Genomic DNA, 144,179 nt, shown 5'->3' with positions numbered 1-144,179 from the left:
AACTTCTCTGGATATTTACAGTGTTTAGTTTAACGGCTACGTCAACATTTTCAAGGCATCTTAATTAAAAAGGACCCCCCTCCGCCCTTCCCAGCGGATGCGAGTGTCATTTGTTTCATGGAAATCGTGCGAGAGGTATTCCTGACACAGTAGGTCCTTGTCAAGTCTGCAGTGTTCCTCAGAGCAGCGCAGGAAATTAAAGGTCGCTGTGCAAACCCCTTTCTGCCTCTTGTGCGGAGATACACAGCTACACTGCTGTCCATCTTTAAGATTTTATGTGGACTCATTCTCAGAGCCCTCCCCACAACACGGGCTTGAGGGGTGATTTCTCTTTCTCATTAAAAACACTCCCTGTGTTTTATGGATTCCTGGGGATCTGCTTTTCCGGTGTTAATAAAGTCGCATTCACCAACGACCAAACACAGTACGGTTTCATGAGAGCTGCCATGACACAGTAGACTGGACTGACTCTAAATGGTTACAAGAAGCCCCCCATACGTGATCTTAACTGTGAATTACTGAATTTAAATCGCTGGTCAAACTGATGAGTAAATCTTTTACCATATATTTTGTTTGTCAGAATGGCATACTCTGGCATACCGGTCAGCAGAAATCGAAGTGGATTTTAATATTATTATTATCAGTTTATTCTTGAAAACTGTCATACTGTATATAGAGACAGGTGACAAATTAAAGGAGAAAACTGAATAAATGAGTGGAGGAACATAATGAATGCAGACCCCTCCAAACTGTTGTACTGCATGACACAATTAAGCAATTAGCATCCTATCATGCTCTGTGGCCTGTATACAAATGCTGAGCAGCCCAGCTGACCTCATTTTGGATCAAGATGGCAAGAGGAAAGGATCTCAGTGACTGTGAAAGAGGGTCATTATTGGGGTACGAATGGCAGGAGCTTCAGTCACACAGACGCTCAACTGGCTCGTGTTCTGGACAAGTGGGCGAGTGCATGTGTGGGACACCAAGAGATCGGTACAGGCCTGACTGCTGGACCCCTACAGTGAGGAGGTCCGGAGGCTCTGTTATGCTGTGGGGGGCATTTTCCTGGCATGGTTTGGGTCCACTTGTCCCCTTAGAGGGAAGGGTCACTGCAAATCATGACACAGTTATTCTGAGTGATCACCTTTATCCTGTGGTGACACATTTCTCTCCTGATGGGAGTGTCTCTTCCAGGATGACAATGCCCCATCCACAGAGCACGAGGGTCACTGAATGGTGTGATGAGTATGAAAATGATGTGACTCATATGCTGTGGCCTTCGCAGTCAACAGATCTCAACCCAATTGAACACCTATGGGAGATTCTGGACCGACGTGTTAGACAGCGCTGTCCACCACCATCATCAAAACCCCAAATGAGGGAATATCTTTTGGAAGAATGGAGTTCATCACTCCAGTAGAGTCCAGAGACTCTAGGATCTGTGCCAAGAGCATTGAAGCTGTTCTGGGGCTCGTGGTGCCCAACACCTCACTGAGACAGTTGTGGGTTTCCTTTCATTTGTCACCTGTCTGTATATATTTAGTTAACACAGTGAGTTTTCACTTAATGTGTAACTGTGGTTCAACACACTACTGTGACCTTTTTTCATTACTTTGTTTGATCTGAAGATCACAGCTGTGTTCTGCTCCTGATGTTCACCGATCCAAAATCATCCAGATATCGGAGATTCATTTCTCCTTTCCTTCAGAGGAGTTACAGTTACACAGTGACTGTCATGTTAAGTGAGGCTGGAAGTAATAGGGAGCGACAGTCTTAGATGTGTTTGATCTATAACGGATTGATATTCTGACTTACGATACATATTCCTGTATTTGAGGCTCCTAGATATGTAATGGAAAGACCTAATTAATTATTTCTGTTCCCGACAACTGAACTCAGTCTCTTCTTGCTCAGAGGAGAGAGAGTGACCTCAGTTAATTTGAGTTTCTGGCAGAGCTTTTCCGTCTCTGCATTTGCTTTTCTACAGTTCAGTTTTTCCACTGTGGTAAATGAAGTATACGCAGGGTCTGTCTTTTTTCCCTTAAAGGGGATCTAGCACAGTTCCTAAACGCTATGGATTTACATGTTGCTGGTCTATAAGGAAGACATTTAGCATTTTTGTCACTTAGATTCGATCATATAAGCAACTTTCACCGTTTATAATGTCAAACTCGGAAACCGAAGGAGGATTTCAGGAAGTGTCGCGTCTTCACTTCCCGCACAGCAGAAACGGATAAACAACAAAAGCACCGGAATTGTATTCCCTGCGGCAACTCCAGTCGTTACTGTCAAGTCACCCAAGTGTTGGTGTTGGTGTCTTGACAGTCCTTTGAAAGTAACTTTGCGTTGCTGACATGTTTTTCTGCGTCCAGGACTGTGGGAGGAGATGAGGACTGATGCCCAGTGGATATGGTTTGTGTGAACAATTCAAACAGAGGGAAATTCAGCAATCAGGTGTGGAGAAAGCTTGATATTGCAGTGGAAAGTGTCTGTGTGAATTGGAAGAGGAGGCCGGTACGTCCCTGTCCTTTACAGAAGTATCCTGTGAAAAAGTCATCATGAAAACCATCCCTGTCGAGCAGTATGGACTGCGTTGTGTGGGTTATGTGTGTAGCCCAGGGCTGTTCAGGGTGGTTCCAGGGCAAATTGAGCAGAAAAGTAGTTTAAATCAGCGCAGGGCGAGGTGTGTGTTCTTGTTCAGGCTACAGTCGGGGTTCTGAAGAGCTGAGGGGGGAGAGGAGAGAGATCGTGTAGAGCTGGACTTGACATAATACACTTTTATATATGATACATCTATATTGTGTACCATTAAATGTAGCTCCTGGTTTCACCGCTTTTATTCCAGTTCATTCTTTGTTTTGTGGGATTGAGTTCAGGCCTGTGAGGCGGTAGTGGCCTGTTTTCAGTACTTTGCTCCTTCAGCAGCTATACAACACCCCCGGGTGTGAAATGCCGTATAATTTTATCACACAGGACGATGTCTGGGCTACAGCACCATACGATCATTACAGACTGTATATGAACAGACCGATTGATACAGATATCAAATCAGACCTTGTCATTCACAGGATCAGGTTGAAGTCACCCAGCTGTGGATTGAAAAAACAAAAACGAACCTGATATATATGTATAGATATATACACACCTCTACAAAGAAAAGCAGGGTCTGAATAAACTATTGATTCATGGAGAAAGTTTCTCTTACTTTCTCAGAAGACAATGTGAATCTCATGATTTTCTTTTAACCTTAAAGCAGAATTTCATACCATGACTTTTTAATGGGGTCAGGAGATCGGCAGTTCAGTCTCAAGAGCTGGATTTCTCTCTCTTTCTTTGCTTTTATTTTTTCTTTAAATTCTGTTTTAATCTGGGTGCTTGTTTAGAGTCGTTAACATTTTGAAAAACAAACCCTTCACTGAGCAGTCTGTTTCCTGAGAGTATTGCATGACAGGAAAGAATTGAACCGTTTTTTTATGACTAACTCTCAGGTTTATGCATCTGAAAAGCGCAGACCTCTACATTCCCACCCCTGTGTTTTAGGCCAGGACCTTCCAAACTTGTGCTTAGCACGACCCGATTTAAACACTGATTATGTTTTGGTTGAGGGATCCCAAAATTGAGGGTAAGATTGGGTACATTTGCCTGATATAAACAAACATAATGCTGTTTAAACTTGTAATGTAAAACACGAAGCACATTTTTCATGCATGTGTTTTATTTCTCCTTCCTGAGTTCTCACATATTGTCTCTTGTGGCTGAAAGACAAATGCACTGCACCTGTAACTCTCTTATCGAACGTCCTTTGGACCAGTCTTCGCGGTGTAGCGCCCGTTCCAGGCATTTTTCACATTTTCCTCATTCCACTGACATTTTCTGAGCCTCAATTTTCCCCACTGTACTTTCTTCTCAAAAGATGCATCTCTCTATGATTCTCTTTGATGTGCAGAAAATTGATGTGCAATTGAAACCAGGCAGCGAGGCGAGTGATGGATTGGAGGAATACGCTCCGGATTTCCAAAAACTTGGTTTGTTGTCTTTCAGTTCCTGCTGTGGCAGCGTTTCCTTGCATGGACACTATTGAGCAGAACTGTGGACTTTAATTTCCCACACAATACCCTAATGTGCATATACACACATTAGATCTTCTTCCATGAGGCCAGGCTGGCGCTATAGTCCTGTAAGATTGTCTTCAGTGTGGGACTTGCTAGGAGGAAACCAAATAATAATCAAGACTATTTAACTAATTGCTTGGCTTACACTTTATATGAAAAACTTCAACATTTACTGTCTGCTGAAACAGTCTATCCCCCCATAAACCCTAAAAGGAAAATATTAGGGTGGATATTTTTCTGAGCATGGATTTGGGAATCTTTAAATGTATTTTATTTTCATTGTAAGAGGGAAACATTGAGGTTGTGAGAGTTTCTGGGCAGTCACGTGCCGATTGTTGGGAAAAGTCATGTTGCAAGTTTAATAGTGCAGTACATGAGTGCAGTGTTGTACGATAATGCTGTATTTATAGCTGTTGTCTGTGGATTGCATATATATTTTGTAATATGCACATTATTCGGCCCATTCCCTGTAATGCACATGCTTTGCGCAGTGAAACAGGTGAAAAATCTTTAATTTCACTGTCATGTTGTATTTATATACCTCTTCCTTTACAAAGTCATTCAACTGCTTAAAAAGAAAAGAAATGAAGTGAAATTGCATACGATGTACCAGCTCAGGTGACCAGCGCGGATATTTGTGTTGGAGTCATTTCCTCAGTGAGAGTTTTCTTCCGAGATCCGCGCAGATTACCCAGAGAGCTTTCTGTACTGCGTGAGTATATTACAAAACAGAACGTGCAGATGTGGACCCAGACCAGGATGCTTTACAGTGTAACCGGCTTAATGATGAAAGAGATCCTGTAGTTCAAGGAACGAGCAAATTAGGGGAACATCCACGAGTTGTTTTCTTTCTAAATGAGCCTTGTTTAAGCGGCCTTCCCTCCTTGGAACTTCTCCGAGGGGTGGGCAAGAATAATATTATCTTATCTTCCGTCGTTTATAACGTCTAATTCAGAGCTAGTCTTCTTAAAAGGGAGCTCTTTTCTCAAGTGTGTGTTTTTTATGTTTTAATAATACCAAACGCTAAAAATGCCAAGCAGCTCCTCTGCGGTTTCCACTTGAAATTATTTCCTTCTGCCTGTAAGCACCCACATGAGAAATATATATATATATATATATATATATATATATATATATATATATATATATATAGTGTTTCATTAGAATTTCTGCAGGGACCTTTTTCAGTCCTTGGATTGTCTATAACCTGAAACGCAATTGAGCAGAAGACCATGAAGATCTTTAAGGAAGGCTCGAAGAACGGGATTCAAGGAACCCAATAGAAATGATTTTCACAGGTAAATAAGTCAGAGAGGTGGCTGTGAATGGGATCCCCAGGGGAGCGTGTGGTTTAGACCCATAGATTCCACATGGTTTAGTCATCAAGAGTCCATTACATTCAAGAAATATCTGTCCCTGGCCTTCTGAGATCAAGGCCAGACAAAGTGAGCACGAAACACATTAGGTTTGATTTAACTGTCATTGTAATGAAGGAATACTTTCCCCTCGTTGACATGATAGAATAGCCGTGTTTGAAACCCATCAGCCGTTTCCCTCCTGGACGCGCTTCAAAGCAGCAGGATGGTCTTTCGGAAGATCAACGGGTCTTTCTTTGGGGGGAGTTACATGACGACCTGAACTGAATTTCATCAAGTAAAAGAAAAAGACAAAGAAAAACAGACGCAGTGATCAGCGGACTCAACCGCCAGCCCAGAGTTCCCATCTGAGTGAATTCAGGTGAAGGGATTTCCTGCGTTCGAAATCTGCTCTAATTGACTCTTAATTGCAAAACGGTCTTTGGTCTCATCCAGCTTTTTAGAAAGACAATTGGAAGGGTCTTCACGACCGAGCAGCGCTGTTCTCTGCACGCTGCAGAGGAGTTTCCTTATTGCCATAGATGGTTCGCAGTGGACAGCGTCTTGACGCTTCGCAGAACAACAACATTCTTGACCCCCGAGAGACGGGCCCACTCCCAGGTGTGCGTCACGTCTCAAGCAGCCCTGAAAGCTAAACTCTGGACGTATTGATGGGCTTTTCGAAATCCTCGCTGGACAGGGACTTCCTGCCGCTGTGCTCCAGATGGGCAGCCCCAGTGCCGCGCGGTGTCGACCGTCGGGCAAGAGACTTAATCCCGCGCTGAGGCCAACACCGTGTAAATCTCCACAAGCTTCACATCCTGCCTTATTTATGCCCCAGACAAGACTTTGTTCTCCTTTAAAAGGCTGCGTCTTAATATAAACCAGATATTTTTTTTAAATCCCGCTGTTTGGGAGCTGAGATAAGGCGAGATTTATGCCGGCGCGCGGGGCAGGAGAGTAATCGCATCCCCTTTGATGCCCCATCGCCAGGCAGCTGATCTGTCTCCTGTACACTCAGTGGCTTGTTAACAAGGAATTTGAAAGGGAATGAGATTTATTATTCGTCACTCTGTTGAAGTAAGAAAATATTCACCAGGAGCGATGTGTTCGGCCGGGCAAGCGTTCGGTTTCCAAAGCTGAGCTCGAAACACCTCCCCGAGTCTTAATCTCACCCAGGCTTTCTTCTTGGCTGGCAACGATGGCAAACCGGTTCAAACTGAAACTATTCCGGACATAAATAGATTAAAGGATCCGTGCATCTAATGTAGACTGCAATTTAAATAATATAAATCACAGAATTGTCCCAACAGTTAAATACGATACCTGTCACTTTATTTCAGCTGGTTAAAATTAAAAGGTGCTCCCATTTTATATACATAGGCAAAGAAAGAAAAAAGAGAGTGCATGAAAAGAGAGAGGGGTATTTTCACTTGATGACAGATGGTAGCTCGTTTGTGGTAGCAACCAACTATGTTTTTATTTCCAGGGAGGATTGCCTGAAAGCGCTGATCTCCGCTTCCTGGTGGCTGGCTTCGGGGGTGCCGTGTTTCAGCAGGCCGGCAAAGAAAACAAGGCCCCTCTCAGAGATCGTCCGAGGAGCACTGCAGCGATAATTGGCACTGTTTCTAAAATAAAGCAAGAATATCTATATATGGTATTTACACAAATTATTTACTCTAATTGGAACAGTTTGTGCCAGTTTAAGGTATTATAATGTGTCACTGTACTGTGTGCATTTGAATGAATGTAACCAGATACAAGGTGGATAACAGACTTGAGGCAAAATAGTTGAAATAGTTTCAGCTCTTTTCAAATTCACACAGTAGCAAAACCATAATTAAAGCCTGAAAGTGTTATCCTGAATTCAGAGCCATTAACCCCTCGTACTCTATAGCTTTTCAACTGATTATACCTGCTGTTTCTCATAGAATAGTTTATAGTGCCGAACTATTTACTCACATTCATTGTTTTCAAATGTAGTTTTGTTTAAAAGTACTGGAATATCTTCAAATGTTTGCTCTGTAAAAAAAAAGAATACTTTTCAATATATTCAATAATATATATAATCATGTAGTTGAAGTGAGTGAATCTGAGATGCCAAAGGTCAGACTGGGACAATCGGCATTCTGGAATTTAGTGGCAGCAGTACATTTTTCCAACTTTAACTTTTCTGTCCTGTATTTTTAATGTCTTTATTTTGTCACGGCACCGTATTGCAGTCCAATGCAATCCTTTCTCCAGCAGGATACAATTTCAAAATGCAGTGATGTTCCATCTGGCTATGTAAGAGACGTCACAGTACGTCTGCATAGACCAGTCTGGGACTCAGCGGGTGTGAGGTACGAAACTGTGCCCCCTGAAACCAGTTTGGGCACCTGAGCCACAGTGGAAAGGCCTGCACTTCAACGTGGCTGGTGGAAATGGAGAATAATTGTCTTGGTACTGTTGCAAATGGGATACTGCAGGCGGATGAGTGCACACCTGAGTGCAAACTAATGTGCCAATATTCAATATCGTGAACAGAAAACAAATCTAATATGCATAAACTGTCTTTGAAGGCTCCCGTCACTCAGACACAGAGCATTTCTCAATTGCATTTCCCTCACTTTTCATTTCCAAATCCCATTATCACGGTTCCTCCCCAGGTTGCGGTGGAATTTAAATGCTGCCCAGTCCAAAGGTCGCTGATTAGGGGCGCCCAGACTCGTGTTACAGTGTAATATTAATGTGTGTGCTCAGCGCCGTGAATGACAAAATCCTCTGCCCACCCCCCACCCCCGACTCCTCTCTCTGCGAGAAACAAAGCCGCCTCTCCGCGTGGCGCACACCTCCCTTTACATTTTGCAGATGCCCTGTTCCTCGACTAACACAATCACGGCCGGTAGCTTTGGAAAATCCACTTACGAGAAATCAAATCAATGTAAGAGTTCAGAGGTACTTTTCCAAATGGATGAGTGAGTGTGTGGGGGGTGCTCCAGCTCAGAAATGCGATCTCTCAGTTAGCTTTGCCAGTTTCATCGGTATGGTGGTCAATTCTACTGCCTCTGCTTTGATCGCTGGTGTTAATGTACCACACCTAGTTTTTTTTTCCAACCCCTTTCAACTAATACACCCAGCATGTGTTGCAAATCACAGATATTTCCGTGGCAGAGTTGTGTTCGATCGAGGAGAGGCCGAGAAGTGTTGTCTGAGAATAAACCCGACTCCGAGAGAAGCAGATGCAGTGGAGCATTACTCTGCAAATACCTGGGATCAGATTGGGCTCTGGCTTAAAGTTAATGGGCTCATTATCCACCGTCAAAGGGACTGGGTTTAGACCTCAAACACACAGTAATTTACTAGGCTCCAAAGGTGAAGGCTAGCTGTATATCTGTCACTGTTTATTACTTAATTTATCCCCCTTATCTCTATCACATTACCCAGGCAGCTGAACAGCTCCTCTCCCAAACCCAGCCGCTGTGTTTAAATCAGCCCTCTATCACCTGTGGAAATCTCTCCCTCTCCCCGAAGGCATACATCATCTCCGCCTTATGAGCTCTCCGAGAGCACTGAAGAACGACGCGCTTTATTCGGCTCGATCCGGCATTGTGGCCGCATGAATATTTTATCAGCGCTGGGGAATATGAAAGCCTGACAATTTGCATTCATATCTTAGTTGGAATACACAGGGAAAGTCAAGTGCATATTTTCAATGGCAATAATCAGTTTTGGCTTTGTTTTGTTTGCTTCTCTCCGGCACCGCAGGATGGGTGGACGGGGACTGCGGTGTATAAGCCAAGTGAAATAGATGCAAACTCATGCATAAACCACTCCCTCCCGGACACAAGATATTAGGCTTAAATGAAAAGAATCTCATTTTCTCTGTGTGGCCGAGGGAGCGGACGGGGGGTGGAGATTGCAGTTGCTTAATTTCACTGCGTTTCATTCCAGCATCACTAAAATGTGCTTCAAAAACCCTCCGTCTGAAAGAGAAAGTAATATACAGACAAGAATGATTAGAATTGTAGGGATTCATGGTAAATGTCTGTATTATTATTGCTATTGTTGTTAATAATGGTTATGTAGGCACTGGGTGGAAGGAGCAGGTTACAATTTCCCCTCCTGAAGCTTCACTCTTTTTTTGCAAAGTCTCCTTGACAATTACGGTCATTTAAATACATCAGTGTGAAAAGGTTGCTGTGAAGTTATTTCAGTGCTGGTTTCTGGGATGCATCTCCTCACCTGTATTTGCAATATTAGCCAACACGTTTTGATAAATTAAATTACCATGAGTTAAATCGGGGATATGAGTGATATGACAGAACAGTATCGGAGTTTTTGAATCTCACAGGGAGATTTTCTGTTTGTTTTGTGACGAGAGGGCGTGGTGTTTACTCGGGTGGAAGACAATATCTTGGGAGAAAGGGGGAGTGTGCTGATAAGCGCTCATTGTCTTTTCTTGTGTGAAGGAGGTGTTGAGTTACCTTCAGCTGTGTTTCACCCTAATCTTTAGAAGATTGGTTACCGCAGAGAAATTAAACAATATCCGAGTCCCACCTCATGAATCACGTTCCCTCAGTCGCCTGGGCACGCCCGCTGGCACTGGAATGGAGGGACGGGCACCCAGCAGAGAAACCCCCTCAGAGGGCTGTAGGGTTGTGGTCTGGCTGTGGCAGATCGCTTATACAGCATTGGTGATTTTGTTCTGTTAGACATAATATTGTAACACATTTCAGGAACGTAAGACAATTTAGCTGTGAATGTGGTTTGAAACCAGTGTTACCAGTTGAGGACATTTTAAACATGATCTATGAATGCATTGACATGTTTATTATTTATTATCAATATTATTTTATGCAAACACATCTGTAATAAAACCTCTGGAATAGCTGGATCAAGTTTTCAATCCATAACATTTTAGATTGTGTTATAGGCCTATATGTTTTAAGTTGGCACAAATATTGTGTTTATATTTGTGGTTCTGACTCGGACTACAAACACATTGTTGTTGTCCGAATGCAGTTGTATGTGACAGTGTAGTCACAATGTTTAATTGTTCTCTGGGTAATGACTGCTGTCTCACTCCTTTTCTCAGGGCTTCACAGGAGGAGCTGCTTGTATCGATCCAGTCTTTAGAAGAAGAAGAAAATCAAACACAGTGAGAGAGAAAACACCTGGAGAATTCTGTCCACAACACGGGATGTTTTGAAATATGTTTCAAAACTTTACAGGTAGAGCCTGAAGTTATGGCTCAGGTTTTTAGAAAAGCAGATTACAAAGACCCCAGACAGAGCCCAGGAGACAAGGATTGAGGTCAACCAGAGATGGGATCAGAAGAACATTTATGTTTATGTTTCAGAGATGTATCGCTGGAGGCTCAGGGCAAACGACTCCTGAAACCAAGCAAACTAAAACTCTGGAAAACAGTGGTCTAAGTGATTTAATAGATCAATCAGGAAGGAGTGCTTTAGAGGGCATGTAAAAGAGACCGTGGCACCGGGAAACAGAAATAGTACAGCCGGCTACAGGCACTTACGCAGGAACATATTCAAATGTCTTGGAGAAAGAAAGAAAGGAAAACTGCAGTTGGCGCTCCTGTAATAAAAAAAGGACAGACAATGGAGATCTAATATGTAGAATATTTATTTTGAATAAATTCCCTGAGGAAGGAGCTGGTCTGTATTGAATAATCTCAGCACAGCCGACTGAAAAGCTACAGGGACTAGGAGTGCTTAAAACACACAAACCACCACAGCACGGGGCTTTAGACTCTCCACTTGTTCTGAGGAAAATTTGGGATGTTATTCATAGACCATTAACTGGGATCTTTAAACAGTTTTCTACAGGCAGAGGCTGGGCATTGCAAATACATTTCACATCCAAAAGACATATGGGAGATAGATGGAGACATGACTACAAATCAATCCCTGTTACTTCCATTACATATACAGATGGTGTATCTTGAATGAGGAGATTGTCTACCCCTGCGTCAGATGTCTTTAACTAACCTGCTGGATGTTAGCAACAACGCCCAGTCACTTATAAAAGATGCATTTTACAGTATAAACCATCGCAGTGTTTTCATGTGGATTGTGAACATATTCCTGTGTAGAACAAAGAGTTAGACAAGAGGCGTGATCCCAGTGAGCTGCTGTAATTAGGGACGGGGATCGGCTGTAGGTCCGGTCCGCTCCTCTTTCTGGTGCTGTGAGTGAAAGCTGCAGATTGCACACACTGAGGCGGAGCAGCAAACACTGTAGTGGAGTAAAGAGGGAATAGAGCAAGCCTGAGTCTCACTGTTCGCACAGATAACGGCCCATGGAGGGTTTTGCCATGACATGCAAAGTATAACATGTAGGTAGACTCAAGCCATGAAAAGGATTTGGTCAGGTTTTGTTTTCCTTGATTCAGTACCGCACATAAACCAAGGAACGAGTAATACACAGCTACACAATCACACCTGATAAAGCCAATTCATAATCAACAGTGCTCGTATAGCTTGAATAGTCACATTTCAAAGACGTCTAGCAATGATTTTGTTTTTATTTGGAAACTCAGATTATTTCACGTCTCGGTTTGGAATTGCTAATTTCTTCTGGTCACAGTGGGCTAATGGACAGTATCGTCCCAGACTCAGCTGACCCATCCTGGACGAACTACACTGTGGCACAGAGTTATAGTCACACTGGTGAGAAGTCAAGCCAGTTGTTCAGGTTCCTCGAGGTTAATTCACTAACGCTGTGACTAATTTAAGCCATGCAAAGGATTAACAACAGCACAGATCCTTCTACGACTCTCTGAAGCAAACTCGGATATGTACTGTTCCTCTGAAAGCTGTGCCGAAACGCACTGGGATTCTCTGCGAGGAAAGAAAAAAAAACAGTTCGAGTGAAGATGTATCAATAATGTAGGTGGCAGACATTGTCTAGACAGCTGATGAGGACTGCATTGCCTTCGTGTCTTCACAGTCCAGAGAAAGCTGTGTGCTTTCCACAAGAATTAACCTATATGAATTATATAAGTGGCATAGGAGATCACGAGGATTGCATAACAGCTTGGGAAGGTGAATCGGTGTGTGTGTGTGTTATGTGGCAGATATCAGAAAGAGAAACAGGAGTCTTGCAAAATCCCGTATATAGTGTGCATATTGTTCTCTCCCTCCCATTAATATACGCACGTCTGAGACAGAAAGGCAGTGTAGTGTGGGCTGCCGTTCCTCACCCTCAACTCGAGCCAAGCAACACTCAGTGCAGATTAGGAGACAAGCCATGGCTTTCAAAATCACCATCATCAGGCTGATTATGAAGGTCAAGACCCTGCCGCAAAATCTGTGCCGGTCGCTGTTTAGCGTTTAAACAACTGGAGATGTTAAAGGGGGAGGGATAAGAAAATACGAATTCTCCAAATGAGATTACTTTCCAAAGTCATATGACCTCTGCTATCACATCACAGAGCAGCTTTTTTTTATATAAAACCAAATATGTTAACTTTGCGTAAGTGAAAATAATAGAGAACTCGAGATGCGAGGAAAGCTGCAGCCGCAGAGAGAGGCCCTGGATTTGCGATTCGTTTGTGCTTCGACCTGTCCAGCAGCAGAGGACAGAGGCTATTATTAGAGCAGCCTTCTTGGGTTGCTACTGTGCACAACGGCAAGCTAGAGATTTAGGGAAAAAAAAAAAGCTCCACAAGCAAAGTCTGTGCAATTGGAGAGGACCGGTTTTATGTTACACCATGCTTTGTATTCGCCAGAGAGCATGCAAGTTGATCTGCCTTTTAGACAGCACTGGGGACCGGCTTTATGTGAAAACAATACAAACGTGACTGACAAAGAAAAAAATAAAATACGCATTTGAAATATGAATACGCACATTGTTTCCCATTTTGTTAGCCTTTGAAAAGACATGAAGTGTGAAAACCCTCTGTTGGCCAATTACTTTTTTCACGTCGGGTTTTTTTTTATTTAAGAAAGTCGATTGTAATATTGCTGGGAAAAGCAGGGCCAGTCTGTCGAAGGAGAAGGTGATAATGTGTGTGTTGACACCAAGCGTTTAGCTCAGGAGATCCTACCCAAGTCTGACCCAACCCAGCTCCTTTCCTGGAGAGAGTGCGAAGAGCCGCCTGTGCTTCATAAAGAGGCTCCGGACAGAAATTACATGTAGTCGGTGCAAAGGTTGCCAAACTAAACATCTGGAGAGCGGGGGGTTCTTCAATTTCTTTATTTTCTTTAGTCTCGTATTGAAAAATGTCAGCGCTCAAGGATGCCACGGGTAACGCTGTACAAATTACATCACGAGCATGAGTGACTGCGGAGTAGTTAAATTCACAGTGTAGCATCAATCATATTTACAACGCATACGAGGAAGTGGATGGCATTGGGGGGATTCTGACTTAAAACAGGGCTCGTGTGTTACAGTAGACTGCGGTGGGATCTATAAATACAGATGCAATGTGTCAATGGCTTTTCGATGGGCTTCATTTCCTTAGCTGTTGGTTCTGAGCTGTTTGTACGACACAAGTTATGAAGTAGATTAGATTACGCTCCATAACATGTTATTAAGAATATATTAAACCAGATTAATCTCTGTACCACACATGACAATATACGGCAGCACACGGCAGGGACATCTTGCATTGTTCTCTTGCAAAATAATATGAAGGAAGGAATGAAAAGGTACAGAAAAAGAGAGAGAACAATGTGTTGATCAAACTTAAGTTTGCATGATAAGAAAAAATGTGTTTAGGACATTAAACTAAAATTGTGTTTATCCCATTGCATCAACACAGGAAACACAGTAAAATCCAATTAAACGCAATTATGTTTTTACCTGAGGTTTTAGTCATTTATGATTTACACCAGGGGTCATTGGGTTTCAATGACCCCCTGTGTAGCCCCCCGGCGGTGGGAGTACAGTAGACTTATGTGGCTGAACATCGTTAAAACATTTTCTGTTACTTTACTTTTAATAAATCAAAAGTATTATTGCAGGAACGCTTACAATCTGCTGCTGTTCTGGGTCAGTGAAACAAATTTCCCAGCAGGAAAACATATCTGCCTCCCTCCTCTGCAGAGGCAATTTCAAAGGAATGCACGTCTTTACAGTTCATTTAATCACGTGTTAATGAACTCTATCAAATAGTTAAACAAAAAAAAGTAATAATATATCAACTCTTCAGTCTAATCACGGTGCCTGGGATCTGTCTCTGTTTGGTTACTAAACATCTTCAGAAATGTTAGGTTTGAACTTTGCCAACTATGGGTTTGATTATATTAAATTAAAACCCTGACCCACAGACCAATCAACCAAGAGGGGATGTCAGTTTTCCACCGCGATACAGGAGGAGTCTGGCGAAAGGACAGATGTTATTAAACTCGTCACGTCAGAACAGCTGAGGTTTTCATTTAACCTGGGCTCGTGGAAGCAGGATGGGAGTAATCATATCTCGTTGTAAAAAGCGAACCTTCTGTAAATAATGATCTCCAACACCCATGTAGCGCTGGGAGCCCCCTGGACACATCTGAAATCTCAGCTGCACCAGATATTTACGCTCATCTAAGTTATAGTACCTGCAATCCTGTGGGGGCTGAGCAAAATGAGCATAAATTAGAAAAACAGAGAAACATATCCAAGGAATTGATAATTCATTACAGCCCTACGTGCAAGATCTGTGTTCACATCTCCCTTATTTCAGGCGATCAATTACTCATCCTTACAGCACTGTAGGGGGAGTCCAGGCATAAGTCATTTTCTGCAGAATATTTGTGCTCGTAACCATTACTGAGGGCACCGATCGGCACCGGAGCCTTAATAATTGAAAAACAAAATCTTAAGTTACTGCCGCGGTGCCGGTTGAGGCCCTGGAGTGACTCTCTGGTGTTGGGTCCTGGTTGCACTTTTTCCAGTAAGTGTTGAAGGCTGTCCTGTGCAGGAGTCCAGCCCTGTAATAAAATAAGGAACCAGGGAGTCGAAAGCACTCGAGGTGCATTACTTTCCGAGGGCAAATGTGTTTACCGCCCCGGCTTCAGAAGCGCTCCGGTGTCTCAGGGTTGTGCGTAGTGTGGCATTAGCCAAATCAAATTCTCTTAACAGCATTATATTAACTCAGACAGTTGAGTTGAGGCTGTGTCAGAATCTGCAGCCTCTCAAGCTGTATTATGCAAACCCCCATCTAAAACGAGCTCATAAGAAGATGCACTGTCTGTCAGACGTCTGCTGTGCGGCCCGTGGGCTGAACCGGGGCTTAAGGTCCAACAGCTGGAATGAAGTCTGATTCACTTCTGCTTTTCATTATTTTTCCTTAATAACATCTGGTTAGCCACCAATTGTTCTATAGTTATAAAACCCTAACAACTATATTCACAGGAGACAGTCAGAAATACATATTTCATCAACATCATCATCATCATCATCATCATCATCATCAGCCCATATCGATCCACTGCTTGTTTCCATTTGCTTTAATCTATAGCCTCCCTTTTCCATGTTACTCCCGCAAAGTGTATAATCTTCCCATCTTAACGTTTTCTTCTTCTAGCTATTTTTTCCTCTCTTGTGATTCCTTCCACAGCTTCCCTTGTCCATCTGTTCTTCTTTTAAAATGGTCGCTTGTGATGTCACGAGTCACATGGGCAGATTTCCCTTCAGCAGCTGTTTCTTCCCAACCCACTCCATCCCATTTCCACTCTCCTTTTGATCTCGTCCATTATATCTCCATCTGCGCTGATTTGTTGTTCAAGGGAGACATAATTTTTGGCTGCTTCAGGTATCTGTTGATCTACTTAACTTGTCTAACATTTAACAGAGCTGGAAAAAAGTACTCTTGTTTTCGTTTTCCGTCCAGTTTCTTTTGTTTTCTCGTTTCTTGAGTGTTTTTCAAATTCAAGCTGCAGCTCTTCAGGTATTTTTGCAAATATGACATTGCAGACTATAAGTTGTTCAAATAAGCTCTGTTTATCTTCATTCCTTACTCCTCCCAGTAGTGCAATGGTTTATAAAGAGGGCATAGTCTCCATTTCAAGATAATCCTGCGTATAACGTTTGTTTTCCATTAGATGCTGCGTTATGGCCGGTGTGAAAACCACTCATGCAATTGAAAGTTTACACAGAGAATAATACAGAACTGTAAGAGTCTTGCAATTGTTTCTTTTTTTAAGTAAACACCTGCTCCCGTACAGCAAAGTCCCATTAAGACCTGCCTGATGCCTGTGTAAGTAATGACTGTACAGTATTATCCAAGAATGTGAAGAAACACTTGGAAGCCATGACACATTAATCCCGGGGATTTAGGCTGGAAACTGAGACTCGACACGCGTGAGTCAGGACTGACTCAGATCAGCCCGAGCAGCGTGGCTCTGCAGCCCAGATCTCCCATCAACGCCCAGCGCTGGCTGTCTCTCGCAACTCTTTCCTGCTTAAAATCTGAAGTTAACTTATGCAGAACTAGAACAACAAACAAAATGCAAATAAATAAGGATAAAGGCACCATTTTCAGACCAAAATGTTTTTTAGCAATGCAAGACAACATACAAGCTATATATATACACTCACCTAAAGGATTATTAGGAACACCTGTTCAATTTCTCATGAATGCAACTATCTAACCAACCAATCACATGGCAGTTGCTTCAATGCATTTAGGGGTGTGGTCCTGGTCAAGACAATCTCCTGAACTCCAAACTGAATGTCTGAATGGGAAAGAAAGGTGATTTAAGCAATTTTGAGCGTGGCATGGTTGTTGGTGCCAGACGGGCCGGTCTGAGTATTTCACAATCTGCTCAGTTACTGGGATTTTCACGCACAACCATTTCTAGGGTTTACAAAGAATGGTGTGAAAAGGGAAAAACATCCAGTATGCGGCAGTCCTGTGGGCGAAAATGCCTTGTTGATGCTAGAGGTCAGAGGAGAATGGGCCGACTGATTCAAGCTGATAGAAGAGCAACTTTGACTGAAATAACCACTCGTTACAACCGAGGTATGCAGCAAAGCATTTGTGAAGCCACAACACGTACAACCTTGAGGCGGATGGGCTGCAACAGCAGAAGACCCCACCGGGTACCACTCATCTCCACTACAAATAGGAAAAAGAGGCTACAATTTGCACAAGCTCACCAAAATTGGACAGTTGAAGACTGTAAAAATGTTGCCTGGTCTGATGAGTCTCGATTTCTGTTGAGACATTCAGATGGTAGAGTCAGAATTTGGCGTAAACAGAATGAGAACATGGATCCATCATGCCTTGTTACCACTGTGCAGGCTGGTGGTGGTGGTGTAATGGTGTGGGGGATGTTTTCTTGGCACACTTTAGGCCCCTTAGTGCCAATTGGGCATCGTTTAAATGCCACGGCCTACCTGAGCATTGTTTCTGACCATGGCCATCCCTTTATGACCACCATGTACCCATCCTCTGATGGCTACTTCCAGCAGGATAATGCACTATGTCACAAAGGTCGAATCATTTCAAATTGGTTTCTTGAACATGACAATGAGTTCACTGTAATAAACTGGCCCCCACAGTCACCAGATCTCAACCCAATAGATCATCTTTGGGATGTGGTGGAACGGGAGCTTCGTGCCCTGGATGTGCATCCCACGAATCTCCATCAACTGCAAGATGCTATCCTATCAATATGGGCCAACATTTCTAAAGAATGCTTTCAGCACCTTGTTGAATCAATGCCACGTAGAATTAAGGCAGTTCTGAAGGCGAAAGGGGGTCAAACACAGTATTAGTATGGTGTTCCTAATAATCCTTTAGGTGAGTGTATATATATATATATATATATATATAATAATATTAAGAAGCAGATCAACAAGAAGTCATCGCAAACTCCCCAGTGATGTGGCTGAAGAGACAATTTGGGAACATTCAAAAACAGACTGGATAGGATCCTTGGATCACTTAGTTATTAATGGACACCAAACGAGCACGATGGGGTGAATGGCCTCCTCTTGATTGGACACTTTCTTAAGTTCTTCTTATATACATACGCTTCATTCAATCATATAAAATAATAAATACCTCTCTATATAAAAACCGAGACACTGCAAAAACAGGATTACACTTTTCCACCCCTGCAGATGAGAAATGATTCCTTCCAGGTTCTGTGGTCTTTGCACTTAATATATAAACTGATAAAAGATTTGCGGTGATATTTTGGCACAGATAGAGTAAAGGTCTTATTGATGTTTTCCTAAGAAGCTTTAAAAATCACACTCTGCAGCCGAACAGTTTGGGATGATTTATAAATATGCGTAATTATGCACATCTCTGAGATGCAGAGCGATACATCAGCCAGGTTACGTCACTAACACTGACTCCAGCCTCCGGCCTCCCACAGGTCCCTGCTATCTGCGATGATGAAAAAAACACACTTCGGCAATAAAACACAACTTACGAGGGTGTAATAATAATAATGGCAATAATATCCATCATCACCATCGTTATGGTTCAAAGAGCTGCAATAAAGGTGGATTTGTTTCTCTTAAGTGTCACCACTGAAGGGATTATGATAATTGCTGTAAAGTCACACACACGGAAGTGCACAACACAAGCACTGAGGAGGAGGAGGGAGACGTGAGACATCCCAGTCGCCAGTCGGTCCAGCTGGCCCTGCGAAGCCAGTGTGAAGCGCTCAGGTTCACAGACACATGCAGAACATGAAAACAGGACAGGAACAGGAGTATTAAACAGTGTCTGTGATCATATTTACAGCTTCTTGTACAGCTTGTCGTGTTTCAGAGCGGTGGCTGTTTCACAGGAGGACCGCATTACTATTATTATCGTTTCAGATTTGTATGAGAAAAAAGGGAACGCTTTTCATTAAAGGCAGGGAGTTTAAAGTGTAAGTGGAGCTGGCGTGTGAGAGGCTGGTCCCGGGACGGGGGTTTCAGTCATCAGTGTGACGTCTGCCAACCGCCGGGATATTGATCTCAATACATTGTGACAAGCGCTCTGAGTTCAAAGATAAGGCATCCAGCAGGGCTCCTGAACGGGGGAGGAAGTCAAGAGCTTCAGCAGGCCGACAGGAACATCTCTCTCTCTCTCTCTTTACATTCCTTTCACAGAAACACAGAGTTACCTTCAGTGTGAAGTAATGATATCTGGCTCCTGGTTGGCAGAAACCATGCGTGTGGAGAGGGGGAGGCCAGAGATAAAAAATAATAAAATAAGTGTTGGCTGCAGCTTTTAGGGAATGTTTCCTTCTAACTTGGGCCCAGCAGGAGACTCTTCCTGATTGATTGTGGTTCTGTCACACTCGGTGAAATATGGGTTGGCACCAGGTGGTACCAGACAGAAACTGTCATTAGTACCCATGTACGGCGAGGCACACAGCAGGTGCTGTAATATCTCAGTAAACAAGGTTGGCAGTTGCCGGCGATAATATTTCCTTCACACTGGATGCTTGGAAATTAGACTTCTCACGCCGAAATTAGTTTATTATAAACGTCATTCATTAGGGCTGTGGAGCAACGTTCAAGCTGCGCTCTCGTCTCTGTGATGTGGAGGAGCCCGGCGGCACCTCAGGGTTCGGCGCAGGCGGCGGCGCACTTTAACAGCTTGGGAATTAATACGGCGAGGACGGGTGGCATGAAATCACAGCTCGAGCTTCTCAAGTCAAGTGCTCTTCCTTTTTTAGGGATCATGTCTTCCACCACGGGATGCTCTCTGTGCTGACACTGGGACTGGCTGTGCTGAATGAGATCTCTAGGTGCTTCTTCATGGTAAGAGTCTGCAAGGAAGCCACCGACGCTCTCACACAGGCACGGCCTTTGCTGGCGAGTGATCCAAAGGACATCCCTTCACCTCAGGCTTCCTCACAGCAGGCGGCACAGTTCACTGGGCCCTGGATGGGGGCGGAGAACGAATTTGATTTGATCTCGCATTAGATAAGCAAACAACTCTGTGTCCAAACTACAAACAGTATTTGGCTTGGCTCGCCACGCTCCCCCGGCCAGAGAAAGATGCTTTATTCTACAATGCTCTCCTGCAGTCAGAAACTCTAAATATTTAAAGGGCCAGGGGTGCTGTTATCATCTCACAGCCAGGGACAGAAATGTATTATTTATTGTTCTGAGGGCGGACGGATGGTCAGATGAAGGTGAGGGGCTTCGGGAGGAAGATATAAACCAGAGGCTGCATTCAAGCTGGGGAGGTATGTGTCTGTGGGGCAGGAGAATAAGAGACCAGCAAAGCAAAGCAGAGGCAGAGGGTCAGGCAGCAGGGAGCAGAGCAGAGCTGGGTAGAAATGTGGGGGACTATCGTGGGTCTCACTTTAGACACTCTCAGATGCTTTTTTTGGATTTCAAAGCCATGCACACAGAAGACAGCAGGGTTAATGACGCTCTGAGCTGCGCTAGATAACCCAAGTGTCCTGGAACAAGTTCTGAAATAGTAAGTGGGTGCTGCAGTGAGAGGGATAAGAACTGGAAGTCCCTCTTTAAAAAGAAATTGAAAAACAAAACGTCATGCATTAGGGAAGCAGGATTCACAGGTGGGGGATAAACAGGAACATTCAAGACACCTTAAATTGGTGACAGGAACGGTACAGGCCATAACTGAAACCAGATTTAAAGGGATAGGCTTCCGGTGTTTCTTTCATGGATCGTCACAACTGGGAAGTGACGAAAGATAAACGAGCGCATAGTCGGTGCAGGGTTTGGTATGGGATCGTTGGGTGATATATCCTGTGCTCAGATTCTGGCATTTTGAAATATAATGACTAAATACGTAAAATCAACAGGAAATGGCCCCCCCAGCCACACACACACAATTCTGTAGGCTTATCAGGGTTTTTATTTCTCCACAATAAATTCATTTAGAGTTTGTGCAAAAACTCCAACTTGTAACAGATTGTTTCTATCAGTTGTTTCAACAAAAGGTTTATTTCGGATCTCACAGTGCAATGTCTTACGACCTGTGTGGCTAAAAGACATCTTTCATGAAGATCCAGTGGCTCTGAGGCCATTTTTCATGAGAGAATCAAATTGGTTTTCCCTGCAGGAGTTCAAACAAGACGTTCTTCCCACACAACAGACATGAACACAACATCATGTTACAATAAGAATAAGTAAATAAGTAAATCTGAGCTGGTTGAGTGGAGAAATGGGTTACAGACGGCCTAACATCGGGGGTTAACTGCCAGCGCCGTCCTAGTGTGGAAAGCCGTAGCCAGAAAAGTTTGAAAGCCAGATGGAGAGAGTCCCCGGCAGCAGGAGGCTGATACAACTAGCTGACTTGAGTAATGCGCACAGGCCCGTGTCAAGGGCCCATTCCTCATAGCCTCCATTTGTTATTCGCAAGGAACTTGTACCCCACACCACACAATCATAAATCTCTCCGGTGCATCGGGCTGCTTAGTTTACAAGAGAGAGGTTACGATGAGTCTGACGATTCATCAAAACTCAGCTCCAAACTTTCACCGGAGCAGCGCTTGGGTATCGCTGATAAGGACCAGATGTCGGCTGTTTCGGATTCGCCACCCAAAACTGTTCATTGTGATCAGATTGGCTTATTAATAACCTGAACAAAGGCCATTTAAAGGGAGCTGGGTAGCGCGGGGAGCAGGCACGGCTGTGTGGGACTGCAAGGCTAGGCTTGCGAGATCAGCCAAGGAGTCGTGGGTTTGAATACAAGGGTAACAAAGTGACCTCGTGTCAAATCATTCAACTCGCTGTTTTCCTTTGTTCCTCCGGCAATAAAACTCTCTCCAGGCTGCGAAGGCATTTTCTGGTTGAACAGAAATACTCCCCCTGCGCTCTGTTTTTTAACAAGCCCTGCCTGTACCGAAGTTGATCACCACTGATTAATTTGATTAGGAATTAATGGGATTTCCATTTCAGCAAACATGGCCACCGTTGGCTTTGGCACTTAAAAATGTTCTACTTTTAGATCCTCCTCACAATTTGCAGATAACGCATCACTTGTTAGGCAAACAACTTAGGCTCCTGTTGTTCACGTTGGCGCTTTAATCTCTCACAACGTTCTTACTTTTCTGCTCCAGTCAAACCTTGTGTCTCAACTTGTCTTATTTCATTCCACATCTCTGTGCCTTTTATTTCAGAGTCTCATCTGCTGCTGCCACAGTTGCTGAATCATCCCCTGGCTGGGCGAGGGCCCTTCGCTCTGCCCACATTCATGGGCAGATTAAACGGGGAGGATTTGCCAAAGGTGTTTTGGCAACAGGCCGCTGACATTGGAATGCCTTGAGACTTGTCATCACGTTCTTAGCTTTATAAAGGTGGTGACTGAAAAAGATTGCGGTGAGGAATTTGTTCCACTGGATAACTGGGGTCTTGAGGAGCAACGTGAGTTATATTTATTGTGTAATGGTTTAAGCAAGGAAGCACAGGAATAGATCTGAATCATTCTGTGGTATTCATGTCCTCTGAGTATTATACAAGCAGACGATTGAACTGCCGTTAGCCAAACACAAGGTCCATGTTTCGGCACCGAATTAATTTTCTTCAGTTTTAACTGTAACCTGGACAGAAAGTTATTCTTCCACATATTAATATAAGCATATAAATTAATGTCATTTAGGGACATTAACAGAAGTAAAGAATGATTTGTGCCTTGTAAAATCCAAACTGCATTTTAGTTACGCACTCTGGTAAATACATTTGTAGAAAAGTCATTGTTAAAACATGGTGGTTTACTGTGTGATCAACATGAGTGACTTCAGCACAGATCATTAAAACAGTCCATTTCCCATCGTGCTAAAAGGACAGGTCAGTGACTCTCTGAGAACGGAGGCTGAGAAAGGATGTTGTGTTTCACAGTCAGTGCCGTTGGTTTGAAGACAACACTTTACAACCGCCGGCACTCAATGACTTTGTGTGTAGTGTGGGGTGGGGGGGGGAGATGAAATTCATTCATTCAAGCAGACAGAGCGTTGAGGAAGTGCGATATTTCTCTGTTGACAGTGATGGATGAGGAGAGGCTCCGCGGGACGAACAGACCCACTGCCCTGCTACCTCTCCCCTCCAGAGAGCGCCCGCGTTATTCCTGAAAATATGAGCGTGTGCAGCAGCAGGTGGTCTGCATCCCTGACAGGTCATCGGGGGTCTTAAAACAAAAGGCCAAGAGGAGCCTTGTTTCGCCAGCCTGAATGCAAGAATGGATGAGAAATGGATGGAGCAGAGAGAAGGACTCTGGGAAGGATCCAGCCCTCGACAAGGGGGCGACAGGAAGTGAAAACAGAGGCGGTGACCCGTGTGGTAACAGCTGCTTTGTCAATGAAGTGCTGGTTTAGTGAGGCGAGCGTTAATGAGCTCCTTTGTGGCGGAGGGGGGATGTACCCTCACCAGCACAGCCCAGGCGGCTCGCGAAGAGAGCGAAGGGTTTAGAGTTTGGTCTTTAATTTGTTTGTTTGTTTGTTTGTTTGCATTGTTGCAGGCACTTTCATAACGCCGCTACGTTATGGGGCTGGTGAAAATGAATTCACTTCAGGTAGATCGGTCCCAGGATTTGCCACAGTTTTACAACAGATTTATGCCATCTTCATTTATAGTTATTTTCCGTTATCTTGATTAGAATTCAGTAAAACTGGATTGCAATTTATCAGCCTATTTCACATGCTTAGCTTCTGCTCCTAACCTTCACATCTCAAAGCAGACTCAAAACTTTGACCGACTCGTAAATCCCAAACTTGTACCCCTTTGTGGATTAATTTATTATAAGAAACCTTTGTGTACAATTAAAAAATAAAACTCCGGAAGGGTAAACGTTTGTAGTTTGTTTGAAGCATTGAAACCCTCGATCAAGCATTCATTTTAACTAGTGCCCTCACTGTATTGGCCATATTTGCTATTTGGTTAATAAAACATCTATCTGTAGGGAGTTCTGTGTTGACACGGGTGATTTATGGCGCCTTGCTTTGCATTCCTTAAGGCATTACTCTGTCTAACAGTCAGAATGAAAGCGTGTCGTATGATGGCCTGTTGGTCTAGACAACGCTCTGTTAAAGATGTTAGGTGAGTTATTCATAGCCAAAGATAAACTGATTCAATTCTCAGATGACTGCTAGACAAAACTGCACAGGTGTTGTGTGTATCTATGAAAAAAAAAGAGCAAAATAATATTTACACATATGAGACATTCCTGCTACAGAGGTCATACGATCACTGAAGGATGAGCTGTAATAGAAATGTTAAGTTTGTGTATTTGTCAGTCACTTCCTCTTTTACTGCCTTGGATTCGTGGGAAAACTTGTGTCTAAAGCCTCTTCCTAAAGCTCTCAGTGGCCGTGTTTGTATTCGTACTGTTGACTTTGTTTGGCTCGAATGATTATTAATAACTGCATTAATAATATTAATTCATTGGAGATGTTCAATATATATAGTACTGTGTCCTAGTACATATATATTGCTGTGCTGTGTTGTAAACTTCCTTTTATCAACAGGGTTGTCCTTGACAGCTCAAATAAAGGGTCCAGCGAGGCACCGCCGGTTCACCCGTGAGGCCTATAGAGTCACTGCACTCACCTAATACTCGAAGGCCCCATCTGGGTGGTCCTCTACTTCAATCCACACCTGGGGATGAACTGAGGATATTCCTCCCGGGCGTACAGAGCTGCAAACTGCGGCTGAGCGTATCTCTCCTCCTGCCTGTTGGTGTGACCTCGGTGCTCAGCTCAGCCAGTGCCGGGGCATTCTGGCCGTCGTCGCCTGAGCAGAACACACAGTCTGCGAAGATTCACTGTTCAGCAGGACTGTGATCAAGAGAACAAGACAGTGAACATCCTTGAGTGGCCCAGTCAGCATCCTGACTTGAATCCAATTGAGAATCTGTGGGGAGACTTGATAACCACTGTCCATAAGAGATCCCCGAGAGCGAGCTGGAGAAAATCTGCCCACAAGAATTGGCAAGAATTGCACAAAGACGGTGTGCAAAGTTAGTAGAGAGTCACCCCGAAAGACTTGCCACCAAATATTGAGTCTCAATACTTGTGCAATCAACATACATCTCAGATTTTTCTCTTCAGTTATGCTGACATTTAGTGTATCTTACCCTTAGAATTCTTCAGTTTGAGCATTCAAGTTTATTTCAATTTATATTAAGTTTAGAACATGTGTATCTGTCATTTTGTACTAAGAAGTGTCTGAATAGTTCTGTAAGACACTGTATACACCGATCAGCCATAACATTATGACCACTGACAGGTGACGTGAATAACACTGATAATCTCGTTATCATGGCACCTGTCAGTAGGTGGGATATATTAGGCAGCAAGTGAACATTTTGTCCTCAAAGCTGATGTGTTAGAAGCAGGAAAAATGGGCAGCGTAAGGATCTGAGAGACTTTGACAAGGGCCAAATTGTGATGGCTAGACGACTGGGTCAGAGCATCTCCAAAACTGCAGCTCTTGCGGGGTGTTCCCGGTCTGCAGTGGTCAGTACCTATCAAAAGTGTCCAAGGAAGGAAAAGCGGTGAACCGGCGACAGGGTCATGGGCAGCCAAGACTCATTGATGCACGTGGGGAGCGAAGGCTGGCCCGTGTGGTCTGATCCAACAGACGAGCTACTGTAGCTCAAATTGCTGAAAAAGTGAATGCTGGTTCTGATAGAAAGGTGTCAGAACACACAGTGCATCGCAGTTTGTTGCTCAGAACTGGACCATGGAGCAATGGAAGAAGGTGGCCTGGTCTGATGAATCACGAGTTCAAGGTGTTGACTTGGCCTCCAAATTCCCCAGATCTCAATCCAATCGAGCATCTGTGGGATGTGCTGGACAAACAAGTCCGATCCATGGAGGCCCCACCTCGCAACTTACAGGACTTACAGGATCTGCTGTTAACGTCTTGGTGCCAGATACCACAGCACACCTTCAGAGGTCTAGTGGAATCCATGTCTCGACGGGTCAGGGCTGTTTTGGCGGCAAAAGGGGGACCTACACAATATTTTGCAGGTGGTCATAATGTTATGGCTGATCGGTGTATATATATATGCATATAACATAAGTTATTGTTTCTGTAGATTTCACACATTTCATTTTCAATATGAATAAGTAATGGATTTGGAAAAGCCAGCGTCCATCATCAGAGCAGGTCTGTTCCCTCCCGTATTGCTGGGCTGAAACAGACAGACCTACAGCGTGGGTGTAATGGGTTCTGTGTTCTAGTTCCACGGGTCCATTTGTAATCATTAAGAGCGCAGGTTGGCAGCTGAATAGATGAAAGTGTAATAATACCCTTGTCACACAAACTGTAAAGTAACGTTCACTAGCTCACTGCCTCCCCACCGACTCGGCGCTAAACCTCTGCGTCTCCGTCACACTGCAGCGGCCATCTGCTGATTCGTGTACGATGGTGCTGAAGACGGCGCAGTAATTGCGAACATCTTGCAGGCGGCCGCACTGCACTCGTGTTGCTTTATGTGTAGTGTGAGAGTCCCAGTGGCTGTTTAATTTCCCCTCTGGCTCACTTAAATCTCTATTCACGCCAGCGCTTCCTGAGAGAAAAACTCAGAGTCAGTGTGAGCAGATACTGCATCAGCAAAACAGAAGAGGCTGGAAATTAAGTCCACGCATTGGGCCTGGCTTTGGTCACAGAGACACTGGCGCTGGTGCCGGACACCAGTGATTGTGGGGACTGGGGCAGTTTCCCTTGAAGTTTCCACTCTGAAAGCTTTAGGGGCCACTCACCCATTTTCTCGTGTTTTGTTTTTTCCCTCATTAGGAGAAAAGGGTGTTAACTTGGCACAGGAGTCAATATGTTGTGAATTTGGCCCACACTGTTAAAACTCATATTTCTAATCATGCAGACGTTGATTCGCCTGTCCTCACACCGGTTCAGTTGCTGCACTGAGTGTAGCCACTAAACAGAGCTGACACACAGTGGGTTGTGTTGAGAGTTAAAGGTGCCCGAGCAGACCCGCCCTGCGATGCGGTGACCCTTGTGGTAAAAGCTGCTTTGTAAACGGAGAACCAGTCTGGTCGATGCGCACCGCGATGGCCACAGCAGGGAAACCCTTTCCCACCGTGCGGCGCAGCGTCTCTATTGTCACAAGGCCGGGCCAGGTTGACCTGCCAGCCTGCGGTCCTGAGAGAAGCATCGATATCAGGGCTCCATCTGCGCTAACGGAAGTGCTGGGCCAACAACATTACAAACAGTTGTCTTAGATGACCACGGCCTACATATCTGCACTGGCAGAGATCAGACGAACCAACAACTGAAACCAACTGAATATTTCACAAATAAAACAAGTGATGAAATACCTTTTACATGAAACAAAGACAATATCTGTTGTATAATAACTACTACAGCTGCCAGATTTCTATGTTCATAAACAAGGCATTTTGAGTTTGAAGAGCTCTTTTAATCTCGCTATATAGATCTACTGAGAAGTGCCAGTGAACCTTTTCAATGCTGCCTTTTGTTAACCTCGTATAATTCAATGTCACAATCCTGTCGACAAAGCAGGCCTGTTCCCCTGCAGACGGTCCGACGGTCCCGATGCCAGGACACGAACTGCACAGCGTCTTTGAGAGAGATGTGATTAATGGTCTGATAATGAGCCTCCATTTACCTTGTGACATTATGTGGCTTTTTATTTTTAAACCGCAGGATCCAACTGTAATCTTGTTTGTGTTTGTCAGAAAGTGCACAAACTTTTTAATTAAGTACTAACTAGAAGAACAATTAATCACAAACATGTACCAGTGGAATGTAAAAACTAAAAATAGCCCGGAGTGTGGAGTGCTTTAGATCGGTGCATCTGCTCGAATGTTGTGGCACAACATTTCAGTGTTTATGAATCCATACTGTGCATATAAAGGAATAAAAAACAAAGCAAAGGCTAAATCATTTTATTATTCTGTTTCAGTGATAAATACAATACACATGAGTGAATGAAAACCACACAAAAACCCAATTAACCACGGTATTCTTAAGCTAAATAGTGTACTTCACTTGCACTGCAATCAAACATCAAATTAACCGATTCGTCTGCCAGTGGCATTCTCCTCGAGTGTTCACGTACACCGTGGATTTAATCTATTTATAATCCATCTTTTTAATCTGCAAGCACCGCAGAAACTCCAGCTCCTCATTAGACTCAAGTGCTGTTGTCTCTGCATTCGAGTGGAAACAATATCACACAGGAAATTCAGAGTTATTTATTTAGTTCGTTAGTTTCAGTTTCTCTACCGCCTGTTGGTTTCTGGCCCAGTTTAAAAAAAATCATAACAAATTTTTAATTCTCTCTTATAAAAACTGTTTACTTTATGCTTTATGGGGAGTAAATAAGGTTAACTTCAGCTTCAATATCTGCCAGACAGAATTCAGAAGTACATGTTGCATCTGAAGTCGACACGTATGTAATACGAGTGCTTGCTTATCGCTAATCGCGTGTCCCTTTGAAGTCCTTTTCCCCCTAAATTAAAATAAGATTAATTAGAGGGTTGTACTGCTCTGGGTACATCAAAGAGCAGAAAAGCAGAGAAAAGGTAGAAACAGCCATGCAGATTTATGGAAAAGGCCTGAGAATTAAGGTAATCATTGGTTTTAACCGCGACAGCATGAATAATACAATGGCAGAGTGTCAGCGCATTCAGAACAACTTCAAAAACCGAATGACGGCACAGCGATTTATATAATTAACCCTGAAAAACTATACCACCGTGAACATTCAAATACAGACGAACCATGAGCACTTTATCATCTTAGTCTGCCGCATACATATATATATATATATATATATATATTCATCAGAAGCAATTGTGTAGGTATTTGTCTCTTTTAGCAGCTTAAAATATTTATCTCAATGTACAGTATAGAAGTCATAGTAGTAATATTATAATTAAAATAATTAAAATGTGTACTTTTTTTCTCATTATATTTGAAATTGACAATTATTTTGGTTTGATACCCTCATAGTTTTGCACAAGGCTCAACCAGGCCTGAGAGCAGTGGGTTCCCTTACGCTTCATATCTCTTGTGCTGACATTGGAGTGAGAACAAGCGTAAAAAAGGGTTTGAGGGAAACACACTGATAACTGACTGTGTGAGTCTCAGTTCAACCCCCGTAATGAAGAAATCAGAAATATAATTTCACCGCAAACAGAGTTGGAGAGAAAAGAACAGTTGATGTCTCTTGTTAGCAAAATCAATACAATCCAGAACGCAAACTTCAGGAGTTCATGTGGAGGTCATGTGTTTTTTTCTCTATGTCTGCAGCTGTTTTTCTGCCTCTGGGTCCAGATCTGCTCTTGTCCGTGACCCGGCTGGCTGCTGGACCAAACCTCCCGAGCTCACGGAGCGAGAGAGCGCACTTGTGGGCGAGCGCAGCCGTTGTGTTGCCGGGAACGGGGCGCACCTCTGTCTCTACACAAACAGGAAGTTGGCTGTGCTCTGAAATGCTAGCATGACTTCCACGGAGATGTAAATATTGGAATGCTTTTCCTGCCGATCGGTGGGGCCGGGCTTTGAACTGAAGGCCATCTTTTGATGCAAATTCCAAGATGAATATTTAGGCTCAGTGTCTGGATTATTGTTCTTCTTTTTGACTTTTGTTTTAGGCTACATTCTCTCATTCGCAAAAGTAATCCATGACGCTGTTGGGTGGGAAGTGATAGCACCCAAAGAGATGAAAGACTCCTCTTGATGACTACTTAAAAGCACTCTAAAAGGAATGCTTCTTCCAAAAGAAAATGAGCTTATAGTGTTGAGGAAACAAAGAAACGTATCTTATGCCAAATTATAAGACACAAAATGGATCAATTCTGGCTCCAGCGATTCTGTTCCTTAAAACCATGGAATGAATCGAGAACATTCTTTTCAGGGCAATTAAAAGAGTGAAAAGATTAGATGCAAGTGCCATAAACGTTTGTGAAAAAGGAGGGGAAAGAAAAATGGAACACCTTCAAAGAGAGGTGCTTTGTCGTCGAAACTGGAATGCGATTTTAAATGAAACCTACGGTAAAAGCTAAATTAAAAATTAGCTTTTAATTATATAGCACTGGGGAATGACTTTAATTACATTCTCTCAAAATAATGATGCAGACATATCCTAAACTGCAACTATGAATATAATTACACGTGAAACCTCTATCTTTAATTTGCTGGTTTAAATTAGTTTATGGACGAGGGTGTGAGCTAAGTCTGATACGTTCCCTCTTGGTTTTTAGGTGGCAAGGTTGAGAAGAGACCTACAGCTCCCTGGAGAGTCATGGGAATCTCAAATGTTTCTGTAACTGATTTATTTATAGTGTCTACGATGTTAACATAGAATTACTGATTACTTTAACGTAAGTTAAGGTGAGTTTTCCTCTCCCCTTCAACCTCTTGATCTCTATGCTCAATAACGCTGCCAGGAATCTTGTGATTCGAGACACATTTGTGGCCGAGGACCTATAATGGCGCCTCGTTCTGATTGGCTGTCTAGAGGTAGGTGCTCATAAATCACCGATGGAGAATGTGCTTGGCTTTTGTTCAGTTGCTTGAATGCATGTTCATTGATTCAGAAGGAAAGTCCCAAAAACGTCCAAAGAGATAAAGTCAATGACATCATCATTTTAAAATGTTAACATCTGACGGGCATTCAATATGAACTGTCTGTAAACATACATATATATATATATATATATATATATAATATGCATATAATATCAGTTTTGCCCCTGGTGACACTAGTTACCATGTGATAACTGAATCGGAATAAAATAGAAATGACTTAAAGGGTATGTATTGCATCATCATTCGTAGTCAGGATTTAATCCGTTTTACGGGAAGGAAAGATGAAACTGTCTCTTGCTTATCTGCTTCCACTTCTAGTTTTGACTTTGACAGAAAGAAAGGAGAGGGAAATGCTTGAAGTCTCACTCACAGCTTCATTCGGTTATCAGCGTCTGAAAAAATAAATAATTAAAAGGAACAGGTTGGTCACTGCAGATGCCAGACGTGATTAGAGGTCCCACTCATGCCAGACAAAACAGAGATCTGGGAAAGCGATTACCGCACACTCCAGAGGCCTTCCTCAATAGGGCACTTCCCCTCCACCCCCCATGAATCACCTGAACTTTCCATCTGTTTACAGGATACGGGTGACGGCGAAAGGGCAACCGTCCTGTCGTCAATCACAGCTTTCACCGTTTGATTAAAGGCGGCCGAACTGTCACGTTAAAGAGAGACCGGGACGGCCGCGCTGGGACGGAGAGAGCTGGGCTCGGGCGAGCGGTTGGTCATCGAGGGGTTCGGACTGTATTGCTTCCGGGCATTGTGGCCGAGGGGTCCTCCTCCATGACTGAGTGGAGCGGCACGCTGAGCGGAGAACAGGAGTCACTTCATCACACACAGTGGTGGCCGTCAGGAATCAACCTCACAGCCTTGTTATTGAAGCTTGAAGAAGTGACGCTTGAGTTCCTTTAAAAGCAGACCGGGTGGGATTCCTGGCTCTCAGACGAGCACAATGAGTCGACTGGCCTCCTCTCCATGGCCAGGTTTCTTCTATCTTGTTCTCTAACCCAATAGAGTGACGCTTCTGTGCTGTCTTCCTTAATGCCGTGAAAGTAAGAACTGCGTTGAGTGAATAAAAATGCTGCTGAGTTTATTAATATGTAATTGACCATTGTTGACAATTAATTAAATGAAAATAAAAGCATTATCATTCAGTCTCTTAGAGTCTCCTATTTCCTGCTCCCCAAGTTCCTTCACTTCTTCACCTGGACTGCTCCACCACGCTCTGAAAACCTATTATTTACTACAAATGTGTGTAACTGTGTGTTTATAGAACAGTCAAGGGATATATATATATATATATATATATATATATATATATATATATATATATATATATATATATTATTTTGGTCACTAAATGAAAAAATGTTACAGAAACTGGAAGACACAAAGGAGCATGGAAAGATGTCCGCTTGCAATGAAAAGAAGAGAAGCAGAGAAATGCAAGGACCTGAGAATAAAATAAAATGAAACATCATTGCAAGGATATGACGATGTTAAAGTGGCAATGGGCCGGACTCACTGCAGAAGAACAGATCAAAGATGGACTGCGCGCTCACTCTCTCATTTGCCACACCTTTTCCTCTTTTGCTACCCCGCTACGGGTTGTAATAGGAACATTTTATAGGTTTGACCAAACATAAAAGTCAACTGCCTTAAAGTAACAGGGGCAAATGCAGATCGTCACAAATTAAGCCATGGAATGGATCCCAAGAGATGAAAAAGACCTAGAAGATGAACACATAGAAGATGGGAGATGAATTCATAAACTTTGCTTTGACATGGAAAATGCTTCATCTTCATCCAGCAGTGGATCTATATGGGCTTATGGTGATGAGATATATATATATATATATACACTCACCTAAAGGATTATTAGGAACACCTGTTCAATTTCTCATTAATGCAATTATCTAACCAACCAATCACATGGCAGTTGCTTCAATGCATTTAGGGGTGTGGTCCTGGTCAAGACAATCTCCTGAACTCCAAACTGAATGTCTGAATGGGAAAGAAAGGTGATTTAAGCAATTTTGAGCGTGGCATGGTTGTTGGTGCCAGACGGGCCGGTCTGAGTATTTCACAATCTGCTCAGTTACTGGGATTTTCACGCACAACCATTTCTAGGGTTTACAAAGAATGGTGTGAAAAGGGAAAAACATCCAGTATGCGGCAGTCCTGTGTGCGAAAATGCCTTGTTGATGCTAGAGGTCAGAGGAGAATGGGCCGACTGATTCAAGCTGATAGAAGAGCAACTTTGACTGAAATAACCACTCGTTACAACCGAGGTATGCAGCAAAGCATTTGTGAAGACACAACACGTACAACCTTGAGGCGGATGGGCTACAACAGCAGAAGACCCCACCGGGTACCACTCATCTCCACTACAAATAGGAAAAAGAGGCTACAATTTGCACAAGCTCACCAAAATTGGACAGTTGAAGACTGGAAAAATGTTGCCTGGTCTGATGAGTCTCGATTTCTGTTGAGACATTCAGATGGTAGAGTCAGAATTTGGCATAAACAGAATGAGAACATGGATCCATCATGCCTTGTTACCACTGTGCAGGCTGGTGGTGGTGGTGTAATGGTGTGGGGGATGTTTTCTTGGCACACTTTAGGCCCCTTAGTGCCAATTGGGCATCGTTTAAATGCCACGGCCTACCTGAGCATTGTTTCTGACCATGTCCATCCCTTTATGACCACCATGTACCCATCCTCTGATGGCTACTTCCAGCAGGATAATGCACCATGTCACAAAGGTCAAATCATTTCAAATTGGTTTCTTGAACATGACAATGAGTTCACTGTACTAAACTGGCCCCCACAGTCACCAGATCTCAACCCAATAGAGCATCTTTGGGATGTGGTGGAACGGGAGCTTCGTGCCCTGGATGTGCATCCCACAAATCTCCATCAACTGCAAGATGCTATCCTATCAATATGGGCCAACATTTCTAAAGAATGCTTTCAGCACCTTGTTGAATCAATGCCACATAGAATTAAGGCAGTTCTGAAGGCGAAAGGGGGTCAAACACAGTATTAGTATGGTGTTCCTAATAATCCTTTAGGTGAGTGTATATATATATATCTTAATTATGCTTATGCTCTTAGCCAGCTTGCTGTTCAAGATTTTAATTAGACCGGTGTGGTGTTTAAAGAAGTGGATAATCTCTGTGAAGTTTTGACACAATGACCGCAGTTGATGGCCAGCTGTGCCTGAGAGGACCAGTGTGTTCTTGGGCACCACATATTAACTCCGCACTCCTGTGGGGTCCTGTTTATATATTAAGCCTGATTTGACCCTTGACCGAGTGTAAGTGAAAGAAGCACTTGATTGAGGTGAAACGTTATTGTCTCCTTGAGGAGGGGCATGACTATTTTATTGTCAACGGCTCCCAGTCACACTGAAATAGTCAGAGGCGCAGAAATGATTTCTGATTCATTATAACTCAGTAGAGACTTCTGTCAGTGGTTGCATATCTTTATATATTAAAAATAATCTTTCATGCAACAATAATAAACACCTATATATAGCTTCTGCTATCTAAACACGCTCTGAAACTTCTCAATCTTGTAAATCATTCATTCCAGTGTGACCACAATGTATGGCCGAGTCTGAGCACGATCAAAACTGCAATGTGAATAAAAAACACCCAGAATACAGCAGTAAGCAACAACAGCTCATAAACAGCCGCAGCGAAAGAGAATCCCGGCTTCCTTTCCCAATAAAGAGGGCCCTCAATGGCCACTTTGAAGTTCTAATTCATTGGCTCTTTCTTCTCCTCGGCCTCGCAGACGTTTTCCCAAAGTGAAGACGGTCTATTCTTGCTCTCCGCCTGCCATTGTGCCCCTCAGGGCCGGCCCTCGTCCTCGAGTGTGGGTTTCATTAACATTCACTCGGAGAATGTCACTCTCAAAGCGAGAGGCGACGCTTGTGCTGCGACTGTCAATCACGCGCGGAATGAATGCCGCTTTAATTAAACTGGATTAAGCCTCACGCTTTTGTCTGCTCCTAATCCCCCTTCGTGGGCATTCTTCCTCCCCGGCTGAAGGAGATGGTTAACACATCCTAGACAGTTACGCTCCTCCCCCCCACCCCTCCGATCTGAATGAAATGTTTGACCAAATGCTTGACAGACAAGTTGTGTGGCCCAGAAGAAAAGATGGGGCTAAAGGAATCTTGTAATTCTATTAAAATCGACAGAAATCCCTCCGCAGTGCCCGACAGCCACACACACCCGTGCTTATCTTATCTTATTGACAGATCTGCTAGAGCTGGAGGACAGTCTTGGATGCTGCTTCTGACGGCTGGATTTATAGTTATCTTTTGAAAGCAAAGAACAGTCGATGGAAGGAACAGGAATCTGAGAATCAAACCCAAAGTCGACGTGTGGACTCCCGCCAATATAGACGTCTTCCGTGTGTCGAAACACGCCTGCTGAGCCCTCAGTCACTGGCACCGTGGATGCCTGTTGCCAATCAACGAGGCCAATATGGAGCATGTTGTGTGTTTACATCAAAACAATGATGTAAGTGAAACATAACTAACCCTTTCAGGCACTGCGATCTCATAGGGACAACAGATATAAATGTACATGAATATAGTATCCTTGTATTGTGTTTTCAGTTACTGTCTGTGTTTGCATAAAGTAATGCCATTAAAATGATGTTTAACTTGCTCATTAATGATCTGAAACTGGGAGTCAATTTTGGTAGATAGATAGACGTTTGATTTATGTATGTGTATTATTTTCAATGTACTTGGAGGTTTTAGGTAGCTTTCCTTAGTCATTTATTCAACACAGAAATAATGATTTTTTTTTTAAATGAGACCACACTCCCTAAATATTCATAAAGTCCAGGAGCTGTCTGAATTACAAGAAGGATCACTTATAGCATATCATGCTGGTTTTAGGAGCCATCCCTGCCGATTATAGACTTTTATATAAAACTAAATCAGTTGAAATTCATCCCATAAGCCTTCCCACATAACTCTCTATTGATTTCCCCTCTCTTTCAATTTAGCGGCAGCCGACTTCCTGCTCTCTCTTTCCAGAGTTAATTAAAGCTAATTTCAATTAATTACAGTTGTAGTTGCCACTTTACAACCCAGTACTTAAAGTTCAGCATCATTAACCCTTTCTAAATGTTACACAGGGTTTAATTGAAATCTGTTGTACTTAATTGAAAGTTAAATTAGTTCGCTATCAGGTAAAACTGTGTTTCTTTAAGCTTTTTTTTTAACACACAGCACATCCCAAAGCACTGTAATTAACAGAGCGCAACATCCAATAGCACCTCAATAGTGTAATTGAATAGAAGTGTTTAAGACATTAGAGTTGATTATGAATTATGAAGATGAATGAATTAATCTGTCAGTTAGAATAAGTGTGTTATAAATCGTCATTATTCTGCAACAATTGTGATTTATTTAAATACTCTCAAATATTTCTCTCCATCGCCAGCGCTCAAAGCATCTCTATTAAATTGTTGACCCAATTATATCGGTTCCTGGGAGTCCCTGTTTCCTGTTTCCTGTTAAGAACATAAGAGAGTGTCCAATGGAGAGGAGCCCATTCACCCCATTGTGCTCATTTGGTGTCCATTAATAACTAAGTGATCAAGGATCCTATCCAGTCTGTTTTTGAATGTTCCCAAATTGTCTCTTCAGCCACATCGCTGGGGAGTTTGTTCAGATTGTGACGCCTCTCTGTGTGAAGAAGTGTCTCCTGTTTTCTGTCTTGAATGCCTTGAAGCCCAATTTCCATTTGTGTCCCGGGTGCGTGTGTCCCTGCTGATCTGGAAAAGCTCCTCTGGTTTGATGTGGTCGATGCCTTTCATGATTTTGAAGACTTGGATCAAGTCCCCACGTAGTCTCCTCTGTTCCAGGGTGAAAAGGTTCAGTTCCCTCATTTGTGTCTCTGACTTCCTTCACACTACAATGTTCTTCTCTCCCTTGATGGCCCCCGACAAGTTGTGCAACCATTGACAGTATAAATAAAACCTCCTAGAAATATATAATTTACAGTTTATAATTTCTCCGGAATTTGTCTAATATTAGTGACCTTCTGCACAACAATCTTGATCATGGTACAGATGCTGTTTCTCCCATTGCATCATGGGCAATCAGTGACATTTTAAAGGTTAGCTCATAATACAGTGGCAAGAGAAAAAAGTGCCTGGATGAATTATGTAAGACATATAGGATGGAATATGCACATATAAAATGCACCTCTAATAAAGCGGCGAACTTCCAGGATAATGAAATTATTAGCTCCACCAATAAACTACTTATTAGAGTGGAAGACTGAGTGGGACTCTGAGATTTAAACTTTTATAACAGCAGAAAATTAAAATGCATCTATCTGTCACCCTGCCAGTGTGCAGAGCTCCTATCCCACAGAATGATTAGTAATAATGAATGCAAACCAATTGGCACTGCCAGTCATTCTGATTGCTCGTTTAATAAAATGAGATCCACAGTGCGGAAGGTGCCAGCTGGCGTAATTCTACACACAATCTGATCATGATGCACTTTAAGGCAATGATGGGGGACGTGAGAGGAATGTGCTGCGGTTTAACTCGGCACTTAGGATGGAGAGCACAGGACTTTCCGTTCAAAAGGAGCGATCAACATTTTTTAATTGAGTCTGGTATCAGAAAAGTCGGCAGCGTCCTGTTCTCTGCAGGAGGGAGAACATCGAATTGGATTGGACTACAGGAACCAGTGCTGTCCAAGAAGTGATGTCCTGCGTGCATTGAAGTGTAGTTATGATATGTTAATGTTGCCGTTGGGACATCTTATTGCTCTTAAACTCAGATAAAGTGCTGTCTCAGCAGCTCAGCAAATACAGTGTGTGTGTGTGTGTTTATATGTATTGTCTATATTGGACAACAAATCAGCGCAGATGGAGAACTTAAGGAAGAAATCAAAAGAACTCACTGATGGCTCTGAAACCTGGTCACTTAATGCAAAAGACACAGAAACTGCAGACAAAACAATGGAGCACTGAAAGACTAGAAGAGACAGAAAAACAAATACATGGACCCGAGAGAACAGAAACATATGTGACCTCATTGAAAGAGTGAACATTTTCAAATGGCGATGGGCCGGACACACTGCAAGAAGAACAGACCAAAGATGGACAAAGGAAGCTATAGAGTGGATGACAAGAGATTAAAAAACACTTCTTAGAAGACTGAATAAAAGATGGGAAGATGAAATAAGATGATTTGCTGGTTTGAACTAGAAAAGAGATTTGGCACAACAAGTTGAAACATTTTGGAGAGGCCTTCATCTAGAAGTGGATCGATAAAAATCTGAAAATGATTTATATATATATATATATATATATATATATATATATATATATATATGTCTTAAATAGCAAGGTTTAAGCATCAGTTTTAAGAATTGCTTGTAAAACAACTTATAATATCTCTATATAATTGTCTATAATTCTGTATATTCTGTATCATGTGTCCCTAAATGACACAGAAGTATTGAAACCCACATCAGTGCTGACCCAGTTCAATAAGCATTAAATGGGGAAATAAGAACGTGTATTAATCCGTGCTTTACACAATAAAAACTTTCAAAGTCTCTGAGATCCAGCAGTAAGATTATGGCTGCGGCCCAGTTCACGAGCAGGTCATCCGAGCGGTATGTCAGAGGGGAGCTGAGCTCTGAATGCGCCGCACCCCAATATGTTATGCAATCCCTCCGACCGGCGAAACAGCTGAGTGATTAAGTGCAACAAGAAGTGAAAATGTCACGCAACATCTTGAGAGAATTATGACATGGGGGGGCAGATGCACGTAATCTCGATCATCAAATCCAGGATTATGGAATCGTAATCATTTTTATCCTGATTACATGTTTTGTATAACTGGCTCTGGACTCGCAATACGAGGAAGATAAAACCTTGATCGCATTTGGAGGCTTAAAGAAACACAAAAACAGCAATCTCTAATCACAATCCTTATTAAATGTTTATATCCAATGAACAAAGTTTTTAAAAACCACTAGCAGTCAATATTGTCCCCAGTTTGTCCCCAGCAAAGATATGTCGTGCCGTCGGACCCGTGAACCCCTCGGGATTGAGCACAGGTTCCTCTCTTGTCGTCTGAATGTAAATCCAACGCCGTGATTAGGCGCTGTGTGTGACTCCTGTGTGCGGCAGGGCCACGGCTACACAACGGCGTCGGCGCTCTCTTCGTCGCGGTGTCACTCAGAGCAATGATTGTGAACGACTGGGACACAGATTGCATTTCATTCCCACTGTCTGTTGTCAATGGAGACCTGCTCCTGTGTTTACCTGTTCGCCGGAGAGCGCTCTGCGATGCAACAGAATACATCTGCGTGTCGGTATAATGTGCCCAGAGTGCAGCCCTTCTACCGCCAAAAGGCTCTTTCCTCCTAATTCCTCGGGGCGTTTGATAGGGTCAGATGCCCTCGGCCCGAAAGGAGTTGAAACCAGATCTATTTTTGAAACAGATCAATGAATCTCATCTAATAAAGGAGGACGTGGTCTGAGCTGGGGGCTAATGCACCGAGTGGTAGCAGAATAAAAATAAATCCTGTGAAGCAAGTCTGTTGTTTTTCCTAACTGCCCCGGCCTCCGCTAATTACGTTCCCTTTTTTTGAAAAAATTCTGGATCTAATCTGAAACCTACAGCTACTGTATGTGCAGAAAGATGTTTTTTTCCCCTCTTTTTTATTTATTTGCTCACTGGCTTTTGATTGCCAACATCTGCAGTGCGTGTCTGTCAGGAGGTCAGGCACAGAAGGAGAAAACAAATGGCCGGCCTCAAGAATAATTGTATTTTAATCCTCTCCCTTATTTATTTATTTTTCTGCGCTGTTTGCGTGTGCGTGCGTATTTGCAGTGTGAGATCCTCTCGGGGTTTCTGAGGCATGTTTAGACTGAGCTCGAGCGGAAACACGCCGGGTCACGGGGGTACGAACGGACACCCATTTCGAACAGGCCTCTTCTGAAAGCAATACAATGGATTGATTGGCCACGAGGGAGCAGTTAGTGGAAACAGCAGCTTCAGGATGGTGTAGGTTACCTGGGCCATTTCACATCTATTCCTGATCTGTCTGGAGAGGTTATAAGTGGATTATTAATTGTATTGAACTCATAAGAAAAATAGTAATTATAATAATATCAATCAGGTTTTTACCTTTTGCTTTAGTTTTTTTTTTATACTTTTCTATGTAGAAGAACACATCTTCTCTAAGATTCAAACATAATTAAAATATGTGTAGGTGCATTTAACCTACTGTGGTGTAAACGAAGATGCTTGATTCCCCCCCCCCCCCCCCCCGGTCTAGTTTAATGAAGATGCACTGTGTTAGGGAGACGCTCAAACTGCATGTCATTTTGGCATTGACTGACGTGACAGAACGGGCATTTAAAATTCACAGTCTCAGATCGGCTTTCCAGATGGTGCTCTTTAAGTCGTCCAACACGTTTTATATTCAGACGGTTATCTGGAGGCAGAGCGAGGAGGAAGTGTGCGTTAAACAATATCCCGTTCGAAGAGAGGTTCCCTTTCCTCTAAAAACCTGACATCCCAGTCAGAGCGCCGGCCCATATTTGTGCTCTGTTACTTGATCACGGGATAGAAGAGATACTGGCGGGGAAAATAGAGATCGGACAGATGAAATGTAAGTCGGAACAGCTCGGCTTTGTGGATCACACTCGGCTCGCTGAATAAGTTAACCTTTTACTATCGGAGAAGTCATCTTTTTTTTTTCTTCACCACATCCCCCGTTCGCACTCCACTCACATACCATCCCTCCTCAAATCCTCTGAGCCCCCAACAAAGCAGTACTGACTAGTGAGTGACAGCATCATCAGTTAGAAAGGAAAATAGACTATTATAACTGCAGAGTACCGCCTAATTCCTAAGCTAAACAGCGAGTTAATTGGTTAACTTGTAGACAGTGGAAAGAAAAACATAACAAGGGTAAAGCTTAAGGAACAAAATACAATGTCTCAGTTTTCTCCTCCCCCTAGGGCCTAAATAAAACGGATTTGTGTTTTTGTGTCACAACGCAGCGGCAGACAAAGTGACATTTCCAAATATGTCTCCCACAGATGTCTCAAAAAGCAAACCACTGAAAAGGAGAAAGAGTTCCCAGCGTGTAACATTGTCGATCGATTGCGTTGTCATTGCCCATATGTTGCTGAGCTTGAGCGAGAGGGAGACACTAAACCAGAAAAAAGGCTTAGCGAACGATAACTTCATGGCAATCGCTCCGTCACGTTAACCACACACAAGCCCGCGGCCGCTCTTCTGATCCTTGTTAATATCTCAGACCCATCACGCCTCATCAATCTGCTGCTTTAACACCAAATGTAAAACCTGTTTGTGTCTCTTTCCCATGCCTTCTTTTTTCTCACCATATTTTACCTCCCTATGAATGCTATCTTCTCAGAGAGACGGGGGGGGAAATGCTCTACTTTGTCTCCCTGTATAGCAGCTCCGCATTAACTCAGTTTAAATGTGAAATGCGAAACTAAAGTGCTTGTGGGTCCAGGGAGGTCAAACAGACAAACGGTCAAACAGACAAAAATCTCTGCAAAGCCATTTTGCCATCAAACAGAACGGTTCAGGAAAAAAGCAAAAAAGGATTGCACTCATAATCCATCAAAATGATGCCGATCTGACAGTGGACGGCGGAAAATATTTGCGGCGGACATCTCAAGCTGGGAAAGTGTCTGCAACCCGATCCCCGAGCGAGAAGAGACACACGGGGGGCACCGGCCGTCCAACTTCCCTTCTGGGTGAAGGGGCCGAGTGAGATAAAAGGAGACGCGTCTTTATCAGGGCCGTGAGATTGCCATGTTCTACTTGAGATATTACAAGCAGCAGACAACAGCAGACCCTCCCACTGGTGTCTAGGCATTCCTCTCCCCGTGATTGATTATTCCAGCGAAACTCCCAGCGCTTTTGATAGCCCGGGGAGGGGACGGGCGGAATGGGTGTGGATATTGTCGACTGCCGGCATCTGCTGCACAAAAGACCTCCAAAGCATTGTGTTGAAACCCAGTATTACTCGCCCCAAAACAGGTCAAACGAAATACGATTGACTTGAGCCACATAGCTGCATTTCAACCCAATTCTCCTTCATTTTTTTATGCACAGACACAGAGTTATCTGTGTAGGTCCACCAGTTTTCAAAGTCCCTGACGTTTAAATGCAAATTGTATGAGAAGATACCACATCCAACCAGAGGAGCTTTTCCAGATCAGCAGGGACACACGCACCCGGAGACACAAATGGAAATTGGGCTTCAAGGCATTCAAGACAGAAAACAGGAGACACTTCTTCACACAGAGAGGCGTCACAATCTGAACAAACTCCCCAGCGATGTGGCTGAAGAGACAATTTGGGAACATTCAAAAACAGACTGGATAGGATCCTTGATCACTTAGTTATTAATGGACATCAAACGAGCACGATGGGGCGAATGGGCTCCACTCGATTGGACACTTTCTTATGTTCTTCTTCTTATGTTTGTATATGTTTGACACAGTCCTGTCTCGCTGTATATGACAAGCCGCGAGGTCTCATGAAAACCCTCTCGCAGATCGCCGAGCTGCCAGCGCTCTCTGGTTCCTCAGCCTGTGCCATTGTGCATTAAAATGTGTTCACGGAAGACAGAAGACACAAAGTTGTGAATGGGCAGATGATCAAAGCGCTTAAAATACTGGCACGGGCTCTCTGGACGTGCGGTCTGAGCTGTGCCAACTTTGGAAACTCTTGTTAATGTTCGTTTAAGCTCTGCACATCTGTGGTGTGGAGATTTATGCCAGACAAATGACAAATGATCAGCCAAGTGATGCTTCTAGTAAAGTCCAAAACTGTAGCATAACTCTCAATAGCAACAAATCCTCATCCTCCATAATACCTCACTTAAAAGAGTGCATGGGATAACTCCAGCGACTGTGATGTTGCTCTTCAAATGTTCCTTCTAATATATTCATAGTAAGATTTTTAAAAACAGTCTTTTACTATTAATCAAACTCTTAAATCTCCCTCTACCCTACACACACTCTTATAAAACCATTAAAAACTGAAAAAATCACATGCACCATCAAGCTTGATAACACTTGAGGTTATAACTTTTGCCTCACAGCTCTGAGGACCCACGTTGTGGCCTTGGCTGTCTGCCTGTGTGGAGTTTGCATGTTCTCTCTGTGGCCACGATGGCTTTCCCACACATCGCAAAGATACACTCGGTTGACTGTCATCTCTACATTGCCCTGAGTGTGTGTGACACCGCAAACCTCTACTTGATTAAGTGGTTATCAAATACGAACAGATTGAATATGTCAGTTTTATGTATTCTCCTTTTGTTTCAATACATTGCACAATATTCGTATCATATTGTTTCAAAGTGCTTTTCTAAACATGTTTTGCTGCCTCTAAATGAATGTATTAGTGTTTTATAGCGGGGCACAGCTCACTGAACGCAACAGGGATTTCCACAGCTGTCTGAAGCCCGCAATGGCAGAAGCACAACAGTACGAGCTGAGAGTGGTTTGTAGATTTAACATTTGCAGCCAAGAGCAATCCGGTTATATAGTGTCATCACACATTCCCTCCATGAACTGCTTTGTCGACGCAACTGCTGTTTGTCATTGAAATGCATCGCAAATACAACACATTTAGGGCTGGAAATAAAATTAAAGATCTTACAGATAGAGGTGCAAATGAACCGAGCGGTGTGTGTAATACAGGCCCGGCGACAGCAAAACCTCCCTGCGAATTCATTATTGTCGCTAAACTGGTGGAGCATCCTTTTGTTATTAGACGCTGCAGTGGTGTTAACAGAAACCTGCCTAATTGTGGTTCATAAAGACCCTCCTGCTGTCAGCGTTGAGTTACACACATCAGGGAGGGATCTGGTATTTCAGACACTTATCCAATGGATGTCTGTTAAGAAGGATGACTGAGGGCTTTTTCATGCAAATCTCTCTGTGGGGTTTACTTATGAACACATGAAACACAACGGAGAACAATACTTCTACTTTAAAGCATTCCTTTGAGTCCTGTACCTTAAAAAGCATTTGCAAAGCTGACGACTGCGGCCTCTCTTTCATCTTCATGGCCGCCTCTCTAAATACCCCTGCCCTCAGCTCGCTCCATCGAGGGACAGGACTGACCCGGGAGTCAATTAACAATACCCCGTCTGTTTGGTCTCTAGATAAAAGTACGGGCAGCTTAATTCGCTGAGTCCACTCATTTTGAAAGTGTTTAATAAACACCGTCTCCATAAAGATTGTTAGCCCCCTTTCTGGGGTTATGTAAATACCCTACTAGATACACAATAGACTTATTTTGTAGCTCCTCGGAGAGATTACAAAAGAGCTGGGAAAAAGAATGTGTTTATTTCTATTTCATTCGAATACGTGTATTTCCGTATCGCGGCTCAGATAAATCTGGACATATTTTAAACATGTTAACAATATAAACACATTTGAGTTTGCTTTTAATGCACGTCTTTGTCCCACTTTATAATACCTTCTTAAGATAAGTGGACAAAAGAAAGGAAAGTCGCTGGGAAGTCTGTGCTGTCAGCTCGAGTGGTGAGTGAGTGATGTCACAATAGCCCGGGAGCACAACGACTGTTTCCTTTCTTCCCCAGATCTCCTGGCTCAAGCAGGCAGTGTTTGGACAGTTTTGAAGTTTAATGCTGGGTGGGGGTTGTGTGTGTTTGCTTTTTAAAATCGTGTGTTTGTCTCTTAACAGCTGTCCAAAAACACAGGGCAATAAACAAATCAGAGGGACGTGGTGGAAGCTTTCTTGTGCAATCTGTTCACTGGGAGTTTTTAACAATTAAAGTACACATTGTTATACATTTTTCATCATCATCATCATCATCATCAGCCTGTATCGATCCACAGCTCCTCTAGATGTCTCCACTTCAATCTATAGCTTCCCTTTTCCACGTCACGCCTGCAAAGTTTATTAAAGTTCAATATGTAGGTGGGGGTGTATATGTATATTAATATAACATGTATGTATTCACACACACCCTATATTGAACAAAAACTCTGGCAAACAATGTTATCTAGAGATATGCGAGGTGTGAGCACCGCCGCCCCACGCTTTCCTGTACGCCACAGAACTCTTTTCACATTTTACAATGTCCTTTCCCAGCCATGCACAGTAGGATTGGCTCGATCTGGAAAGGCAAGTCCAAACCCGGAGCAGCCACATTCAGATATGCGGTATTTTCCCCCTCTTCCTCTGAAACACGGGCAACGTCAGCGGGTCTCGCATTCTTTTCAGTGTCACTAAGGCTGATCTGTCAACAGACGCGCTCGCAGGATAAACAGAAGGGGTTTTATGCCTTACACCTGTCATTTAATCTGCCAAGAAAACCCACAGCTAGAACGAGCTCTGAAGAGTTGCAGTGACGGAGAGATAACCTCGAGGCAAAACCCTCACCAACGTGTCCTAACTTTAAACTCCTGACACTAACCTGGGAATTCCTGACCCAGATATACTGTAGCTGGGAGCTGCGTGTCAGTCCTACACAACTAATTGTTGGCGTATGAAACAGCAGTTTGACATAAAACATTTTACTGCAGCTGCTTGCAAAAATATGTAGTTTTTTCCTCAGAATAACAAACAAACCCAGAAGCCCAGAAAAAGAGAAATGGAAAGGGTTGAATCTGCCTCTATATCTTGTGTTTCTGTTGTTGTTTTTCTCCACAACGCTTTCTGTCAGTCAATGGGTTGCGGACAAAAATGGATTCCAACCCAATTACTGTCTGCCTAGTGTAGAAACTTCCAATAAAAATAACAGTCCACAAGTCTACTGCAGCAAGGGCACAGCGTCTGGAAAGAAGAGAGATATAATAACTAAGAAAAAAATCATACGAGACCAAGTTATAGTGGAAGACCAGCACTATTGCGAAAAATGTGTCAAACTAGCCTAAGTTAAGGCATTTTATTAAAAAAGAAAATCAATGTTATTTTGTCAGTGTACCTTTGGATTGGAATTTGTGGACAGTTCTGTAGAAATACTGCTGTATTTTAAAATACATAACATCTATTGATTTTCTTTTGCTGCCATCAATAGAGCATTTAAACCGCGGCCATCAATCTCACGGCCCTCAAGTGAAGTGGAGTCTCGCCGTATGAAAGATGTCAGACCTTATTGAAACTAATGAGCATCAGCAGGTTTGGGTGTTAGATTTCATTGACGTGGCCAGAGTATGAGATTATACGTATTCTTTATTTTTCTGAGTGCCTGTAATGTTATCATTCTCTCGCACAAAGACATGGAAAAGTACATTCAAACCATCACAGGGCCACACTGCGCTGTACTTGTGTTATAGCACCATCAGTCTTGTTCCCAACAGCCCAAGGCAGAGTGGAGGATTGGGTGGGAAATCTCTATTTAATGACATTAAAGAGTCCAGGTCAGGTCAGGACAGATCCTGTAGGAGTTTAAAACTTTTCACACATAATTACATGGTGCTTACTTTAGCTACATGGAGCCTTTTTAAAGCTTTGCTCCGAGACTATCCTTACGTATGTGTGTGTATTTATTTATTGAATGTTTCTTCTATAATGCAAATCGCTATCGTCTAATCTTAAACTGCACTTCATTTGCACTTCATTTGCACAGACTCCGCAGGGCCAGTGTCTAGTGATGCTTATTCCCACAAGAGATGACAAAGTGTGCAGGTTTGTGAAAGAAGCGTTTGATGAAGCTCCAGTGAAAAACAAAGCAAATCAAATGTGTAACAATGTAACAATATTCATTTTCTTGATATGTATAAGAACTGCAGATGTGCCTTTGATGGTACTGTACTAAGTCCTCAAACTGCACTTGCATTTGCATACTTTTACATAGAGATGTACTGGTAAAGGGAGAGATTGTCCCAGTGCACCCCCGCTGCCAGTCCAGATAGGCGTGGGGGTTATTGGTACCAGCAGGTCTATAAAGAAAATAGTCAAAACATTCACCCACCGTGAAGTCTGAAAGAACAATGTGGGCCTAAACAACAGGCATAAGGCAAACACAATGCTAGGGTATATTGTCAAAAGTGTAGAACTGAGAACAAGGGCATTGATGTTCAGACTGTACAATGCACTAGTTAGAGCTCATCTGGATACTGTGGACAGTTCTGGGCTCCACACTTCAAGAAAGATATCGCTGCTCTAGAAGTCTTGATGCAAATAGAAAACGCATCATGTTTGGGAAAAATCACGATAGGAAATACTACAGAATGAAAAAAAGAAGTCCAGTCATCATGCTTGCTATTTAAAAAGCCTTAATTAGAGGAGTCCACTTCCTCTTTCTTTGGCTTAGATGACATCAACTGTGTTCCAGGACGTTCTGCGATAAGATTAAGAATTAAAAATCAAAGACGCAGCAGGAAACTTGTCTCGATTGTATTTATGTGTGCGTCCGTGGGTTTGTTTCTGCTTTATCTGCATGTTCGATGAGTTATGTCCTGTAATTTGATGACAGAGGTGGTGCTCATACTGTTCACAGAACCAGCAAAATAATGACAATGTCCGCACTTTAGATCATTGATGTTAATCTCTTTACCACACACCCCAGTTTTAAATTGGGGAAGCACTAAAGAGTAAAACTAAAAGAAAATATTGACTGCATTTGCTTTCAAAACGTAATGTTTACGGCAACAGTACATTTCTCGTACAGATTATAATACAAGGAGTTAAATCTGTAAGCAGTGAAATCGGGTCTTTTTTGGAATCTTTTTCTTATGAACTTTAAGCAAATATCTTTATTCTTAAATCACAAGGCACATTAGAGTTGCATGACCTTCGAAGATTGGGAGTTTTTTTAAGTTTATTCCCAGACAAAACCAGAACTTCAACCCCCCACCAACTGAAACACACAAGATCTGATGGCAAACAAAACACTGCAGTCAGGTATTGGAGATGGCAGGCGGGTAAAAGTCTTGTTTAACGGAAGAAACTATGAGGAAATGAAATAACACTCAGGTATTGAACACAAAGCCCAGATCTTTGTCGTGTTCTTCTTAATTCATATTTTCTTTTCTTTTTAACACAATAATGTATATTAAGAGCAAGCTTACATACAGATATGACGGTTTACTTCATTCAGAGAGTTCTAACGGTATCTCACAGTCTGCAACAAGGACATATGCTCCGAGTCTTATACAAGTTCAGCCGAGAGCTTCCCGCAGGGCCGGAACAAAGACCCGCCCTCTGTCTCTGCCATCCCAGCGATTCCAATTATTATTCCCCACGGAAACGATTGATCTGTCACAGCGCTCCGCAATTTCATGCTTTATTTACAGTCACTCAAGAATCCTTTTCAGCATCTAATGGGATGATTTGCTCATCATTTTGTTCCAGCCACATGCGGTAAGGCCACACGCTAGCGTGCGAAGATAAAAAAAATACCCATGATCACAGCACACATGTGGAAAGAGTGCCGCTCTGGGTAATGGTGCCTCTGCTTACAGCGGTGATTGATGATCTTGCGGAACTAATTCTGCATTTCTGGGAGTTCGGCGTGTCTCTTTCGGCGAGACAGAGATAAATTGGTCTTTGAGGAAATTCGATCAGATGCCTGGCTGTGACTTGGGGGCTCTGTCCGCGCTGCCAGCCTGCCGTAAGAGCCGCACACCGGCGCAGAGACACAAGGGCTCCGTGGCTCCTCTGTGAACAGCAGGGACCGAGACAATCGGGTAAAGGACCGGCTTTCCCCCGTGGAGATGAGCTGAGTGGCTATGCGCGCTGCTTTCAATGAAGCAATTCAGCGCATCCAGCTAGGCTCTCTGGGATTGATATTCGTGTTTTCTATGCAAAGCCGTTGACAGCATATGGATCAGGCCATTAAGTCCTAATGGTTTTTGGAGGTGGAGGTGTGAAAGCCGGCCATTATCAGGAGCTCTGTCATTGGCCGCCATCAAGCCCGACGTGCAGAGGAGCTGTCTGGTGAAATGAGGGGGATTCGAGTATCAGTGTGAAGATTAGTGCACTTTCACACTGTATTTACCAGTCAATGGGCTGTAGACGAGTGCTGCTCATAAAGTGTCCCTTTATTGTGCGGAGAATAAAATCACACACATGTTCACATCAGGACTGCGGTCGATATCTGAGATTCTGGAACACAGAAATTCAGGGATAACGTTTTATTTTTACAGCCCTCTTCCTGTAGAAACCTCTCACAACAGCAGGACACAAGACGACATTTAATGCTGAGTGAGAGTCAGAGAGGATGTATGCATATTTCTGTACCAGCTTCTTATTATTAGAGGTAGAGGTTATATATGGCTTTCAGTCTCACTCTCTGTTGAACCAAGTGTTATCAAATCTCAGCCACCCCCGCAGAAAGAAAGAAAAACAAGAAAATAACAAAAGGCTGCGTTCTACCCATCTCACATCTCTTGCGATTTATTCCCACAGGGTGAGCACCAAGCTGTAGGAAGAATCCCTTGATAAACTGGCAAGAAGTCATGGGTCACAAGTCACTTCTAATCAAGCTGTATCTCTCAAATAATGGCCCAAGGTATCTCCGCGGTTCCTGTTTGAGTTTCCCACATGTTGCTATTTCAGACTCCATTGTTGGAGGGTATTCCCAGCTTGGACCAGATCCAAAGGCAATACTAAGAGACAACTAATCATGTGAGGACAAAGCGCTGTGAGGGGCACGCTCTCCAGCACAGGGATTTACAGTTCTGTGCCTTTATAAAAGACAACGGGTGTGGCAGAACTGGAGAGACATGTCAGACGACGGTAAATATTCAAGAGCTTCCTGCCTCCTTTCTACTCTTGGTCTGTGCAAAGTTCAGGTCCCATTCGCACTTGTACGAGCCGGAGTCCTCGTTCAGCCCAATCTATCCTCTGAGCCGATAGCGAAACACCCAAACACTGACAGTAAGACTCAAAAATACGTAAAAATAAGAATAAAATCAACACATAGTAGAATCTGAAACGGGCCTCTTCGAAGGCCTTCATTGGGAAAAGCAACAGCTGGGTTTAATTGAAGTGTTTTACAGGAGCTGGGAATCCCCCCGGATCACAGTGAAATCTCAGGGAGGCAGTGGGATCGCAATACGCTGCAAAAGGCTCAGTTAAAGTCCGGTTACTGCTAATACGAGCTGGGTACGAGGAGGAGGTGGAATGGGTTTGTGTCATCGAGTGTGAGTGTTTTAATGTGAAATTAAAAAAGAAAATTGAACATAAGAAAGGAACTGGGCTGAAGTTCTGTCCCAGACCAGGCGTGTTTTATCTCTGGATTTCAGCTGCTAAACACATCTGGTTGAAGTGGGTGTTTTAAAAGCTTGATACATTAATTGCCATGTTCTCCTTATCGAGCTCTTTTATTTTCAGCTGGAAAGGAAAGTACCCACAACTTGCTGTTTGGCTATATAGTGAGTGGAGTGGAGTGGAGGGTAAAGGCTGCAGTGATTGCAGTGTGTGTGAGAGGGAGAGGAGTCTGCAGGGGATGTTGTCAGGCAAGGGAAACATCTTTTCAGACTCAAACGACTGAAACAAGACTTTCTACTCCTCGGAGCGGCTCGTGGCGATCATGTTTCAGACCCGCATCTTCTCTCACGGTGTCTCCGGTTCGCAAATTAGTATTAACACTGTACTGTGCCTGGATGGAGTCAGGGCCGTGCAGCAGATCACAAGACATTAATGCATCTCTCTGTTCTTTCTTTCTTTCTTCGATTCAAATTACATCAAGTCAACACAATTTCTCCTTCCACTCCACAAATGCAATAAGACAGAGCGCTCTTACCTACTGGGCATTCAGCAGCGCGCTTACAAGCCTGTCTCCATACGCAAGGCACTTGGCTGTAGAGCTATCCCTGATAAACACAACAACTACTCTAATTGTGTCCCTGGTTCCATCAAATCCCATTAAAATATCCCGCAATTGATTTTATAATGCTGTTGTCATGGTGTTGTTTAATCTTTCCTGAAAGCCCGACATTAGAGGAGCACAATAGTTCCCTTTGATGCTACACTTTAAATATTGGACAACAAGCAAATTGCTCATTCTTACGGTTTTTCAATAATTGATGGCATATTTTCTGCCCTTTAATTACCAAGGCCGCAGGCAGGAGCCTCGGACTGCAATAAAGTGGCTCATTTTACTGCCTGTACCTCGAATCCAAGACCTGCAGTGTTTTGTGTTTAAAACAAAGGGTGTAGAAAAGCTCAACTGTGCTTTTTAAACATTTAAAACTGTATGGCCGGGGCTGCAGCTCGAACTGATAGAGGACGGACCAAATAAGGTTTTTTATTTGGTGTCGAATAAATATATGCTTACAGGTTGATGAAGCCGGTGGATTAATCCATTCCTTGTTGATTTCCCTCTTGGGTTCTGTAATGGAGTTTTTTTGCAGACCGAAATTCATCAGGAAAGAACATTCAAGTTTATAGTCTTTTGTTGTTTAAAGACCAATTTTCTCAATGAATCTGAGAAAACACACTAAACAAATGCTAACACACAAGTCATTAATTAAATCAGTGGACTTGGCTCCTTTACCAGGATCTATACCATGATTTACCTTAAAGAGGGACTTGTATTCTTATAATCACTGAGATCTAAACAGTTTTTCTTTAATAAGTTGAACAGATGAGTATATAAGTATTAATATCGTTGTTTAACACGGGACATATCAAAGGGACGTATCATGTTGTTTCTACATTTCTCCCGTCCAAAACTGCATTCAGGCTGCGGCACGACTGTCATCTCTGACTAACGTCTCACACGTAGCGGATCCCAGAAGAATATAATATTTTTACCACACGCTTTTCTCAAAGCAAAAAGTTAGAAATAGGAATTCACCCCCGAGGCAAGTAAACATAATATCCAAGGTCAGTTTCTCTCAAGCATAAGACAATAAATCATAATCCGGCTTTATTGTGGTTAATGTTCTGCTATATTAGGAGCATAATTCTGCTGTCGAGTTGCTTACTGACATGCCTTTCTAATATCTGTTTGTCAAATCAAAGCTTTATTGGGTTACAGTGATTTTCAGAACTGAACTCTCTGCTTCACCGAAAGTTAGTACAACTGCGAAGAGTCCCAGTGCGAGAGCAGGCCTCCTGGTTTGTTGTTGCTGTAATTAAATTTGAGGAAGTACTGCGGCCAAAAAACAAGCAAACAAGGAAAACAAGGCGAACAAAATGAAAGTCCTTACGACTACTTATCCAAGAAACCTTAAATAGGATTGCTTACACTTTAGCTCACATACGATTCTCTATCCTTGTGTATTTTTGTACAGCAAAACATTATAATCCCTACACACTCGATATCCTCTTCAGAGTTGATCAGACTGAATGTGGAGTCGGCTGCACTATTGGTAATACATATCTGTGTGACTGACAACCACTTCTTCTTACAACTCATTTTACCCGTGCTATCTATCTACGTCTGATGTTATTATTATTGATTGTATTATTGATTACATTTTCTTAGTTCGTATGCCCTGTAAGAACACTTTGAATGGCTTTTCCATCACTTGCTCCACATATGATTGGCAGAAATACAAGTCTGACTGTTTCCATACTTGTAGAAACACACACTGGAGCGGTCTGCGCATGTGGGCTTTTATTAGGGTACGACACTCATAATGAATATGCAATGAGCTCTCCTGATTGAAGTCACGGTCTGATTGCTTTCCATTAAAAAAGTAATCATGCCGCTTTTATTTCGAGGCACTAAAAACTGTAACGGCGAAGGCAGCCATGGTGAAACACGCGTGGAAGGCGACCATTTCGATTTCATTTGTGCTTCATAATGATGGGGCTGGGGGTGGCTATAATTGTGAAATGTTGACATGGCACCACGATCCTTCATTAGATATTGATTGCGAGATCTGTAACTGTAGGCCGGTGACCCCAGCACTGCAGTCCTATTGAGCGGTCTTAGTCTGCACTCACATGAAGCCATTTGAATCTCGGCAGGCTTTAATTACAAATTAATATTGATGAAAGTTCGCACTGGGTGGAAAAAAAAAATGAATATATTGATATGTGTTGAAATTCAGATGATCTCCGCTTCCGTTAGCAATCTGTTTAATTATTCACACGAGAGCGAACCGGATTACAAGCGTCTGACTTTCTGTGTCGACAACTAAGACTCCTGTACAAAATCAGAGTGGGGAGAGAAATTATGTGAAGACAGGCTCTCCGAGAAGCGCATGTTCCTGACTGGGCTGAGGAAACACCTGAGGCATCTATCAAAATGCCGCTCTGATCTTATTTGTGTTTTTTTGTGATGGATATCCGTTCCTCAGTGTCCCGCTCAGCTGACTGACCCAGAAGTGATTCAGCAAGGAGGTAGTTGTGAGAGACGACACTTGTCAACAGATTGTGCTCGTTTGGTGTCCATTAATAACTAAGTGATCAAGGATCCTATCCAGTCTGTTTTTGAATGTTCCAAAATTGTCTCTTCAGCCACATCGCTGGGGAGTTTGTTCAGATTGTGACGCCTCTCTGTGTGAAGAAGTGTCTCCTGTTTTCTGTCTTGAATGCCTTGAAGCCCAATTTCCATTTGTGTCCCCGGGTGCGTGTGTCCCTGCTGATCTGGAAAAGCTCCTCTGGTTTGATGTGGTTGATGCCTTTCATGATTTAGTAGACTGGAATCAAGTCCCCACGTAGTCTCCTCTGTTCCAGGGTGAACACTCCTAACGTTCTTCTTATGACCAAGCATGTGCCCTCCTGCCATGAAGGCTGTCCGCTATTTTGTGTACTGTAAGCCTAGCATGCCACCAGCCCACCGATCATATCAATGGGAGGATATGATGCATCATATTCTCCCATTGACGTGATAGATGGTGCTACAGGTGCCACTCGACCACAGAGGGCAGAATCACCCCTAGGCAGCTTTGCTCGGCCAAGTGTCCACCCGTGTCCAGGAACTCCCGACCAGTCTATACATGGGTAAAGTAGATATCTGGGAAAGCAGTAAAGTAGTTTAAATGTAACTGTTAAAGCCGGAACGGTGGTCATAATCACTCTCACACTTTACTACACTGCTGAAGGGAATACACCTATAATTACCCAGGCAGTGCCGGGATTTGCCTGACTCATCGGTAACAAACTCGACACGAGAGAAGGAAGAGGAGGCGTCGCATCCAACTCGCAAATCACCCTCGGAGTCTGAGCGCTGGAGGCCCCGGTGCAGACATTTGCATATTTATAAATCATCCCAAACCGAGCCTCGGACTAGGAAACAGGACCGCAGGAATGTGAAATGTTTAATCATGAAGCAGCGTGCCGCCACTGTGCAGCCCCGGCTTCAGCAAAACGCCCACAGCCATGTTTAAAATCTCCTAAAGAGAGCTAATGCAGTAGAGATCACATTTAAAGTTTCTAGGAAAACAGTCTGGAGGTCCTGCAGCCACTTTAGGTTTCTCTAAAGTCCAGATTGAGCTGCAGTCTCTCGAGCGTGAAACATCCACGCACATATGTAGATCGAAAAGATTTTCAGAAGCTCGCCCTCGGGGGCTGAGTCTGCTCTTCTCCTGCGCTGTGAGGTCCTCTCAGAAGACGGCTATAGTTTAGTCTCATTTACACTCTCAAACGCATCCTGGTGTGGACGCGGCCCGGCGACGCACCCCTCAGACACTGCGAGGACGCCCTGGTCCAACTAACCGGCCCAGAGAGGCACTGGAGGAAAGGCAGAGGGGCTGCATCAGACCCAATAAGACATATGACTTTAATATCGAAGCTCGCTCTCCCTTTGCATCTGAAGGCCTGCCAAATGCTGATCATTTTATTACACTTATCTCAGCTGCCTTTCCAATTTCGAGCTGAATGCCTTCTAAAGTGCCTCCAGCTTTGTCAGTGTTTCAGCCAGTGTCTGTGAACTTTTACCCGTGTCTGTGTCTCATACTGTATTCCAGCTTTGATACCGGCTCTGCTACTCATTTAAATTCAATTTTTTTGTAGCCGTGTTTAACTGAGTCGTCTTGATTACAAAGTAAATAAATACAAAAAGTAACATTTATATCAATCTTTGTTCCAATTGAAAATAACAGTGCCATCTCCAAATACGTCCCAGGATAACCTTTGGGTTTCCACACATGAATAACATGAATGTACTTTCACAACACACAACTGCATATCGTATTGTGAAAACATATGCTAATGCTGACACACGTGTCACCTTTGATCTCAATGCCTACCCAGCCTTCAGTTTCTGAGGCTTTTGTCTGAATACTTTAGTTTTCACAACGATTGTTTTTATGTAAACATACCGAATTATTAAAGTCACCTTCCCTTGTGGCCAAACAGGAATTTCAACGTTTACATCAATTACATTCATGTGCGAGCGTCAGAAATGTGTCTTTAATACCGTGTGTGTGTGTGAGTTAAATATAAACTTCCTCAGTCAGTCAGTTACCTTTGGTGAGATATTTCTGCCCTCCTTTGCAATAACACTAATGAAATACTTGTGTGTAATGTGGCCTGTTAATGTGTGTCTGATATTGATTCCATGGAGAATGGGACGGCTGCCTGTTCCGCATTTTTCTCCTGTAGGATAATCCCTTTCTTCAGATAAAACTGGTTTAATATTGACACAGAATATCTCTGTCTGGGGGGGGGGGCTGCACTTCGGTATCTGTTGACTTATATCAGTGTGGAATGTAATTAGAATTAGAGTCAAGACAATAAATCTGAAGGTCTTATTGTGATTCATTTATTTGTGTAATTGTTTAATTATTTATTATATATGCTACAATGAAATATTACTATGAATGACTGTACTAATACTATACTGTTTCAGATTCCAATTCCAAACCAAATATAATAAAATATATATAAGTAAAGCCAAATGCTGTATGTGGAAAACTGTGTACACCACTTTTTCAGCATAACTTGTTAAGCGTTGCCCCCAGACCTGTTCTGGAATTAAAATACTCAGCGTTTCAACTGCGCCCAAAAATTAAGCTTCTTGTGTAAAAGCAGCAACATAATTTGTCCATTGTTTGTTATATTGAGTGGACTCTGAATCCAGACTCAATTAAAATGCCTGTTTCCACACCAATGTGTGATTTATGCTTCACTTCTTTCAAGTTAACACGTGGCCAATTATTGTCTTCTGCATAATGAAGCACAATGAATGTCCTCACTTGCCTCAAGTGACACTGACTGCTCAACGGGTGGTTTACCTGGCCCTGCACACCTTTCCAGCACATTCATAAGCTGTCAAACAAACAAATGGGGAAAAAGTCTAAGCGCACATGAAAGCATTATTCTTGAATGGGGATTTTTCTCAGCCCTGCTTTACACAAATGTCTGTAATATATTTGAGCAGCGGTCGGTCACTTTTGTCCCCTTCCTGTTCAGGAGCCACGGTCTTGGGTTAATGACTGATGGACTGCGAACCACAGGCCGTTTCTCACTGTCAAACGAGCTTGTCCGTCTCAACGCGCTGAGCCCCTAATTAATTAAATATGAGCAGAGCTGCGCCACTGTGATCCTCTGGAGCTGTCTGTCAGACTGTGGGGACGCAGGGTCCGCTGTCTGAGAGGTAAACAGAGTTCAAGAAATAGCAGAGTAAGCGATTTAATATAGTAAAATATATAGCAGTATTTGTGTGGAACATATTTAAATATATTATCATATTTATTTGAATATATGTTCAAACATTGACAGTATTTATCTTTAAACATTACTCCTCTGTTTATATCATTCTTGTTTCAAAATGTTTCCTTTCTTTTTGTGGAATGCTGAACTGCCTTGTAATGATAATATCTGCCCCAGTAATCATTAATAATAATAATAAAACAAAATAGACACACAGTGCATTTTTAAATTCAATGCTCTGTGTGCTGGAAATACGACCTCCCTCTCGGCGTATATGTTCTTGATATATATGAACATCTGAGGGGTGGCAGTGGGGGGCTAATGTCTTAAACCGATGTAAACTTCTCGCTGTATTTCTGGTATCAACTTTATTTTTAGGCGTGTTGAAGTGAAAGCAGCTCAATTCTTATTGCATGGCGCACTGGAAGTTGTTGGAGTTTTCTTTCCCCCAGTATTCAGAGTTAACTGAATAAAGGGTCCCTTTTCTGATTGCATTACACTTTCTATTTAGAAACTTCGTCAATGTGTTTTGCTAAGCCTGACATTTGCTTTGGCGTTGGATAATTCCTCCCGTGTCAGTTCTCTGTCACAGGACGCTATCTGACATCGACAGGAGACGCTGCTGTGGACAGCTGAGGTTGTACATAACATAAATACAGCTGGCCTTTTTGTTTTTAGCTTGCATACAGTATAACGTGTGCAGCATTTACAGTACAGGCAATCGCCTCCCCGCCCAGGAACCCGATCTTCCTCCTTCATCTTGTTTGTCAACAAATTTCTTCACAGCTGCGAAACTAATCAGGGAGTGCGAGATCCTACTCCCCCAGCCTCAAGTGTCCGTGCTGCTCAGACTCGGCTCCAGGGAAGTACACCCTCGACCACAGAAGGACACAAAAGGGAATGTTTTCCATGGCCTGGGTCACTAAGCACACTCCCACTGTGATTGGACAGGCCGCGTGGATCCGGGCCCTGAGCAGATTACACTCGCCTGCTGGAGCTTCCAACGAGAGCCACTCGTTCGAGGCTTAAAAAATATGTAAAAAGGCAAGAAAAATAACATGCCTCCAGCTTATTTCATTCATCTGTCACATGGATTTACTAATAACAAATAGCATGTAATAATAATAACACAACACGCGGCACAAAGCGGCTGAGTGGAAACGGTCTCGGTGGTACAGCTGAGGTGTAAAAGAGAATTGTGTTCGTTCTGCCGTCACTGAGGGACTGAACTGAGCCGTCTCACTGTGTGGGATGAATAAAATAAAGTGTATACATAATATAGGAATGCTATGGAAAAATCTGTAGGTTGTGATACTGACCTATAGCGAAGGATCAAACAAACAGAACAGTTTGAAAATAATTTAGACATAATCACATAGACTATAGCACTCTGCATCCATTAATAAATATCTGATACATAAACAGTAATTTCCAGGAGAGATGCAATTTGCTGCTCTGTTGCAATTAAATACAAAGGTCACATCATCATTGTGCCTTTAGAAGAACACATATAGTGTACGTGGAAAATGTAATTATATATATTTAAACAATAATTGTAAATAACTGGTTCATATTGGCTGGGTTAGTCCTTTAATTACAAAGTCTACCTCACAGATAATCAGTTTGGCTAAAGGGAGAAGCCAAACGTCAGACATTGTTCCCACGCTGTGCCAGGAGAACATTTCCAACGAACAAGGAAACCACACTGCTGTATCATATGTGTGTGATAACGACTTAAGTTATTGGTCAACTATATCAATTCCCAGCAGGGGTTTCTAACCTTTTTCCCTAAACGACTGACCTGCAAACAAATTTCAAAATGCAATCCACTTCAGCTCTGACTGATGGTTAAACAATTCTGTGTTCTGTCATGACCTGCCCGGATTAATAGATATTTTTAACTTTTCCATGAGCAGGAACCACATTATACCACACAGGTGCACAGGTGCAAGTGTGTCAAGATGGACTTTTACACAGAGTACGGTTGCAAGGAAGCAAAGTGTGTTGTGATCGTGAATAGGTTGCGTGGCCTGACGTCGGTACAGGAGGCTGAGTGACTCGTGTCCACAGCAACTCTCTACAACAACCTCGACAACACAGATTGCAGCTCCGACACAGCCTGAGGAGCCCAAGTCCGCCCCTCTGTCCCTATCAGGAGAATTCCAGCTTCTTCGACACACAAGCCAACAGAGCGAAAGCCCAACCCAGTTGCTGAACACGTACGAAGCTCTGAATACTTATTTTATGGAAAGGAACAGGATACATTGAAAGCACACAGAGAAAAGAACTAAAGTGTCTATGAGCGGTCCAGTCTGAGCTTCTGATGCTAAAGATGTCCACATGTGTTCTCTCTCCCTGCGCAGCTGATATAAACATGTTTCTTGTTTGTGTCCATTTTTAGGCAGCTAATTCACAGAAACATTTGCAAGAAAGTAATTTGGAAACACCTGTTTTGGAAACAGTTGATATTGCTTTTGTTTACTCAAGTATTTATCTAAATCTAAAACAGTAATCCAATAAAATAAATACACACATACATAAATGAATCAGAGTTTGAAGGCTTACATTCAGGTTTTCATTATCTTTCCAATAAGACTCCGCTCCTCAGCAGTCAGACTGCTAAAGATTTTAATCACAATGAAGCAGTTTTAAAAGTAATACATGTCTCAGCTCTGTGAGGACATTTTGCTCGATACGATACTGCTCGGCATTCACCAATTAATCTTTGAGCACACAGATATTAAAATGCACACATGCCATGAGTCAGACGCACAACTGTCAGTCAGTCAGTTTTAATTAAGTTAATCATGGGAGACTGGGGTTTCATTTTGTTGCACTTGATGTGTTACGATTCATTATGCAGAATTTGCTAACAGGGCGTATCAAAAAACGAGCAAACAAAACATACTTTCCATATTCCAGTCTAAGTGTGTGACGTGACTTGTCACCAAAAGTGACAGAGGAAGTCAAATCACTTTTATTATCCAAGAAAGTCTGAACAAGTAATTCTTCTGAGGCTGAACTTTGTATTATTATTCAAATAAGCGAACATTCGCCATCATTTTTATTTTCATATTTGAATGTGTTTAATGTTAATCCTGGGATACAATGAAATGGTGTGGTCTGCGTTATCAGCAGTACAATTTAAGATGCTAAAATTGGTGCCGTCTAATTTAAATTGAAAAAAAGAAAATCTCTCTTCAATCTCTCCTGAACGACAGATGAGTGGAATTAATCCTTTCATTTCCTTTGTATTGAAAACTACAAAGCAGTTGATTTCCAAAACCAAGAATTACAAGACAGGGAACACCTTGTAATTATTTATCAATGAAGAAAATCATTTGGTCAGTTAAGGGACCTGTAGTCCTCCAGTGCTAACGGATATTCAGTTGTCTTGTTCAGTAATTTGTTGCTTACTGGGGTTTGGTTGTGTACTTTGCGCTGTGGGTCGATTGCAAAAAACATTATGAACACCTAGTCCAGTTTGTGATAGTCCAAAATATAAATCATTGAAAATATGACTCTATAATAAACTAGCGTTATATGTAGTGTTGGGGAATAATAAAATACTACAATCGCTCTTACATACTCAGACTACAAAATTCCTCATTATATTGAAGCACACTTAATAAAAGTCCAGTCACACTGGATATGCTAAACTGTACAGTTCCTAATGTTATTCCACCATTAGATTCCCACCATTAAAACAGTTACCTGTAACCCAGCCATAAAACACTGGGCAAAACATAATAACAAACACTGCATCATGAATATAAAGCCCCTGATAAAGGTTTAATACCGAAACATTATAGATACATATATTTGAATGGAGACAAATTTGTTTTTGTGTAATACAGTGTGCGGGGGAGTTTTTGTTTATTTTTGTGTATTTATGAAAGAAGAGGAGATATAAAAGTCCAAGATTTGTATTTCACAGAAGACAATACTTTCTGCAGAAGAATTGCTGCCACAGAAAAATAAGAAGCAAAGATTCTGCCATAATAATAATAAACAAACTTTGTATAAAAAGGGTTACATCAAGTAATAAAACAGTCACCTACAGTAAAGGGTTTTATGGCTGAAACCTTTGCTCTGAGTTATTAGTCTGCTTGGGGATGTGCAGTTAATCCTGTCTAAAAACAACCTGAGACACAAGTGCAACGATGATAGATGTCGTTTCCCCTTTGTTCTAGCATATGGTCTGTTTTTATCTTGTCTGTTTTGTTACGGATTTATTTGTAGAATATTTATATACAAATTTAAAATGATCAGAAGATGAGTGTAGGGACATGTCACTACCAATGTCAATGGACTTTGAATCGTCCCAACTAATAACTGTGATCAATCGGAAACGTCAAGTGTCAAGTCATTGTATCCGCTCCACAAAGAGGCCCTCGTCGCTCCGCCCACCGCCACACAATCGCTCACCTGATTGGCTGGGGCCTGGGGTGACGTGGGCGGTGACCGTGTGGGGAATGCCGGGGCGCACCGGCCCCTGGGAACTTCAAATCCCATAATGCATCGCTGCAGCACGGCCGCACACGGGTGACGTCAGGCGAGCGCGGAGTGTTGTTTTCAGCGGGGCGCGAAGGTGTGCCAGGACTCGGGAGGGAAAGGTAATTAAAACAGCTGTTTATTCTTAAACTGTGTTAATTGAGCCACAATGATCACTTACTGAAACAAATAATGCATCTCACCGGCTCAGTGCGATATTCAGTTCGCTGGGTAAGGCGCTGTTACAGGCCAGGGTCGGGAAGGCCCTTTCTGACGTGACACTCAGAAGTGACCGTTTAACGGCTGTCACCCAAACACGCTTCTTCCCAGGGGGGCGACCGGCCGAGCGACCACCCTACACCCGCTAAAGACGTGCCCCGCCCAAGGGACTGACTGGGATCCGCTTCCAAACACGGCCATTAGTTCATACGTTCATACTTGTTTACAGTTACACTGTCAGCTTATGTAATTAACTGTTTTAGTAACCAGCTGCAATAATTAATTCAAAATATAGTCCAGGGAAACAGGAAATAACTGTACAGGTTGTCCAGAGTTAAGACAAAAGCAAAGCGCCAACAGCCCGAGGCAATCTGAATATGACAGTTGCATCCTATTTTAATAAATGGCGGAGCGGGGGCACGTTTGCATGGTGGGACAGCAGTGTGTGTCATCTAAACTTGCATATTATGAATACATAATACTGTGAACACTTTATTATCGAACATATTACACTTGCACATTATAATGAGCTCTTCTGAGAACATGAATGCACTTTTGCAAGGTAGCAAATCCAATTGTATCACACTTGTTAGGCAAAGACGGCTTACAGCTAAATGCTTTGTAAATGCACATAACCATGAAACAGCACATACAGAAACGTGTGGGACAGACAAACGCCTTGTATAATAGTTTGGACACGTTCTCACTGGGAGTGGCTGGAGATATAGCAATCTATGGCAATGTTACATTATGCAAATATATAATGCATATTTGATTCTTTATTAGCTGTTTGGAGGAACATACAAATACATACATTTTGACAGGCGGCTTCATCCTACACGAATCACAAGTTACCATGAAATACACTTCTTGTAACACCTTGTTTACCTGCAAGTCGACTTGTGAACAAGCCTCACAAATTGACTGAACGACTCACAGAGGTGACAGTCAGCTGAAATGTGAAGCATCCATGTCAAACAGAATGTAAGTTTTATTGGGGGGGTGCAATCATTCAAAAGGGTGCCGGCAGAGGGCGACATTGATCCACAGAACAATCTGGTTCAGAAATGTGTCTGCCGGTTTTCTTTCTTTTTAAACATATATATTTATATACACTCACACACACAACGAGGCTATTTATGTGCAGCATTTGTTTATGTCTGTATTCATTTAATTGTGTGTTCTTTATTTTTTCTCTATGCTTTATACCTCAAATGCTCTGATTGCAACGTCGTCGAAATCATGCATGACATAGACCTACTGGTTTATCAGAAGTATTAATAATGAAATTGCCAGATTAGTTTTGAATGATATTATTTTATTGTATTATTATTATTATTATTTTTTTTTGGGGGGGTCTATATGGTGAAGCTAAAATAAGGCCATATTCATCACTACAATATGAGAGGAGAGCAACATGTAAATTCTGCATCATAACTGCGAAAATGGATTGTTTTAAAGGTTATGCTTTTTCTTTCCCTTTTCCAGGTTAGAGCACTAATAAAACCAGTTATTTCGGGATTATTCAGTCATGTGGGACAATGAGTCAGAGCAGTGTTGAGTTTGTGTGGCACTTGCAGAGGAAGGGGAAAAACGCCGAGTCAGTGGAGGCATGTCAGTTTTAACTGTTTGTGGGGAGATGTGTGTTTCATTGTGAGAGATTAATAAACAGCGACACAATTAAAAATCAAAGCCTCTCCAGTCTGAGCCCGGCATGTGCTGGAGCCGAGGACCCCGGCGGCCGCGCTGCGATTGGCTGGCGGGCCGGGGCTGCGCTGCGATTGGCTGGCGGGCCGGGGCTGTCCTCCGCTCGCCTGAGCGTCACATTACTCGGGCGGGCTGCGCGGGAGGGGCGCAGTGAGACGCTGGCAGCGGATCAGTGAGCGAGAGCAGAGCGAGCGAGTCAGCCGAGCCCACCGCACCTCACCTCCCGCACCTCCCGCACCGACAGCAGCCGCAGTTTGGGATGCGCTTGGCTCTTGAGCTGTGATGCACACGGCACGACGCAGGAGCAGGCATCAGGACACGCACCGAGCCGCCGGGAGTGCAGCCTCGCAGGACAGCGCCGTGCTTGGGAAGCCAGCTCCCCCGGGGCAGACCGCGCCGTGAAGCGCCGTGAAGCGCCGCGCAGCAGCCGCTCGCCCGTGGACGCACTTCTGTGGAGTTGTACAGCACTTCATCCGTGGATGGATATTTGTTCACCGATTTAAGCGCCGGGCAGCGACTTGTAGTAGATGCGACTCTGAGGAGAAGCTCGGAGTAGCGAACTATCACCTTGAACCCAGAGAGAGAGAGACGGAGAGAGGGCACCTGTCTGATACCCGCACCGACACCACTTTACCCAGGAGCCGCAACTCACGCAACTTCGAAGTCCGGGATTTAAACGCACTGCCCCGCCAGTGCCTCGCCTCTGCGCGGAGCGACCTGCCGTGTCTGAGCCGGGCGCACGGGAGTGTACGGTACAGCCGCGGTCTGCGCTGCGGCTCGGCATCTATGCGTCCAGCACGGCTGCAGGGTGCACACGCCACACCGTGCGCAGAGTCGCTCTGGGTCGAGAACTATAGCGGGAGTTACACCGTGTGTCCAGCGCCGAGGGAGGTCTGATCGCCGAGCGGCTCTGTTTCCCCCGCCGCCGGCAGGATGGCTGGCATGAGGAGCTGGTGGAAGTATTACCTGTGGGTTGTCGTCGTCATGTGCAGATCCGCGGTGCCTTTAGCGAAAACCCTGGATTCAGTGTTCTGGAGCTCCGCAAACCCCAAGTAAGTGCCCGTGTGATCGACCCGTGCTGTGGCAGCGGTGTGTGCGGCGGGGCCGGGGCCGGGTCTGACTGCGCCTGTGAGGCGGGCAGTCGCCGGCGCCGAGCAGGTAAACCCTAATGAAGGGCCAGCAATGAGCGCCGCACAGACCCGCACTTCACTGCTTATTGCTGATCTGGCACGTTGCCTTCTGGGGTGCATCTATCCATCTATCCATCTATCCATCTATCCATCTATGACAGGAAAAAACGCATACAGATCCGGATCAAAGCCCTCTCCCACTGGCGGGCTGTGAGGCGCTCCTCTGTCTGTAGTGTGTTACTATGTACACAGTGTGTTTCTGTAGTGTGTGAATATGCGCACAGTCTGTCTGTAGTGTGTTACTATGTACACAGTGTGTTTCTGTAGTGTGTGAATATGCGCACAGTCTGTCTGTAGTGTGTTACTATGTACACAGTGTGTTTCTGTAGTGTGTGACTGTGTGCACACTGTGTTTCTGTAGTGTGTGAATATGTGCACAGTGTTTCTGTAGTGTGTTACTATGTGCACACTGTGTTTCTGTAGTGTGTGAATATGTGCACAGTGTTTCTGTAGTGTGTTACTATGTGCACACTGTGTTTCTGTAGTGTGTGAATATGTGCACAGTGTTTCTGTAGTGTGTTACTATGTGCACACTGTTTCTGTAGTGTGTGAATATGTGCACAGTGTTTCTGTAGTGTGTTACTATGTGCACACTGTGTTTCTGTAGTGTGTGAATATGTGCACAGTGTTTCTGTAGTGTGTTACTATGTGCACACTGTGTTTCTGTAGTGTGTTACTATGTGCACACTGTGTTTCTGTAGTGTGTGACTGTGTGCACAGTGTTTCTGTAGTGTGTGAATATGCGCACAGTGTTTCTGTAGTGTGTGAATATGCGCACAGTGTTTCTGTAGTGTGTGAATATGCGCACAGTGTTTCTGTAGTGTGTGAATATGCGCACAGGGTCTGTTGTTCAGGGTCTGTCTGCGCTGCCGCTCGGGTAACAGTTTTGGATGGGCGGCTGGGGGCCACATGTAGAGGGTTGTTTTCCATCCTCCCTAGAATTACATATTTTAATTTATTTCATTGTTTTTGTTCTCTTAAAGGCCCGTCACAATGTAGTTCCCCTGCTTTGGTGTAGTCAGTTGAGGTGAAGATTTCTCAGAAGATGAATGCCGTACAGGCTGCCCATTTTGATTTCAGTGTCCCCACACCATATATGCAGAAACCCTCATCAGTTTTGCAATTATAGATTATTACCACAATTACAAAACAAATGTAATGGCGCCCAGGGCGAAAAGATTGAAGCACAAAGACAGGACACGGCTTCCTCGCATATCTGAAACACTTTCAATGGGCTGCTTGGAAAGTGAAATGATCTGTTTAGGGCGAAGCTGTAAATGACAAAAAAAGTTGCATGAGCTTTGGAGTTTAGGTTACAATTGGTCTTTAAGCATATACGATTTTATTGTATTATTATTAACTTGAATTGTTTAATTAATCTTCCCCACAACGATTACGCAGCGCCTATTGCAGAGTAGCTTTTTAAGATTTTAAGAGCTGTTTAATATTTACATTAACTACTGTTTTATTTTGACAACTTTGACAAACTTGAATGAATAACTTAACACTTAATTTTAGAATTGCTTTTTAAACCAGTGATTTTGGGTTTTTTATATCAGCCTTGTGTATTATTTCTCAGTATTTATAGTTTCCAGTTAGAGGTTAATGTCAAATGCTTAAAGTATCGGGTTATACTTTTATATTTCCAAACTTGTTTTACTGTTAAGGTCTTTCCACATACGCTTTAAACAAATGCCAAGGTTTACAATTTAAAACTAAATTCTTAGACTCTTTACACTCATATTTGTGAAGGCCTGGTTTATAATGGTGAAATGGCCTTTTTTGCTGAGGTTTCAAGGATTGGGTGGGAAATGTGTGAGGATAAGAGCAGTGCTCCCCCGAAGTCTTGATGGGATTGATCACACATCTGCACAGGGACAGGTGTGACAATACTGGCATTGTTGTTTTACAGCAGCTGGTGGTTATTGTGTCAAGTAAATTGCCATTTGTTTGTTTATCCCATCAACTGCAGTTCTTGGCTCTGCTGATCCCTCGCTCTCGCTCCGCCATCAGAGCAGATTGCAGCCCACTGTGGGCCTGAAAGAGCCTGAACCACACTGGAGAGCTGGGCGCACGTTTCTGAGATGGCCATCAGTGTCGTCTTCCACAGAGAGCACACACAACACAGCACAACACAGCGCACAAGAGTCGGGGAATCGCAGGTTCAGAGATGCTTCGCTCTGCTCAACGCCGATTTGAAGTTCAGGTTCAAAGTCATTAACAAGCAAAGCATTTTGTCAGGATTCAGACAGTGATCAATTCTGATTAAATAAATGGATCCTTCTTGTTTAAGGGGTATAGGGCCAGCTGGTAAAAAAACCTAAATATGTAGAAGCCCTTTCTTTCCGTGACCGCCTCACTTTATACATGCTAAGCAAGTCACTTAAGTGTCCACTTAAGTGCAGCCATGTTTGTGGCAGAGCGCAGCAGCCATTTTGTGCGAGTACAGAAAATCGCATTTTCTGTGTAGTGTTTTTGGTTCATATTGGACGAGGAGTGAGACGGGTTAGAGATCGAAGGGGCACATATTGAAATTTCAGTTTACAACTATGGATAGGCCTATATATTTTAATTGATATGCCAGACATGGAATTAGTACAAAGTCCGCTTTCCTTCAGTTTGTCCATCTCTGTTCTGTAATTTGCCACAGCAAAATAGCTGACACCAACAGGACATAATACAAGAAAATAGTTTTTTTCAGTTTGGTTTTATGGATTTTAGATTATTGTTGTACTCTTTATAGAAATACATTATCTTGTCTTTTCCAACAGCCAATGAGAATGTCTTAAATATCACAATTTGATGGTATTTTAGACTTTTTGCTCTTGTGTGTCTGTGCGCTTATTCCATAGATCTGGAGAAAAATCTACTGCAATGTTCGAAAAAAATTAAAAATAATAAAAAAAATAATCATAATATAAATGCGCCGTTAAGGAATTAATCCAAAAAAACAATCTGAAGATTTCAAATAATTGTTTCCAAAATCCAGCAGCTCTACAAAACACAAGATACAAACTCAAAAAGCAAAACAGATTTATTTATGTCCCCAGTAATAAATGTATAGAAAATTCCCTATTGGCACATTACATTTTAAAGTTCAAATAAAACAACTGATCTCTCACTGTTTTGTGTGCATTATTTGTTTTTATACTTTGTTTACAAGTATATATTTGGCAGCTAAGCGTAGATAAATGAAAAAGTCTATTTTTAGTGGTGGAGGCGGCAGCTCCTCCGCCGTGGAGCCGAGTCGTGGCAGTGCGTTGTGAACTGAGGAACGAAGGTGTTCCTGTTGAGACTAAATAAACACGGCTTGAGTTCGCATCGTCTGTAATGGCTTTATGGCCGGGCTGATGGTCCGGGAGGAGATGTGTGGATGTGTGACTCTGAACAGACGAGGAATAACACAATCCCAATTCCACGGCTGCTAAATCACTCTGAAGAGCCGTGTGAGGATTTCCAGAGCAATACAGCAAGTATCAGCACTTGACTTTGTGCTAAGAAGCGTTTTGTCTTAAAGGCCCGTTTTGTAGATTTATTGGCCTCTATTTGGCTGCATATGAAAGCGCTTTTCCCAGGTGGTCATAAAATTAACATTTTTGTTTCTTTTTATTTTTTTGGTGGCACATTTAGTCTGTAATTTTCTCATTAGCCCGGTACCCTGCTGTGGGGGTTCAGAGTTTAAAAACCCCAAAGGTTTTTGATTTTAACGGCTGCAATTTGCACATGAAGACGGATGTGCGTTTTCTCCTGTGAGAGATCAACAGGCCGATAAAGCCACGTTTTGTCGTCGGCTGAATCATCTGGGCCGTTGAACCTCTGTAATTGTCCCAGTCGTGCACTGAATGTACGGGTGTACCATTTTATTTAGGCTGTACAACCTGTGGGGTTTTGCTTTGTTGAACTTTATTTGGTAGAAGTTAATGAGCAACATTTTTATAACTGTTCAGTGTGCACTTGTAGGCTTCTCAAGATCCCAACTTTCTCTTGTACTGTGTGACTCAGACAGCGCCGAGTCCAGGCCAGGGCAGTGAAGTGTCAGCAGCGCTTAATCAGAAGCTGGAAGAGGGTCACCTCAAGTAGACAGATGTGGGATATAAATAAATAAATACATCAATACATTCAGGGTTTAATGATTGTTGGATTTCCTGCCTTTCCCTCCGAATCCCCGGTGAGAGAGCACGGCCGTTTTTAAAAGACAGGCAAAATGTTTATTGGATTGAAGTAGTTTCAGCAGAGAAAAGCTTTGTCCACTGCAGACCAAAATCATTTAAAGTTGACTGCAATGTGTAAACAGTTCAAGATGTATTTGGAAAGGAGTTTGTTGACATTTGACCTATAAATATATACGGCATCTTTTAAATGAGTGTATCCTTCTTTGTGACTTAGATATGCGTCTTTATATGTATGCAATCACGCATTCTTTCATGTCAAACATTTTCCACTGATTTTATTTTTGTTGGAAATGTGTATTTTTTGTATTTAGGCAACAAGGGTCACATGACACAAAATATGTGGAAGTCGCTCGTTCCCTGTAAAGACAAAGGGCCGACTGCTCTCCGTACAAGTCGGACGAGACGCAGGCAAGGTGGTAAACGGGCAAATAGATTGTAATCAGATTACAAATTGATTGATGTTGCCAATTTAGCTCCCATGTCTCAAGAGGAACTGAAATGACAGGGGAATAGCATGTCTGTCCTTAATTAGCAAAGACTGATTTGTTAAGTTCCTAATAGGAGCAAGCTGGCGAACAGCTAGGCACTGATTAACAACAATGTACATGCAGAGAAGCCTTTTATAACGTCAGGCCAGGCTTTCGGGATCTTAAGAGAGAGGGGTGTAATAGAAGAACATATACGTATAGATACACAGACAGTATTGCATCTCCTTAAAACATGGGTTACATCGCGCGGTGCCACGTAATAGAGTTGTGAGTGGAGAGCAAGAAGGGATTGTGATTGGAGCGACCGGCTCCTGGACTGGGTCGGTACCAGAGCAGACGCTGACGTGTTTTATCTGTCTCTGAGATTCACAGGGTGCTGCACTCCTCCCCTGCTCGGAGACCGGTGCTACTAAAACTCATACGTTTACTCTGCCGTCTCCCCCCGGGAGCCGTAACAATACAGTCCTGCCGAGCGCGTCCCGGCGCAGACTGAGTTATGTTTCCAGGGATGCTGGGCAGGTGCTGGCGAGTTACATCGCTTGGAGCGGGCATTTTTTCCTCTCCTCAGACATTTATTGAAGGAGTCCCCCTCCCCTTTTATATCCCAAACAAGGACACATTTTTACTTGATTCACTTCAAACCTTTGCTTTGAAACGGCCCTCGGTTTCCCAGAGGCTTAATATCCAGTGTGGGGCTGGTGGAATAAGAATAATAGTTGAATGAAAATAAATGAGATCTAATTTCAGCTATCAAGGAAAACTCGAGTCATTGTGTCATCTGGCCTCGAGCGATGTTAACCATTACGTGGAGCAGTAAGTTGGCTTCGGCTGCCATTAGTGCCGTTCCTGCGCCTCGCTCTGTCACAGGCCTGAAGACAGACTGACATTCTTCTTAAATGGCAGTTTTATTATTTTAACCTTATGATGGGGAATTAAAATTTAAAATATATATATATCTCAAGATTCGCTGTGATGGAAATTGCATCGGAGTTGATTAGTGAATGCTGTAATTATGCTAAAGAGGTAATATAAATGGTTTGGCTGATCGCATCACATTGATTAGTCGTCTCCAGACTTTCCGCTGGAAATGGCGGTGCTAATGCCGGTAATTCTCGGTTTGGGATAATTGTTCAAGTTAAAGCGGCAGTTAAATTGTACAGATTTTACTCCATTAGCTGCCATGGCAACGCCCGTTGGCTGTTTGTGTGCTCGTCAAAAATAAAAGGAAAGGAAATGTGAAATCTCTCTTTCTGCAAAAATATTTCCAGTGCACCCCCTGAGCTCTGAAGAGCAGCCGGCGCGGCTCGACGCAGGGAGTCTTCGGCTCCCAGCGGCTCGGTTAGCACCCAGAGTTAGAGTAATACACCGGAACCGAGTCATTCTGAGCGCTGTGCATTGATTTTGTTGTTGTTGTTTTGTTGGTTTGTGAATGTAGTCCTGCATCTGGCGCTTTCAGGGGCTCTCTCTCTGCCCTGGTGCGAGTCCGGCGTCATGTATAATAAATGGCAGCCTATTGAGTTGCCAGTGTTTAATGTATTAAAGTCAGCTGTAGAGAGAGCGAGAGAGGGAAGGAGGGAGGGGGGAAGAGCAGCCAGTGAGATTGCCGTTGCGATCAATGTTCTTGTGATTAAAACTGACAGTCCTGGGATTAACTTTGTCACAGTTTAAATAGGCAATGCCAACCTTCAGCTCTTTAATAAACCTGCTCGGCGCGCTAGGTTTAGCCCGGTTTACACAAGAAAGAGACTTCCTCTCGCAGTGTCACGTAGGCTTCTCCGTACCGTCACCTCCCTCTACCTGCCGCCCGAGCACGTCTCTCACAGGAGGCAGGGCTTAGAGCCACCGCGGAACGGCTTACCCGCCGACACTGCCAGAGTCGACGCCGTGGCCCTGTGGGATTAGGCACGGTCGTACTCCTGGAGTGGGAATCCGTCTGCGCCAGCGATTGTCTCCGCTCAAACTATTTCGGGCGGTCTGGGCAGTTCAGACGATCCGGACATCTGTCAACAGCGGATCCCTCCAGCCTGTTTGTTTAAGAGCAGGGCTGCGGTATTTCTGGATGTTTTTTCTGCAGAGTAATCGGGAGCTGGCGTTTCCTTTCATGTCCCAGAGTCCAGCTCTTGTCCTGCTTTGTGTTCGTTGACCAGTCCACCTACATAGTCAGTGCCATGTTGGCCGAGGGAGTCATCTCTGCAGTAAATGGGAATTATTATAATTGTCTCTGATCGTTTGGCTCATATGTGCATGTAGCTGGTTTCTGAAAATAGGATGTAGGAAAGTAGTGAGTGCTCAATCAGACCTATCGAAAGATCATCCCACAAGATTAAAACAATGCCCGAAAGGTCAGTCCTGCTGGATAAATTGTTGGTCAGGGTTTTTATTGACTGAGAAAAGGGAAGTACATCGCTAGGGCACCGAATGTCTTGCAGCGATTGAGAGAGGCTATTTCTGGCTGTAAAGTCATAGCCTGTCATCTCTTTTCTCTTCCGCTAGTGAGGTTAGTGGAGAAAAGGCCCGTCTCGCCTATAGGAAGAACTTAAGCAGCAAGAGGGGAAAACAGGTTTCATTTCTGCTTTTTATTCAAGGGGGGAAAAGGGAATATTATCTGATTTTAGAGATTTCTCAGTTTTGTCCAGTTGTCCCAACAATTAAGACAATAAAATATGAATTCAAGAATTTAAAATGTCAGTTGTTTATTTTTGTATAATACAATTACACATAATGCACCCAAATGATTAACTTTAATTAAGACCAGAAATCACCCCCGAACGTTTTGTTCACATTAGTTTCGCCTCTCAAAAATTTTGAATTTCCTTAAAGTTGCAAAGAAAGTCACCATAATGTTAATCAGCTTGGAATTATTAAGCAAGAATTGCACTATAAATAGTTCTGTATTTCCTTAAACCTCTCAAATTGCAAGCCGACATTTTCTGTAATTCAGTATCGGACAGATTCTCGTTTCCCCTCAATAGTTTTTTCTCCCCCATGTTTTTACCAGTCCGACCTGTTTGTGTCTCAATACGATCGTCAACAAGGTTCACTTAAGCCATGCTGTAACCCAGTTTCTTACATGATAAGCCGAAATCTAATGATTTCTTGTTCAGAGCCACTGGACTAATAACAGCTAAATCCAGGAGTTTATTGTAAACCCGAATCTCTCTAATTGTTATCCGAGGGATTAAAATTTAAAACTAATTTGCTTTTTGATGTAGCCCCGGGCATTGACGAAATCCAGAGAAGTGACATTTATACAACAAAAAATTTCTTGTGAAGCCGTGGTTTCCCCACTACGTTCCCTCGGGAAAACGAGGATCGCCTTTCATACATATAATGTTTTTAACAAATCAGACGAGAGCTCAGAGTTGTTTGGAATAAGCTTTAAATATTTTAGCTTTCCTTTTTTTCTCTGTAAGAGGACTGTGCCTTGTTACAAAACATGCAAGTAAATCAGGCTATTTTTCTGTTTTAAAAGAAAAAAATGTATTAAATACAATATTACAATTTATAACTGTTAGTTTGATTGTTTCATAGAACTATTATCAGCTCTCCTTCCCTGGAAAATTGGCTGACTTAATTCTACATAACCTCACTAAGAATTGCAAAATACTTTTTATGTTTATTTAACTGTATTATGTAGACAAAAAAAAAAAAAAAAAAATGGCACCATCTTACAGCTCCTCAACACAAATCTAAAACATTCAGCCTAAAATGGATTAAAATCCTGGTCGTTCCTTTTATTTTAAACTAGTCTGTTTTGGTAACACAATCACATAAATGTCCCAGCCCTGTATTTATCATTTGATCACTGTGTCATTAAAATCACATTTCTTGTCTTCGGTGACATGTACTTAGACACCGAAAAGGGGAGGCGCGTCTGTAGTATCTGTCTGTGTTTTAGGTCACGGGTAAATCGAGCTGTATCAACAGTTCTCTGAGTACAGGGTTCGATTCTCGTCCCCTCAAACAGCCGTTCCCATTGGTGTGATTTTCTCGGTGGCGGACGGGTTTGTGTATTCTGATGAGCGTTGCTGTTTTTGGCTGAACTTGACTGAACTCATATAAATCCAGGGGACTCACGGATACCAAGACAAGGGCCTAACACCAGTTCGAGCCCCTGTTCAACCCAGTAGAGTCTATGCCTCCCAGCAGGTCGGGCACGGGGGGTGTTTCTGACGATGGGCAGACGTGGGATTTCACAGGCGAAAGTCAGACCGTTGGCCATTTCCCTGTGCATGCCTCTCCGTGCAGAGCAGCACACACATGTGCCGGTACAGTCGTGCCACACGTCCCCCGCGCCCGCATTGCGCCTGCATTACAAGCCGCACTTTGTCATGAGCGTAATCCCTCCCCCACCACCCGTCACAGGCCCGGATTGACAGTTATGGGCCGAGCACGGCGGTGGGATGCTAAATAATTTGCTTTGTTGTGCTGTCTGCGTGTCGTTCTGCCCCCGAGTGGAGCGGCTGTGGCATTAGATCCAGGCAGAGGACGCAGATTATTGTAATGGACTCTGACAGTTCTGGGGCTGAACTGCCGAACGCTTGAAATAGAACACACTGCGGGAACAGGCGCACAACTCCCCTGTTTTTATTTCTTTTGCCATTTGTACAATTGCACTTTAAGTAGCTTTACTCTCTGGATCGCTTGTACGGCGACTGAGCGCTGGCAAGACATAATGCGGTTTGAAAGCCTGACACAATGCACAGAGCAGGGGTGAGAAACGCACAGAACGAGGCTGGGTCCCGAACGCACATCGTACCCCGGCGATGCATCCCGGTGCTCCGAGACGCCGTGGATCAGTCCTGTGTGTTTGTGGCCGAGAGGGAGAGGGAGAGAGAAAACAGTTTGATCTTGTAAACGGAGGAGACGGCGGTTGCGCGACGGTGCCTTTGCGTTGCCGTTCGGAGGGGGCAGTGGAACGGATGGAGCTGACAGCCGTCCCAAAGCCCGTTAGAACCCACTCTTCACAACACGGCTCCCTGAATGGCCGAGGCCCCATCCTGCTGGGCCGGCTCCGCTGTGGAAGTGTGTCATTGTGCCAGATGGACCTCTCACACAATACTGACTATTAATTATAGACCAGTCTAATCCATCCACAGCAGAGAAATTAAAGTGATGGAAACCATTAGCTGTGCAGTTAAACGGCGACACCCAGTCGTCAGCATTTGTGTTGTAATAACAACCCCAGCTGCTCGAAATACTGTTCATTTCCCTGCAGTCCATTTTTGAATCTCCTCTGTAGAGTATATATAAAGTGGAAGCTCATGGTTTGATTTAGTGTCGGAGGTTTCGTTTTTTTGTCTCGTGACTTAAGCCGGCCTCACAATGCAGCCTTGAAATGACAAAAGGCCAGTTTGCATCAATTCCTGAACCGTTTTTTTGGTGTGTGTGTGTATGTGCTTTTTTTTTTTTCCCCTGCTGCCTTAACCCATCGGAGCAGGTCTGATGCCTTTAGTCGTTGCTATGCAAATGCCTGTCTGAAAGGCCCTAGCCCAGCGCGTCGGGCGGAGAGAGAGTCTGGATTAAAAGTCACGCTGTCGACGCCGCCGCTCGGCTCCAGAGGATCTCCGGCCTCAAACCGCCAAAAGCAGTGGCAGCTGTGAAGGCGAGCTCAATGGCGGCTCCCCGGGACGCCAGCGCTGATCCGCACACTTTCTTTAACTCAATAGATTTAAAAAAAAGAAAAGCAAATTACACACACAGGCCAAGAAACCCCTGCCCACACCTTCGCCTGAGTCCTTTGTGAGCCTTGAAGTTTTTTATTTATCTGTTTTTCGAGACTTTCCAGTTTCGAACAGTGCCTTTAGTTGTTTTTGTTTTTGTGAAATGGAAACTTGTCATTTTCTGTTTCGAATTTACTGAGGTAGCCAGCCCCAAACAATCCGTCCATTTTCAGTGTAAGATCCGTGTGGAGAGAGTCGGTACATTTCAGTGCATCCTACTGTATACTGTGTGTGCCGAAGAAACGGTCATTGTTAGTGAACTTTACTTGTTCTTCAGTTTGCCTCTCAATTTAATTTGTCTTCAGGCAGATGTATTTGCTATGTAAGCCAGGGGAATGTAATGTCCCACAATTTAATTATTGTGATTGTCTCATTGATTTATGGAATCAAATGTTCACAGATTTCCCTGCTTCTTTTTGTCCTCCCTTTCTTTTTGTCTTCATGTTATTCTTTTTCCCTGATCGAGAAATTTCTTAGACAATCGGAGACAAAGGGGCTGCAGCAATCACAGATTAGTCCTGGAAACAAAAGCGTTTGTTTTGAGAGCTGTGAGCCACCGGGTTAAAATTTCAGGAAACGCTTGACAGTCGGGCTCTGCCAAAGCTATCTTGGGTTTCTTTTCAGTGCCTTCTTTTTTTAGTTAAAATGACAAACCCTGAAGATGCACTTTCCCCACAGGAGGGCCCTGAGATGGTCTGATGGGTAAAGGTTACAACAAAGGTGACACAGCAGTCTGTGCTGTTGAAACAATGAGTTTTTTCATCCAAAAGTGTTGATTAATTCAGCAAATGTAAACACAATCAGACTTTAATTCTGCATTAACCACATTCAAACATTTCTGAAAGTAGCAAAGGAGAACTGAAGACACACATTTTATCCGGTACTTTCTGAAATGTCACACTTTGTTACGTATGTTTTAGAGCAAGTTAGCATTTACGACTTTCAGAAGATATTTATCAGGAAGACGGAACTGACAGGAGTTTCCCTTGCTCTGTAGTACTGTTAGAGAGCGAGTACCTGCCATTTCTGACCTCAATTATAAGGATACGTACTCTAACACAAAACGGCAAACTGCTGCGGCGTCATAACAGATGACAAGGCCTTTCATTCGGGGAGGAACTGGGCTCCTTTATTTATGTAACTGGCTCCGGGGGCCGAGCACTCCCGTTTCCCTGACCCCCAGATCCCCGAGGCGCGCCGCTCGCCGTTGTAGACATACGGGCTGATAATTGGTGTTTTTGCACGATACAGCTGCCCAGCAAACCCCAGAGTAGCGCAGCGCAGCGCGTGAGTCTGAACCTGCGGCGGTCGCTCCGCGGAGAGGGCTCTGGGCCCCATGGAGATGCGCGGCGTGTCGAAACTTGTGCCGCAGCTGTATTTCTCCCTGTGAAAGGAGGCAGGTCGGGTTTCTCTCCCGCTATAATATAAAGATGCGAGCTTTCTGCCAAGTGTAATGGGTGGATTCCACTAATTGTGGGACAGAATAAGCTTTCTTCCTCAGGATTGCACTGCGGGTGACTCGGGGGGGAGGGGGTGTACATTCCTTGAGAAAATAAAATCTGTTGTAAATTCTCTTGCCTCCTGCATTTTTGAGAGGCCTGTGTTAATTAAAACTTATTTTTTTTGTCTAGGATATTATTTCGGTGCTGGTATGGATTCCAGTTGTTTAACACCCGGATCCAGATCTCTCTGTTGTAAATAATTGGGATAGTCGTGTTGAAAGTCCTTAACGTTGACAAATTCTCCTGCTCCAACTATTTCCCAATTAGATTCCATGCCTTAATTAGGCCTCGAGAAGGGGCGTGCTGACACCCTCTGGGATGCAGGCTTTGCTGCTTATCCTCATTATCCTCCAATTCATCTGTTCTTCATACATCGCCTGCTATGAAACGCGACCTGTTGTTTTGTTCCCGGGGGAGTCCGGTTTTAAACAACGTGCCTCTCGGAGCAGGGGCTGTGCTGCGACCAGACCCCGGCCTCGGACGTTTCGCAGAGATCCTACAGGTGGTCTTGGTGTGAGATGAGTTGCACAAAACAAGAAGAAAGGATTGTAAACTTTGTTGTCAAAGTCCGCTGATTTTCTCTGACGGCACACAGGAATCGCGAGACGCGTCTCGGACATTGTTTCAGGGTTTTGGTTTCTTTCAAGCGGGAGAGAAACCCCGCCTGACAGAGTGAACACAGCTCCCTCCATTTTAAAGAAGTTCGATCAATGCTCATTAGTCTGAGCTTGGTCCTGGGGGAGATCTGTTGACTCGTACTTATGTTGAATGTATGTATTTAATGTTCACCGCGGAGGATGTGTTGACAATACAGTTGACAAATTTGAACGCCGGGTTTGAAAATAGATTACTGTGTTTATTTCAGGACATTTAGTGAAGTATCTGGAGTAGCTAATGGTATTATATGATTGCAAAACATAAAGTGCATCGAACTATTAAATTGGTGCCCCCAGAAACAGGCGTGCGGAAGCAGCGACCTACATTGCGAGTTCTGACCAGTTGCTTTTCTCTTTTGAAGTCGGCCTAAAACAAATGGAAACGTACACACAACTGCGATTGTGGCATTTGCACAGTGTTTATTCTATGTGAAAGCCATTAATGCAACCCCAAACCTGCGCTGTGTTCCTCACCATTATTTAGAAATGTGTGATTGGCCAATCTTGGTCAACAGAAACTTGGCAGCCGGGTGTAATGCTGATTGCATGATAAGATCCACTTGGAAAACACTTTTTGTTTCCCCAATATGACCTTATGTGTGCATATACTCCACTAGTTACTGATATCAGTTACAAGGCCGTGCCAAAAAGACTCCGGATTTGAGCAGAGGAAACGGCTCGCTAGCATGCTCTCTGAACAAAATTGCCTTCTCTAATGATTTCAAAATAAAGTGCACATAAATGATTGGTTAACAAAGGAGGTAGTTTAGCGAACTGAGATCTACTAGTTGAGAGTGTTGGCATTAGGTTGCCAGCTGCCTGCCGGTGCTATTACTGTACGTCAGCATTTTTTCCATTACAAAGTCCTGTTTGAGAAATAGCCTCCGTGCATTGTGTCTGGCTTAGCACTTACTGCAAATCATCCTTTCTGTGATGTGAATCGAATACATTTCCAGGGCCCCGAATCTCCTGGGGACGGCGCGCCTCCGTCCGGCACGTCTGAAACATCTCTAACAGGCGTGAAGTTGAAGTAGCTTATTTGAAAATCTGGGATCATTTTAATAATGGAGCTCTACTTTTTTGCCCTCAAGTCAGCTGCCTAATATCACAAAATCATCGGGAACATCGCGTTTCCCTTGCTCAATTCTCGGGGTTTACAATTTGCGGCCTCTTTAAAAACGTGGCTCCTTTCTGTGAGCCCTGCTACTTTAAATTGAGCCCCACCCACACACAAAAGTTAGTTCTTTCTCCATTTTGTGCTTTTGATGTTTTGTTCCAGCTGTTTTTGCCAAGGCTGAAAGTTCCAATATAGCAGGTTTCTGGAGATTATATCTGTCTACGCACTGAGCCATTTTATTATTATTATTAGTAGTAGGAGTGGTGGTGGTAGTGTTATTGTAGTTACTTAGCCGCAATCTTTATCCAGGCAACCTGCATGCTCTTTCAGACTTCTCTCCAGTGAGCTAAATATATACATCACTTCATAGAGGACAGCGTTAAGTCATAGATCGTAGCTTTCTAGCAGAAACTTATTTGGTGCGCAAATAAATAAAAGAAGGAAAACTGCAGCATCTGCACACTAAAGTTGAGTGGCAGGAGGAAAGAGGCATGTGGGTACGGGTTAGGAGCAGGAGGCATGAGATAATGAAAAATGTATGTAGTCCTAATTATATTTAATGTAATAGTTTTTTAGTGGTTAAACTCCCAATAAACAAAAAAGTTGAAACCAATGTGCCAGAATGCAGAGATAAATACTCTCAGCGTAGCGGCTAACGGGAGGAAGTTGTTTCAGTTTTGGGATGGGGGTCCCGGGAGAACGAACCGGGAATGCTCGGAGGAATACCGGGTTAGGAAGGAGAGTGGATAAGTGTGCAGGCGTGTCCCCAGTGTGTCTCCAGTGTGTTGCCCGGTGCCTCGCTGCTCGACACTGTGGGAGATGCTATAATGTGAACCCTGGGCTGCTTGGCGTCTCTCTGGAAAAGCCAGACTGAATACTGAATCTACCATCTAAGTACGGTCAGGCAAAACTGGAACAGCCCCGCGACAAGGCATGTAAAACGCAAGTAAATGGTATTATTGATTGAAAATGTTATAATAAATAAATAGATGGATTGTGAAGCCATAGCAGGCACTGAATTAACAAATCAGTTGTCTGTCTGTGACTAGATTATAAGGGTGACGTCAGGGTGGGGGGTGTGGTACTAATCACAGAAAATGGATCCCAAAGTGATCACACATTTGAGTGGCTGTGCTCAGACACTGAAGCTCACTCATCACTATTACAGCTCAGCCCTGATTTGGTTTAGATGATTGACAGTCCTTTTGGGAGCTAAAAAAAGTCTCCAGCTCTGACTGGATTCTGTTCTCAGAGCCTTTTTAATTCTGCAGAGCATTGCCAGACAAAACGATGACATGCGGGTCTCCGTTTTATTCTTCCTGAGAGAACCCTGTCTTTATCCCGTAGCTTTACACCTCTTTGTTTGTGCAAAGGCCTGCTCTCCCAAAGTCACCTCAGGTTTCTGCGAGATTACAGGCTTTCAAATCTGTGTCTTTAGGCAAACCTGTTTAAACCAACAAACAAGACCCAGCCCAGGAGTGGCCACGGAATGGAAATGCGGGGGTGTGTTGGTCTAGCAAAGCCCACAGTGGAGAGCAGAGCAAAGAGAGAGAAGCCAGAGGACCCCCGCGGCTCTGGGCTGGGCTCTGCCTCTGCTTTGATATCCTTTCGGAGGCGGATTTCTCCAAGTGTGAAATGGCTCGGCCTTCAAAGTGTGCGAGATAGCATCGGGCCACTTTAATACGGTGGCAATCAGTGTCAAAGGGAGGGGAAGGTATGGCAAATAATTAGATTTGACTACCTTTAAGAGATGCACGTAATGTAACGGTGACTTTTTTTAATGCAGCGGGCCAACTGTGGCAGCATTTCAGACGGCGGCTACACAGAGGATCCAGTTTCATGTCTGCTTTGAAGGCAGAATATCGCTGCCTCTCGTGTCCGCCGGACTTAGCACGGGCCTCCGAGACACACTGGTCTCTCTGTGTTCTGGTCAAGTGGGGAGGACGAGTGCGTGTCCAAAGCCGCATTGCAGGCAGGGGCGCAGCTGTCTCTACAAAAGGAGCGATCGGGGGTACGGGGGCTCAGGTGTCAGCCTGGTCATGTCCTGTGAAGATTAAGGCCGGGTATCGGTTGCAGGCGGTGCTAATAGTGATAATATAGCTTTACTCACAGGCTCTCCAAACTGTTCACTAGCGCTTTTAGAAAATATTATGCCTAAAATTAAAAGGAGGACACTTCAGGATCGGGCAAAATAGTGAAATAAACTGATTGGTGGCCTTTTGGGAACTTCTGAGGCCAGAGAGAAAAGTGTCTTTATTCATTTAGAGCAGTTTTGTATGTTGAGTGCCGGATGTTATTTAGTACTACATTTTAAAATACTGAAAGAATGAATCCTGACTTGAACTGCAGTTTATACAGAGTGCACGGATTTAGATTTGTATCTAGACTAGAGAAAGGGATTTGTTTTCCTCCACGTTCCCCAGTTTTCCGATCTGATTAGATTGGAGTAATATAATAAAGGTCCCCCTGTAATTAACCCTGTGGATGAGCCCACAGATTAGAGTAGGGAACGAGACGTGCGATGTAATCTGCTGCAGGAATGTGCTGTTTCCAGTGTTACCTGCACTTGAGTTGTCCCACTTTAGCACTTTGGTCTTCTTTAAAATAATTTGGGAAGAAATGCAATGCACCCTAATGCGTCAGACATGCAGAGATAAACCGCAGACGTCCACAAGGAATCCCCATATTATTTATGTATCGGTTTTATCGGTTAAATATTTAGTCTGCCAGAAATAAGTGTAACTCCCTGGAGAACACACAGAATTAGACCCAAGCATTTACATATATCTTCCACTAATACAAATAACATACCTTAAGGATGGAGCCAACATAATTGGTTTCCATATTCTGAGTTGCATGTTCCTTCAAATATGTTTGTGTTTAAATCCATGTCATTTTCTCTGGTAAATATTTAAAACAAAAACCTTTCTAGCCGTTAGTGCGATGTGTAAATACAGGGGCTGAAGGACAAATATTGACGTTCGCAATGAGCTGTTTGTATACTTTACAACTTTATATTGCAATACTTTCTGGATTCGATCTTGGTTCTGCGTCAAACCTGAACTTAAAGCTGCTTTTTGTCCAGTAGCACTTGGCGTCAACATTGCAGCTAGAAATACCGATTTCAAACCCTCGCTGCAAACGCAAAGATTGAAAAATGCGTCCCTCTGCAACACAAGCTGTTTATTAATATACAATGAAGTGTTTGAATTTCTCTCCGCCCTGTGTTTATGCATCATTGTGAGCACTGATATAAAACGGTCATTTGACGATGGCGTTGGGATCTTTGACCCTGCTTTGAGTGCCATCGCTTCAAGACGCATTATACGATGTAAACTTAATGGCTGGAAAATCCCAAACGCCAGCCCCTTCGATTGTTTCCCCCTGTTGACGCTTTGGTTCAACGTCGAGTTCATTTTTGCACAAGTAGACCCGGGAACAAGACAAACTGTTAAGAAGGTCAAAGTGTTCTAGTAGTGGTATTTTCCTCGCACTTCCTGCCCAAATGGTCTATTTCTTCCTGGGGAGGAGACCGTATTAGCATTTAGATGGGACGGGGGCTGGACCCTCTGCTCTAGTTAACCATAACAAAAGGGCTCCGCGGCGTAGTCAACACAAGACAAGGGAAGTTTTTTAAAGATGATAAACCCTGCTTTTTCAACCACCGCCATCCCCCGGAAACACTCATTATTGGCGATGGCTCCTGCCCAAACCATAAAATGCCCCTAAATTGTAATCTCCAGCTGTATAATTTTGTCTTTGGCGTTATCTTCCGGAACCTATTGGGAGATAGTCGTCTCGCGCGGTGACAGCCTGTCACTGAGCACTTATTGTTCGCTTGCCTTTTTTGGCAGCATTTCATGCTTTACTACGCTCTGAACGGGTGAAAGATGTGAGGTTTTTACGGAGCGTGAGATTGCAGGTGTCCCAAGCTGGTCGGAGCTTATCTTGAGATCCGTTGATGTTCAAAAAATTGAAATTCCCGTCCCCTGTCTTGTGAAAAGAGCATTAAAGGTCAGATTTGTTTTAAATGCATTTGATAATGTCAGTTAAGGAAAAGGGCTAAAGAAAAAAATCACTGAGCCCCTCAAGGTTTTATTATTTGTATTTTATGGGTTTTTTCGGAGCCTCCATTTGCTTTAGCAGTCGCTGGAATTGAATGCAATTGATTGAAAGTGTGTTTTCGTGTGGAGTCGCCCAACGCCATCACAACAGTTTTAGTCTGTAAAAGCACAGCAACATGAGAGCACCTGTAAGTGGACGATTGGGCTCAAGTGTCGCTAAATCCTGACGTCGGCCGCATATTTTTTAGACTTCAAAGCGCTGTATCATGTAAACCAAGAATATAGTGTTCTGGGAAAATAAGCGTTTAAACTTGAGGAAAGAAGAGGCTTTTTGTTTTTCTCTTTCCCAGCACATGAAATTTGCCCCCAGGGGTATGTGTGCACCTTCTGAAGCTCTTCCAGGATAGTTTTCCTTCACTTTAGCCCGGGGGTTTGTGGAATTGACTCATAAACTAAAATCTCCAGGATCCGGGGGGGAACCAGGTGTTAACTGTGGCCATTATTTCACACTGCAGGTTTTGACGTTGTTCGTAGGAAAGAGAAGCACATCTCTGCCTCTGCCGTCTTTGCCCAGGCACCGTTCCCAACTGCAGGCAGAGATGAGAAATGAGAAATACAAGTTCCCTCCACATCCTGGGGCTAATTAATCCCATTATCCACCGTCATTAAGAATACCCTCTACGTGTCTTTTTCCTTTTGGGAGGGAGCAGTATCAATGACAATCCTCATTACCCCTCATTTTCCCGACAGTCCATCACACCCCACAGAGAAGCGCATTTATGGTCTCCGGTGGGGGGCTGGGGGAGGTTTGGCTCGCCGGGCGGGTCGGGACAGGTAACTCGTCATCAAAGGCGGATTAACATCGCAAACTCTCTTCCGACTATGCTACTGTTGGGTGGCATTGTCTCTGCCACACTTAATGTGATCTCCCTGAAACAATGCAACTCCTCTCACCACCTCCCAGCACGTCCGCGCGGTGCTCCGCACACGCCAGGCCGGTCTGACCTGTTCACGGGACTCCTCTGGGGTGCAAAAGAGGCCTCGTAGTGCTAACACTTTTAGGTATGGAGATGTGAGATTTGCATTGCATTACGCCACCTCTCTTTGTGAAGCTTAGAGCTGCTTAAATATTCATCTGCTAGAATGTCATTGAGCAGAATTAACTGAGAAAGGTCTTTGTCCCCCTAAAGCACAGTCTGGAATATCTCCGCCTGCATGATACACTTTTAGGATGCTTGAAAACCCGAGCACTGCAGCGGGACTTGTGGAGCCTGTCTTTGACCCAGATTAATTGTAAAGGTGAAATATGACATTTTACTGAATTACGGGGTTTAGGAAATGCTCCCCTATCAAGTTTTTCCTGTTTCCCAGAATCCAATACAGAATGCTCTTCATTGGGTAATTGTCTGGGTCAGGTTTAAAGACCCGGTCAGGCTGTTTCAATTTGGTCCGTTCAATAGTCAATATAGAGGTTGAACTCTTAAGCCTGCAGGAGGTGGATTTCAAATACGGACGTAACCTGATTCCCCGAACACGGAGAGCGGGGTCTGGACGAGGCTAAAGGGGTCAAAACTCCTGACTGGAGTCATTATCTGTAGCCGACCTCCGCTCTGCCCGTCGTGAGGATTTGAAGCTTTCGTTATGTAATTAAATATTTGAAGTGGTTCTCTCTTTCCTTCGAGTTATAAAGGATATTGTAACGTTTTTTAAATCTTTCCTGCAGATATAACCAATCTTTAATTTATACTTGTGTTGCCTATGCAGATTGTCTTTTAGCTTCAATGTGACATCTTCTGTTTCCGTTGAATATTCATGATGACATTAATGAAGTTTTGAGTCCACGTTGCCAGGCAAACCGCGTAATCCCTGTGTGGGGGGAAAAAAAGGACCCATTTCCAATCAATTAGACTCGTCAACAGCACCGAACTCGGCAAACTTTATTTTTCGAAACTTGTTCCGTTTAACCCAATTTGAGCAGCTGCTCTCTATTTAACAACTCATTAAAGTGATGTTTATTTTATTATAGCAGCTTAGATGTGCTTCTTAGGTTGTGCTCTAAAGAGGATTAGCTTTATCTAAGATGCGGTTATGGCAGCTAATTGGAATAACATTTAGCATTCCTGTAATTCATCCCGTTTGACTTTAGTCCAAACGGAAAGCAACTTGTTGGTTAAAAAAATTAAAAATAAACAAATGCCACTCGGATGAGATGCCTGTAGTGGTTTCTGAGCACTAATCTCTTAACAGAATAAAACTGAAATATTAGCGACCTTATGTTTTAAAGTGACACTCTGTTATTTAATGTATTTTATGTGAAAGATTGGGATTTTTTCTTTTGTAAAAGGGTTATAAAGTAGCCTATTTTGTTGTAACACAGTATATTTCAAGGGCTATCGGGGTGTCAGCTACTTTTTAACTAGAAATTATTAGGTAATTATCAAGGTCTATATAAAAGAATGATCATAATAGATACTCTGCTTAAAAAAAAAATTCTATTCATGATATAAAATCGAAGAAAAACAACATTACATTAACATAAAATAAAACCACACGAATAACAAATTGAACAGCGTAGCTTTTGCTAATACCAGAAAGCGAGTGAGTCAGATTCTAATGGTGCTGTTACAGTATCTTATTTTATATATTGTTGACATACTTCAGGACCTGGTGACAGTAATTATTAAATCTATACAGCGAGTTGGCAGAAGGAGAGCAGAATTTGGCTAATGTCTCTTTCTTCTCCTCTTTCTTGTTTGACTCTTGGCCCGCTCTCCTCCGCACGGGCGGGCGGATGCCTGGGAGGACGGTGTATCTGGGGAACAGCGTGGCAGGAATGCTGGTCTAGTCTGAGGGAGGGTGAATAAAATAAGGGATCGGTGACGGCTCATCTCATAACAAAGTAGGATAAATATTGAACATCGGCAGAAATGTAATTTCTCTCCCCTATAGTTTGCTCGGCAACACTGAAAGCAGCGGCAAGATTTATGATCCGCCCCGGTCTGTCCCTAGCTACCATCGGCTCATCCGTCCTTGTGGGATTTGTCCCGAGGTCATGTGTGTTCTCCAGAGTTATTACCAGCTATGACTTGCTCGTGGTCTGCCTGGCATGAGAAAGACAAACTGTGCCGCCTCTCAAGTTTCGAACTGGCTTTCCCGACCCAGACTGCAGAACTAGAAGCAACCTTTCACTCACGGGTCTGTCCGGGTGTTGATGCAAGGGTTGCTTCTCGGTTTTCTTTTACCTCTCTTTTTCCACGTAGACTTGAGGACTTCATCATATTCGCCTGGTGTCATGTAAAAGAAAGAAAAAAGGCAAGCTCATGTTTCACGCAGGTCTTAGACTTCATAGATTGTTTATTTGCTGTTTACCAGTGAATTTATCTGCATGAACACTTATTTTTCGTTCTAGGTTCTACAAAGTCACAATATTGCAAAGATTTTGATGTTGCTTTGCCTGTGAATCCTTTACGATTTATCCCTTGTACAATCTCTAATTTTCTTGGCAAATGTGAGATATACTGGACAGGGTAAAATCATTTCTAGGGCCTGGCTGAGTTCCTGTAGCCACGGCTATATATAGCTAGTGTTGTATCGGTGGGGGCATATTTGGGAATCCATGCTTTAAAAACACAGCAGTCCCTGTCAGCTGAAGATCCCCTGAGCACCCAGGGGAACAGCGTGTCTTCACAGTGGCTATTGGACTGGCTCGGTGTGTGTCTGACCCACTGGGTAAACGGAAACGGGCCGGTGCCGTCCCGTGCTCGTCTCATTCAGAGCGGCAGCCACATGCAGGTGCTTGTCCTCCGCTCCTCTCTCACAGATTCAAAGCATGACTTGCCTTCTTTAATCGGCGTGCATATCTTATTGATGCCGAGCAGGTTGTTTCAAAGACCTGTGTTTGATGTGTGTGTGGGGGCGGGGGGGTACGGCGAGGCTCCTTGGCTGGCAATTGTATTTTCCAGTGCAATTGCATGTGTTCGGTATGGGAGGTTACAGAGGTAATCGCACCTCGACTCAACCCCTTGGCCGCTGAAAGGGCTGTGATTGAAATGTAAACCTAATTACAAACCCGAGATGCCTTGAGCCTGAGTCACCGCGCCCTGCTCTGAGGCGCTGGGGTTTTTGGAGAGTCAGCACAGTCTTAAGTGTGGCTATCATGCCCAGGGCCGCTTCAAAGCCCGGCTCAGTCCTCAGGGGCTCTGACCACTGCAGTGTGTAAAACTTTAAACCGCAACGGCCCACACAGAGTCTTGTCTCCCTCTCTCTCTGATGCCCTCGTTAAAGGGACAGATGTCTGGGCCTGTGCTGAAACAGAAGCTCATTAGCCAGCGGATTTGTGGTTAACTTTGTAATGTGCTGGACGTGGCTGTTGACATGGGTTTACATTCATTTGACTGCAGGGGTTCATGAAATATGAAGGCGTATTAAATGTGTACAGTCCTGCAGACGGCTGCATCTGATATCATTCATAATCAACAGGGTTTTCTAACGATGTGGCCTGTTTAGATACAGCTGATCACTCTCATAGTGCCATAGATTCTTAAAAGGTTTGAGGACACAAAGGCAAGGACAGGGTGGAGAGGCAGAAACAGCGTCGTCCCCTCCTCTCCCTGCCGGGCTGCGTTTCCCCGTGTCGGGTTTCTGAGCAGAACGGGCCCCTGACTCGAGCAGTGCGGTGCCGCCTGGCCGACCGGGCTTCACTGTGTGGTTGTTGTACCGCCTGTGTGGTGCTGATAAGAAAAGGATCTCGACGGGCTCCCCGCGGCTGTGTGTCGGGGGGGTATAGCCAGCAGCGAGAAATGCTCTCTCTCCCTGAAGCGCGCTCTTCTCCACAATGAAAGAGTGTGGAGGCAAAGAGAGCTGACGAGGCAGTTTGGCTTCCCTTGGACGTGAACACGGAGACAAAACGCAGCCCCTGATATCTTGTTTTGTGAACAGAAGTACAGGAAGCGGGATCGAGGAAGACTCCCGTACTCCCCCCCAGGCAGGCAGGGCCATCAATCACAGCGCGCTCCTGACAATGGGAAGAATGAGTGGAGCTGGGAATCACTGTGGCAGCTGGCAAAGTGATACAAGATAAATATTGGGCTTTTACATTCCTCCCAGCTCCTCTCGGCGCTCTCCCCGCTCGCTGTGTGACACATTAATAATGAAAGTGTTTAAAACTGGGGGCCCACGGTCCTCTGCTCTGAACTGTCAGGAACTGAGATGCGGCTCCGACGGGTCCGTGTCTGCGGCTCCTGTCTCTCCCCTCTCACCTCACTCTGCCTCTGTGTCAGGGTTTTGTTCTGAATTGTGCTTCTAACGAGCCGCTCTCGTGCTTTCTCTGGTGTGTAAAGAAACAGAGCCCAATGGAAAACGTTTTTTTTTGGGGGGGGAAACGAATCTCTTTTTGGCTCAGGTTTACAGAATTGTCTAATTTATTCCTGATCACTAGTGTTAATCCCCAGCCGTATCGATGGAAATGAACGGTGGGGATGCTTTTAAATTAGCTCTTAATCCCGAATTACACATTGCGTTTGATTCAGTATTGTCTTGTCTGGCGGAACAGGAAATTAAAACGCCTGCTTCTCACGTTCCGATCCTTTTCCCTGGGATTAAAGATGTGTGTGGGTGCGCCTGCACAGACCAAACCTCATCAGTCACTTGAGGAGGGATATACCAATCTCAGAGTCTGGAAAGCCGTACCGCGAGGAACAGGGGTTCAGATCAGCTGTACAGTTCGCCAGGGACTCTCTCTGTGTGCCTCTGTCTGGGGACGGAGATTTATCAGCTGCCTGCAGTGTATAGAAGCACATCCCAGGCATTGTCTCCATCAAGGTGAGCCATTACTTCCTGGATTCTCCTGCAGCAAATGCAACCAGGAGAACGAAAAGAAGAAGTTTATTACTCTCAGAATTAGCTGAGGACGGGGATGTGTAATCGAGTCCCGAACTTCATTTACAGCCCCACACTCCTCCGCTCCTGAGCCTCTTTCAGGTAATCAGCCCCCTTTCCCTGCCTCGGTTACAATGCCGTGTTTTTCATCACATCATTATCTCTTGCCGGTCAGACTAAAATATCCTCATTAGGAGCATATATTATAGTCAGCGCTGGCGGCCAGGAGGAAACCCAGTCAAGGACTACCATCCCCAGGGCTTGCTGGCATCCAGCAGCCTTTCAACACTGGCTGCAGGTTTTGGCTGCGGCGTCTCAGCCTCCCTGCCATGAGAGTTTGGACGGGGAGCAGCCAAGGGAGTCCATCTGCGCCTCTGTGTGTGCCGAGCGGCGGATGGGAAACAGGTTGCCGTGCGGTGGTCTGTGCTTGCTAGAGAAAGAACTGCTGTGTCTTTGGTTTATCAAGCTTGAGTCTACATCCCAGATTCAGCCTGGCCCAGATCCCCCTTCCAGCACAGATCCCTTCTCCCCGATTCTCCTTTTAAATCGGCAAAGTGCTTTACTCCAGGGCAGCCCCTGGCTCCCGAGCCTGAATTCATTGACACCGTGAACGCTCTTCCATCGTATGCATGTGTCCTATCTTCTCATGAAGGCTTGGGCTTCTCGGCAGAGAGTGATTCAGCATCTGAAACCTCATCTGTCGCTTGTCATGGGCAGCGTAGGCAGCTACAAATTCGTTCCCGTGTTCCAGGAGATGCACAAAGCGCTGTCAGTCAGGGATTGTGCGGATTAGTCATGCGGGATGATGTGCGATTCTCCGTGCATTTCTGCGCATATGACTGCTGTCGTGACACTTATGCTGATGAGCGCGTGTGCGTGGAGGGATCAGTGCAGAGCGCACACGCCCGTGCGACTCGCATTAGTGCGCAGTCTCGGGGATCATTAGTCTAACTGTGACGAGCAGGAAAGGTAGTCTGTGTTGATTTTATTAAAAATTTTTTAATAAGATGCTCTCATGCTGATTAATCATCTGCCGTGTTTTTAAAGTCTAACCACTACAGTCGAGTGTGTCTAAGAGGGACTGACATTCATAGCAGTGGGAAATGCTGCTACAAGTTGTCTGGAACCCATTTTGAGTTTGGATGGTTTGCCAGAATGGGATACAGGAGTGAGTGTTATCCCCGAGTTATTGGACTCGACTCAAAGTAGCTCTTCAGATTCTTCACGAATGCACTGATATCTGCAATGCAGGCCAAGCGGTGTGCCTTCGCCCTGTACTCCAGAACTAAACACCGACGCGTCTGTTTCTCTGGATATAATTCTCCAGTTAAAGCTCGTAGAACCTCCTTACAATTGCAACAATCACAGTCCCTTTTCCTGAGCCCAGCTGTTGGTCACTATGGACCTTTTCCCACCCCCCACCACCTCAGCCACAGGCTTTCCAGGAAGCCTCGCAACTCCCCAAGATAATTGCAATCATTAGATGATCCCCCAGCCGGCCCCGGGCTGCAGTGTCGCCCACGAGAGCCGGCACTTAAAACGAAGCCCTTGATATGAAGGAGTCCGAGCCGTGTTGCAATTACCGTCTCCTAATAACCGGCCTCCTTGCGCTCGGCGAGGAGAGCCACAGCGCCGGGCAGCGCCGCCGTAATGGGTCAGAGCCGCTGACAGTGGGCGCTCGACGTGTGTGATTCACAATCTACAAACGCGGCCTAATCACATTTCATGTCTCTCTAGATGAAGTTCACCTATAGGCGATACTCAGACTTATGTAAGGGCCCAGGCATTCACTTAGCTCGCAATAAAGTCACTTATTATGGAGTCTGAAGCAATATTTGAACACTTAAACACTTCCCGTACATAAGGAATATGGAGAGAACATCCAGCATTAAAAAACTTTGTGTGTTTTCTTAGAAACCGTGCTCAGCGACACAAAAGACTATTCAGTGTCTTTACCATACAGCACAATGCGGACTGTGTGAACCTGCAGGTTAGAGTAAAGAGGGATAATGGTGCCATGCAGCTCACGATTCATTGCACAGCTTTATCCATTTGTGCTTTGTTTTATCTCTCGTTTTATGTAACCGGAAACTCTCCCATTGCGATATATATGTATATCTTGCTGCTACATCGGCACAGCGTCGGAAAACAGACTGGGGCTCGACGGAAAGTTTCTATGACTCCGGGTGAAGAAAAGCGCGACGCACACAAGTGGTCACTCTGCCGAAGTAGCCACAGCGAGAGACAATGTTTGTGTCGGAGGACAATGCCAGGCTGTTAGAAAACAACGGCACTCGAACCCACAGAAATCCGCTTCACAGAGCAGGATTAATTGTGCAAGACCGTGTACTTGGTAGAAAAAAAAATACACAAAACGGGGGGAGGGAATCGTTCTTTGTTAAACAACTTGAGGTCATTTTCTCTGCAGAATTATATTCCAAACATCTTGATCTAACATTCATTTCACATTTCGTAGGTAGTGGAGCTCTTCCAGGTCAGATAAGCCAACAGTCCCTGAGCAGTAAGATTATAACGGCACGTTTATAGTGGATTCCTGCAGTTGCTTTTGTTTTTCCTCCTCCTCCTCCTCCTCCTTTCCTCCCTCGTTCCCTCCGTCTCTGTGTGCTGAATACAACCTCCTCGGAGTCCTGGTTCACACAACTTGAACCCCCGCTCTCCGGGCGACGCAGCCTCTCTCAATGCGAGCTAATTATGGCCGCGGAAGAAAGGAGAATAAAGTACCTATATATCCACCAACCTGCCAGTTTGCCGTATTAATCCACCGGGGATAAATTAGCTTGTCTGTGGGAAAAACTTTATTAATTTTAATTGAAATACGGTCTGTTCATGCTGCTTTTCGGTTGCAAAAATCAATTTATTACAATTTGCCCCATATGGGCTTTTATATTCAGCGGCTGCAGTGTGCTTGTCAGGGGGATGTCCTCGGCTCACAAAACAGGCTTTGAATATTTCCTTACCTCATAGCCAGCGTGAGGCCCATTGAGAGCCAGATATGAATGGTGACAGTTGAAGGGCCCAGGCCCGTCGAGGCTGGCAGCGCAGCCTGCCCCTACACCCCGCCGTTCCTTTGTGTCGCCCCCCCGGCCCAGGGCATTCTGGGCTGCCGATGGGGGGCGGGGGGTGGGGGGGCGCCAAATCATGTGCTTGTGGTCTTTCTTGGAATGTGTTGGGGAGGAGGGGGCGGGAAACAGGGGCTGACCCTCATGAGAATTTATTTTCTCCCCTCTCTCGAGTTACTCTCGAGTATTGTTGTCGGAGGGGGGGGGAAATGTGAATGAAGTTCATTTGCATGGGCTAAATAAAGCCTAAACGCACACTTTAATTGGTCGCATTCAGGTCGATCTAAATCCTGTGTTCTGTGGCAGAGAGGAAGAAAGGAGGAGGAGGTGTAGATCAGAGCCCCCCTCCCCAGCGTTCGATGCCATGTGCTGAGTTGAGAGATGCATAAAGCCGTAGTAATGATTTACTCAAGTAGTAATGATTCATCGGGACTCGCTCGGAAGGGGGGCTGCCTTTTAATTGGGATATGCGTGGTACAAAAGCAGTTTTTATTTTTTCATTGAAATAATTGTGGCTGTAGCTGGGATTGAGCTGCGATCGCTTACACAACCCTTCTCTTGAAGCTGTACAGTTGACCTTTACTGCAGCTACACTACGCTGTTCTCAGGAGTCACAGAAAACGACATTGTTTTCTCAGAGTTAAACAAGCTGTCTCTCATTCTTATCTTTTTATGACTTTGTTGGCCGAGTGTGAGAGGAACAAGTAGTGACTTGCTCAAACCTCCCCAGAAAGGCAGTGGTGTAGCAGCTGAAACGCACATCAGTGCATCTTCTTTGTCAAATGTTTCCACGCGTAGCTGGAGGCAATCTTGCAACATATACATGTATATTTTATGCATGAAAAGCAGACGCGTTAATTTACTTTTTTTTTTTTTTCTCATTCCACTCTCCACTGTGCAAAGACAAGCCGATGCGTCTGCCGGCTTTGAGGAGAATTTGCTTTGATATTGTGAAAGTGTTTTTGCTTCAGGTGCATTTCTTCCTAAGCTGCCTTGTTTTGTTCAAGTGTGAGAAAAACGGAGTGATAGTGTGATGTTTTTAAAAGTCAGGTCATTTAAAATGCCGTCTGAGGAGCACTCAAAATCCAAAGCATAATCCCTGGTCAACTAGTGTGAAATATTGTTATTGCACCAGTGAACTACTGAAGTATAACTACGTACAGGGTATTAATATGCAATCCGCTCATTGTACGATGAACTACAGCTGTTCGCTTTAAACCATACGGCGCGGAGTGCGTTGGGGAAGCAGCGGCAACTCCCCCCAGACCCAGCAGCCCGGTATCTCGCTCCGAGTGGATCCGAGGGGCAGTTGCCTGTGGACGCTGTTTAAGAAGGGGCTGAACACTAATTGCTTCCCTGTTGCTTTGTGTTGGTTAGCTCACATCTGCGACAGTAGTTAGAGCCAAAAACTCATTAACGCAGTGCACTGTACAAAGGCCTGGGAAGTGGAAGCCATAAAATCACTCTAGATATTTCTGCAAAACATTAAATAAATAAATAAAATCCAAACTGGGGGGAAAAGAAGTCTGTGTAAGGATTCAGAACCAAGTGGAAATTATGATGCTGTGGTCTTTTTCATTCCCAGTTCAGTTTGTTTATTATTCTCGTATTCTCATGCATCAGGGTTCTCTAATAAAGAGGGGATGGACATGCGGGTGCTTTATCAGAATATTTATCCACATTTTATTTATTTTTTAAACATTTAAACATTGTTTGCAGTTGTTTCAAGCTGCAACCGGTTATTTGGCCCCTCGCTGTGAACAGACTTTCCTTTTGTGAGCGGATTTGTTTTCTTTTTGGTACAAACTGAGAAATAGTTTCCGCTGCTGAGGGAAAAGAAAGCGCTTTCATACGGACTGTTTAATTGTGAAAATAATTGGTATAAAAAGGAATACAAAGCGACAGATGTTCCAGGTGCACGGGCCGAGGGTTACATTTAAACCTCCACTAAGGTAGAATTAAACGCACTGCTTTCAGAGCTGTTTTGTTGTGTCGGAGGGAGAGAGGGAGGGGGGGAAGAAAAGAAACGCAGCCCTAGAAAAACCTAACGTTTCCAAGGCAACCTGTTTATGCCTCACTGGTGCATCTTGTAAATCCAATCGGAGGGAGAAAGAGGCCTTGTCTTGGCGGAGGCCTGAATGGACCGGCGAGTGAAAAACCAGGCTTAAAGTGTGTTGGAGGCCCAAATAAGTGAAGAGGTGGGAACAAAAGACGGCTAGTTCCTTCTTATCTCTGCGAGTTTATTAATGGGGCCCCTTAACCCCAGACAATCGGAGTGGACCCGCTCCTCTGGCCGAGGACTTTACCCATATTGCCTCCGTCAGCCCCAGCACCTGGTATATTTTACATAATTTAATTAAATAGTTTTGCTCACAGTGGGAAAGTTTTTCTGCATTTGCATTTTATTTGATTATATCTTCACCCTAATGTTCGAACAATGTTTGGCACCAGCGGGGGCTCGTGGAGTTAAAATCGTCATTGAGGGGAATATCAAAAGGGGAGAAAATGGCAGGCACCATTTTGTAACGTCACTTTCAGTCCCACAAAGACCGATAGGATGGTCAAAGGGCTCGGACCCCCAGCCCTGCCTCCCAGAAATAAAGTTTTTATGCACATCCTGAATGAAATGAAGGGGAGAAAAAATGTTTATTGTGATTGTAAAGCAGCCAATTAAAACAATCACGTCATAACTTTGGAGCTGAAGTGTCTCCGTAAGGGGGTTAGCCTTCCATCTTAGTAGCGCTAATTGCCTGAGTGTTGGTGAGTATTGTGTAGCATTTATAGGACTGTAGTAAGGACTTAATGTTTTAAAGTTCATCTCCTCGGTGTGAAGAGGACGCAGGGTTTATCTGGGTGGGGTAATATAAAAATCATTAATTCACAGTGCTGTAAGTCTCTGTGCATGTAATGACTCCAGATTATTGAACGCGGAGAGATGAGGCTGCGATTGAAGACGGCAGTCTGCATGTCTGCGGCTCGGCCCGGCTGGCTGTGCGCTCGTGTGCGCGGCAGAGATAAGGCGCGGTGCTTCATTATGCAGAACACAATCCCAGCGGCCGCGATCGCTCCCGGCTCGGGCCACGGGCGGCGCGGGATGCGAGGCGACCCGGGAAGTTATGGGGAATTATAGCATTAATTGAATGTGGTGTGTTATTACCTCCCTCAGTTTCTTTTCTCTGCCTCTTTTTAAATGCGCCACCCTTTGTGAAGCCTGTACGGAGAGTGAGATTGGATTCTGCATTGAATAGAGTATCGCCTTCGAATAAAATTAATATCAAATATAGTTCAGTCCTAGCCTTTCTATATCATTTCAATGTTCTTCCTGTGCCAAAACTGCACTTATTCTAACTTTGTTCCACTTCCAGATCCCTAACACAGTGGATATTGGGGGTTTGAAACACTGACTCCCCAGTGGCTGGTTGTGTTGTGATTGTAAAAGGGAACGTCTCCCTGGTTGTGAAGTTGGAGCAATAGCAGTCTCAGGGGGCCGCGGGCCGAGGGGAGGCCTGTCGCCAGCACACGGCCCAGGCGCGGTGGAGCTGGGTTTGTCGGCTGTTCAGGGAGCCTATTTATTTTCCTAAAGGAACCACTCTGACCTGGCTTTGTGGCTCCCAGTGTCACAGATCAATCGACACACTTTCTTCCCCTTAGTTTCAGAGTTGTGCAAAAACAAACTGAAAGAATAGCTTTCAAAACCACACAAATGAAGCTCTTACTCACCGATTCACTGGGCCTTGTGTTTCCAAGCGCTGGTTACCTCTGCGGACGAAGGCGTCTGCTTTGCATTGTTTATCAACTGTACTTTGTAATTCTTAAATTGTACTTTGTTGCTTAATTTGAGCAAAACATTTCACCTCAGTCTTCATGTTCATGAATCTAAAATCATGTTTTGAAATTGTAACTGCAGGTAATACAGCCCTGGATAAGAGCGTCTGCCAATGAATGAATAAATAGTAGTGATACTATATTTTAAGTGTATTTCACGCCCGATACGCAGTGCAATGAGCTCAACAGCAGGCTCTCCACACTCGCTACACCGTCGCCTGTCTCTCAGGCTCACTTTGACTGGTTTTGTATGAGCAAGTCCTTGAATATGAGAATCTGAACCCCCCCCCCCCCCCCCACCGCCTGCTGCTTTTGGTGTGACTATAATTGTGACTCAAGTATCCAAACCCAATTCAAAACATTAAATCTGCTTTAAAAAAATATATATGAGTAGCCTGTAAGAAATTGACTATGCCCGGCACACAAGGGATTTATTTCAGGGGGGAACAGAGAAATCAAGTAGTGATGTTCGCAGCACACAGATGAGGATAACACCAATTTAAAACTCCATTGAAAGCAGATAGAGCTGTAATAATCACGTTCATCCACTGAGCAGAAATTGCCATTGAAAAGACATGAAAGGATTTGTTAGAAGGAAGAGTAAATGAGTGTGAGCGTCGAGCCGGGCTGAGGAATATGTTAATTCCCCATCATTAATATTCATTACTTTCTAAAGCACGCATAATACCTCTGTGTTTCTGGTGATCACAGGAAGATGCACGTACTGGTCGCCATGTCCGAGTGTCACCTGAGATGCACGCGGGGTTGGGTGGGCGTACAAGTGTTTTTGTTGCTTTCCAACGTATTGTGTATCTAGTATCTAAAAAAGAATGTGCTGCCTCCATTTAGATGAGTGCTTTTATCAGCCAGGCTTGGGTCTCATCTGGACAGGAATACACTCGATCAGCAAGGTCTGAACAGAGCCGGTCTCAATGCATTGCAGGGCCCGGTCACTCAAAGGCCTCGACAGAACCGGCTGTAGTTCCCTGTCCTCCTGTTGAAACAAGTGTTTCCCCCCCGACTCCCGCACCACAGACACACATCTCGCATGTTCACACTAGAGGGAGCCCCTGAGGCCCAACACAGCTGAGAGAGGTTTCAGCTCTGCACAGAGGGAGGGGTCCCTGTGACTTAGTTCAGCACAGGGTCTCGAGTGAACCGGATTGAAACTGTTTGCACATTTATTTATATCTGTTTTTTTGCAGCCCCCATATGTGTTGAGTTTATCTTGCAGTAACTTCAGAAAAAATGTTTTAGAAATCTGTCTCGCTCTCCTCAAAAACAATGCGGAACATATATTAGGTTTCATTAATCCAATGCTTAGAAAGGAGGGAAGCATTGGTGCACCCAGAAGAAAGGGGGAGAGAGAGCGAGAACGCAGGGGAATATAACCCTTAGTTCTCTGACAAACCCGTTGTTTAGGCCAGTTTGACAACAAAGCCGCAGTATTTGCCCAACTCTGAAGAATTCGTTTTCAGTGCCGGCTCTGGCCTTCTCACCTTTCCCATCAGAAACAACTCCCGAAACAATAAGGAAACTGAGCACTGCAACCCGATCGCGCTCTTCAGAAACCTCAGCATCGGGGCTGTACACAGCAAACCGGTTTGGGGAGCTGAACAGAGGAGTCAGTGTTATCCAGACGAGCCGAAATGCGTCTGGGCCCGGGGCGGTCGGGGGGATTCACCCGGGGCCTGGGGTTTGTGTTTCGAGAGCGTGTCCGATCCGACAACAGATGTGTACAAATACAGCTTCGCACAAAGTATCACACCAAGACTAAGAGCAGGTTTATACTAGGAGTCATGGTGTTGTATTTGGGCAGTTCAGTTTAATAATAATAATCATTACACTAAAAGGAGACTGAAAGATTAAGTGACAGGTATTTGAGATGTGGCCCTCAGTCACACAGACGCACGTCTCTCTCAGCTGCTGTATCTGTGAGAGATAATATCCAGCCGTGTCCGTACAGGAGCACAATTCAGTGGACGTGTTGAAGCCTGACACATTGTTAAGCAGTGACAATGAGAGAGAGAGAGAGAGAGAGAGAGAGAGAGAGAGAGAAATGAATTGAAGATCTCTGCATGAAAGGCAAGCGATGCCTCCCCCCCCCCACCTCCTCTCCTCTGATTAAAAAGTACACTTGCTGAAAAGAGGTCACCGCCGCTCAACCTACCATTAAAATAACATAAGCCATACGAGAAAGAAAACCATTTGTGTGATTTGTCATTCGCTTTATTCTTCAGGTAGTTTGGTACACAACGCCGAAATTGAATTACTGTAACGCTCTCTGATTCTCCTAATGTGACGTTCGTTTCTGCGTCTACATCATTCTCGAGAAAAGCTTTCCGAGGGTGAGGCGTTCAGAGGTGTGAAGATGTTTTCAAACACGAGACTCTCAGATGAGAGAGCCTTCAGTTTCAGTCTGTGATCACCTAAAAATCAGTTTATCTGCTCGTCGTTGTGGCAGCAAAACAGACCGAATCCCATCCTCTGGTGCGCAGCCTTTCCTGTGTTATTATATCTGTTTACTGTCTGGTTGTGATAATTATAACGCAACAATAGATCTCTCCTCTTAATTGCTGCCTCCCTGACATTGTATCACACAAGAAAACAAGACTTAGCATCCGATTCGGTCTAAACCCCCTGGGAAATCACTTTCACTGCCGTCCACAATGGGAACGGGCTCCTCTCAATGAAGGGGAGAAGGAGCTCAGAAACGAAACAAGGCAAGAAACATCAGCCCCACTTCAGCTCCCATTGTAATCCGCGGGCGCACAATAGGCGAGGCTCCGGTATCTTATTACACTCATTATCGGATCAAGGACGACATGTATTTTAATATCTGCAGTTAATTAAAACGTCAGAGCAATCCAAGCCCAAGCAGGCAACACCATAAACAACAGATAAACACCGCCAGCGCATTAAGCTATCATTATTCCTGCATTTTTTAAATGGCAATATCCTGCCCTCGACTCCGCTGTGCCCCCCGACGGCGACCGCTTCGATGAAGTCTGATTCTGTTTCGTGCGGGGTATGCGAAGGTCATACTTTCTGAGGAGAACTTGTTCCTGTTTGTTAGGAAATGCTTACTGCTTTAAATTTCGCTGCAGCACTTTGCCCACAAAAAGAATAGCAACAACTAATCATATTTCTGTGTAAAAAGCTGTCAGAACGAATCGCTCTCGTCTCCCGGACGGCCGTGTGAGACATGCTAATTGGTGGTTTTCAATTTCACAGTCAAAATACGTCACGGTGATCTGTTCCCTGGGGCATTTGGTGGTGCAGAATAAATAAGCAAGCATACATTGTTTATAATGAACAAGAAACCGAGGCTCACATTAAGGATTATTTTCAAGTATAACAAGCTCATTTGAACACTTGGAAGAAAACACAGCGATTTTTCAATCTAGTGGCGGTTTTATGCCCTTTCTGGGTGAAAGTCAAGCCAAGACCTCAGTCTGAACACTGTGGAACCAGGAATCGTCAGATCAGATATTTGGTCGCCAGCTCCGAGAGGTTTTAATATGGATTACAGCTTTTGTAGAGTTATAAGACACGTCCTCTGTAATAATCCTGTCCTCTAATGTTTTTATTATTCCGGGCAAAAGAATTACAGGTGTTCTCTTTATAATGATGTAATCCGCCAGGACATTGTGAGCGAATAATCAGACGGGGACACAATGGCTCTGGAGAAATGTTCAGGAGGGAGCTAGTGGTGAAGAAATATTGCGTATTTTATTACTCGTACAGTACTTATTTTCCTCTCCCTTGTTCCTTAGTTTAAGATTCAGGAGAATAAAAATGTATGACTCCCTTCCAAGGTTCAATGTTGTCATTTGGTTCAGAATAAGAGGTTTATTTTAATTTAAAAAAATCTCCAAACTCATATTCCGGTGAATAACACAAATGTAAACTGAAAACTAATCTGTTCTCACTGTCCAAGTCCGGCGCCCGTCTTTTATTCAGATCCATATCCTGTATCTCTGCTCAATTGAGGGAGTGCAGAACGCCATATAAATATAAATTGCTGAGAAGCTTTACAAATGTAAAGCAAACGGAGAAAGCACTTAAAGCAACTAAATCTGTTCTGATGAATAGTCAAAGATGAATGTAGCGCCAAGACCTTTTCTAAAGATGGGTTGAGTGAAAAATGAATTGGGTGAAGCAAAACATTTCACCTCAGTCTTCATGTTCGTGAATCTAAAATACAGTGTAAAGGAAGTAAAATACCCAATTGTGTAAGAAGTTTGTGAAAATGTCATGTTATAACTGTTTGACAAGCTAAACAAACGTAGTCCCACTTGACATGTTTGAACCAAAACGTTTATTCTTGTCTAAAAGTGTGCCTCCTCTTTTGCAGCACTGATCGTATGTGGTATTGTCTTCCTATTTGTATTTGAGTGTGTTGGTTGTGTACATTGGCAGTTATTGGTCTGTGTGATGAAATATAAAAGCCAGATTAGCAGCAGGTTTTCATTTATGGACCTTTTAAGTAAAAAGTTTGGTTCTTTTTGTGATTTATTTTTTACTGTTAAACATCAAGGCTTCCAGTGAAGTTCGAGAGCCTAGCAGGAGAGAAAATAATATAAAAAAAATAAAAGAAAGCCTTTGGTGTGGAGCCAATAACGGTGTAATCAGGGAGAAGGGCAAATGCTGGATCAATTGCCGGAGCTTGAAGTGCAGTTGCGCAGCATTGGGAAGCAGACTGCCGCGCGCGCGGGGGCGGGGGGGGGGTCCGTCATGCTCACTGATGTGGCTTTCTGTGATGCCAGTGCGCCTCAAAAGCCACTGTGAGACAGACTATAAAGAATCAATTTCACAGGACTGGAAACCTTAAAATGTGTTTATAGACACTCGGCACGGTGTGAGTGGGGGGGTTGCGGCTTTAATAGGTGCATGAATAAGGAGTATGGAGAAGGTGGGTGGTGAACGAAAGTGTAAAGTTAAAAAGGGCAGAGTCGATTAGCAACAGCTCGGAGGAAGTCGCCTCCTTCACACAAACGTAGGGACAAGCGATGTATGTGTGATTGGGGCCGCTGTTGACCGTTGGGGTGGTGGGTGTAATCAGGATAGCATCCTTGGATCACTTAGTTATTAATGGACAACAACACGAGCACGATGGGTTAAATGGCCTCCTCTCGATTGGACACTTTCTCATGTTTCTTATGTTTCTTTTGACAATATTATTTCTGTGAGATTGTAGGATGGGACAGTGCCACCGGGGAATGCCACTCATTGTGGGAGCTCATCTGTCCCCCCCGTCCTCAGTGGCTGATTAAAGTATAAGAAATAACCTCCCGGTGAAAACGAGGGATGAATCTGCTTCACTTGTACAGTAACAGTCACCCTGAGATCAGAAACCAGGCTTTTGTAACAGACACTTCACAAGTGGAGGCGATTGATTGAAAAGCCTTCAGCCTGTTGCTCGGGTACAAGTGGTTCACGTTCGAGTGCCTGGTCTGAGAGTGACAGCAGCCACAATTGAAAATATATCTATATTTTAAGTTAGTCATCCACTGTGTAATGAAGTCACATAGCGGGCAAAATACAATCTATAGGAGACAGCCCCGTACAAAAGATGATTGGCATGCAATTTATTTCATCCCCCTTCCCCTGGCTTTTTCTCTGCCTTCCTCAAACCCGTCCTTTAAATTGGTTTCAAATAAATATGTAGTACACAAACAATAATAATGTAAAAAGTCTTACTTCCAGCTATACGTTTTCCTAAATAAAACATCGCACCGTAATTACGTGACACATCTTGTTTATTTAGCTTCATTATCACGCAGAGCTACACAACAGAGCGAATAAGAGTGATGCTTCTCCGCAAAGCACCGCCCCAGTGCCAGACCGTTGACATCAGCGGTTTTATTAAGTGCTGAGTTTGGATTTGCCGGAAGCATGAATGAGACCTTATGAATTATAAAGAACAAAAGGTAAACAGCGATTTTAAATCCTTAATTAAAATGCACTGGAGCATGTTGCCGTGAATTAGAGAGAGAGACATCAAAATGAATTATAAAGATGAAGCTTTGGGTGCCATCTGCCCATCAGGGCAATCTTTTCATCATCCATTTCTCCTGAACCAGTGAAGATTAAGTGTAATCAGGAGCAAAGCAGCGTTTTCATGAAATAGAGCTGATTTCCCATTAACATCTGGTTGGGTATTATTTGCCTGATATGATAAAGATGTACGGGCATTTTTTATTTAGTATATTCTTTGCATGTATATAATATAGTAAAATGCTACGTTTACACACTTTTTACATAAATAAAATGCTTTAAACGTAGAGGGAGGAGTGTAATATAGTTTAATGCAATGAAGTGATTTCATGTGCATTTTTCCTTCATGGTTGTGTTTGTTAAGAGAGAAATCTGGAAAACGTATTAACACAAGAGTTTCGTTCAGCAATGCTCAGAGACATTCGGGGGCAGCTGAGAACAAAGACAGGTGTCTCACTTCATAGAAACGAGAGAGAGAGAGAGAGAGAGAGAGAGAGAGCTTCCCTGCATGAGAGAGCAAATGAGTCACTCGTTTATTGCCGTGCTCTTTGTGGCCGAGAGTAAATAAGGAAGCATTTGAGTTGCTTATTATTTTGGGAAGTTTAATTTGGTTTCTAAACGGGTTTGGTGAATGTTTTTTTCAGAACTCACATTTGTGGTCTCATGACAGGTAATCTGAACCCCTTCTTAGTCCACGACAGAGCCAGAGTGTATTTCACACGAGACACGCGAACATATCTGCGTTATCTGGACTCTGTGAGCGCTTATAAACCGAAGATCTGTGAATTAAGCGTCCCATATTTGACAAACCCCATGAATTAATCCCCTCGGTTATAAGTACTGGGTACATTGTCTCCCTTCATTTTATCCATCCATCATCGCTTGACTACCAAAACACCAGTATCCTGTAGTGGTTTGTGCTGGCAGCCTTCCGTAGTGTTACATCTTGGAACCAGATACTTAGAAGACACAAGGGCATGCATTTAAGTTAAATTTAAAGCAATTTGGGGTGTAGCCTTTTGTGCACACTCGACAACTTCTGCAAAGGGGATCGCAATCATGCCTAGTTGGGTCGGAGAAAATGCCTCCAAAGTATGTGCTAGATGAGGCAGTTGTCTTGAGCGCTGACCAAAATGTGTGCAGATCAGACAGTGGGATAAGAACCGTTTCAAGGACAACTTAAAATAAAACGGGCCTCAGTAGGCTAACACAACATGGTAAGTAGAAACAGACTTGTGTTTTGTTGGCCAGATCTCTAATCCTTTTGCCTTTCTCTCTGTTTCGTAGGTTTCAGAGTGGGAAGGGCTTGGTGATTTACCCCGAGATCGGAGACAAGCTGGACATTATTTGCCCTCGGGCCGAAGTCGGCCGGCCCTACGAATACTACAAGCTGTACCTGGTGAAGAGGGACCAGGCCGAGTCCTGCAGCACCGTCATGGACCCCAATGTGCTGGTGAACTGTAATAAGCCCGAGCAGGACATCAAGTTCACCATCAAGTTCCAGGAGTTCAGTCCCAACTACATGGGCTTGGAGTTCAAACGGAATATAAACTATTACATCACATGTAAGTCCCTTTATATTCACTCTGTCGTGGGCCGAGAGCGAGAGCAGAGCCGCTCGACCAGTCATGGGAGGCTGACCCGAGCGGGGCTGACCCGATGTCTCACTCGGAGGCCTGGCGGCTGTTTCATCCTCAGTGTTTTCACTTCAGGGTTTAGTTGCGAGTCCGTGAAAGACCAGCGGAGATTGAGATACAACACACAGGTAGAGATTCTGCCCTGGTTTTCTACACAAAGAACCTCCCAGAGACGGGGTCCGAACAGCTGAGATTTCATTTCATTTGTGCTTAATTCATTCGCCGACCGTTTGTTTGCATCTGTTTCTCCTTCTCTCCATCGCCACGAAGTATGACCTGTTCATCTGTGGGAATGGGAGTGGCTTGTACAGATTGCGCTGAGACTCACAACAGGTTTCTGTCACACTGTTCTGGAGATGGTCGCGGTGCTTCCAAACGAGGCAGTTTTCTGTTTCTTCTTAAAGAGAAATCCTTCTTGTCAGGCCCGGTCAGCTGCATTAAGACCATAACCCACCAGCAGAGAGGTCAACGCAGGTCGGGAAGGGCTCATTTGTTATGTCACACATGGCTGAGCCGCCCACCGGCCGTGACTCGGACACGGAGCCAGTTGGTTTCCCCCAGTACACACCGGAGGGCCCTTTTAATCCAGTCAGTCTATCTTTAGAGAGCTAATGACATCATCGGTCCAACACAACGGCCGTGTCTCCATTGGTGAAAGACTTATTTGCCTGAGACTCGCATATTCTGCACCCTCTGTGGTATTTGTACTCTGCTGCTTAGATAATGAACCCGGAAACCCCCGATGACCAATTGGACGGTTATTGTCTTTGTCAAAACTTAATTGCAGTTCGTCTTCCGTGTGATGGAAGCCCCTCTGATTGCGACTTGCGTAAACGACTGTGATAGGCCTGTTGATTCATCCCCCTCTCCACAAAGGAGAAGCGTGGGTGCCGGAGCGCTTCCTCTGTGATCTCTCTTGCCGATTAGTGGTGTCCTCATTCAGGTATTCGAGAAATCAAAGCCGGGTCATTCGTTTAAGAGCGTTAGTGTACCCAGACCTGCCAGGTGTGTCAAGGGTTTTTTCGCCGCACAAAACGCTTTGAGGATTGAAGCCGGTGAGCTTGTCTGCTCTGCTTGTGTATCTGTGCAGATTTCAAGCGTAGGATAATCACTTGGCAGGTTTTGTGCGTTTCATCCTTGAACATCCTTGGGATGAAAGTACAGTAAATACAATTTATACTGAGTGCTCTTGTGTCAAGATCTCGTCTCGACGGTGGAAATGCCACGGCCTTTAGAGAGACTTGATCTAGGTTTGGGTGTGAGACTCCACATGATTTGTGGAGCAGAGCAGACTGTTATTCTCTCTTTTGAAAACAGAAGCGCTGAGTTGCGTATCCGGGGCTGTGTTCTGCAGGGCACGCTACTTCACACGCCAGTTTTGATCGTATTAGGCAAATGAGGAGCCGGAGACCGTCGCTTGTTGATGTTATTCTGTGGTTGGATAATTATGTTTATTAGACTCACTTCAGCTGCCCTTGAAGGAGTGTTGAGCGAAAGCGGATGAAAGCTGGGATTGGCGCGTAACAAATTGCTTTTTCTTTTCACACCAAACGTTTCGAAAGCTAGAAACGTTGGTTTGAACTATTAATATTCCTGACCTTATGACAGAACATCCCTCCTCTGTAGTGAAAGACTCTTCTGATTTCAAACGGGGACTAAAAATGATCCCAGAACCGTCGACAGTAGATTCAACAGACCTTTTCCAAGAACTGCATTCAGATTGTTTCCTCTTCTCATAGTTATCATTCTTCTGATATTGTAAAGATAAGCTATCTGTGTTAATTAGTCAGTGAGATGCAAGAAAGAGGCATCTGATTGAGGTAGGAAGAGTTTAGCACAAGCAATATTCTTTAAGTGCTGGAAAAACAAGCTCATCTGCCAGTTGCCCGCCTGGGAAGTTACTTCCAGAAGGATCTGTGGGTTTGAGAGGCTCCGCAGGGTGTAGCTTCTCTCCATACCTGCTTCCATGGGGTCTTTCAGGATGATCTCATTGCCATCAGCAGGACGCCAAGGGTCAGCAGATCTCAGCGGGGGGTCGAGCTGATAACCCCCTGAACTGAATTCCAGACTCTGTGCCATTTGGTGGGGGGAGTCGGAGACCACCAGGTCAAAGGAGAGAGCCTGGGGGAGGGGACTCGTCCAACCTCGAAGGCAGTGGTTGCAATCTAGTAAATGTTGCAAATGTTCTCTAGCTTCATTCTTTCCTCCCTTGTGTCTTTGCTTGGACTCGGACCAGCCCTTCGTCTGCATTTCCATTTCGGGTCAGGCTGTGGGGTTTCTTGTTTGTCTCTTATGTTTTGTTTTTGCTTGTTTATGTGTTTAAAACCAACTCGGCGGACGAGGACTTCTCTAATCCGCAGCCCCCGACGGCTCTGCAAGACTCGTATCCACTTTCTCGGGCCGGGCATCAATTCCCTGTAGTTTCCAGGGATAACCATGACACGCAGTGACAGCTGCCACTCAGCCCAGCCGAGCACTTCATCGCTCTCTCGGCCGGGCCGGTGCCTGTTGGACTGGGAGTTTCAGCTGGAGTTTATGAAAGCAATGAGGAGGGGTAGGGGCATACCAGTGGCAGAGGGGCCAGGCTCGAAGGTCAGCCTCAAACCCCCACAAGAATAGGAGGTCAGAGCGCCTAATTGAGCTCTGTATGCAAACCGGCAGCATCCAGAGATCTGTTATGATATTGAGGTTGTCAGTCGGAGTTATCTTCTGGTCTCAACACGCATTTGATTTTATCTTGATGCTCCCTGTGGATAAAGGCTGGAATCATAATAGCTGTTGTTATTATTATTGTTATGGAATTGCAAGTGTGCGAGAATTCCAAGAGCATTTCCAAGAAAAGCATAAACGCATCCGTACTGCGTCTTCCGATGCCAGTGACCTCATAACTGATTTAGATTTTGGTCGGCTAAGCATTATTTAGTGTGAAAATATTGGGTTTGACTCTGACTTTTACTGCCGTTTCTCATTATGCTTTTTCGTCCGGCAGGATTGTTTTATTCTCCTGAAAAGATCATTTAAATATTCCCACCCACCTTTTTATAAAGCGTGTTCTTCAATGCGTTTATAAAAGCATGTCTTCAGTGCCTGCATCATGGCAGCTCATTGGACGCCTCATTATTTGGCTGTCGTACCGTCGGTCTGCAGGAGGAGATGCTGACCAGCACCAGAGCTCAAATTACTGGGGATTAGCAGAGCGAAATGTTACTGGGTTTGCTTGGCTGCGACACAAAACCTTTTCAAAGGCAAATATTCAGTAATTACTGGAAAATATCCTTCAGCATCCCGCAGTGCAAGAGAATTAATCTTTACTGTATATCTGAGAAACAACAAGCCGCCCCCCCCCATCACAGGCACGCCTTACATAGCAGAGAAGGTGCATCACAGTAGAATATTAATAAGCCACTGAGTTCCCATTGTAACCCACAAAAGACCCTCCCACAACAACACAAATGCTCCTGAGATGATGTATGATCTGGGTCCAGTTTCCTGTATCACTCTCTATCCTCGCGATTTTAATTTTCATAGCCGCTCTCTGCATCGCTTATGTCCTCCAACACAAAGTGTGCATTGTGCGATCAGTAACGGAGGCGCGACACGCAAAATAAAACCAAAACATTATCTCATCGGATAAACGTGTTCGCCGCTTCTTCCCAGAGAAGTGTTCCTGGAGCTGTAACTAACAACGAGGAAAGAAAGAAAGAGAAGAGAGGAGCCAAGGAACAGCGTAATAGTTCTGAGGGACCACACACAAGATTTTTTTTTCCTTCCTTTCTTTCTTTCCCTCTGTTTGAATTACAATGGATTCTAATGTTTCAGTGGTTGAGCGGCTGCCATCCAGGATATAACATTGGAAGCTCAACTGTGAACCGGAGGAGACGGCCAAGATCCCCGAACAATATCGGTTAGCCAGATGCTATAGCTTGGGCCACTGGACCGTGGTGACACCCAGCACTCCTCCTGCTTTTGTTGGCGCTCGGGCCCCTTCCACAGCCCTTCAGATACACCAGGAGACTTTTCTAACACCTTTAATCGCTGGCCAAGCTCACAACCTACGGGTCGCAGGCCAAAGCCACTTCTATTTGCTTTTGCAGGGGCGGCACATTCGCAAACGGGAGACTCTGTCAAAACTGCTTTGCCGTTTCGACTCTAGAAAACATTGACGGGTTTGCAGTTCTGTCGAGGGACTTTGCACTTCAAATTAAAAACAAGTGTTTCCTCCGTTAATCCCTTTGAACCTAAACCTTTTACATCTCCTTGTTCCTTGGATTACAGTCAGCACTTTAATGATCATTTAAGCTTAAATTGGTAGCAGGCAAAAAGCATGTTTCAAGCCCCACACATCCTGAATTTGTGCCATAGCAATTGCACAAGCAGTCCAAGCAGTGCTGTGATTATAACATTACCTACATTTTACATTTGCCATAGGAAATGCATTTCAAGTTCATCTCTAACGAGGTATTAGTTAAATAGACCGAATTACTGTTCCCTACTGGACACATCGATTCAAGATTTAAAAACGATACAGGTTGTGTTTATAAAACTGTATCCAGCTGCAACAGTCAAAGGGCTTATCAGATAATTTGGTCCGTTCTCCAGTCATGGTGGCATTTATTGACTCCATAATCTCTCAAAGTATTTAGCTCATATCACAGGGTTGTCTACTTAATTTTATGCTACCCTGAAGATCTGGAATTCTTTGGCCTGGAGTACCGGGGCAATTAAACCTTTTTGTTAGCAGTCCATTGACTTTGGTTCTCTTTGATGCATCGTGTACGTCTGAAACCCGGGCCACCTTTTGTTTGACCGCATAGGAATTAAAATCACCCAACGCAGTTTATCAGAAGAGTATAGTTTAATTAGGAAGACGGAAAAGCGCTGGAAAAGACAATGCCGTGCTACTCTGTTCTGTGCATTTGTGTTAGATGGTGGTGGGGGAGAGAAAAGCCAACGCAACCCAAGCTGTGTAGTTACTGGTTCTTGTGTCACGAGCAGATGCACTGACACTTATACTGTCGTAGTTTGCATGTGTCTCTGCTCCAGTCCTGATGCACAGACCCAGACCCCTCACACACAGAGCAGTGAGATTCCCCTCCGCGCAGCTCTTCTTACTGCGCATTAATCAGACGATGTCAAGTGAGCTGTACGAGTCTGTCACACTGGTGGCTGCGATGCCACTCTAATTGGCCTGGATAGAGAGTCTTCCCTGGAATGCAAATTGGCACGGGGGCGCGCTGGATAAAAAAAACCCCTGCGAACAGCCGACTCCAGTCTCCTGCGAACAAGCGCAGTGATATCACCCATCGTGGCGAGAAGCCCCTCCAACATGCAGAGACCCCGTGTCTGCGGCAAATTGAATGGTTACCCTTAATGTCTGCAGCCCAGAATAACAGACCTTAGCTGAGTGTCGGGGGTTTGTAAGCGCATGATTGCACTGGATATCTGTGTCACTTGCCGTGCCTAATAGTGCGATATGCCTGCAATCACAATCTGCAGAGTGTACAAAGCGTCTCAGGTAATGCAAATAATTGTAGAGGATTGTGTGACTTCAGTTATAATGCGTAAAAGATTACAGTAGGAGAAATCACTGCAACGTTCTCAAGAGGGGAAAAGAAAACTGACTGAAAAATGCTCGACTGTTGTCTGGCGGTGCTGTGTTGCAAAGCACTGAGGACTGGACTCTCATTTTGATGAACGATCCCATCCATCGGGGACGTATCTGAATCTTCATTAAAGAGCAGAAAAAAGAGAGAGATATCTGGTGTCTAATGAGAGTAGGCTGTGCTGTATATATTAATGAACAGAGGACCTCGGATTGCAGGTATTTTATGGTGATGCTGTGTTGGCACACCTTGCGGTTTCGTTTGAGGTCATCTCTGGCGATCTGGGGTGTGTCCTGCATCCCGAGAGACGTGTCTGTCTGCAGGTCTGTCCTCGGGCCCCGGAGACGCACATGGGAGTTGAATAACAGGTCACATCAGAACAGAAACATCTGATTCTAATCTGAAGGATGTAGTGCGGGCTTTGAAGCGCCGCAGCTCAAGCCGCAACATTTGGACCTGGTTCTTTGGAGACGTTTCTCATGCGCTGGGGAGGAGGAATGAAAATTGCCGGGTTAATTTTTCCTCAGCGGAGCGTTTGAGATCCTCGAGGTCTGGTGGGGGGGCATGGCGTGTGAGGACACCTTTTGGGCATGTGGAAAAACACACAACCCAGCCCTGCAGACACATGGACCAGATTTGGGACCGTTTTGGTTTCTTTAATCCAGGCTGTCCTCTCTCTCCTGTGTGAGGAAGCACAACAGAGCCAAGATAAGAAAACATAGAATAAATGCATGATAAAATATGATTCATAAGCTAGATGGAAATAATTGTGGTGTCCCGCACATACACAAGAGTACAGATAGCCTTCTGTTGGCCAGGGCCAAATACTCTCCTCTGAAATCAGCTTGAATCGTTAATGGTCCATGTACCATCGCACCAGACCGTAAAGAGCCCTTTCCAAATTTAGAAGTGCTCCTTTCTTAACTGTGCACCCCACAGTTTAATATTTTTCTATCATATGTTTTGCTGAATATGGGAAAGAAAGAAAAATACATGTTTTTTTTTAATTGGTAGTGAAGGTTTAAAAACAAACTGCTCTCTATGCAGATTTTTAAGGGGAATATATAACAGCGTTTCCCAGCGATACGTTGTGTTTTGTTTCACACGATACATCAGGATTTTATGGTTTAATGTTAAAATGTTGCCCTTGATAGGATGATTGATAGGTTACTGAGATTGATTAATGGCTTTTGCACAGCGATTGACAGCTGGCCAACTACATCACTGAGTGTTCATTATTTAATGTGGTTTGATTTATACACGGACATTCGTTACTGAAGCTAAAACATGAGCGTTAAGGTTAAATGTAGGGCTCCCATGTTCACTTGTCTGTCCATTAGTTGGCTCTTGTTCTTTGCATTAATGGTATTTCACTTAATCAGTAACTGCTTCTTGTGCGATTATGAACATCAGCTGTCCAGCGGACGAGGGAATAAAGGTCACTCTGCAGTGGTTCGGTCTGTATAAAAATTGATTCCTGATCAAGAATGAATCCCACGTTTGACACGTCTGTTTCTAATGAGCGCTGAACTGTGGGGTCTTGTCGAGCACTTCTTGTCAGATGTAAACGGTAACCTCAGACTGACAGCTGCATGAATGGATTCACTGTTAAAAAGTTTGATCCTGCCAGATCTTCTCTGAAGAGGATGTTGCGGCTTAAAAATGCGGTGTTGCATTGTTGGGAACGGGCCTGTTTACAGTAAATGAAAAACAGTGGCCCGTTAAAGGGACCGTGCTGGTGCAAGAATAAGATTTGCCTAGTAAGTAGAATAGAGGCATTGTGACACAAGTGTGTTTGTGATTTATCAGGCAGCTATTCAAATTTAGTTCCTTATACTAGTCTCTAAATGCTTAAACGGCAGTGGTTCATAATATCTATCAGCTTTATGCTAAAAGCCTGATTTAAAAAAAGTTAATCTTACTTTACTGGGTATTAAAACTGAAAGCATGCTCCTTTTATAGGCTTCATTCTAACAAACAACGATACTTTGTTTCCCTGCCTGAGTAAATGCTGCTGTTTTGAAGTTTTATGTGCCAGTGCTTGACTGCTGGTGGAGTGTGCGTCTCTGGTGTGTATCGAGGCTCGGCACATTGATCCAGCTGCTCATGGCACGGCAGTCGTTGATACAGGCCCTGTTTGCCAAAAATGGCCCCTGGTGTTGTTTTAGGCGCCGGACAGCTGTGAGACCGAGGTTTGTACAGTTGTGTCTAAATGGACCATTTCAGCACCATGCAGTGAGTTACTTGAGAATCTTTCAATCGTAGGAAAGTTGGGTAATGGTGAATACACACTCTGAGTAGTGTCTGAGACCATTTACATCTGTCTCTGTGTGCGGAGGACTGGGCCAGAGAAGCATAAAGGTTTTGAAAGATTGTCTGTGCTCAGTCTGACCTCTGCTTTTTCAAACCAGGTGCTAAAACTTGCACAGAAGCATTTACATTTTTCTCACATTCCCATAAACAAGACGTGTGAACCATGGATAAATTAAAAGTGCATTATTTTAGACACTGTACGAAGATGTCTAGACACTCATTCCTCTAGGCAAAGGAGTTGTCTGCAAATCTCAGAATTGTAATTGAATTAACACCTTTGTCACGTTTTAATCACATTGACTGACTTTTATTGAAACAGAAATGAGGGAAGTGCTCGCACCTCTGTGTTTTGGAAAACAAGACAAAAGAATAGGGCCATTGATACCTGCAGGACCAGTAAAGGACCCGCATGATGTCACAGGCCTAAACTAAATGCTGTTGAAACGTGTCAAAACAACAAATGGTAAATCTGTACAATTGCAAACTACAGTACTAGTGATTTATGATGAGAACTTCAATATCTAATTCAATCACATACCGGTTTAAAGTCAGGTTCCCATATAGCTGATCTGTAGCTATTTTGTACTCATGGATGAGGTTTCTAATTCCGTTTTGTGATAGAAATGGGTCTTTTTACTAAACACGCCCCTGATTGTATTGCTATAATCGTGCCTGTTTATCTGGAGTTATCGGTGCCTGAGCTCTGTTGCGCTGCAGACACAGACACGGGCCCTGAGTGTTTAATTGTAATCCGACCTGTTTTCGCATCATCATTTGCTGGATGCTGGCGATGGCTGGTGCCCTGTCCGGTGCCAGACGTCCCACATGTTTTGTTGCACTGTATTAGTTTTCATCCCAGACGGCAGACTGGCACCGCACCACGTGTTGCCAATTAGATCGAGCTGCGCTGGTCGCCCCGGAGTCGCCGCAATGGCACTGTAGTGAAGTGAAGGGGCGTGCGGATGGGGGAGCGAGCGAATGGAGCAGGAACGAGATGTGATTCGGTGCCACAGGACGGGAGCGGGAACTGCTGGGCACCAGCGGCAGCAAGACGCTCCGTCAGCCACGCACAGTGTGTGGTGAGAGGAGTGACACCACCAGCGGCGCCTGTTGCCACAGGTTTGAAGAATGCCCGAAAATGTCCTGATTCATTCCTCTGATCTGATGGAGAAGTTATTAACTCCACAGACATTCCCAGAACGGCTGTTTTGGTTATAGGAAGCATATTCATTCCAGGAAACCATATTGTTTTTTTTAGGCTTTATTTGTGCCAACAATATGGGTATGGCATATGCTTTTGATTTTTAATCTAATTGCAAACATGAATGCAGTTGATGGTAAATGCCAGGAGTTTATTTTTTTGTCTTTGTCCAAGAAAGTTAAAAAATAAAATCAGCTTAAGCGGTTATTTCGCTCATTGTCCACTCCAATCCTTTTATCTGTGTCTAACTGGCCCCTTTTAAAAGCTCACGGGTCTCAGCAAAGGTCCAGTCAGCAAAAATCACTTAGCAGCATGTCACGCCTGTAATCGAGCTCTTAGGGAGATAAAAGACTGGATGAGGAGACGTTCAGACTTGGCCACCCTCTTTGGTCGCCTTAAATCCAGAGCAGAGAGAAGGGGACTTAAATCTGACCCGTTCGGATTGAGAGAAACCCAGCGGGCGAACGGCAGGAGTGAATACACGGCCACAATGCAGCCAGACCTGCTGTCATCATCTATTAGAGCGTAGATTAATTCTCCCCCGTCCCTGACAGATAAGATCACTCTGGGAAGCCCCTCTGAAGTTGTGTGAACAAATGGACAAGGGGTGTGGAGACAGGTCTGCTTATCCACAAAAGCCTCTCTTGAAAAGATCGGCCAGCCTTTGAATGTCTTTTATTTATTTATTGTTTGTGTGTTTATTTTAATTGTGCTGCGGATGCTTTGTTTTAATCTTCCGTCGCACTGAGAGTGAGAGAGAGAGTGAGAGAGAGAGAGAGAGTGAGAGTGAGTGTCAGTCGTGTCTGAGGTGTGTTATGAAGACTCTTCAAAACAGATCCTCAGTCTTGCTTGTTGCTCTTGGAGATTCCCCGGGATGCGCTCCCTGTGCGCCGCAGGTCTGGGCTGTGCGCCGTTGTGCGTTGTCTATGTTGTCGTGCCGGAGCTCCCCAGACAGCAACTGTCGGCCACTTCACTCCCTCGATCATGTAAACAGGGCTGAAGGGGCCTCTGAAAGGAGGCTTATCAGCCTTTGAGCTGCTAGTGAGATGGGCATGGCAGTGGGGCAGCTGAATGCTCCGTGGCATTGTGTCCTGCTCTGTCAGTCTCCACTGTGGGGGTGGGGGGGTTAGATGACTTGTAGTTCTCGCACACTTGGGGAGAAAGGAGTGAGTTTCATTTATTTTTCCCCCCCATCTCCCTCATTCTGGCTAAAAGAACCACATTTGTGAGGTAAACGATCCAAAAAAACAACATACTGCTTCAATTATTGAACACTCCTTTTGATCAATACAGATGTATATTATTTTGGAGAGTGCAAATCCCCCCCAGGTACAGCTGGTTTGTGGTGTACCTGGAGAGAGCTGTACCTCTGAGGCATTAGGCATATTCAGAGGAATTAAGCCCTTAATGTGACTTGGCAGAGCAGGCACTGAGTGGGCAGCAGCAGTTAGTCGGATATTGCTCCTTTTTAACTTGTATTAGTTATAACAGACAAGCACAATTAGGCTCTGAGAGGAGTCGCCGTGCCTCCGAAACCCACAGAGGTGGTGTCTCTCCTCGGGGGAACGGCAGTGGCAGGTCCTGTGAAGCATGTTTTGGATCGAGTGATAATTTTCTTGATGCCACGTAATGAGCTGCTCTTTGATCCCGTCTCCCACCACAGCGCCGATACAAACGCATCTAATCGAGCGCCAATTACAGCCAGCCGCCTCCAGTCCTTCAAGCCCTCGCCGTTCCCAGAGGAGCATCCCTACCAAACGGCAGTTCAGCTGTGTGTGGCAGAGACGGACGGACGGGCGGGCAGGCGGGCCTGGAGCGAGAGCACCAGGACGAGGGTGGCTTGGGGTGGAAATGTTGGAAATCCATTTAATCTCAAACGGGACTTTTAAATGACACGCCCAGGGTTTAGAAAGCAAACATGATTCAAGAATGAAAGCTTATCCGTATACAGCAGTAGTGTTTTAGGAAGACGAGAAACGTCTCCCGACGAGCTCACTGGTTTATGACTCCTGGGAGTTTGCTAAGCTAATGGTGGAAAGTCGCTTTCAGGTTGCGAAGGTGGTAATAGGGAAAAAAAATCCATGCCCTGATGGGTTTTCAATAGAGTTGGGGGTAGCCGTGGCCTGCAGTGAGCCATAAACCGCCAGAGCTGTGATGTTTCGGTGTTGAAGGGAGGTCGGCGGAGTAGCTGGACCATGGAGCATGATGTCATTTCCCCGCAGAGCCGCAAAGCACATCTGCAAAGAAAGCCCATTAAATATGTTGACTCGGACAACCTTGGATCGCGGGGATGGAAATCAGAGCGAGATAATTATCGGGGCAGGCTTCGTTACGCGGTTTCTCCTGCTCCACATTCACGACAAAGCCGGCCTTTCAGGTTATCTCCCGCGCCGAGCGCCGGGGACCGGTTTAAACGACTGCCAAGCAGTTACACACTTTATGTAGAGTGGCACTTCACGATGCTTTGGAGTAGAGAGGGTGATGGGGGGTGGCATTCACCGGTTCAGCCTCTCAATGGCAGTGTGAGCGATTTAATTCCCTCGCACAGATAAAAGGACGCTTTGTTCTTCAAAATAAATAAGTTCTGTTTTCTGCCGGATTATAAAAACAGCAGATTGTGGAAAGAGCTTTTAGGTGTCGCATGAAAAGAAGTTTTACTTTTATATTTTGTTTTACATTCAGAACAGTTGTCCTCTAGTAAAACAGGTATGTTGGATAGTAGGTCAATTTGTAACGTTTTCTCCACTTAACGGGACAAAGACGATGTTAAAAACTCATTATAAAAACATGTCTTATTCTCCTGGTATTGTTGTCGAGGCATGAGCAAAGTGTGGAGGCCTGTCCTATGAAATCATTTAGACGCACTGTTACAAACGTTAACTTGTCTCTGGGCTGATCTTTCCCCTCTCCCAAATACACTTTCAGACTGTTTTGCCCACAGTAACTTACAGAAGCAATTCAATTCCTCCCAATAACGAGCCCCGACCCGGTGAGGCCGCCTCGCGCTCCCCGCCTCACCGAAATCTTATTCAGTAGTTTGAGCCCTCCATAAATTTTATTGGCATCTATTGGCCTTCCTGCTGCCTGTTTGGTCCCACGGCTGTCAATCTGGGAGAAAAAATAAAGAATAAATTGCCGGTGTCATTCGAACACAAGGCGAGTTAAAGCCCCATTCCTCAGAGTTAAGCATCCATCACTTTTACATAAATAAAATATAGAGGCAGACTCGGGGGCCGCTTCTGGGAGCCGGCGATTTGTCTTCGGAAATTAGCGAAGTCCGTCCGTTCGGGGAGCCTCCTGTCGGGATCAAGGCTCGCCATGACATTTCCCCACGTTCGCCATCAAAGGCGCTTTATCTCCACTTTAAATGGCAGATCTGAAGTCATCCGCACCGAGTTGGAGATCTTAAGATAGCGGCGAAGCTGAAGGAAACGTCGGTGAGATCAGTGCGTCCTGCTGCCCTTGTAGTTCACCAGCCACAGAGTTTTCTCGACGCAAATGTTACAATCGAGAGTAACGAGATTATCATTTAATCTATTGTTGACTGTAGTAACAGATTGAGAGAGAAATACTGAGAATACTAAAACAAACCACACAGCTGTTCTCACACTTTACAAAGTTGTCTTCAGACTATTACAGCTCGGCGTTTCCGTTTGACACATTTCGAATGTTTGATAATTCAGCATCCACCTCTCAAATTGATTCCAGTCGGCGTGCTGTGCTGTTTGGGGGTTATTGCTCCACTTGAACGTGCCGGTGAAATGTGCCTGGTCTTTCACTTATTTCTCATCCTTTGTGAGCTAACCTTCAGCTCCCGACTCTTTCTTTAAACCTCAGTACGACTCCAGTAAGCGCTTGATGTTTATGACGGCTTCTGAAAATGGCTTCTAGTTCACAGCCATGCTGTCGCCTGGGTATAAATCACTGCCAGGGCTGTAAACAAACAGGGTTTATGCCATTAGATGTATGCATTTTATAGGCAATTGGGTCTGATAACAGATAGATACAGACACCCCGTATAAACTGTGCCAGTGACATCATGCGATATCCATTAATGGGCTCTGAGAGAATCGGACCAGGAAGTGTAACAGGAAGTGTTCGCTCTCCCTGCGAACCACACTTTGAGATGAACAAGGTTGTGTTGTTGTTGTATAGTCCACCCCCACACACACTGCTTTAAATAACAAGTAAAGTGGTTGTGATTACTAAGGGACTGAGACACCAGTGGGTCCCTGGGGTCCACAGGATTATTTTAAACATTTGAAATGGATGCCTGAAAATGTAAGTGTGAGACTGATTAGACTCCACTGCTGATTAAAGATGGATTACTGAGTCAGTGCAGCTCATGTTTTATTGTAGCTAATCTTGTACATCTTTATTTTATTTTAAAAGATGCACAGATAATCCAGGTTAATTCTTCTGGCTGTTAACATAACAGCACCCCCCCCTTCCAAGGTACTGTGTTGCGGGAGACACTTACAATGTGTTTAATATCTTCGTCTGGCTGTGCGTCTGTGTGTCTCTGTTTCATGTTGTCCGGCTGCAGGAATGAAGTGTGCGCTTCTTATTTTTCTCTTAATCAAGCAGTCCTATTGAAGCCAATTGAAGGCCAGTGTCTGTTAGCAGTTGATAACATATGGAGGCTTGAGTTAATTATATCCCTTTACTTGCAAAACAAAATTTGTGTGCGTTTTGCCAAAGCTGAGGCTAAATGTCATTTGTAAACTATGCGTGTTTACTGGACACACTGTATATGTAGTAATCTCGCCTTATTAACATTGATTTCACTGTATTCATGTCGTAGTCTGCGATGGAACCGTTCTCAAAATAGTAGTAATAACAGATGAACAGTTAACTAACGGGTAAGAGAGACTCATTGATCGATTTATTTGGCCTTACGATCTGAAGTGGCACGGTTCTGCTGTCAGTAATTGGCAGATGTATCGTTAGAGGGTGAAGTCGTGGCATTTGTATGCTTTGTTTTCCTCGTGATCGTCGCCTAATAGTGAACTTTGAGAAGTTAAAGCTACTGCCTTTTCAAATATCACAACCTTCAATTAGCAGAGCTCATCTTTCTCCTAATTTATCTGATTAAGCAAAAACAAAACAAAACAGGATCGCAACACGATCAATATAGTGAGATGCAATATGATATTGACAGTTTTAAAGTCACAGTGTCCAAAAATCATTTCTAATTATGTGTGTGTGTATTGGGGGGGCATGCAATTTTGTAATGTCAGAAAGTGCCGTTTCTGCAAACATATTGTTAGTTGTTTCCGCACCCAAACTCGACTCTTGTAAACCAGCGACTCCTCAAACGCTCCTGGTTCTGTTCCTTGAACCGAAACCGTTGACCTTGAGGAGGAAATCATTACGAATAGGACGAGTCTGGATAACAAATATTTGTTCCCAGAATCCAGTTGGCCAGTGAATTCCCTGCAGCCCCTCACACTCGCTTGTATATTCTCTGCAATGCTTCCCCAAAAAGAAATTAAATACTCCCAGTCCGCACTTGGTTCCCAGCAGAGGCCCGGCTGGAAAGGGCTGCGTCTCTGCTGTCGCTCCGGCCTCGGTGTCGGTTGAACAGGAGGCGAGAGTCGGCCAAAGTCAATCCGCTGTTTCTATTCTAGATCACGCTTTCCTTCCCTGATCTGTTGAAGCAGTTTTATGTGAATAGCAGCCAAAAGGCTCAGTTTAACCTCTGAAGCACCAAAGACAATGTCCATACATCGGCTGCCAGTAATGATCTGCAGAAACAATCGCACACATTGTTGACCATTTTTAAGTGTGTTTTATTTTATTGAAGAGGTCGTCTGTCTGTGCGTTAGAGAGCATGTCAAAGCGCAGTGTGGCTTATTACTCATATGTCCCTATATTTATTTTCACTCATTATTCACTTCTGAAGCCTGTATCCGCAGTGATGAAATAGGGGTGGACAGCAGTGAAGGCTACAGGTTTTACAGAAAGCATACATCTTTCACTGCATGTCTGAAACACTCGGTGCTTGTTCTGCTCAGTTCTGAGACAGACAAATTGTCCGGGTCCAGAAGACATCCCTCATCATTCATTCTCGGAGAGCGGCAGAGGATGCCGGCGAGCTTATTTACCTTCGCCGGGTCTCCAGAGCCGCCGAGAAAACAGACTGGCGGCTCGCAGTGATTAAAATCGAGCTCAACTTCTGCCTTCTTCTGTGCGAAAACGAGTTCACAGCTCAATAATAAAACGCCTCGGTGATGCATTTGACAAAGCGCACATTTCCAGTCGCCCCCCAGCAGTGTGAACATTTGTGAAGCCGTGGACGACCCGTTTGCTGTCAGCTTTCCAATGGAAAATAAAGCACAGTTGCTTCCCATCTGCATCAACTCAGGCAGGTGAATTCCTTTCCGACGCGAGAGGCGCCGCTTCCCCGACAGGTCTACAAACACGCGGCAACAAAGGCATCCATCTCCGCGGCCGGGGACATGATTGGACCTTAATGTGCCCCCCCACTGCTCCGTGGCTCCCAGCTCCCATGGTGCAGCTGGCTCTCCGAATTTAAAGGTCGCCCTTAATATCATTGCCGGAAGTGAAGTCAGCTTTAATCTCTCGGCAGTGGTGCAATCCCCGCGCCGACCCCTCCGCTTGATTTGGCAGCAGGCTGGACAACTGTTTGTGATCTGATGGAGCAGTGGAAAATCCCTCGCTCCTCCCCGAAAACACAAACGCACAGGCCAGCCTTGCCTCAGTTAGCCAGCTCCCAGAAACACATTCCCCTGGTTCTGTCACAGTTGTGTATCATCTCTCATTGTGCGTGTGTGTGTGTGTGCGTGTGTGGAGCCTCTGTTGTGCAGTGTAAGGTTGTGCGTCCTCCTTCTGGACAGTAATTATTATTCTTCATCAGCATTTATGGTCTATATTTTAATTAAGCCTCAAAGCTATGGATTGTGGGTTTGGACATTTTAAAATGTAACAACAAATAGTTATTGTTTTTATGTCATAATTGGGGTTCAATTGGGGTGACTTTTAAACGTGTTCAGCTTCCCGGCACATTGTGCAGGTTACAGATATTCCCCGCAGCCAGAGTGAGTCCTGTCTAGACAAATGTCTTAAACCAGTGGAATTCAGTGACTCAGATTTTAATTTAGTTCTGCAGCATTCCCAGGCCTGTAACGCACTCCCGTCCCCAGGCCAGAGCCTCGTGGGGCTCCGCGCTCCTCTCCGCCCACTTACAGCTTCAGGCACTCGTGCTGTTGCTCTGCCTGTCTGTCGTTACTGCAAGCTGTGAGGCACTGGCTGCTTCAATATGTGAGGGCAGAGGTGCATTGTGGGAACCGCAGCGGTGTGTTAATAAATAGTAAGTGACGGCTCTCAGATTTAACAGCCTGGTTATGTAACTTTGCAAAGAGGCAGCGTTTCATTATCATCAGGGTTGAGAAGCACGGTTTACAGTTGTAGTTCAAGCTGTGATTTAAGAGGGATGTTGCCACCTTGAGGTGCTGACTAAACATCACCCGAGGGACCGATTGGGCAGCACGGAGATCTGTTCGGACCTCACAGATGTGCTGAAGGAGGGCTGAGACAAATGCTCCAGCAGATGCCTTGTGACATGTTTTTTTCTTTTTTTTTTCTTTTTAAACTCTAACTGGGTGCAAACTGTGGCAGCAGCCGCATATAGTTTGTGTTTTAAATCCATGAATCATCACAATAAATGATCTTGAAAATTGACCCTGAATATTCATGATCTCATTTGACTGCATTTAGAGGAAACCAAAGCGGAATGACTTGCTCTGCTATTGTGCGACTGTCTGTGCATCCATGCAAAGCGGCAACAGATGTATTTCACCTGGTTTTCATTTTGCGTTCTGTCTCCAGAAACGTCTCTGACAGACTCTTTTTGTCGAGGCTTGTCCAAAAGTTTTGCCAAGGGGGAGAACTCCCATCCTGTGAGTTCAGGCTCGTCTCTCTCTGTGTTGTGTCCTGGGAGGTGCGTTGCCGTGTTTGTTCCAAGGTGTTTGTTTTGTGGCCCGCCTTGACATCAGTCTGTGTGTTTATCTGCACGGGTCACACAGGGGGCTTGTTGCCACTAAGACGAGTGCCAGTGTTTATATTCGAAGCACTGCGACTGGAGTAGCTTTGACACTGTGATGCCGGGAGGATGTGCACGAAGACACGAGACACATTGTCTTTTCTTTCTGTAACGCTTGAAAGTGTTCTCTGTCATTTCAGAGTTGTGAATGCAGGAGAAAAATGGAAGCATCTCTGCTTTGGAGCAGCTCCATTGAATGCATTATGCTCTTATTGTCTCCAGTGTCGATGGTGGTGGACGATTGTTGTGCAAATCTGAGGTCAAGGAACTCACAGCTATCTACGATTTTAATATACTTTCAATATTGAGTCACAAATTCAAATGCTGTCATTTTCATACACCAGGTTATTACACAACACTGTCATCTTCATTTCAGTGGAACGTGGATACAAATACTATGAATATATTCCCTCCTCTCACAAAATGACAACTTTTGAACAATTTTGTATCTAGAAAGTCTTCAAATGCATCTCGTAATAAGATTTGCAGGATTAAAAATAATCTGTTTACTGTGTATAAATTTAGTAAACTGGTGATTAATATTTAAAAATCATTTTGGTAAGTTATTGTCTTTCTGTGATAACAGTATCCAGTAGAAACATCAACTCGTAGGCAGGATATTTGCATACAGTATAGGCCTCTATTTTTCCTTTTGTGATCTTTTACAGATTATTTTTTTCTTTATCGTACAAAAGGCACATATTACCCAGAGGTACTTTTCTGCATCTGTCCAATAATTCACATTTGTTTTATCGGGTTGTTAGTAAGATAATAAACTTTAAAAGTGTGATATTGACTTTCCCAGTCTGGATCAATGGGTATGGGACTTGCTCTGTGAGAGAGAGAAAAAAACAACATAATCAGCAAAGCTGTGAAAACCAATATGATCTTGTCTGTTTTGCACCTATTAATACAGTCTGTCTACACGGTGTATTTATTCAAAGCACACCAGAGCTAGCGGAGTATATTTGGTTTCTGATTCTGCCTTTGTTTTCTTCGTCTCCTGATCAGAACTGAGAAAGCAATTATAACGTGCAGGGATAGACTCCGCTATTTCAAGTGGGTAAGTGACATCCGAGCTTTGTCGTGCAAATAATTAAAGCAAGCCGCCCCCATTCTCGGCAAGGACAGGCTAACATTTAATTTGGAGAGCAGGCGTCCCCTTCCAAAATGAATTTGTCACTGCAGGAGATGGCGGGGGAATAATCTGTGGAGAGATGTTGGTTTGCCTTGTCAGTCCCTGCCTTCCAGAGATGAAAGTGCAGCGTCTTGCGCTGAACCCGGCACACACATTCGGAAATCTATAATTCATAACATATTCAAGGAGGGTTCCTCTCGGAGCGCCTTGTGTAAACTGACAAAAACTGACTGAACGGCAGCAGCTGTGATTAATGCAACCAGATCTATGAAAGGGTTTTATTTCCATTTAGGTGTCTGAATTAGGAGAACCCAGCGGAAATAATATCAATCAACGGTGCGTGTTCAGATTATTTCCAGTGGCCAAAAGACAAATGATCCCTGCTTGTGAATCACTGGTGAGGGTGTTTCTGGGAGTGAATTAGTGGTCTGACTCGGTATTTGCCCACATTTAGATGCAGTTTCTTTGGTTTTGAGTGAAAGCCCCAAATACTTGAGCCGCAGCGCACAGATCCCGGGGTTTTCAAGATGCTCGGCGTCTGTTTGGGCATGTCGGCTTGGAAAGCACACAGCCGTCAGGAGGCAACACGTTTGACTTAATTAAAGGTGCTAAGAGGGAAACAGAGAACGGCGGCTTATTTGTTTTTAAAACATCGCGCAAAAATCCCTCGGAGTCTCACAATTAAATCTGCGGCTCGCGTCTGTTCAAGAGGAATTAATTACTCGCAGAGAACCTTGTGCTTTTCTTCTCCCAAGTGTCAGCTTCAGGTGTCCGTTCCTGAGAAACACAGAGAGGCTTTTGTTCCTCGAGGGAGATGTTTGTTAATTGATGTTCACATCCCCAAACTTTTAAAACTTAATGATTTGTTTTTTGGACAATAAATGAGGGCCTTGCTCTACCTCAGCATGCTTTTATGATCCAGAGGTTTGCATCGGCGCAGAGGACTCGTTTAAAAGTGCTTTTGTCTTTGTTGTGCTTGGCACAGCTCTGGCTGCCGACTCTTCAGTAGTGGAGGCTTAACAAGCTGTTAAGTGAGTGTCTGAACTTTAACGAGTGCGGCCGGCTTCCTCACCGGACCCTTTGGCAGCACACCGGGGACGACGCACAAACATCTGACATGTCCTGGGTTCTGGTGACCCATTGTGGAGAGCTATAGGCATTCCTGTTGGAGGCGACTGCTTTTCAACTCGTTTCAGAAACGCAACCGGACATATCTGTGTCCACTGCCTGTACTGGACACTGTAATTAGTCGAACATCTAAAGGGTTAATGCTTTAAATGTCTGGGAGCCACAATGTGCAGAGACTGCGCACAGCCTGGTGGTTTTCAAGTTTGACACCTAATAATGCAGCCCTAATCTTTCACACACACCCCCCCCAGAGCGCGGCACCCCGAGGCACGTTGCTCTGGATGAGGTTAAAGGGGACGATTCACATTCCAACCAAAAGCAGATGGTTAAGGTATTTTAGCCCTTTAAACAATTCTTCAGGAAATATAAACTTGCACCAAAGCAACACACACAAGTTTAAGATGCACGCATTAATGCACGACACTAACGATGAATGATTTAATACTACCTGAGTGTGTGCTTTTCTTATTTACTGTGTGTGTGGGTTATTTGTTGAAACACAAGATCAAGTGAATAGTTAAAGCGATTGTTTAGAGCCGGGCCTTTCCCTCTCTGTTTAACTTTCCCGTTACTAGCAAAAGCCTTCCCAGGATTAGAGCTGATGAATGAAGTTTTACTGCACTTTTAAGGCATGTTACACTCTTAAAAGATTATCCTTCAAAGCAGTTATTCATTCCACACACGCCACAATGCAAGGTCCCTGGAGCGACGCTGTAGTGTGTGTCTTTTCATATCTGTTACACAAATGGCACAGACTCCGCCACCGTCGTGTTTATCTTTCTCTCGGCCCCGTTAGTGCCATTCATGTAACGGGGCATCTCTCAAGCCCCAGCTCCCGGGCTTCGCTGTGCCGGTCAGGTATGCCCGAGCTGCCTTTTTTCCAGGCAGAGAGAACAAGGTGAACAAAAGGGCCCAGTGTGTGTCGTGCCACGGCGGGCAGCAAGCGCCGATCGGGGGAGCCTCGCCCGTTGTTTTCCTTGCAACAGGATCTCCTTTATATCGCATGCGCGGCCGGTGATGGCAGGCGAGGAGAGACGGGGCGCTGCTGCCCTTTTCCCCGCGCCGCGTTTCATATCCGGTTGTCGGAGGCAGTTGCCGTTTTAAAGCTGGCCTTTGTGAAGCTGCTGAGGAATGTCGGAGCTGCTGAGCTTTCTTTACCCCGACAGCCATGTTATCACTCTGCTGAAATACACGGTTTAGGGTTTTGGAAATGAAGGTAGAGGGTAGAGACGGATTTTCTTTTCAAGCACATTTGGGGTGAGGGGAAATTCTCCATTTATAATGTAGAGCCCAATCTCTCATGGTCTTATTTATTTTGTTCCCCCAATAGCAACATTTTATTACTTTCAAAAATAAAGAAATAAAACCTCAGTATTGCAGAGTGCTGTGATTTCATTCGTCTTTGCTTTTTTCTTGTTACATATACATATATGGAGTTTTCCGTTGACGTCTCTAGCCTAAAGATGTCTAATGGAAGTGAAGAGAGCGAGGGAGAGAAAAGACGAGGCTCCGAGTCTCAGTGTGTACAGAAGCCCGATTCGTCAATAGAGTCGTCTTGAATGGTCCCGCTGCTCTCCATGACCGTGCCACTCTCTCTGCGTGGCAGCTCGGCACCGCCTGGCACCCTTCCCAGACCGATGCATCTTAATAGCGGTGACATCATCCGGGCAGTAACCCTACTCCCACTCAGCACCCCCCCGCCTGCTAATAGACCGTTAAGGATCCATTCGGCAAACTGAAACATGATTTGTACCGCCGGTAATTGCTCTTCCTATTGATTGGTTTTGGTTTGTTTGTTTGTTTCTTTTTTTTTTTTTTTGGTCATAAAATCATCATGAAGAAATCATAGTCCGATGCTTCCCATTCATCCCTCTGGCCGTGTGCGTTCCCCAGCACCGGACTGGAAAACGCTTGTGTAAAGGTTGTGGTCGTGGTGTGGCATTGTCAATTCTGAGTTGGTGCCTTTGAGGGTGTGTGTCTGTGTGGTACCTGATACCTCGAAGGTGATGGCAAACAGAACCGACTCATGCGTTCTCCCTTTGGTTTTTTTCCCTCTCGCTCCATCAAACGAGTGAAGGTTAACCTGTCACTTTTACTTCCACCGAACATTTGTTCACCTCCGCCCTCGGCCGGCGCAGGTAGAGAATTAAATTCACACGAAAGGAAACTGCCCCTCGGAAAGAGTGCGAGGGGAGAAGAGCGTGTCCTGACACAGACATGGACCACTCCGCTATATTCGCTCCCCTGTCTCTGAGAATTGGGTCATCCAGGTGATCTTCTCTCCGAAGTTCGTTGCCTTCATCAGCAGTCGTTTGCTTTTAATTATGCCTTTTGAGTTAGTCAGGCTCCTCACATTAATAAAGCATGAAGCCCGTGTGCGTCAGCCCTCAGATTCACTTCACCGGGGCTCTGGGCACGAGAGGCTCTTTGGTTGAGGAGCCTACAGACTTGCTCGACTTCTGTGGTCTTTTTTAACCCGATTTCTCTTTTCAGAATCGTCTGGGATGCAGTGAAATGTGTACGTTTTAACATTTAAATGCAGATCCCACTGTCTTTAGAGGACATTCCTTATCACTGTGATTCCCGAGTGATTCACTCTCTGTTGTGAGGGGAGGAAGAGTGTGTTGCAAGAGCTTCCCGTTTCCAAAATGTTGTAGATATCTCCCACAATATGGTAGTTAGCTGCAATCCGCAGTTTGAGCCACATCCAAAATAGCATATTTGAATAGAAACCACACTGGAGGAGTATTTAGGATCATCGTCCATGTGGCAGACACACAGTCTGCTTTTTGGCCATTTTTGAATCCGAGGACAAACTTGCCTTCATTAATCGACTGAGAGTGGAGTCGAGATGCAAACCCATGCTGTGTTCGTCGTGATTAGACGGTGGCTGAGGCCCGCTAAGGACAACAGCGCAAACGGACACACAGAAAAGCCCACATGGGTCGTACATTTATGTGCAACAGAGTGCAATCGCGATTCTCAATCTGATATCTCCGCTTGTTCCACACTAAACAATTGCTGACTTATCTCCTGGTGAAACATAGTTACATAATCAGTTATTAACAGGAAAGAAAACAAGATAGTTCACCCTTCTTCACCAAACACGTGGGAATAAAAGCCATCAAACGAGTAACTAAATTAAGAGTTTGTTTTAGTCTAATTTCTTTATTTCCTGTTGTCTGCTATTTTTGTTTCTCTCCCGTATTTCTATATTCAATTCATATTAGGAAGTCATATTATTTCAATAAATACCATATATCAAGAACTTGTTTTAAAATAAAATTGATAAATCTACAATTTTATTATCAATATTGCCTCTACAGAATAGTAAGACATCTTTAGAGAAGAACTACATTTATAACAAAACAAAAACTCCCTTCAAAGTCTGGAAGATGACGCATCTCGATGAGCCAGTGCTGGAGAGAATGTGTATGAAATGAGCTTGATCCTCAAAGCCCGGGTTGTGTTAAATCCCTTTTGAAGGGTTCGTTAAAGCGGCCCCAGAGTGAGGAATGCTGGGAGTTGGTTGCGAAGAGGGGACAGAGACGCGAGGTTAACGAGGAGCTGTGGAAGTAGAAATTCCTCTCCCCCGTCCCCACAGAAGTGCTGTTCTCATGGTTCCCCGCCATTGTGCTCGGGCTGCAAAGAGAGGGCTTTGATTCTCGTGGAGTAGGATCTAATTAGGTGACCACTTTCCTAAATGAGTCCTCAGTCACGACATCTTAATGGGGGTGGAATCTGGACAAGTTAATAAGGCAGACGCTCTTCGAGAGTGGAGAGGGAGCCGGGGCTGGGAAAACGGAGGGGTTGGAGGTGAACAAACCCATGGAGACAATCTGAAAGGAATCGGGCGAAAGGACTGCAGCTCTGGCCGGCGCGGACCCGCCCCTGGTGTCTGGAGCCGGCGCATTATTTAGACCCTGAGACTCATTCAATCTGGGTCGTTTCTCCGGCTCAGAATAGATGCCGGTTGTGCCACATTGTCTGCGACTCGAGCTTTCACGAGGCAGGGCTGACAGAAAAGTAGCAGGGCCTTCTTCGCCCTCAATAGAGGCTGATTTGAAGACAAGCCCCCCTAGATAAGGGTTTTAGCCTACTGTGCCACCCAGTCACTAATTACAGGGCGTTCAGAAAGGGAAAGTTAAGCTCTCTGCTTTTGCAGCTCGCTATAATTGTCGCTGGCAGAACTCGCCTTGCCAAACTCTCGGCAAATTCCTCGAGCAAGAAAGGGAGAAGAACAAAACCCCAGTTTAAGCTTTGAGTGGAGAAAGAAAGAAGGGAAAAAAGCAAAGTGATTAGCAAACAGAAAAAGGGAGCTGTGCAGCGTGGATATGTCGCCCGATTTCAACAGCGCTCTAGAGTTGCCACATTCCCATGGGATGCGATTACAATCAGGAGCAGTTTCTTTGTGAGACGAGAGGCCCTTGTGTGCTTTTTATCATCCATCACATTTATATACATATGGACGATAAATATATATATATAAACACACACACTTACATTGAGAGCAAGATTAAAAACCTCCTGCTCTGCTGCACTGTGTCAACTCCAGACAGGCTGACAGTGAATCGCAGAAGCCACCTGCACAGGAAGCAGCGGGTTTAGCAGACATCTCCTTACAGGCCTGAGACAGGGCCGGGCGCAGGCTCACACGGGCCCTCGCCACGGCCGGGTTTCAGCCTCTGTACCGTTCCTCGTGTGGACGATGTCTGCTCTGACTCCCCGTATTGATCGATGGCTGATTGTTTGGTCTGTCTCTGACGTGTGGATCTGTTTCCTTGTAGCCACATCCAACGGGACCCAGGAGGGGCTGGAGAACAGGGAGGGTGGCGTCTGTAGCACCCGCTCAATGAAGATCATCATGAAGGTCGGACAAGGTAAGCCTCGGCCCGCGTTACATCGCAATTAGACTCTCGGTTTCATCGAGGCAGCCAAGCGGCTTCGCTCAGACGGCCGCCGAACTGTAATCAGTGGCAGGAACTGGTCCCTGCAGTTCTCTAACGATCGCTATTGTTGCTGCCGCCGGTGGAATACAAACACGCGGCTTCTCTGGTGATCAGGGGCGTCTGTAGCTGTAAATTACTGCGCAGGAGTGGGATTCAGAAGATCTGTCCCAGAAGACGGTTTGTTAATAAGCACAATGTCTGCTGATTAGTACGTCTGTGACGCATCTTGTCATGTCTCCGGTTAATAGAGTTTGATAAACTGATGAATACCTGTATAAATGGAATTCAAACACAAACCGAAGGAGAATATTTCAATTGATAACAATGTCTGACGTAGTTTACATGTGATTATGTGTCAGGAAGCACGGGTTGAATAGATCCAGAGTATAAACACTGAGCGCTAGTGAAGGCTCGGACAGTCATGACACGCCTGCAAGAGGAGCGCTTCGGCTTCGTGAGCCGGCGTTGATGAGCCGAGCCGCCCCTGGCCGTGGAGTCAGTCGAGGAGATGGAAAGCAGCCCAGCAACTGACATCACAGCTCATAAAATGTGCATTTCAGACCTGCATTACCTTCTACTCTATTTGTAACCTCTAAGGGGAAAGGAAATCTTATTTATTTTACATTACATTTATTATACATGTATTTTTGAGCATCTCAAAGACATTTCAGGTCATTTTTACTTGTTAACTTCTGTGAGAGAGTCCTTTTGTTCTTTCTGAAGCTGGTCATCAATTCCCAAACTCCAGGAATTATTTATAACACAGCGAGGCGCGTGTTTAATTGTTCTGGATGCTTCAGCTGTTGCAGACCCAGGGCCCCGGCCTCAATAACGCTACACTACACACACAGCCTCCGCATGACAAAGCGAGTTGCTCCCACAGACGTGCCAGCGCTGCTCCTTGGCCCCTTTCAGTCCCTGATTACGGAAAGCCCTGTGGTTTGGAGACGGTGGTTCTGTGAATCTTGTAAGAAGAGCGAAACAAAACAGAAAACCACAGCTCTGGACTTCTCCCGTGATTGTTCACCAGATGTGAGAGGTGGAAAAAAAAGGAAAGAAAAGAAAACCCCCCAACAGAAGCCATCACTCAGCAAGTCCTCTCCCCGTCCTTTATCCCTGCCAGCATCTCGGGCTGACCTTCGCCTTCTACAGATTGAGCTCGGCCGAATGGCGCAAGAGGAATCTGCCCGTCAGGGTCGCTCGGAAATTCCTCCTCGTTTAACCTCCCTGTCCGTCCGCGGAGGGACACGCAAACAAATACTGAGAGAGGGAGGGGAACGCACCTTGCCTGACCTCCGAGGAAGAGAGCAGATAACATCGTGAGTTTCCAGATAACCGGAACCCTGTGGATTTATATTAATATCACACCAGGGTAATAATTACCCCAGTGTCTGCCCAGTGTACACATTAGTAAACAATGAACACGATGATTAGCTCAAAATCTCCAAAGCAAGTCTTTACACATTGTGCCAAATCTCAGCCTCTTCTCCCGCAAGAGATATGAGTTTATTTTGGGTGTTCTCGGCTGTTTTTTTTGGTTTTGTATTGATTATCTGTTACAAAGACGTACTGTTGCCGGTGTCTCTGCAGGTTGTCAGTGCTTCACAGTGAAATTAAGAGTGTGATTGCTTTTTTATGGCATGCTATATTACGCATGGATGGTTGCAAAGTCGTGTTTTTCATACCTGTCATGGTTAGTTCAGATGCAAAAACTGACTCTGTGCAAAACAAACACACATTTTCAAGTTTTAATATGCAGTGTTCGGAGTAAGGACTTTCTCCACGTGATAATTGCGATGAATCTTGCACACATCTGAGAAAGTCCGTTTTGTTTTTTTCCTTTCTATTTAACATTCCTCATGGTTTGGGTGTAACGTTCTGATTAAAAAAATATATACAGAAAAATGCTGCAATTGTGCAGCAGAATGTCCCTCATTAACTTTCTGAGTAGATTAATATTGGTTCCATCAAAGCAACTTTTCATGTTTAGCAAACAACCCACAAAGAAAATTGTCCTCCGCATTTAAACAGATGGAACTGGTAGTAAAAAAAAAAACAGGTAATTTAAAGTCGGGGCTGTTAAAAGCTGATTACTGCAGCATGCCAACCTAAACAGCGCGAGCGAACAAACGCAAGGCGCTGACAAACAAGGGGCTGTTTAAACAGCTTCAGATTTAGGTTTTTTTTGCCAAGGCGGATTTAACTCAGAATTAGACTTCTGAAGACGACTTGAACTGTTTGTTGACTAAACATGCTGTCATTATACATGCAAACTGATCTGTACACGTCTCCAAACACGCACAGCAAGGCCACCGGCTTGTGCATCAAAAGGGTAAACATGATACGAGAGAACCACGCTTTCAGCTCATTTACCTGACTGTCGTTACCATTCATAAAGCAATACTAGGATTGCTTCCTCATACTTCAGTATCTTTTCAATCTTAAACAGGTGGCATAGTTAGGAAAGAGGAATGCATATATAACGATAACACAAATATGAAGAAAAAAGATAACACAAAATTGCCCTCTGAGGCTTAATGATTTACAGGGGTAGTTGATATCACTTTTCTTTAATTTCCTACTTGTTGCTTACATCATGACATAATAGCTGAGCGAGAGATGATAATACAAACAGTGTAACTGAATCGGTTTAATGCATAACCAGTAAACAGCAAAGCAAGGTGCAAAACCTGAACCTTTAAAAGTCCACACAACTAACTCGGCTAATTCAGCAGACTTTGATCAAACTCTCACAAGCGTTCCAGCCGAGCGGAGCTGTGGGTTTTCATACACTGAGGGGGGGACACTTTTGGCAAAAAGTTTGACGAACGTAAAGCTGTTTTGGTTAGTTATATAGTTAGTAGAGGTACCAGCAGTCAAAACACAATATATTGCAGGATATATTACACAAGCATGCAATTGCACAGATGTAAGTACTGGATTTCTTTTACTTGAAACCGTGATTTGGGGACTTTGACTCTCTGTCAGCCTCTATGCCAGGCAACACAGCAAACGTTGACTATTTACTCGGTGGTACCGAATATCTTCATCTTATCTGCGTTTCAACACCGAGCCTGTTTGTTTTTACCACATATATACCCTGGTAGTTTGAAGTTCCTTGGGAACGTCCTCTGCCTTTTTATGGTGCTGCCTAAACAAAGTCCCTGTCAGACGAGAGGAGAAAAAAATGATATTGAAAATACACCAAAAATATAATAATAATTCACAGCTTGTAGAATGAATAATGTGTATTTTTAAATGTCTGGCTAGGAGACCGCAGGCCGCTGTACGGTCCGTTTGTGAGAGTCATGTCACACTGGAATGCACCGAGTTCTCGAACAGAAACATTATATTTTTTGGTAATTACACATAATTATCACAGCATACCTAAGACTGAGCTTTAATCATAAAACGAGACGGAGAAAAATCTTTAACTGCTTGTATATTTTAACATTCCAGAAACGTGTTTCTTTAAGTTGATTTCTGTCAAAGTTGGGGGTCTGTTTTCCCCCCTTTGATATCATACGGCCTCCAATAATGTATACCGTTCTCTTCGGATGTGCGTTAATGGGCCCACTGGGGTGAAGACGTCCTGGAGGCCCGTCTCGCTCTTCGCACGCCGGAGACAAAACCCTTCAGAGTTGCAGATGAAATTACAGCGTACCGGTCCTCTCTGTTTTATTATTATTCTGTCAGCTGATGATGTACTATCGGCAGCCTTCGATTCCCTTTCATTATTGGAGGATGATATATGAAAATAAAAACATATTTGCCTTTTTTATGGTTTGGGAATAACTGCATTTTAAACATGTTGTTTCCAAATGAATTGCTGCTGGACCCCAGTTTTAAAAGAAATTGTTTCAGGATAAAGAAAATGCATCACAAACAAACAAAACAAGAAAAACATCTAAATGGAAGCACATGGATTCAATATGTTATGTTGCCTCTAGCAGACGGCCTTTATGTGTTTGGAAAAATTGCTTCTGTGGTTCCTTGAATTGAAAATCCCGAGGTACGACTCAATTCCTCATCGCTCTGACGTGAGTTTGGCAGCAAGGGGTTCAATTAGAGACTGTTGTGTGTGCTCTTAAATGTCACGCTCGGAATTAAGTGGAGGGGGAAATACACACTCAGCACATTATTCAAGATATCCTTACATTTTTATGGCAAACAACTTGAAACCCCGTGAAAATGGCTTTATTTAAGATCCTCCTGAGATGCAACACCATAAAATAAACCCAAATTAATGACCGATATGCATGACTTGATTGCACTTATTTGCTAATGTCTTTAATCATTTCTCTCAAACCTGTAAACGGCGCCCCAGAGTTGCACCCTAACCAGTTTGCGCTTTGTTACGAACAAGATGTAGCAGCCAAGGCCGGTGTGTAGAGGGACTGTGTGCATACAGATCTGAGCAGAGGCGCAGGTTTGAGGGGTTGATTGTCCCCCTGAATATCGAGAGAGCGTCAATTTGTGCCCCACTGTATGAAACGTACGATTCTTCATAGACGTTATGTAAGAGTTAAAGAGCGCAGAAAAAACCCAGCGATATTTGATTTAATTACAGATGCATCTCTAACTAATTCCACAGTTTCTTTATTTAATCATTTATCCAATCATGTATCCTATTATTTATTCACACAGCCATGCAGTGTGTTGACGTCGTGTGTCATGTGTTACCGTTTCAGACCCAAACACGGTCATCCCAGACAACACGTTGACCGACGACTCGGGCAAAGACACGGACAACTCGGTGAAAGACTCCACCACCAGCCCCGCCAGGAAAAAAGACCGGGACGGGCCAGAGGACCAGGGCAACACGGGTGAGTGTCTCCTCCTCCTAGCGCTAGACATGCTCCAGACAAGCAGCTCTTGTGTTGTATGTTATTAAATATGTGTTGTGGGGACAAATTAAGTGATTTCAGCCTCTGAGACTCTCTCGTGGCGTCGCTTCTCTCGGACGTGACACCTGTGAACACGCCTGAGCTTTCCCGATTAACTGAACTTTCACTGATATTTAGATTTCATTCTCGGAAATGTTGCGTCTGATTGGTCTTACAGTAGGTGTTTAGAAAAGCGATGTGTTTGTTTGGTTTTTGGTCCGGGTGTGAGAGACTGAAAACAGGGGATATTGTTTAGACCTGCGCAGATAAAAGATGCTTTTCACAGCAGATAGTGCCGCCTCTTTGTGTTTTTAGTTGAGTATTCCCTTTGAGTTTGAATGGTGTTAAGAGAATAAAAACTGTTGGTATGAATAGTTTCAATATCTTCACTAAGAGGACATTTAATCTGAGCGAGAGACTGTTTTTCATGATTATTATCTAATTCTGCCGAGTAATTCAGTGCTTAAAACTCCAGCTTTCATCTCCACACGATCGGCCTTTATTTCGACAGCCGAGTTCGTTTGTTATATCAGTGTAATTTCAAATGTCCTTGATTTGATTGTAATACGCACTCGAAGCAGACGAGCGTCGGGTTTTTTTTTTTTTTTTCTTCCTCTTTCAAACTTAATGCAACATGCGGGTGCTGGAAAGTTGTGCCACTCAAGTTTTTAATTACACGAGTGGTAATACAGATAGACGTGCCGTTCGAGTGTGGTAATGAGAAATTAAAACCGTAACCCGCGATGGTGCGCCGGATAAGATAATCAGGGACTATTAAAATCAGTCGGCGAGTCCGAGGCAAAGAGGGGAATTTCAGGCATCTCCACGTCGGACGTATTAATTTGTATTTGTTTTGCTCGGGTTTCAGTCACTAGAGGGCTAGTTCTGGTCGGGCCTAGCGCAAAAATGTCAGATTTTATAAAGGTTTGGAGAGATTCCCCCCCAGAACCCAGTGCCTGCTGAGGGACAAAATAAAATCAGATGTGCAGAATGTGCCTTCGCTTCCCAGCCGAGCGCGTGCCAAGACTCCCACGCTGCGCGTTCCTTTCAACGGTAATGCTGTGTGTGTGTGTGTGTGTGTGTGTGTGTGTGTGTGTTACGCTTTCTTTTCTGTCCTGTTGCTTTAGCTGAAAAAGAAGTAGGACAATGTCTTAACCACCTGTAAGGTAGGACTTGGCGCGTCGCCCTCGTGGCTCACCGCGCGGAGGAATGTAATAAAAACGGACTGTTTATCACGCCTGTCTGCCCAGTGCGACAACTGAGCTGCAGCCAAACGTGCACAGCGCGGCCGTGCTGCCGGCATCTCGGTGCAGAGAAGCGAAGCTCATTATTACAGGCGTTCAGCGAAGGCTAATTCTGGACTGAACATGTCCATATTAGAGTTAAACAAATGCTGAAAAGTGCATTTGCATAACGTTCTTCGGGCCTCGGATTAAGTGCACGACTCGGGGAGTGATCAGGAATTTAGTAGAAGAGGTAAAGTGTAAATATAACATTATTATATAATAATTATGATAAATATTGTGAAACTAACTTGTTTTTAAATCGCCTAGGTCTGATTTTTCTGAAATATCAAAGAAAACTGTGAGTGACTGCCTTATTGAACTTCATCTGTTACAGTTTTGTAACAGCAGTGAACACTAGCAATACACCGGGCCTTTTCATTTAAAGCTTGGCCTAGTAAATTGCTATCGTGTGAAAAAGCAAATATCCATGCATGTCTCAGCTGTATTGAAGTTACAGTATTCAATCTAAAGCAAGTGGATTTGGAAACCTTTCTTTTTTAATTAAAAGACGCATTGCAGATATCCGTGTTGTGTAGAAACACACGGGTCTGATGCTCAGACCCACACACTGCAGGACTTCGTGTCGTGGTGTTTGCTGGGACCGACACCTGCTTCTCCTAGCATTGCTGTTCGACACTCTGAGGGAAAGACATATTTTACACCTTAAACTGATTCCTGGCAGCTGCGTCTTTCTCCCCGATATTGATGTTGTGTATGATGGTGATGGGTGTCTCGCACACATGGCAGCCGTGCTCATGTTAGTGCCGTTGTGTGTGTGAGGCCCTTTGTGTCGTGTTGTAACGCGAGGGCTGAGCGCAACCTGACAGGCGCAGTCTGCAGCAGAACAGCTTTCCGGCGTTAGCGATGCGCCGCTGTAAGAGCCGTTTCTCAGTGAGTCATGCAGTCGAGCACAGATGTCGCGTTTGTCAGAGCTGCAGGCGTGTCCCCGTCTTCGTAGTAAAGAGGCATAAAGAGGCAGCTCAGGCTGAAGTTGCAGCAAATATACATAAGTAATCTGAGGTATAAAAGCCTCTTCTATATTCCACTTGTGTCCGTCTCTTGTGGACGTCTCAGATGGAGGATTTCTCTGTGAAAGAATCAGAGCCACAAATCACAAGTCCGGCCTCTGACTGACATGGATCTCTGCGTCCGGCTGCTTTGCATGCGGGATATTAATGCCATTTAGAGACGTTTGCATCGTGTAGCGATCGCTTCCTGTGATACCTCGTCTGGATTCCCGCTTAGACTGACATGTACCTGCCCAGTCACAGTGGGGGGTTTCAAAGCGAAACAAGACGCTGGTCTCGCACGGGTTAAATGGCACATCACATTTCTGTATACGCTTTAATTTGAGAGGAAGAGAGAGAGGTTGGTTCTGGACTCTGATGAGCTTCATTTCATTCCACAAGAATTCCAATTTATAGTTTCATACACTAGTACGATCAAGTGTTCTGTCTGCTTGAACAGTTTCGCGCGCACATTGACTGGAGAGCCGAGCCCACTGCATCCCTGCCGTAAGGAAAATCCCCCCCCTACCACATGTGTATACACACACACACACAGCTTTAATGACTGTAAACTGAATTTGTGTTAAATAATGAAGTTACGATTCCCAACAACTGCAGCTGCAATTCCAGTGCAATTCCTTCTCATTGGGGATGCGTTCACTGTTTCTTACTGTCCCAGAGCAACACGCCTGTACGGATCCGCGCGAGACAGACGACCCGCAGTCTGCGCCAATCACTCAGTGTCCTCCGTCCATGTACATCCCCGGCACTGACCTCTCTCTCTCTCTCTCTCTCTCTCTCTCTCTCTCTCTCTCTCTCTCTCTCCCCCCTTGCAGGGTCAATTAACCAGGACAACAACACCAACTCGGGCGAGGGCATCTTCGGCTCCAAGCCGGCGCTGTTCGCGGCAATCGGGGCCGGCTGTGTTATCTTCCTCCTCATCATCATCTTCCTCATCATCCTGCTCATCAAGATCCGGAAGCGGCACCGGAAGCACACCCAGCAGCGGACGGCCGCCCTGTCCCTCAGCACGCTGGCCAGCCCCAAGTGCTCGGGCAACGCTGGATCTGAGCCCAGCGACATCATCATCCCGTTACGGACTACAGAAAACAACTACTGCCCTCACTACGAGAAGGTCAGCGGAGACTACGGCCATCCAGTCTATATAGTCCAGGAGATGCCACCCCAGAGCCCGGCCAACATCTACTACAAGGTGTGAGCGCGAGGGACGGACACGGAGAAAGACAACCACAATATAGGACTTGTGTTAGAGAACTCTGGCCTACTTTTCACTACCTAGACCTTCTGATGTTGGTAGATACCTTTTGATGTTTAAACGGTGACACGAGAAAGAGAAGAACACGAAATTGAATTTGGATACCCTGAGCTGAGCGATCACAGGGAAGGTCTACTTGGACACAGCAGTCAAGACTTTGCGTTTTCTCTCCGTAGGCCGAAGCATTTCACCTGGGCCGGTCATCTTCTCTTCCTCCTGTTTCTGGCCAGCCCTTGGGATGTACAGTCCGGTTCTGAGCCGCACCGCCTCCGTCTTGTGCCGTTTTAACTCCGTGGAAGGAAGAGGTTGGATCTGAAGATGACGGGGCCTCGAAACAAAGTGGCCTCCGCTCTCGCGAGAGGACGGGAAGGAACAGGGTCACCGTCGCCCCGGCTAGAGGGTTGTCTATCACACAAGGACTTCATGGCTCTCGTGAAGCCTTCGCCGTGGCTCTGGTCCCAGGGCGCGGTGCAACGACACACAGTATCACAGCATCTCTGTCACACCGCCACGTGTTCCTCACTTCTTAAATGGTTATTTCTCTTTTTTTTTTCACTGAATTTTGTTTGTACGGCTGTTTATTATTTTACGTTTCTCGAGTTTATACACCAGACAATGTACACTCTGTAGTTCTTCACATCACGGACATTCACGGCACTTCCCCGGTCAAAACGGGCCACAGCCAGGTCACGCTAACTGGACCGGCAGTTAGTTCTAGATTAAAATGGTCTAAACCTGGTCAGCAGATAATAAAAAGTCTAAAACATACGTGACTTCTGCTGACGAGTGAACGAGCGGCACACACAGTGCATGGTTTCTGCACGAGAGTCACTGGGCGCTTTTCCTTGCGATCGCTGCGGCACGAGATTATGAAAGTTAAACTCTGAAAGCAACTTCAAAACAAAGAGTTTGTGTCTCTGAATTACAGGTCGCTCGTTATCCCGGAGAGATGTGAAATTCGAGGCGGCCGGATTAGACCTGCTGACCCGAGCGTGGCAGCCTCTCTCTGCGCGAAAAAACAACCGCATCCAATCGGTCTGACAGAGAGCGACGTGGAAGCAATTAAGATGGTATCGGCCGGGTTCACCCAGAAAGCTGCGCTCGGGGGCGGATCTGTATTCGAGCTCGACGAGTCCGGGGGTGTTTTAGGATCTGAAACCTGTCGGTTCCTTCGCCGCGCCTGTCCTGTCCTGATGAGGGTGCGATCTCCTCTCCTGCTTCGATCCAGGGCAGGGACTGGACAATTGGCATCTCCTCCAAAGCCTGGCTCGGTGTGAGGAGTATCTCTGGACACGAGACCATGTCTATCGCAAAGTCAAAAGAGCGTCGTGACAGTATAGTGACAGAAACCTTCCAGACCTCCCTACGCTGGAGGGAGAAGGTGAATATTGAGCCTTAAAAACGAATTCCAAACAAATCAATAAGAAGTGAATATTTTAACTTTAACTTGAACCTGTACTTTTACAGTTTAGTTCTAAGGTTACAGAGAGCTGATGAAATTCAAACTCTTTCACAACAATATGCTTCATAATATACCTTAAGTTGAGAGTCTCCTTTTTGTTTTGTTTGGAAAGTCAGAATCCCTGCGGGGTGGAAGGAGCTTTGCTAAGAAACCCGGCGCCGTTCACTTCATTCCGGCTTTAAAAACATCGCTCTAGTGAACTGTCCTGCGCTGACACCTGTTAGTTTGTGTTGCCATTAGAGCGGCCATCTGGCAACTCGGACAGGAGTGACCTCTGTGTCTCGCCAGGAGCCATGTGGCACCGTTTCTTAAAAAAAACATCTTAGTCGTCCGTTTTCTTTTTCTAGGCTCCAAAAACAGATATTCTGAAATGATGGAATATTTTAGCTGCTCATGATTTTTGATATTTATTTATAACTCATAAAAATCCATGCACCTGTGTTTTAGTTTCTTGGGACTAGTGTCTTCAAATGTTCAGTATGAACGATCGCAGGTGGAGGAGGCGGTCACGCTCAGATAGGAGGAGAGAGAGAACCAGGGAAACCGGGTTGGCTGCTCGTGCTCAGAGGGTACTGGCGCCGACTGCTCTCCTGGGGGGTGTCTACTAATTGTCTTAAATGCAACTATGGAATCCTTTTGTACTAATTGGAGTTACGCAGACGTGTTTATGAACGCATGGGCCGGAGGTTCTGTGCGACCCTGATGCCTGCAGCGCTTTGCCGCCCGTCAGTGCCGCTGTGTTCGGGGTGTGCCATAGGGCTGACCGGCAGCGCGGGGGGACGCCCCACATCCCCAGGGCCTAGCGAGTCCGAATCAGCAAAAACGCCACTCATGCCATTATTGTGAAGAAAGGAAAACCACGAGACGTTTTGTAGTTTTCTAAAGTCAGTTTTAATTTTTTTTAAGTACCCATATGAGTATACTATAGTTTAATGGAATTACCTTTGTGATATGTATTTTATTTTATTTCACTGTCTGTCTGTATTTCTTTGATCGGCCGGTGTTGTAAAGAGACTCGACTTACAATCTGGCGAAACAACAGTACCATTACAACAATGTACATATGTGAAAAAAAGTTAAATTTAAAAAGTTAAATTTATTAGAACCCCATTTATGAAAATATCAAAATAGATTTTTTTTAATGCAGAATTTTTGTAAATAGTTGTCTTTTTAAAAAAAAAAAAAAGTTTGTATAAACTTTTGAATTATTTTGTTTGCTTTTTTTGTTAGTAAAAGAAAAGATAATACAAAAAAAATCTCTTAGAACGGGTGTGAAACATCAGCTGTACATCTAAAGTGCCAGGTCTAGTGACGTGAACGATGTTCCTTGAGCTTCACCACGAGTGCGGTCTTCACCTTTGAGTTCAACATGTTCAGCGTTGGCATACGTCTGAGTGGGACACAGGTTTAAATTGTATTCCTTTTTTTGGTTTAGTTTTTTTATGAAATTGAAATGCTTTCTGTGACACATTTACCCCTCGATATCACTAGAACGATGTAGTGAACCTTTCCAGGGACTTGAACAACCAGTGACGTCACCATCGCTGCCCCAGCCTGATCCGACGCAGGCTCCAGGACACCGCTGTTAACGCTCTGAATCGAAGTGTTTATTCCCACTGTGGGAGTGTTTTATAGATCGACTCTCAGAACAGGTTCTGGGATCATTCTGGACCGACTCAAACCGCACGGCCCGTCGCGGTCTCTAATGGGCCCCGAGGCAGTCGGTGAGGTTGATTATTTCGAAGATGGCAGGCTAGAAGAGCCTGCAGCTTTATTAATGAAGTATTCGAGCCCCGCGCGGCGCTGTCCTCCCCCACGGCGGCCCGAGCGGTGACCCTCGACCCCCTGAATTACCACAATATTAGCACAAGCCCTGCGGAGCGCGTGACCCGGCCATCACGGACGCTGCGCTGCCCTCGCCTGCTTGACCTGAAAAGACATCGCAGGAGGGGCTGTGGAATAAAACCAGCAGCCCCTCGAGTGCGTCGCCCTGCCGGCGCTGGGGGGGCACAGAGCGCGGTCCGTCTGCGTCCGCCGGGTTCCGTCTGCCGCGTGAACAGTGCCCCGCTGTCCTGGTTGTTCTCGTCCCCGACTCCTGCAGCACCCGTCTGTTGCATTTCTTTCTGTTCATGTTAAATACACAGTATTATGTTCAATGTACATGTATGCAAACCCAGTGAATATGTGTTTCTTCGTATTTGCTCCATAAATGTCTGTTCATTTTAATTTTTGCCTTTCACAAACGCAGCTTTTACCCAATTCAACATAACCAGTTATAATGGAATCTGACTTCCATGAGCCAAGTTTGAAAACCTGATATTGCATATTGATAAATAAATTTTTCCTATGGAAACCTGTGTGGTCTGATTTGTGTTTATAAAACAAATGGCGGACGGGAGCAGGCAGAGTAGAGCTGCTTTCCTTCCTGCCTGACTGACACGAGTCAGGTCTCTGTTGAAGGTTTTTGTGGTTAATAGGCACACATTGCACAGCCCCTGTGGTGGTGTTGTGCTGATGCAGTGAATACCTGTGTTGTCATTCTGTCATCATGATATCAAACATTAAAGAGTGACCGCAGATCAATATAGTCAACATGTTAAGAGTTATTAAGGAAAAAAATGAACTGGTCCATATTTGGTAGCATAAGGAAGCAACGCCAAGGAATCCGAGACATTCACCCAAATTACTGATCTCTATCACTGAAGGCCGTGGCTCGAACAGCCGTTTGGTATTGTATCGAATGACTCAAATGTAGTGATCAATGAATCTGTGTTATCAGATTCTCCAGACGAGTAACTGCTGTGGAGTTTCTCCTTCTCATCTCACGTTGTTGTAATGGCTATGGGATGAAAAAGCCCGGAACCACGCGGAGGAATAAAGGCTTCATTGCTAATCAGCATTTGTGAGCCATCGAATGAAGGGCCCTTCAGATGTTGGCGACGCTGATGCGGCGCTTTGTTCTCCGTTCCTCGCATTACAGAATAATTACGATCCAGATTGAAGGAGTTGTTTTGCGCGAGACCCCCGCTGCTCATTCATGTGAGCAATAAGGGAGAGCAGAGTAATGAAGTAGGGAGACGAAGCCATTAAACGACACACAGCTGCAAGGCCTATTGGTAATATCATAGAATCGCTATTGTACATTCAAATGTGTGCTACACTTTAACAGTTAGCTTTCATTCTCCAGGTTTAATTAACCAATCTGACTCCCAACTGACCTGAGAGATCTAAATACTCACCACAGGGTACTGAGACGTTCCCCTTTCAGGATCTCTCCTCGCTTTGCGTTTGAATTCGGCCTGCAAACTAAAATGCTAATGAGGGCAGACAGTCACCCGTTTCCCTTCGATTCAGAGACGTGTGGAAACGTCATCAACTGCACCCACTCCCGGAGCGCTCGCTCGTCTCCTGCACGTGGACAGGACGCAGGAACCGAGACGCAGATGTGTTTCCCTCAGTCGTGGTGTAGCACTGTTGTCTTAGCAAATTAACGAGACGTACATTTTGTAGCCTAGAACAAAGTCAACAGAAAGAGGCATAGGAGGGCGGTGCTTTAAGGAAGGTCTGAAGCCTGTTTCCCAGATTGTGTTCCAGTAGAACTCAAGGTACGCTGCACCGGACGGGAAAACAGCCGGGCCGTGCCAACCCAAATAATATGCAGATTTCAGAGTCCTGTGAAACCCTTGTAGTGCCAATAAGCGCTGTATTAAACTGAGAAACTAGTTTGATTTGCCCTCAGCAGTGGATGACAGTCAGGCTATATTGGTGTTTGAATTAAACCAGCGCTTGATCTGCACCGGCCCTTATTTACTCCGGCTCTTCATCTGCGCCGGTGGAAAACTCAAACCGATTGCACATTACAGTTTGACGACCGGTCCGGAACAGAGATGTCATCCGTAATTGCCCAGATTCAAACTAATTGATAAAGCAATCGCAGAGTAACGAGAGGCAGCCCAAGTCCGTGGGCCGTGATTGAGCTCCGGAATTTGATTCTACTCGAAAACAATGCAATCGGCGCAGCAGCCGCGAGGCACAGCAGCTAATCTCGCCTCCCGTCTCCAGTCTGGTCCCCCGAGAAAACCCACAGTAGCCTTTATTGCAATCTTCCCCTCTCCGGAGCAGGGAGGTTATTTATTTGTTATGGACTCGGAGAACAGCTTATTTCATAACGCTAAAGATGTTCCAAGTGCTCTGCAGTCGAAAGACGGGGAAAGAGGATCTGCATTCATTATCCTAATACACTTTTGAGCATCTATTTGAATATCCTGTAACACTAAAACCAGAGCTGTTGAACAAAGGAGGATGTTTTAAAGTGTTTTTAAGGGGTAGATAGAGGTCTTATGCCGAACAATTACATTTTCCACTAAGTAACAGAGGATTTACTGAATAATTTTGCTTATAGAGAACAAAAATGCTATGCTTTGTCTTCTCAGCTTTTAAAGGTCTAATTTTAATTTGCGATTTAATAAATAACAGAGCATCCTTGTTGGAAGTTAAGTCCCTCTGTGTGCGATGAGTCAGAGCCAGTGCTCTTTCTTTATTACCTCCAGGAGGAGGTGAGCAGTCGGAGCAACGTCAATCAATAGCAAATTCAATCCCATAGATATTGGAGGCCATTTTCACCACCAAAACTACAGTTACTTATTGGAAAAGACTGGGCTACAGCTCGCCATCTCATCATTATGATTAGTATTAGTTGTATCTCATACGTATGACTGATATTTTAAGAGAATAACAAAGGAAATGTTTTTTCTCTCCTTTTTGGAGGATCATTGTAAACTCAAAACCCACAATCGAAACATCTGTCGTTCTGCGTTTGAAGTTCCTGATTAAACACCAGCACAGAGGAAAGCCACAATGAACAATCGGAAACGATGGGGAAACGCATTTATTTACTGTTGGTGCTGAAGACATTCGATAGAGGAGGGGGGGGTATTTTAGGGAGAAGTAATGGCTGGAGCAAACTGCTGTGTGGCCCAAGTAATGTTATTTATTCTGATTAATTTATTTTTAGCATTTTGAAGATCAAATACAGTGAAAGCACATTGCTTTGAAATCCTTTAATATCTTACTATCTAACAATGAGGGCTTTGTACCTCATAGTCATTAATATTTCATCATGATCTCATAATTACAACATAGTATGTCATGGTTATGATTTTTGATTTCGTCATTATTAACACTGTGAAAAATGTAATGATTCAATATTACAATTTTGAGACACAAAGCTATAATTAGATGCATGTTAATTACGAGAGAGTACTCATAATTATAAGATACTTGTTCATAATAATATGATATGAAGTCATAATTATTAGATACTCTGTCATGATGAGATAGTATTCATAATTATGAGATACAAACATCATTTTTACATAATTAGTAATAATTATGAGACAGGAAGTGATAATTATGAGATTGCACATAATTATGAAAGTTGTTATAATAATGCTATAAAGTAACAATTACACAATACTGAGCTGTAATTATGAGGTACTAAGGTCTAGAGCAAATCAAAAAGTTGACCTACTCTTGAATTACATGTTTCATATTGGGTTCTAATTTAATTAATATAATGAATATACTCTTTAGTGGCGATGGACAATACATTGAGCCAGGTATGGATACAGGTTTCTAATGTATGATTTATGTGCATTAGGTCTTCCAATTTAAAGTTAAAAAGACAAAATCCTGACCCGTCTGAAAGAGTCTGGGACTGATCGGGTCACAGAAACACAGCCTTGAAACACAGGATAAATAGTAGAAATGTATTAGTATCGAAGTCCTCCTGGCAAACTCTGGGATTTGTAGAATTAAAAACTTCTCCTGTACGGTGGAAAATAAAACAGTCATTTGCACAGAAGATGGTTTACTTACTCCCTCAGAGCCTTTCCGTATCCCTCACAATGTCCAGGCCAGATCTGCATGTGAATCTCCAGACACAAGTGTCTCCATTTCTCATGTCTCACAACTACAATAACACCAGGAGGTGGGAAAAATACAGTCATCGAACAAGTTTCTAATAGAAAGTTGTAAATCCCAGAGTTCTCTTTCGTTCGATGATTGTGTGTGTATTATATATGTAAGACTATTTCCACTAGAAAGTCTATATATTTAAGACTTTGATAAAGAGAAACTTCAAATACACGAGGCAATGAGGAATGAGATTAATTTAATAGATAAACCAACTGTATTAACCAGATCTCACATTTCACCCTTATTATATGTGGATGTTTAAATTGCTGACTGATAACACAACCGATCTAGAAAAACAGAATTAAAATCCCAAACCATGAGTGTGTGTTTTGTAGCAAGAAAGAGAGAAGGACAGGGCATTATTGGATCTGTAATTGTGTGTGCGGGGGTGATAAACAATAACAAACTTAATGAACGCAGAGCAGACGAATGCAATGATTTACCCGAATGTATTTGAAACAACACATGGATTCGGGCAGTCGTGTGATTGTCTGCGCTGTATCAACAATGAAGCCACACCCTCCAGGATGCTTGAGCGAATACTGAGGAGGAAACGAATTGCCCGGGGAAGCGGCTTCAAACAGAGTCTCCTTTTCTGTGAGTCGAGTCTCAGCCCGGATACAAAAACAAGAGTTTGTGAGTGGAATTTATTATTATTATTATTATTATTATTATTATTATTATTATTATTATTATTATTATTATTTTTATTTCTTGGCAGACACCCTTATCCAGGGCGACTTACAACATAAGTGCAAAAATACAGAGAAGTACAAGGCATGAATGATCTTATTGTAATCAAACAGGCCTTTGTTAGCTCGAGAGACAGGTTTTAAAGCTCTCTCCGCTTGGTTGGGACAGATTACGCACAATAACACAGGAACGGCAAAACCAACAGCATTCTTGCTCTGCGGAGAGGGTTACTAAAATGATAACGAGTTGAATTAACCGACTGGAATTTCTTCTTGACACACAGTCGGAACCACGATCATTTGGGCTGAGCCGAGCCGAGAGCCTTGAATGACGCAACTGTATTAATACACAAGATCAGTTGGGCCGATTTATGAGTCTCTGTCCTCTTGGCCCCCAACCTTCATCCCTTTCTTTGCTTTCTTTCTCTTTTTAATTATTTGTTCTCTGAATGTTTACAGGGCGTCTCCAAACTTCTCTCTCCTCCCGCTGGGCCAGATGCATGCTGGGACTTCTGATCAGGATCGGGGACCCCTCTCCACTCACGAGGCCCTGGTGATCAGGATGGTGTACGTCTGCTGAAAGATAATGTTTAATCGCAGAGATAAGAGGCCCGGAGACGCTGCCCGCGGCGAGAGCGGCGATATCTGGAATTCAGAAATTAGATAATCTCGATGAAAGCTCCGGGCAAAGTAATTGACCCGACGTGTAATAGAAATTAACCTCTATCTCCGCCTGTCCGTCTTCTGGCCCGTGGATGACATCACTTATTAGTGTGAGGGTTTGTGTGTGTGTGTGTTGGGGGAGGTCGGTGTGGGGTCATCCCTTTCATTAATGGTTAATCCTGCTCTGGAGAACTGATAACTGAACATCAATTTGTGTATCAGGTTGTCGATCTTCAGCCCAGGAATGAGCATCACGTCTCCCACAGACAGCCCGTCATCCAGGGCTTATG

At 44.3% G+C, this 144,179-nt stretch overlaps 1 protein-coding gene across 1 annotated transcript; it reads left to right on the top strand.

Annotated features, from left to right (window-relative positions):
* Positions 1–63,063: 63,063 nt before the first annotated feature.
* efnb1 (ephrin-B1) lies at positions 63,064–138,911 on the top strand. Its single transcript, XM_066714733.1, has 6 exons — positions 63,064–63,965; positions 101,895–102,172; positions 126,480–126,572; positions 131,333–131,467; positions 134,657–135,033; positions 135,273–138,911. The coding sequence occupies exons 1-6, from the start codon at positions 63,847–63,849 to the stop codon at positions 135,351–135,353; spliced, it is 1,083 nt and encodes a 360-aa protein (XP_066570830.1). The 5' UTR covers positions 63,064–63,846; the 3' UTR covers positions 135,354–138,911.
* The last annotated feature ends 5,268 nt before the right edge of the window (positions 138,912–144,179 follow it).

This window comes from Amia ocellicauda, chromosome 10, assembly GCF_036373705.1.
Source record: "Amia ocellicauda isolate fAmiCal2 chromosome 10, fAmiCal2.hap1, whole genome shotgun sequence".
Taxonomy (NCBI): Eukaryota; Metazoa; Chordata; class Actinopteri; order Amiiformes; family Amiidae; genus Amia; species Amia ocellicauda.
Note: the sequence above shows the minus strand (reverse complement) of the source record. Positions and strands in the feature narration are given on the sequence as shown.

Excerpts from the sequence above, each read along its gene's own strand:
- efnb1 (XM_066714733.1), top strand. The coding sequence starts at position 63,847 with ATGGCTGGCATGAGGAGCTGGTGGAAGTATTACCTGTGGGTTGTCGTC. Across the intron at positions 102,173-126,479 it reads TATAAACTATTACATCACAT|CCACATCCAACGGGACCCAG; the intron begins GTAAGTCCCTTT and ends GTTTCCTTGTAG. Across the intron at positions 126,573-131,332 it reads CATCATGAAGGTCGGACAAG|ACCCAAACACGGTCATCCCA; the intron begins GTAAGCCTCGGC and ends TTACCGTTTCAG.